Raw genomic sequence first — 118,103 nt, forward strand, 5'->3', positions numbered from 1 at the left:
AGTGGGATCCTTAAGAGAGGTGCCATCGGCCACAGATACAACTGTCCGGGCTGAGATTCTAGACACCGGAGGATCTACCTTTGGTGATTGAGCCCACTCCTTGACCACTTCTGGTGGAAAGGGAAAACGGTCATCAGAACTACGCTTTGGGAAGCGTTTGTCAGGACAGGCCCTGGGCTTGGTAACAGTGGCCTGAAAACTGGAGTGGTTAAAAAACATACTCCTTGCTCTCTTAGGTGAGGTAAACTGGTGTTTTTCTACCAGAGAGGCTTGTTCCTCTGACACTGGTGGATTGAGGTTCAGTACGGAGTTAATGGACGCAATCAAGTCACTAACATCCGCATCACCCTCAGATAAATCAATGGGGTACATAGAGGTAGCGTCCGAGCCCACAGTAAAGGCATCCTCCTCGCCCTGCAATTCAGCTCGTGAATCAGAGCCATGGGACGAGGAAGGAGAAGAGTCCCTGCGTCTCCGTTTAGGAGGACGGGGTCCGGGAACAGATAAAAAATGCTCTGTGAGCTCTGCAGAGCGAGTCGGAGCAGCAGAGGCGCCCTGAGAAGGGGGTTGATGCATGGTCAGCAGAGTCCGGGACAGCTGTCCCATGGAGTCGGCAAAGGACTGGGAGATAGCTTTAGAAAACGATGCTACCCAAGCCGGGGGTTCAGCCACCGGGACTGGAGCAGCCGGAGGGACCCCTGAGGAGGCTCCAGGCTGAGGCACCACCATGTTAGAGCAGGCATCACAATGTGGATATGTGCTCGGTTCAGGCAGTATGAGCTGACATGCAGTGCATATAGAGTAAAGCCTTGCAGCCTTGCTCCTAGTGAGAGACATGCTGCTGAGGTGGAGGCTCTGCAGTAAAGAATACACTCCTTCAGAATGACCCCCTGAGAGTGTATAATAAAGCCCACAACCAGAGGTTGTGGCTTACCAGACCGCTTTTTTGTGTGCCCTCCGGATTCCACAGCTCGGACCCCCAGACAGATGCAGAAGCTGCAGCAGCCAGCGCCGATCAGTGTGTGAACGCTTATAAAATGGCGCCGGAGTGAGGAGGGGGGCGGGGTTTAGCCCAAGAGCGGGAACCGGAGGGCCAAGGAGAGATACAGGGGAGGGAAACATCTCCTCAGAGAGGAGTGTCCTCCCCTCTGCTGAACGGCCGGTGGGCGGCGCCGCACTGTTCCCCTGCATGACTGACATGCAGGGGCACTGAAAACGAAACTAGGCCGCATCTGAAGCCGGGGCCTAGATTTTTCCATGCGGCCGACGAGCAGGCACCCTCGGCGCGGTTCTCAGGAAAAAAATAGAGAACTGGCCGGAAATCACAGCAAAGTGACAAAACACACTCTCCCCACAATAAATGTACCCGGGACCCCTGAATAACGTCTCAATACTTAGCTTATGAGACGCAGGGCCAGGTCCCTGGGGGGGTGAACGCTCCGTCTGGTAGGATCCTGACAGGGCTGCGGATGGAGACCGGTCTCCTGCAAAGCAGAGAGAACCGTGATGGCTCCCACTTCAAGCCAGAGCCTCAGGGGATGGTGAAGGAACGCGGCATGTGAAGGCTCCAGCCTTGTAAAATCAACCTTAACAGCACCGCCGACACAGTGGGGTGAGAAGGGACATGCCGGGAGTCCAGACTGGACCCGCTTTTCTTCCAAATCTTTGAAATCAAAAATCAGATGAGAATGCATGTGTGTGTGTGTGACCTCCTGAACACAAAGCATTGAACTGGTTAGATTTGTCATCCAGGGGGTGTATATGCTCGGAGGGAGGAGCTACATTTTTAGTGTAGTACTTTGTGTGTCCTCCGGAGGCAGAAGCTATACACCCATGGTCTGGGTCTCCCATAAGGAACGATGAAGAAAAACAAATTTTATCAAAATGACAGCAAACAGCTCAGGAAGTGATACATCGCTGGAATCAGGGTCTCTGTCTATACATTATGCTGCTCTAAGATGGGGGAGCAAAAACTTGGTGACAGATTCCCTTTACGGGAGAGAGGATGCAGTAAAGTATCCCATGTGCATTTTTAGTGCAGAATATCAAATGCTCAACAAAAAAAAAAAAATTGAATGAGTGGGAATCTTCTGCTAATCGTGTAATATCACAGGAGTAGCAATAGTCCAGACACAAACAGGGTGAGCGAACACACAGATTACAGCCTATTCCGAGTAAGGATAAATGGGTTACTTTATTTAGAGGATTTTACACTATAAACCTTCATCACCTGTCTCTTTATAACTGAGGTTTTTGGACAGCAATTGCAAAAAGCCTTGAGAGCAAGGACTCTGAAATCCAGCAGTAAACATTTTCCAGGACCGAATGATGGGAGTACGACTGACAATACCGGAAAAATCTACCTGTGAGCCGCACCGTAGCGCCCGTGCGACTAGATCCTGAAAAATCCTGAAAGGAGTTCATGATTGCAGGCAGAAACCCTTAAACCGCTTTGCGCTCTTGTCAGTCTATGTCCATCTCTGCAGTAGTATTTTCAGAGGACAATTTGAACAATTAAAAAAAGGTGCTAAAATTCCAAAAAAAATATTGAAAAGAAAAATTAAATAACAAAAAATAAAAAAATAACAAGTGATCCCATTATTTAGTGTGCAGTACAGCAGCCTCCTAACACTCACTACAAGGAGTGTTACAGCAAAACCAATGGAAGGTCGGAATCACCAGAGATGGTGCAGGGGCACGCGAGACGAGATAATGATTCTTTCTTATGAATATTACATTTCTCAAATGTGATCATGTTTGCTTGAGAATGAACCGAGCACCAAACCGCAGCTGTCCTCTGTCTTACAAAGTGCTATCTTCTTAGCTTGGGTCTGGCAGACTCATCACACTCAATGGATGCCGGTCTTCTCTTCAGTATACAAGTTTTCTTCATCCCACAGAGACTTTGGAAAGTTTTAGACTTTTAGGTAATGGAAACCCCTACACCTGGGTATGAGAGGACAGACTAAAGTGGAGGAGATCTGCATTGTATGGCTGATCGCAAGTGAGACCATCCAGGAACTGAACGTGGATAGACCGTCATGTGCGTTTCCCCACGTCTCATCTCGATATAGGACTGTGATCCCTCCTCCACTGTCTCATAGTTCGTCCTTCATCAATAGGAATTTACGTTGACCCATCAGTCTCTTGATTGGTAGAACAGGATATATCCTGACTCAGAGTTTTTGGAAATGTCTGATGTTAAACCGTAGAACTCTTCAATGGCTTGGGCGTCAATCTTCTGTTGCCAAGAGAGAAAACAATGCATTAAAATATTAGATATTTACCAAGTGTAAATCTTATCCCTGAATTATCCATAAATGTGCATAAAATCAAACCTAACATATACACACAAGGTCAAAATTGTTGGTACCCCTCGTTTAATGAAAGAAAAACCCACAATGGTCACAGAAATAGAACTCATGATATAGGGCTGGACAGAAATGATGGCGCTCCCCTCCTCCTCCTCCTCCTCCTCCTTAACGTAATATTTTATTCCACAACCTTTGGAGGCAATCACTGCAATCAAAGGATTCCTGTAACTGTCAATGAGACTTCTGCACCTCTCGACAGGGTATTTTGGCCACTCCTCAAGAGCAAACTGCTCCAGTTGTCTCGTGTTTGAAGGTTGCCTTTTCCAGATGGCATGTTTCATCTCTTTGCAATGATGTTCAATAGGATTTAGGTCAGGGCTCATAGAAGCCACTTCACAATAGTCCAATGTTTTCCTCTTAGCCATTCTTGAGTGTTTTTAGTCATTATCCTGTTGCAAGACCTATGACCTGCGACTGAGACCGAGCTTTCTGACACTGGGCAGCACATTTCTCTCTAGAATCCCTTGATAGTCTTGAGATTTCATTGTACCCTGCACAGATTTAAGACACCCTGTTCCAGGTGCAGCAAAGCAACCCCAATACATAACAGAGCTTCCTCCATGTTTCACAGTAGGGACAGTGTTCTTTTCTTGATACGCTTCATTTTTCCATCTGTGAACATAGAGCTGATGTGTTTTACCAAAAAGTTCCATTTTTGTCTCATCTATCCATAGGACATTCTCCCACAAGCTTTGTGGCTTGTCAACATGTAGTTTGGCAAATTCCAGTCTGGCTTTTTTATGTTTTGGTTTTTTTTTTCAACAATGGTGTCCTCCTTGATTGTCTCCGATGAAGTCCACTTTGGCTCAAACAACACCTTTAAGCTCTTTAGAAGTTTTTCTGGGCTCTTTTGTTACCATTCGTATTAACCATCTCTTTGATTTGTCATCAATTTTCCTCCTGCAGCCACGTCCAGGGAGGTTGGCTACAGTCCCATGGATCTTAAATTTCTGAACAATATGTACAATATGTACAACTGTAGGCACAGAAACATCAAGCTGCTTGGAGATGTGGTCTTATAACCTTAAACATGCTTGTCTATAATTTTATTTCTAATCTCCTGAGACAACTCTTTTCTTCGCTTCCTCTGGTCCATGTTGACTGTGGTACACCACGTCACCGAACAGCAGTGTGAGTATCTGTAGCCCTATATACAGGTGGCCACTGACTGATTACAAGATTGTAAACACCTGTGATGCTAATTAGTGGACACACCATGATTTAACATACCCCTTTTGTCACATTATTTTCAATGAATAACATTCTGTGGAAGCATGCTTGAACAGCAATGTCTGACTTTCATTTGTTCATTTTCATAAGATTTTTTTTTTTTCTTATTAATACTTTTGTCAGATTAAAGTTATTTCTGTAACCTTTGTGGGTTTTTCTTTCATTAAATGAGGGGTACCAACAATTTTGACCACGTGTGTAGCATGAAGCCAATTAATGCTCCAAATATAGTGAGTGTCTGGCAAAGTAACGCTTCAATATATGTTGGCTGATGGGGCGACACTGATCACCTGCAGGACCCCAACAGAAAATGCAGAGATCATAAAGAAACTACATGCTCTTCATGTAAATCCTAGTATTTCTGGTGGAGCTTAGTACCGGTCATTTCTGTCCTCACATCTTATCATCTATCTACTCTATAATTTTCCTATACAACCTTTATCTATGGCTACGGTTTGGCATATACTATAATATACTATTGGCTGCACGTCCAAGGCTCAATTGTAGGTCTTGTGTCTACTTTCACAAAGGAATAAGCCCTCGGTTGTAAACTCTGTGGCCCTCTGCATTTCCACTAGACTGTACATAGACTGTAGGGCTTATTGAAATTGGCAAATTACTGTTTTTTTTGGAAATAAAATGTATCCAATCCCCCCACCCACCCCCACCACAACCCGCCAAGGAGTCAACAAAGACCAACAAACCTCTACAATGTCATCGTCAAATAGCAGCCAGAATCCATGACTCTTTACAATGGTGATGTAGTGTCCACGGTTTGGGCCACTGTTAAAATGGAAATTGTAAAATGTTATTCACTGGTTTTAGGATTACAGCTCTGAGGTCTTTACAAGAGAACGTTGAAAATTATACGGTAAGGATGGACACACTGGTGCACAACGAGTGACTAGGACGAACAAGTAAAACAATAAAGGTTCTTCAGAAATGACCCTAGCCCAGCTCACGTGTTTCGGACCATGTCCTTACTCATAGGCTTACAATAAGTAAGGAAGTGGTGCAAAACGCATAAGGCAGGGCTACGGTGGTCCGAAAACATGCATTTTATCCGATTTTAGTGCTCCAATAAAGATACTGTTTTATGTAAGAACGGAGTGTTGAATCTATTACTCTATATTCTGCATTGCATTTGTGGACACCAGCCACAAAGATCATCTATGGATCCATTGGACATTTATGGTGAGCTGCACTCCTTCCTTCCCCCCTTTTTTAATCTTGAATTACATTTTACATTTACATCAGATGCAATCTGAAAATAGTTTGATTTGGGAGGGGGAGCGCTGACCGACCCAACCAAGGCCCAGGTTTGAACTCGTAAGGGCGTCTTCACATGTCGGTGATTTTTCTTGTGTGCAAAAAAAAAAACAAAAACAAACAAACAGTCATTATTTTGGCAGTGTTTTTGATAAGAATGTCATCAGTGTTTGACGATAATCTGACCAAACTCTGACAATAAAAATCTGACACTGACCAATTTTTCTTGCATGAAAAAATAAAATGGAAGTTTCTCCAGCTTCTCTGATCAGTCGGAGAAAAACGGACAGCACATGGATGGCATTGAAGTACTGCCTGATTTTTTTCACAGATCCATAGACGTGCATTGGCAGGTTTGATCCGAAACTTGGATCAATATCTAACAAGCCTCCGTAATTTTGTGAGAACCACTCAGTCTCGAGGGGAAAAAAAAAAGGCAGACATATGAAAGCCCCACAGACTATTACACAGCACAACAATGATTTTGCTACTGAGGGTAAAACATGTGTTCTTTACTAATTTGAACATGGTGATTCCAAATATGAACTCAGAATTTGCACAGCACGTCCAGATTTTGAGTTATACTTAGAAAAGGCCATACGCCTATTCAGGCATTGTTGAAGGCATTGCACATGCGGTTGGAATGAAAGAGACCTATGCTTCTATGCAGATCATTCTGAAATTGATTAAATATTCAGAACATCAATGGAACATTTGTGCTGACCTCAAAGTTGTTGCACTAGTCCTTGGTTTGCAGTTAGGTTACACTAAGCATATGTGCTTTCTGTGCCTATGGAACAGTCGAGATGACAACAACCATTATAAAATTAAACGGTGGCCCAATAGAGATGAACATAAGATTGGTAAGCACAATGTTCAACACGAATCACTTGTCGATCCACTTAAAGTTTATCTTCCACCTGTTCACATTAAACTAGGACTAATGAAAAATTTTGTAGTAGCAATGGATCGTCAAGGGAATGGATTTAAGTATCTGAAGGAAAAGTTTAGTGCATTGAAAACTGAGGCCAAACTCAAAGCAGGAATCTTTATTGGTCCTGAAATCCACCAACTAATCCATGATGAAATCTTCAAGAAAGAACTCACCCCACTTGAACTAACTGCATGGGATGCATTTATAGTAGTAGTTCAAAACTTCCTTGGAAACGAAAGAGCAGAAAACTATGCTGAACTAATAGACAATATGCTTCAAGCATACGAAATGCATGGTGCCCGAATGTCATTGAAAATGCATTTCCTACATTCACATCTTGACTTCTTTCCTCCAAATATGGGTAATGTCAGTGACGAACATGGTGAGAGATTCCACCAGGACATTTCTACTATGGAAAAAAGATACCCAGGTCGCTTTAACCCCAACATGATGGGCGATTACTGCTGGTTTTTGCAACGGGCCACTAGGACCACTCACAAGCGCAAAAGCAAGTGCTTGAAGCACTTTTAAAAGTACTCTGCTGAGTTCAAGGCGATTTCTTAAGCTACTATAAGTGATTTTTAAGTTTTTTGGTTTATTTACCTATACTTCTTTTTCAATAAAAATGATAATACATGTTGTGAAACTGTGGGACATAACGATTCTGTATCTTTATTAATTGCTTATTTTAATTTTCACAAAAATTGGAATAACTTAATATCCTGACGTGCTACAAAAAAAACTAACTTCAGATTTGGATTCAGCGCATTCGATTTAGTATAGCGCACATGGTTTTTGCCAAGTAGCAGACAAAAAGTGTTTATTTGTTGTGCTGTGTTATAAGAACAACTGCTATCCGTAAAATACATGGAATGCATTTCTGCAAAAAAAAAAAAAAAAAAAAAAAACTGTGAATGAGCCCTAAAAAGGGAATATTGTGAAAAGATGAAGATTTAGAAGAAGGTGGTTGGGGAATACGGCATTACGGTGGGGTTTATAGGGGGCTGTAGAAGGCGGGATCCATCCTGGAGTTGCTGCAGTAAAAATGTATTCTTGTATAGTCTTCCTCTTTTTTTTTTTTTGCAGATCCATCTTCTTCCTCCAATATTGACTTTTGATCCTGATATGGGTTATTAGCCAAAAAGCCTCACAAATGTAAGGGGGGGAAAAAAACTGGGAAAGCCTTTAGTAGACAAGCCAGACTCACTTTATTGAGATTATTGGACATCATGCAATGATATTCAGAATAATTTAATACTACTTGTTATCCAGGGAATTTGTTGCCAGGATTTTGCAATGCAAGATGAGGACAGCATGCTGTGAGGGTTAAACAGTAAAGAAATCTGTGTTTCTCTTATCTGTGTCTGAGCTATTGTTTACTTGTACTAAAGGGTTTATTGCTCTGTGATTAACATTGGTGAAAGGGTACCATGGATTCCGACCATGATACGACCTGGTCAGGATCGCTGGTACGTCGCTACATGGTCCTGGTGAGCTGTCAATCAGGCAGATCTCACCAGCGACCAGCCACCAGCGACTCGTGTAACGATGCTGCACTTGGTAACCAGGGTAAATATCGGGTAACTAAGCAAAGCACTTTGCTTGGTTACCCGATATTTACCCTGGTTACCAGCGTACACCGCTTACAGGCTTCCAGCGCTGGCTCCCTGTATACGTAGCTAGGGTACACATCGGGTTACTAAGCAAAGCGCTTTGCTTAGTTATCCAATATTTACCCTGGCTATATGTGCAGGGAGCCAGCGCTAAGCGGTGTACGCTGGTAACCAGGGTAAATATCAGGTAACCAAGCAAAGCACTTTGCTTAGTTAGCCGATATTTACCTTGGTTACCAGCATACGCTACTTACACAGAGTCGGTGCTCGTTGGTCTTCTGCCATCAAACATGCCGATGTGTGCTGTACAGCGGCAGACCAACGAGCAAAAAATGAACCAGAACAGTGTGTAATGATCAGCGATTTCACAGCAGGGGCCAGGTCGCTGCTTAGTGTTGCACACAGCGAAATCGCTGATTAGGTCACTGGTACGTCACAAAACCTGTGACTCAGCAGCGATCTCGCTATGTGAGAAGTACCACTAACTCAGACTGCAGACCACTCTGGCACGCCCCTGCTGTGATTGACACCTCACAATCAATGCACAATCTCTAGAAAGCCTGGTGTGGGTGGGGACAGCTCCCAGCTCTGCTACACTCAATTCTGAGATAAAGTCAGAACAGCTGAACACAGTGATCTAAGATAATCGTGGTTAGTTTCAGAATCTCTGTCCCTACATTATGCTGCTCTCAGATGAAGTAGCAAAAACCTGGTGACAGATTCCCTTTAAAGTAAAAGTTACATCATAGAGATCTTGTGATAGAAAACTGTTAGTCGTATTACATAAGAAACCTGGGATTTACCCACCTGCCACAGTGAACAACCACCGCTACGAGGTCATACATTCGGTCAGGGTTAGTGGCATCCCCAGAAGTGTTGAAGAGCCGCAGTTCAAGTGGAAAGACCACGCGGTAGGAAAGTTTGGTATATCGATGCAGCTGGTCCATGTATTTAAACCTTTTCAAGTGCAGGGCTAATATCATAGGCAACTTCTTCACTCTCATCCTGCCAACACATATGAAGCACACTTAGCAAGCACTTCACGGGATTACTCAATTATAGTTTTGGGACACAGGGAAGGTCACTGACAAAACTTGAAAAGAAATTAAAAGAAACAAAACATTGAATCCTTCTCAAGCACCAAGTACAGCCATGTAATAGCCTCCCAACTGTGCGCAGGAGACACAAGAAATGGCTCAGAGGACAAAATGTGAAAAATGCATAATAAAGATTGATCGTAACTTCCTCAGAATAATGAGTCACAGCCAAATACATAGAAGACGTACAGTCGCAATTAGAAAGGGTGACACATTTTCCAATTTTTGTTACAAACCCCCCCCCAATGCAGCCTGTGCATAAAAGGCCATGTAACCAGCCGTCAACCACACAAGTAAATATATATTTATAGAGGGGCACAGCATGGAGCATGTAGTGACTGTGTTCCGGGGTTTTTATAGTTTCATTTTGATAATATTTAATTTAAAAGAAAAAAAAAAACTTTAAAAAAAGAGATTCCTTCTCAGAGCCTCTCCTCTGCATGTGCCGAGAACGTTTAGGTGAAAGGCGGGTATTTCTCCATCATCTTGTGGACATGTTGCCCTTTATTGCCACTTTGAGGTTTGGTGGTGGTGTCCGTGGATGGGAATATGGCAGACTCTTTTCTCCGGTTTTGAGCCTTTATCACAGCTATGCTATTCGCAATATTTTTCAAGTTTGAAGAGAAAAGGGTTAATAAACTGTGCTGCCGTAAAAAGGAGGATCCATGGAGAAAAAAAAATGATTTTATTTGTCTACGCGTTTCAAAGTCTTATGGCTTCTTCCTCAGGATAAATTATGATTTGTCCTGAGGAAGAAGCCATAAAGCTCTGAAACGCGTAGACAAATAAAATCATTCCTATTACATGGATCCTCCTTTCTACGGCAGCGCGGTTTATTAACCCTTTGCTCTCCATATTTGAACGGCAACTCCATGTGAGTTCTGCTGCAGCCGTATTTACACCATTACGGTGGTTGTGACTCTCCCAACCACACCAGGTGAGTCTACCCTTACAGCACCTTTGCCAACAGTGTTTTAGGATAAGACCCTATGTGTGCTGTCTCTTCCAACCATTCTCAATATTTTCACTCTCGTTTCTTAGGCCGCTGTCACACTGCGTTCCTCTCCCCGTTCAGTGGTCCCATCAGGGCTTCCATCCCAACACCGGGCAAAACGGGTTTCAGACCTATGCGCCAATGGGACACGGACTATACAATGGTGCAGACGCAGTCACCGGGTGCTCTGTCGTGCACCATTTAGAAGGGCCTGGCTATTAAAGACAAAGGGTTGTATAGAGAGATGATTGCAGTAATACCTCTCAAAACGAAGAAATCATTTTTTAAACCACGATAAACCATAAAGTGACCATCCATATAGTAAAAACAAAAGGGTCTCACCTCTTCTGTCCTTCCTGTTTGCTTCGACACTGCTCACAGTAATATTTGTACTCGCTGCATAGTGTTTCTGTGTTACTGAATCCCCTGCAGGAACACAAAGACAGCCGTAAAGTCTACACACCCGCCATACTGATCACATTTCCACAGAAGAGAATTTGTGTATCAAACTGCTTAACAATATATTTTTTTAAATTTAAAATCGTATTGTTTGTGAATTATAAGAAAGTAGTGAGGATATTTGTTGCAGACTTATCTTTCAAATCAAAATAAAAAAGAAAGCTAAAGAATTAAAAAAAAAACCAAAAAACACAATCTCATAACTTGTGGCCTTTTCATTGCAGTTTCGGCCGGCTCTGCCAAATTGGATAGGGTTGGGTCGGGACGGGACGTAGAAAAGTCCAACCAATAAATTCATGAAAAGTTGTGGCATATCTTACACCAGAAATGTTAGTCCAGTCCCTAACTAAAGTAACACTTCTGTACGTGCCGCATAAGTTGTAAGATGCCCTTCATACACTAAAGGGGGCTTTACACGCTACGATATCGTTAATGTTTTATCGTCGGGGTCACGTTGTTAGTGATGCACATCTGGCGTCATTAACGATATCGCAGCGTGTGACACTGACCAGCGACCTTAAGCGACCTCAAAAATGGTGAAAATCGTTCACCATGGAGAGGTCGTCCCAAACTCAAAAATTGGTAATGGTTGTTTATCGATGTTGTTCATCGCTCATGCGGCTGCACACATCGCTATGTGTGACACCGCGGGAGCGAGTAACGTCTCCTCACCTGCCGCCGGCCACAATGCGGAAGGAAGGAGGCGGGCGGGATGTTATGTCCTGCTCATCTCCGCCCCTCCGCTTTGATTGGCTGGCCGCTTAGTGACATCGCTGTGATGCCGAATGTCCCTCCCCCTTGAAGGAGGGATTGTTCGGCAGTCACAGCGACGACGCCGACCAGGTAAGTGCGTGTGATGCTGCCGTAGCAATAATGTTTGCTACGGCAGCGATCACAAACAATCGCATGCGCGACGGGGGCGGGTACTTACACGCTCGATATCGCTAGAAATTGCTAGCGATATCGCTACCGTGTAAAGCCCCCTTTAGTGACAAACACTACTTAATGAATTGAGTTCATCTTACGCCAGCGCACCCATCATGAAGACAAGCATGCAAAAAATTGGGTTCTCAATGGGAATCTGTCAGCAGGTTTTTGCTACTTAATCTGAGCGTAACATGATGAACAGAACAAGAGACTGCTACCAAGGATGTGTCACTTATTAGTTTGTGTGGTGTAGTGTCAATACAATCAGTGTTTTATCAGCAAGAGATTATCCCTATTAGACTCTCTCATGGAATAGGCAATGTAACCCAGCCCCCACCACTCCAAAGCAACCTGCTGACAATTCAGTGACCACAGGAGGCTGACAATCAGGGGTGCAAGTGGACTTCTACACAATTTAAAGCACTACTACAGTGCTTTTTTTTATTTCACTGCTGCCCTCTGTCTTATAATCACCTTCCAGTGTCGTCTTCTCTTATCCACGCTGGTCCTGTCTGTCTCTGGTGAATTGTGACCTGCTGGCTGCTTCAGTGTTTCATGGAGCGCGCCGGAGGTCACAACTCTATGAGAGCCTCATTCTGTCTCTCATACACTTGTACCAAGCACTTGTGACATAACTTTTGACTTCCGGCCAGTCAGAAGTGATGGGTACAAGATGGCGCTGCAGGACCGGAGGGACACCAATAAAAAGGTGAAGACGCCAGTGGGTGAGTATAAGACCGGGAGCAGGGACTTTACATTTAAAGCACCACCCCAGCGCTAAAAATATATGCTTAAATGGTGCTTTAGCTTCTAGCTCCGCAACATCTACATCAGACAAATCAGATATGAAAAATGCACCAACAGCCCAGTAAGTGACACATCCCCGGGATCAGGCTTTCTTGCCTGATGCTATTCTGCTATCAGGTAGCAAAGACCTGATGACACAGTGCCTTTAGGCTATGTGCCCACGAGAGCTCGTACCTGCGGATTTTGCCGCAGAAAACCTGTGAATTTATCTGGATTTTCTAGATAAATCCGCAGGTTTTAGCGAGTACAGACACTCCCCATTTATCCTATGGGACATGGGGAGTGCTGTGTCCATGCTGTTGTATGTGCGGCTGCGGAATATGCTGTGGATGTCCCACAGCCGCACATAACTGCATGTCAATTATTCCTGCGGAAATATCTGCGGAGATCCCGGCTCTCCACTATGGATATAGAGGCCGGGACTTCCGCAGGTGAGCCGCATGAATGTCCGCAGGTTTTCCGCAGCTATTTCGCTGGAATCTCGCAGCAATGTATGGCTGTGGATTGCGGGGAGCTGCTGCGGGAAACCTGCGGATATATCCGCAGGTGCGAGCTCCCGTGGGCACATAGTCTTAATCTTTCTCCATAAATGCTGTTTACAGACGAATTGACTGGAAAGAAAATACATTCCATAGACTTAAAAGTGTGCAACGCAGGTGAGTTTCTGCATAGAACTACAAACATGGATGACATTTTTTAACTCTCGTTCACTTTGTTGCTTCTGTAATCTGCTGCGGATTCTTAATGTCCCCAAATAGGGGCTGAAAATCTGTGGCAAATGTGCAGCGTGTGAACAGCTGTAATGTTTTTTTTCTCATTACTAATAGTGAAGGTTTTCGTGACTTGGGCATTTTCCTCGATAAAGTGCATATCTGGGGTTAGTCACAACCTACTTTTAAAGTGTTACATCAAACAAACAAATCAGAAAGAAATAGAAAGAGGCAGATATGCAGAATAACTGGCAACATCAATCTACAGGACAGAGCACAGATCTGCACCCAGCCAAGCCAGGGTCTCCAGGTCACAAAGGAAGAATTGGTCTTGGGGTACTTTCACACATCCGGATTTTTGCTCTGCGGCACAATACGGCGTTCTGCAGAAAAACCGCAACCGGCTTTTGTAACGCCGATTGCGGTTTTTTTTGCATTGACTTACATTAGTGCCGCATTGTGCCGTAGGGGCTTGCGTTCGGTCCGGTTTTTGCCGCATGCGGCAGATTTAGCCGATGCGGCGGCCGGATCGAACGTACCCTGCAACGTTTTTTGCTCCGGCAAAAAACACCGCATCGCGCCGCATCCGGCCGCTGCGGCGCATTTTTCAATGCATCCCTATGGAGGCCGGATGCGGCGCGATGCGGAAAAAAACGCATCCGGTCGCCGCATGCGGTATTTTCCACTGCGCATGCTCAGTAGCATGCCGCAACCGGAAAAAACCGGACCGGCCGCATGTAAAAACTTATGCAAAGGATGCGGTGTTTTCACCGCATCCGTTGCATAGTTTTCACAGCCGGATTGAGCCGCAGGGCTCAAACCGGATGTGTGAAAGTAGCCTTAGGGTACTTTCACACATCCGGATTTTTGCTCTGCGGCACAATACGGCGTTCTGCAGAAAAACCGCAACCGGCTTTTGTAACGCCGATTGCGGTTTTTTTTTGCGTTGACTTACATTAGTGCCGCATTGTGCCGTAGGGGCTTGCGTTCGGTCCGGTTTTTGCCGCATGCGGCAGATTTAGCCGATGCGGCGGCCGGATCGAACGTACCCTGCAACGTTTTTTGCTCCGGCAAAAAACACCGCATCGCGCCGCATCCGGCCGCTGCGGCGCATTTTTCAATGCATCCCTATGGAGGCCGGATGCGGCGCGATGCGGAAAAAGCCGCATGCGGTATTTTCCACTGCGCATGCTCAGTAGCATGCCGCAACCGGAAAAAAACGGACCGGCCGCATGTAAAAACTTATGCAAAGGATGCGGTGTTTTCACCGCATCCGTTGCATAGTTTTCACAGCCGGATTGAGCCGCAGGGCTCAAACCGGATGTGTGAAAGTAGCCTTAGGCGCATACATACCAGATTGTGGCCCACGTTAGACCAGCTGCATATGTGGCTACTCTACACAGATTCCGACAGGGGACAAAACAAAACTTGGATTTTCAACATGGACAATCCTTTGTTACCAAGTGAGAAGAGTCTATTCCCAACTTATTCACCTCCCTCTATTGAGAGAATATACAGACTAGGCCGACCCAAATAGACATATGTATTCGGGGCTGAAAGATGAACTGTTGAGTGCACAATAGCTATCCGAGGTGTATAGTCACCATTAGTGCGGTGCTCCGGTATGATTAACAGAAAGGAATCACCGATGGCCACAGGCTCCAATACAGGCTCACAATGGAGACAATTTCAAGACCAGGCTCAATGGGGATATCTGCAACGTAGCTCACACCAGCCAAACCAGAGACCAGTCTCCAGACAGCACGGATTCGGGGATTTTGGCCCTCATCAGATTACAAGTGGTAACACTTTACATTCACACCACATCGATAATTAAACTCCAGTTGAAATAGAGTTGCCCAATATTACATTTTCTGGGAGTGAATGATTTTTTTCTACATGTGAACTTTTGAGCTATAAAGCCATTAAACAAGATATAAAAGACTACAGGAATGTATAAGTCCTTATTCGTCAGGATAGATCTATTACCCAGATCATTCCCTCTATAAAGATGTCGTGCTAAAAAATATATAGGGCTGAGAAGGATTTAAAGTTTATTAACCGAAAAGGAGAAGCATTGCCTCCTGTATGTAACCAATATAATAAGGGTAAACTATTGGTACACAACAAGTTCCAGAGACTCCAAGCGAGGGCTGCCGAGGGGAGCGGGTGGCTGCCGAGGGGAGCGGGTGGCTGCCGAGGGGAGCGGGTGGCTGCCGAGGGGAGCGGGTGGCTGCCGAGGGGAGCGGGTGGCTGCCGAGGGGAGCGGGTGGCTGCCGAGGGGAGCGGGTGGCTGCCGAGGGGAGCGGGGGGCTGCATTAACGTGCGAGGGTTGCAGTTAAGTGTATAGTTAAACACATAGTTTAACACAAGAGCATAGTCCAGTGTTTACCATTGTTTTTCTGCTTTTATCTGTTTTGTTAACTCCCATTTAGTATGTACTCCATAGACAATGCTACCAATTGTGCATCTTGTCAGATGCACGCATGCCTTGAACAGCTGTTTCAGGGTTAATATGTCACTCGATGAAAGCACGTTACATATTTGGAAGCCCAGATAATAGATTTAAATACACAGCTTGCAACACTCAGGAACATTGCAAACCTAGAGAGGAGTTTAGAGCTCACTGAGCTTTCTCAGGCTGGGGCCAGTGATATGGAGGAGGGTGGAGGTGGGAAGGTCAGGACCCAGAGGTAGGTAGCTGGGTAACCGTTAGAAGAAGAGGTAGGGGGAAAAGTGTCAGGGAGCCTAGTCCTGATCTGGCACAACCTAGTAAATATGCCTGTTTGGCTGATATTAAGCATTCAGGGCCAGAACTAGGGTCACTACAGCAGGACGTTGCTCCTAGAAACCAGGCAAACGACTGCTGTAGGAAGGAGGGAAATAGGAGTGCAGCAAAGGCTAGACAGATGTTGGTAGTAGGGGACTTTATAATTAGGTGCGTAGACAGAGTCATCTGCCGTCCAGACTGTGCATGCCAAACAGTGTATTGTCTGCCGGGTGCTCGGGTTCGGCATATTGCGGATCGATAGACAGATTGCTGGGTGGGGCTGGGGAAAACCCAGCGGTCATGGTGCACATTGGAACTAATAATGTTAGGGGCAGGTGGAAGGTCCTTAAAAACCATTACAGGGAACTAGGAGATCAGTTAAATTCCAGGACCTCCAAGGTGGAGTTTTCAGAAATAATACCGGTGCCACAAGCATCACTAGAAAGACAGCAGGAGCTTAGGGAGATAAACAAGTGGCTTAGATATTTGTGCAGGAAGGATGGGTTTGGGTTCATAGAGAACTGGGCTGATTTCTCTGTAGGGGACAGGCTGCACCTCAATTGGGGAGGGTGCAGCTGTGCTGGGGAAAAAAAATGGTCAGACATTTGACAACAATGGAGGAGCTTTTAAACTACTATCTGGTGGGAGGGAGGGTAGTGGAGTAAATAAGGGAATATATAGAGTAGACAGAGTGAGACATTGGGGGTCAATGAAGATTTAGAGGGCCTGGGACATGCAAGGAAAGTAGGGAGGTGAGTAGGAGTAATAAATGTACTAATAAAAGCTTAATCTTGTAGACTGGGACCATATCATGATAACTGGGGAAACTGAAAATAAATGGGGCCTATTTTAAGGATCTATAGATAAGTAAGACAGTACAAAGTATAATAAGAAAAATAAAGGGCATTCAAAACCTTGAAGGCCGAGAAATCAGCAATAGAATTTAAGGAGAATAAAGATCTCAATAGGATACAAAAAAAAAAAAAATCAAGCTAGCAAAAAGTTAACTACTTAAAAATAAATTGCCAACGACATTATAATAAATATACCAAAAATGTATGAACCCATTATTGTAACAAAAAAAAACAAACAAACCAAACAACAAAAACCTATGGTAGCTGTCCCTTAAATAAGATAATTATAGAGGACAAAGCAAAGGCTGAGATATTAAACAGGCACTTTTCATCCATATTAATCACTGAACTGACTGTTCTAGGGATCATTCAGCAACTTAAAAACCGACAACATAACTTAACACAATTGGAAGAATGGCTGAGTCTGAGCAAATTAAATATTGATAAATCCCATGAGCTGGATAAAATTCATCCATGCATATTGCGGTAATTTAACTCAGCAATTGACAAATCTCTGTATCTCATCATCTTAGACTATCTTGGTTGGTGCCACAGGACTGGAAGATGGTTGATGTGGTACCGATATTTAAGGAAGGTAAGAAGGTGGATCCAGGCAACTACCGTCCAGTAAGTCTGACTTCAGTAGTGTGCAAAGTTTTTGAGGGCATTTTAAGTGATGACCTGCAGAAATATATTGCAGAGAATAATATAACTGACAACCAGCATGGATGCACGAAAGAGAAGTCATATCTAACCATGGATTTTTGATTTCCACCCGGGACCCCAGCGTTGCAAGACTGCAGTGCTAACCACTGAGTCACCGTGCCGCCCATGTATAATGGTGAAGAAAAGTTGAACTTTATGAACTCTAGTCTTTTTTCAACCTATAAAACTATATAACAAGTTAGTACACTATTATTTGTGGGCCATACAGAAGTGACGGGTAAAAAGATCTGGTCAGCACTACTGGTGGATGGTGGTCCTCAGTGGTAGGCTAGATATCACAACAGAGTGCCATCAGCCTCTGCACAAAGCATCCACTACACTGCTCTCAACAGGCCAGGCAGGCTGAATAAAGAAAACCAGTCACACAATTCATGCTGACAAAACCACAGGCTACAAATCAGATCCTGGTGCACAATTGTGGCGAGTTTCGGAGAAAATATACATTACAGATCCAGCCAAGGACCAAGTCCATAGACTATACTAGTACGGCCACACACGCTCTTCTACCAACAATATTAGAGGCGATTGACAGGTAGCCATATCCAAAACAACTTTGATGTGGTCAGGGATCATAAATTAGCTGAAAGGAGCTTACGAAAAGTAGGATAGAGGAGTTACAAAATTTCTTTTGGACCACCAGAACAAGTCCACTGATGGATTCTCAATTTACTCATTCCGCAGCCAGATATAGACACTGCAACACTTAAGTGAAACAAAAAAAATTAGCTTCAGCACCAATTACATGCATTTAAGAAAAAAAATCAAGTGTCCCCATTGGTGGACAACCCATGTAAGGTGTTCATGCACATATATATATTAGGCTACGTTCACATTTCCGTTGTTTTGCATCAGTCACATGCGTTGCTTGACGTTTGTGACTGATGCGTTGTACAACGGATGACAAGAATTAGAATTCATTGTCGGACTCAGTTGTAAAACGTTAGAGAGAATGATCAGCTGATCGCTCACAACAGCCGGCCGCTGGCTTTTGAGAGCGAACAGATGATCTCCCGGCGGTCGGCTAATGAGAGCGATCAGCTGATTGTTAGGCCGCCGAGAGAGAGCATGCGCAGCAAAATCCTAAGGATTCCACTGCTCAAAAAAATGTTACACTCTGCGTTCCTGCCGCCTGACAGTCAGTCGTTCCACGACTGATCAGTCGGGCGGAGGATGCAACACAGCGTCATCAGTCACAATCCGCCGCTCATACAAGTATGTGGGAACAACGGAGTCCGCAAAACTGATTGCGTGGTTTACCAGAGCCGCGGAATGTGACTGATACAAATTGAAGGAAATGTGAACCTAGCCTTAGCTGTCAGTTTCCTGAGCACCAAGCAAACATGTAAGCTCCACTGAATGTGAATGTGGTTTTTTTTTGTTTTTTTTTTCTTTTAATGGTAAGAGAAGAGCTTAAGAAGAAAAAAAGGAATAAAAAAATAAAATAATGCTCATACCCTAAAATGTTACCTGCCCACCCAACATGTGCAATGTATACGCAGCTTCTGACCCATTTACCTCCCTAGCCGATGTCTCTGCTGCATGCATTTCCTACTGATGTACATAATTGCTTTACTCGTGGATTACACCCACAGTCTCCTCAGTAATCGGTTTCTATCAGTAAACTACCTCTGGGCTCCCCACAGTAAACATATCAAACAGCCAAGCTGCAGTGATCGAGAAGAATCATCCCAGCATCCGAAAAAGAGGACAGAGCCGATATCACAGCCCAGGGTAGAGCGTGGGTAGAAAGATGTGGGCTGCGCTGGTGTGGGAGAGAGTAAGCTCACAGCAAGATGGGGACGTAGAATGTGATGGTAGTGCCACCATGTACACGTAATGTGCTGGGAGGAGACAGATCCACAAAGCAGGAGGGGAGCGCATACAGCAAGAACAGTGAAATGAAGCACTCAGCAGACAATAGCTTACCTAAAAGTTAGGTCACAATATGAAGGCTCACTAGATGGTGGGCCACTACACTATTACATACTATTTTGTGCTATACTGATGTAAACCAGCCAGATGAAGGCTTTTTTTAGTGTCCTTCAGACTAATGTAACACTACTGACATGTTTGGAGCACAAACCTAAAAGAGGACCTGTCACTTGTTCAAAGAAATAGATTTAAATACTTTCCAAAAATCCCTAAGTTCCTCAAATTCTGCCACTGTTTTCCTTTTTGTGCTGTGACGTTCCATTGCAGAGATATTCACATATTTCTTCTGTAGCACAATATGAGAAATCTCTGTTTTGTAGTCCAAGTGGGCGTTTCTTCAGAGCCTTCTCTAGGGCGTGTGCTTTCACCCCTTCCTCCCAGACACTGCAAATCATAGCTCAGCAACGTCCAAGACTGGCAGATCAGCTGCTGAGCTGTGATTGGCAGCGTCTGGGTGGGAGTGAGTCGTGAGTGAGAGAACAAGGTATTTACCTCCATTTTTTGAGTAAGTGACAAGTCATCTTAAAAGGTACCGTATTTTTCGCTTTATAAGATGCACCGGATTATAAGATGCACCCAAAATTTAGACATAGAAAAAAGGTAAAAAAAAAAAAGTCCGTCTTCTACTCCGGTGTGGTCTTATGCGGCGGCGGGTCCATGGTGGTGGTGGCGGGCCAGTGGCGACAGCGGCGGGCCAGTGGTGACAGCGGCGGGCCAGTGGTGACAGCGGCGGGCCAGTGGTGACAGCGGCGGGCCAGTGGTGACAGCGGCGGGCCAGTGGTGACAGCGGCGGGCCAGTGGTGACAGCGGCGGGCCAGTGGTGACAGCGGCGGGCCAGTGGTGACAGCGGCGGGCCAGTGGTGGAGCAGGCCGGTGCAGTGAGTGTCCCAGTCTGCCCGCAGTCCCGGTTCAAATGATGACGCCTGGAGTGGCACATGCGCAGATTGAGGTCTCTTTCAAGAGCTCCATCAGCGCACACGCTGACTCCCGGAGCCATCATTTGAAACCGGGACTGCAAACAGACTGACACTCGCTGCACAGCCACCGCAGTCCGCACAGCCACCCGCCGGCCCGCCCGCACAGAGTCAGCCGGGACAGAGATGCTCCAGCTGCGTCAGGCAGTCGGCCGACGGCACAGACAGCCACCCGGCCGCCCGCATGCACCTGGCTGCCCGCACACAGAACTGCACAGCTCCCCCCCCCCCCTTGATAAGCTATAGTCGGATTTTAAGACGCACCCTTCATTTTACTCCCGATTTTTTGGGAGGAAAAGTGCATCTTATAATCCGAAAAATACGGTATATCACAGCACACAGTAATAAGGAAATTAATAAAGTAATACAAATGAAAAGATCTAGGTACCTGATATAAAGGATCTAAAAAACACATTTTCCTAAATCAAATGTGAACCTTGTAAAACTAGGCAATTGGGAAAGAAAAAAAAAAAAAAGAAAAGATTGCCAAAACAATCTTTATGGCTTGTGACGATGACTCACCTTAAACAGTGTGTAATGGAAGTATTTTGCTCCACATCCACTGAGAGATCCAAGAAATCTTCATCTTTGCTACTAACCTTGAAAAGCAGATAGAAATAAAGCAGTGTAAATTATTCGACCTGGAAAGTGATCAGCAGCTCAATTTCACAGTTTATACGAGTATGAACATGAAGACGTATTACTCCATATATATTCTTCTAATTAGTATGCGTGAACGCTTCCAGGAACATTAAAGGGAATCTGTCAGCAGGTTTTTGATATGTAAGCTGAAGCCAGCATGCTGCAAGGGTTAACAGAGAATTCAGGGATGCCTGTCTTGTCAAGATCCGATCTGTTTTCTTGGAATGTTTGTTTAAGCAAAAGGAACTTTGATTGCTGTGACTACAAAGTCACACACACAGCAGTCCGGCACACCCCTCATCACTGACATCAGGGTACAATCTCTATTGAGTGCCTGGTGTGGGTGGGACAGCTCTCTCAGCGCTGCTACATGGCTAAACCTGAAAATTCTGATTGCGTCAGAACGGCTGCACCCAGTGATCTAAGCGATATATCGCTGGATTCAGAGTCTCTTTGCCTACAAAATGCTGCTCTCAGATCAGGTAGCAAAATCCTGCTGACAGATGCCCTTTAAGCGTCTACTGCACAAAAAGAAATGAACTGTACGGCGCCGCTGACAACTACTGCATAGGATCATCACAGGAGAGGGTCCGCTGTAGGGGGACCACATTTTCAGGCCAAAGTAGACAGTATCTATGTATCACATATTACATAGACGTTCATTAATCTGAGTGACTATTATTTAGTACTATATTCCCCTTCAGTGGTCAATGGAAGGGAAATGTATGGCACCTTAAACCACCAATAAGCTTAGAAGCTTAAGGGTATGTGCCCACGGATTTTCCAGATAAATCCGCAGGATTGCACAAGTACAGACATTCCCCATGTTACCCTATGGGACATGGGGAATCTCTGTATCCATGCTGCGGAATATGCTGCGGATTTCCTGCAGCCGCACGTAACTGCATGTCAATTATTCATGCGGAAATATCGCGGAATTCCCGGCCCTCCACTATGGAGACAGAGGCCGGGACTTCAGCAGGTATTTCCGCACTTCTCCCGCAGGTTTACCGCAACACCTCCGCACATATACTGCAGCAATGTATAGCTGCGGATTCCGGGGAGCAGCTGCGGTAAACCTGCGGAAAAGTCCGCAGGTACATTGTCCCGTGGGCACATAGCCTTAAAGGCTATCTTTACAGCGGCACACCCCACTGGCTGATCTAGGAAGATCTCATAGCTGCAGTCCACATTAAGGAGTATGTTGTAACGTACATAAACATGCATGGAAACAAATATTGGGGAGCCCAAAGAAACGAGGGAGCAGAAAACTAACAGAAATGGACTAGTAAACAATTGTGGCTAAGGAAAATGGCCAGTACAATAAGAGCGCACTGGTATTTATTTGAGAAGAAACACTGAACTCTTGTAACGATAATTACTGTGTGAACGGTACCCTAATAACGATGACTTATAAAAATGCCACCGAAGTTGTTAAGTGCCTCTGAAACTGCGCGATGCACACAGTGAGTCAGGCTGGAAATCCTTGGAAGCTTTATGATTAATATTGCAATTTGGAACAGATGGTAACTAAGAGTTACTGTGACCTGCAAGTACCAAAAATAAAATGCAATTTACTCCTCCCTACTTCAGAGAGGTAATCACAAAATGTCATCGCTGATCATATAAAGAAGGAAAACAACTTCTGCATTAGAGCGTAGCACGCTGTAAACCTGCAGATGCTCTGCCCAGGGCGGCCATCTGCCATACTGCACACGCCGGCTTCCTACCAGCTACAGGTAGGGCACGATCGAAACGGAGAAGGGGAAAAAGCACTGAAAAATGGTGCAGAATCTGCCTCCAATTATTGAGTTTAATTGTTGCTTGCAGAGGATTTATCATTCTGCAGACAGAGCTAACATTGCCTACAGCTATTTATGTGGAATCACTATACAGAAGACTATGGCATTACAGGGAGCGGAGAAAGAGGCGCTGTCAGATGCTCAGCTTCCCAGAGGACAAGAGAATTAGTCATTTAGGCTTTGTGCGCACTAGAAAAAGGAATTTTCTTAAGAAAAATTCCGGAGGCTCAGTAAGATTTCCGCACCTGCGGGAAAATACCGCACCGAAATCTGCATCCAAATCCGCATGCGGTTAGTTGCATTTTGCTGCGGATTTGGTGCGGAAATGCCGCAGCCAGCATAGGACTGGCTACCGGAGGAATCTCCAGTAATACCAGTCCTGGCCATGGTTACCTGCACTGAACTCCGGAGCTCCAGAGTGCAGCCTAGACTAAACTGCGAGCGCAGAGTGATTGATTCCCCGATGCTTGCAGCCTAGACTAAACTACAAGCACTGAGTGATTGATTTCCCGGCCATTGCAGTTTAGTTCAGGCCGGGCTGATCTCCGGAGCTCAGGTGACAGCTCTGGAGTGCAGCCCGGCCTCTCTACAGCTGTTACCTGAGCTCCGGAGATCAGCCCGGCCTGAACTAAACGGCAATCACCGGGGAATCAATCACTCGGCACTCGCAGTTTAGTCTACGCTGCACTCTGGAGCTCAGGTGACCGCTCCGGAGTTCAGTGCAGGTAACCGCGGCCAGGCCTGGTATTACTGGAGATTCGTCCAGTAGCCAGTCCCGCAGCTACCTGCGGAAGAGAATTGACATGCAATTGTTTTTACTGCAGGAATCCCGCAGCAAAACATGCAGCTGTCAAAATCCACCTAGTGCGCAGCTTTTTTTTTTCCCATAGGTTTTGCTGGTGAATCACTTCAGAGATGTTATGAACATTTTCTGCAGCGAAACATGCAGGAAATCCGCGGCAAAAGAAGGGAATTTTGTTACTTACCGTAAATTCCTTTTCTTCTAGCTCTTATTGGGAGACCCAGACGATTGGGGTATAGCTACTGCCCTCTGGAGGCCACACAAAGCACTACATTAAAAGTGCAAGGCCCCTCCCCCTCTGGCTATACCCCCCCGTGGTATCACGGGATCTCCAGTTTTAGTGCCAAAGCAAGAAGGAGGAAGCCAATAACTGGTTTAAACAAATTAACTCCGAATAACGTCGGAGAACTGAAAAACCGTTCAACATGAACAACATGTGTACCCGCAAACAACCAAGAAATCCCGAAGGACAACAGGGCGGGTGCTGGGTCTCCCAATAAGAGCTAGAAGAAAAGGAATTTACGGTAAGTAACAAAATTCCCTTCTTCTTCAGCGCTCTATTGGGAGACCCAGACGATTGGGACGTCCAAAAGCTGTCCCTGGGTGGGTAAATAAATACCTCATGTTAGAGCTGCAAGACAGCCCTCCCCTACGGGGGTGTCACTGCCGCCTGCAGGACTCTTCTACCTAAGCTGGCATCCGCCGAAGCATAGGTATGCACCTGATAATGCTTGGTGAAAGTGTGCAGACTGGACCAGGTAGCTGCCTGGCACACCTGTTGAGCCGAAGCCTGGTGACGTAATGCCCAGGACGCACCCACGGCTCTGGTTGAGTGGGCTTTTAGCCCTGAAGGAACCGGAAGCCCCGCAGAACGGTAGGCCTCTAGAATTGGTTCTTTGATCCATCGAGCCAGGGTGGCTTTAGAAGCCTGCAACCCCCTGCGCGGACCAGCGACAAGGACGAAAAGTGCATCGGCACGGCGTATGGGCGCCGTGCGGGAAATGTAGATTCTGAGTGCTCTCACCAGATCTAGCAAACGTAAGGCCCTTTCATACCGGTGAACCGGATGAGGGCAAAAAGAAGGCAAGGAAATATCCTGATTAAGATGAAAAGAGGATACGACCTTAGGGAGAAACTCCGGAATGGGGCGCAGCACAACCTTGTCCTGGTGGAACACCAGGAAGGGAGCCTTGGATGACAGAGCTGCCAGCTCAGACACTCGCCGAAGCGATGTGATTGCAACAAGAAACGCCACTTTCTGCGACAGCCGAGAAAAGGAAACTTCCTTCAGAGGCTCGAAGGGCGGCTTCTGGAGAGCAACTAGTACCCTGTTCAGATCCCATGGATCTAACGGTCGCTTGTACGGGGGCACAATATGACAGACCCCCTGCAGGAACGTGCGCACCTTAGGAAGACGTGCTAGACGCTTCTGAAAAAACACGGATAGTGCCGAAACTTGCCCTTTAAGGGAGCTGAGCGACAAGCCCTTTTCTAACCCCGATTGCAGGAAGGAAAGAAACTTGGGCAATGCAAATGGCCAGGGAGACACTCCCTGAGCAGAGCACCAGGACAAGAAAATCTTCCACGTTCTGTGGTAGATCTTAGCCGAATTCGACTTTCTAGCTTGTCTCATTGTGGCAATGACTCCCTGAGATAATCCAGCAGACGCTAGGATCCAGGACTCAATGGCCACACAGTCAGGTTCAGGGCCGCAGAATTCTGATGGAAAAACGGCCCTTGGGACAGTAAGTCTGGTCGGTCTGGCAGTGACCACGGTCGACCGATCGTGAGATGCCACAGATCCGGATACCACGACCTCCTCGGCCAGTCTGGAGCGACGAGTATGACGCGGCTGCACTCGGATCTGATCTTGCGTAGCACTCTGGGCAAGAGCGCCAGAGGTGGAAACACGTATGGGAGCTGAAACTGCGACCAATCTTGAACCAAGGCGTCTGCCGCCAGAGCTCTTTGATCGCGCGACCTCGCCATGAATGCCGGGACCTTGTTGTTGTGCCGGGACGCCATTAGGTCGACGTCCGGCACTCCCCAGCGGCGACAGATTTCCTGAAACACGTCCGGGTGAAGGGACCATTCCCCTGCGTCCATGCCCTGGCGACTGAGGAAGTCTGCTTCCCAGTTTTCTACGCCTGGGATGTGAACCGCGGATATGGTGGATGCTCTGTCCTCCACCCACATTAGAATGCGCCGGACTTCTTGGAAGGCTTGCCGACTGCGCGTCCCTCCTTGGTGGTTGATGTATGCCACCGCTGTGGAGTTGTCCGATTGGATTCGGATCTGCTTTCCTTCCAGCCACTGTTGGAAGGCCAGTAGAGCAAGATACACTGCTCTGATCTCCAGAACATTGATCTGAAGGGTGGACTCCTGCGGAGTCCACGTCCCCTGAGCCCTGTGGTGGAGAAATACTGCTCCCCACCCTGACAGACTCGCATCTGTCGTGACTACTGCCCAGGATGGGGGCAGGAAGGATCTTCCCTGAGACAATGATGTGGGAAGGAGCCACCATTGTAGAGAGTCTTTGGCCGTCTGGGAAAGCGAGACTTTCCTGTCCAGGGACGTTGACTTCCCGTCCCATTGGCGGAGAATGTCCCATTGAAGTGGGCGCAGATGAAACTGCGCAAAGGGAACTGCTTCCATGGCTGCCACCATCTTCCCTAGGAAATGCATGAGGCGCCGCAAGGGATGCAACTGGCCCTGCAGGAGAGATTGCACCCCTGTCTGTAGTGACCGCTGCTTGTCCAGCGGAAGCTTCACTATCGCTGCTAGAGTATGAAACTCCATGCCAAGATACGTTAGTGACTGAGTCGGTGATAGGATCGACTTTGGAAAGTTGATGATCCATCCGAAAGACTGTAGAGTCTCCAGCGTAGCATTCAGGCTGAGTTGGCATGCCTCCTGAGAGGGAGCTTTGACCAATAAATCGTCTAGGTAAGGGATCACCGAGTGTCCCTGAGAGTGCAAGACTGCTACCACCGCCGCCATGACCTTGGTGAAGACCCGTGGGGCTGTCGCCAGACCAAATGGAAGAGCTACGAACTGAAAATGGTCGTCTCCTATCACAAAACGTAGAAAACGTTGATGTTCTGTAGCAATTGGCACGTGGAGATAAGCATCTCTGATGTCTATTGAGGCAAGGAAGTCTCCTCTGGACATTGAGGCAATGACAGAGCGGAGGGTTTCCATCCGGAACCTCCTGGCGTGCACATGCTTGTTGAGCCGTTTTAGGTCCAGAACAGGACGGAACGAGCCGTCCTTTTTTGGAACCACAAAGAGATTGGAGTAAAACCCTTGCCCTTGTTCCTGAGGAGGGACTGGGATAACCACTCCTTCCGCTTTTAGGGAATCCACCGCCTGCAGCAGAGCATCTGCTCGGTCTGGCCGTGGGGAGGTTCTGAAGAACCGAGCTGGAGGACGAGAATTGAACTCGATTCTGTACCCGCGAGACAAAATGTCCGTCACCCACCGGTCTTTGACCTGTGACATCCAAATGCCGGAAAAGCGGGAGAGCCTGCCCCCGACCGGCGATGCGGAGGGAGGGGGCTGGAAGTCATGAGGTAGCCGCTTTGGAAGCGGTACCTCCATTTGCTTTCTTGGGGCGTGTGTGAGTCCGCCACGAATCTGAGTTTCTTTGCGTCCTCTGAGTCCCTTTGGACGAGGTAAATGGTGTCTTGCCCGAACCTCGAAAGGACTGAAACCTCTGCTGCCACTTTTTCTGCTGAGGTTTGGGTGTTCTGGGTTGTGGTAAAGAGGAGTCTTTACCCTTGGACTGCTTAATGATGTCAGCCAATGGCTCGCCAAACAGTCTCTCTCTAGACAAAGGCAAACTGGTTAAACATTTTTTGGAACCAGCATCCGCTTTCCAGTCCTTTAACCACAAGGCTCTGCGCAAAACTACCGAATTGGCGGACGCCATTGAGGTGCGACTGGTAGATTCTAGGACCGCATTGATAGCGTAAGACGCAAACGCCGACATCTGCGTGGTAAGGTGCGCCACTTGCGGCACTGCTGGATGCATGATAGCATCCACCTTTGCTAAGCCAGCTGAAATAGCCTGGAGAGCCCAGACGGCTGCGAATGCCGGAGCAAACGACGCGCCTGTAGCTTCATAGACAGATTTTAACCAAAGGTCCATCTGTCTGTCATTGGCATCTTTAAGTGAAGCGCCATCCTCCACTGCAACTATGGATCTAGCTGCAAGTTTGGAAATCGGGGGGTCCACCTTTGGACACTGTGTCCAGCGCTTGACCACCTCAGGGGGGAAAGGGAAACGCGTATCTTTAGATCGTTTAGAGAAACGCCTTTCCGGGTGAGCGTCGTGCTTCTGAATTGATTCTCTGAAGTCAGAGTGATCTAACAAAGCACTCAATTTACGCTTGGGATAAAGGAAACGAAACTTTTCCTGCTCCGCAGCCGCCTCTTCTGCTGAAGGGGCTGGGGGAGAAATATCCAACAGCCTATTGATGGCTGAGATAAGGTCGTCTACCATGGCATCCCCATCCGGGGTATCCAGGTTGAGAGGGGTTCCAGGAGTGGATTCCTGATCACTCTCATCAGACCCATCACAGGGAGACTGATTGCGCTGAGACCCTGAGCAGTGTGAAGACGTCGAGGGTCTTTCCCAGCGAGCTCGCTTAGGGTGGCTGGGGCCATCATCTGAGTCATAATCCTCGGCCTGTGAAGCCGGGGACCCCCCTGTGGGCTGGATACATTCCAAGTAAGGGGGACCTGAGGACAGAGGCCTCGCCGTGCCCAGAGACTGAGCCCCATGCATAGATTGCAAGGTCTCAAGGATTTTTGCCATAGATACAGACATATTATCTGCAAAAACTGCAAAGTCCGTCCCTGTCACCGGGGCAGAACTTACAAGCGTCTCAGCCTGGGTCGCTACCTCTCCTGACTCCGGCTGGCGAAGCAGCACCGGGTCGGAGCATTGCACACAATGGGGGTCATCAGAGCCTGCTGGTAGATTAGCCCCACATGCAGCACACGCAGTATACACAGCCCTTTTTGCCTTGGCCGCCTTGCGTTTTGAGGATGACATGTTGCTGCTTCCACAGAGCGATCTGGGATATGCAGCCAGAAGCGCACCTCACAGTGCAAGAAATACAATATCTATATATATGTACCCAGTACACTGACACACAGTGAGGCACTAGAGGGACCAGCACAGAAAAATCGCTTACCGCCCGCTTAAAAAGCGGGTGTGTGGTCGCCAGATAGCCCCTAGTCCAGGTCTCCCAGAGCCTTGCGTCCTTCCTCCAGCCAGGCATGCATGTAATGGCTGCCGGCGTCTCTAGAGAGGAAGGGGGGCGGGCCCTGGGCGTTCCTGGCCAAGAGCGGGAAGCCTGCTTCCCTCTGTGCATAGTGTGAGGGCTGGAGCATGTAAATCAGGCTCCAGCCCTCGTCGCTGCTTGCGAACAGCGTCTCTCCCCTACCCTGAATGACAGGGTGGGGGCGGGAACGAAACGGAGCTGCCGGCGTCCTAGGCCCAAAAAGCCGGGGACTAAAGTTATAACCGCCGCCGCCGTAAAAGCGCGGACGGCGGATCCCCGGCGCACCACAAGTCACAGCAGCGCCGCCCGGTCCAGAGGGGGTCGGCGCTGCGTTCCCATACACAAAACATCCCCCAGTAATCTGTAGGGACACTAACTCCAACATTGCGGTCCCCGGCGCACTACAACACCCAGCCAGCCCGGAGTGTGTCTGTGCCTGCCGGGGACACAGAGTACCTGTAAGATGCAGGGCCCTGTCCCTGATCGTACTCCTGCTCCGAATCCATCAGGTTCTAATGGGTCTGTGGATGGAGCCCGGCATCAGAGCTGAGAGGCCGGCAGGATCCCACTTCCACAGAGCCCTACCAGGGGATGTGGAAGGAAAACAGCATGTCAGGCTCCAGCCCTGTACCAGCAATAGGTACCTCAACCTTACAACACCATCCAGGGGTGAGAAGGGAGCATGCTGGGGACACTATATGTGTCCTCTTTTCTTCCATCCGAAACCGTCAGCAGCTACTGCTGACTAAAATCTGTGGAGCTATGCATGGAATGTCTGACCTCCTTCGCACACAAAGCTAAAACTGGAGATCCCGTGATACCACGGGGGGGTATAGCCAGAGGGGGAGGGGCCTTGCACTTTTAATGTAGTGCTTTGTGTGGCCTCCAGAGGGCAGTAGCTATACCCCAATCGTCTGGGTCTCCCAATAGAGCGCTGAAGAAAACAGCAAGTGCGCACAAGGCCTAACACCGATCCCGGCTGATCCTTCTCCGTCAATAGCGAAGGCTGGCCATGCACATTAGATGGCTGTTGGCTGAATGATACTTGGGCCAATCGTTTAGCCGGCAGCCATCTCATCCGATACTCCCATAAACAGGAGGGTTGGATCCGCCGAAATCACACCTGTCCGATAGACAACTCTCCCGAGCATCAGCCGGTGCCCCCATACCCATTAGACCGTCCATCGAATGCAGGTTCAGACGACTTTAGTCTAATGTGTATGAGGGCCTTATGTCAGATCTGTATGATTTCTGGCCTCCTCAATGACTGCTGGATCAGTTTTGGGATCATAAAAATGTTCCAGTACAGGATCCGTTCATTCAGTGGAAACAGAAGTGCCATAAAACATCTCCCATTTGCCTCCTTTCCAATAGCAATCAGTTTTTGGTCCGGCCCAAAAATATAGATAGGAACACAGTTTGTTTTTTAAACCATTGAAGTCTATGGCAATCTATGGTCATCTGTTAATGGATCCATTTTTTAGCGCTGCACTTCCCTAGAACACTAGAGACACCTCGAATAACGACGGATCTGTTAAATACAGAAATCAACAAGTCCATTTTAAACCAAAATTTTTTTTTTTTTTTAGAAAAAACAGATCCATGTAACGGATCCATTACAAATGCATGACAACTGTACATGTGAACACTGCCGTATAGCGATCTTGAGCCTGTATTAGGTCCCAGAGCTGAATTCACAATTCTGCCAGCAGAGCTAGTGGAGTTGGTCTACAGACATAGCTACATGTACTACAATGAATGAGAATTTATTATTCCTTCATCAGATTACTGATGACATTAGGAACGATCATTCTCAGATCTCAAATTGTGTTTTATTCTCGCATAGGACAAAAGGTCCGTCCTTAGGGATTAAAGGGAACCTGTCACCAGGTTTTTGCCACCTAATCTGAGAGCAGCAAAACATAGGGACAGAGATCCTGATTCTAGTGATGTGTCACTTACTGGGCTGCTTAGTGTAGTTTTGATAAAAATCACAGTTTAATCAGCAGTAGATTATCATTACAGGACTACTTTTTGTGCTGCCAGGTAGTCCAGCATATTCCTGAGCTCTGTATAACTACTAGATCTGTAGCAGAGAAAACATTGATTTTATCAAAATGACAGCAAACAGGTCAGTAAGTGACACATTGCTGGAATCAGGGTCTCTGTCTCAGATGAAGGAGAAAAAACTTGGTGACAGATTCCCTTTAATCTTCGCGGCCTGCAGATCTGGGAGTGCAGCGCAGGGCTATAATATAAGGTGCTCCTCGAGATCAGTAGAAGATAAATGATAAAGCATCTAGCCGAGTAGGCTGTATGTAGCTGCCAGACACCAAACAAGAGGCACGCTATTCACAGGGTCCTCATGCTTGATTGCATACTATGACATGTAAATACACACATTCATGCACTTTATTGAGCACATGTGAGTCTATCTCAGGGCAGCACAATGCAGAAAAATCAAAAGCTACAAACTATGTTAGTTTTTTGGGGGAAAGATTCAGATTCTAGATATTAATCTGAGCCAAAACTAGATTTTTGTGTGTGTCCAGAAGACGTTCCCATTCAATGAATGTGTGGACTTTCAAGAAAAAATTTAGGAACCCAGTGGACTCTTAAGAGAACAGGGATTTAAAGAAGTATACTGCAGAATAAGCTTTATAACTTCTTAGAGAAGTAAATCCCAATCTACCCTGTTCCTCCTGCTAGAGCAGCACGTGACGGCCCCCTGTAAAGTAACCCCGGCTGGTCTCCTAGGTCAGTCTATCAGCTATAAAGAGAGCAATGGGCTTCTGGGAAGGGTGACTTCAGGAGCCCGTGGTCAGTCACTGACGTTAAGACACCCACTGCCAGGCTTTATTTAGCGAGTCTTCAGGGAAAATGAGCAGAGAGCGGTTCTCCGTAAGGAAGGATGATAGAGGACTACGATGTGACAGTGGAACATGAACCAGTGCACAGCGTTTAGGCCAAGTGCTTGGTCTAGTGGACGTAACTCACAGTTTCACAGTTAAGACATCTGGTTTCATTGGTTAAAGTCCCCTGGAAGATCTCATGAACCCAGGTGAGGTCGGGCTTGTCTGGTTCTTGCAGCTCTACGCTCCCGTTCTGCAGCTTGCCGTTCTGGTTCTCCTGCTTCTTCTCCTCCTGCAGCAGGTCAGCGATGGTGTTGAGAAGGTAGTTCAGGAACTCGTGGGCATCCTGCTGCATGTAGTTGTCAAACAGTTCTGAAAAACACAATTACATTCATGTCAGGATTTCTAACTGTGTAGACGTCAGAGGAAACCCTATTACTACAGAGAGGACTATGGCTAGGCCTACGACCACAGTCTTCACATTGCCATATTTATTGCTCAGAGAAAAGCTGCTACAAAAAGTATAAATGTGTCCAAGTATGAACCAGCCTGAAACCGGATATGGACAAAGGATACGTAGTCTCTGCCCCTCCAAAGAGCCAAGACTCAGACCCCTCCAATCTAATATTGATGGCCTGGAAACCATAAGTCTGCCTCTCCTGCTACGCTGCCCCATACACCACCGGTCTCCACTACTTCCCACTCACATGGCAGTAGAGCTGGCTAGGCTTTTGCTGTAGTTTTTATGGTATTTTTACAATGTTTTTACTGTGGTATCTTGCACTTCTGTAATGGCTGGACCAAGTCCAGGCCAGCAGGGGTTCAAAAGTACCCAAGTGTCGGGATTCATCTGGATTTCCACTGCACAATCAGGCTATCTGGGCAATCAGGAAGAGCTGGGTAAAGTGCTGAGACTGTCACATCTAATGGATGCAACAATCCCGGGTGGCTGCAGGTTGCCATTTTTAGGCTTGTGGTGGCCTAACAAACATGGGTCTCCCCAGCATGAGAATTCCAGCCCCTAAGCTGTCGTGCTTTGTCTTGGCTGGGTAACAAAATTGGGGGGACCGCACGCTATTTTTATTAGTATTTATTTAAATAAAAAAACAAAACACCATGGGATTCCTCTTATTTTGATGCACAGTCAAAATAAGCACACGGCTGTTGGCAGCAGTCTGTAGCCGTAGGCTTTAACCGTGCTGGGAATCATAATATGGGAAGGGGCAATTTTTTAAAATTTTTTAGCTTTACTTAACGATAGACCCGCAGACAGGGTCTGTGATTGGCTGCAGTCAGACGCGGTCACACATGCTGGTGGTGTGTGTGCCTGCAACTAATCCAGGAGCGGGGAATGCATAGCGCCTGCTCCAATCCCCCTATCCTTTCCACCAGCATTTTTAAGTGCCGGATTCTCGTCCCCATAGACTATATTGGGATCGGTGTGCAGCCAGATATCTTGGATCAATTCAGTGCTGGAAGTATTATTTTTTTTAATAACCCAGTTAGACCCGCTGATGCATAAAACAAAGGCAAAAACCAAGCTAAAAATGCTGCAAAAACACCCTGTGTGAACATAGCCTTACACGGCTCCTGTGTCTGGCTACAATATAAAACACACACACACACACACACACACACACACACACACACACACACACACACACACAATATCCAGGACAGCAGCTAAATGGGGCTACTTTTGTCTTTTCACATTTCTCATTGTTGGTAAACCTGAGCCTATAGCGTATTTGTAGGTCTTATAGTGTAACCCTGACATTTCACAGCACGGTGCAGATTGAGGTCTGTGAGGACACTGAGGACAATCAGAGGTGCTTAGTTCAGACACAAACACAAATCAAATTTGTAAGGCCGCGCTCACATCAGCGATATTTTGCCGCAAAACTGTATCAGTCACAAATGCGTTTCAGTTCAATTCATTTCCAATGGAATCGCAGAAAGATGCGGTCACATGCGGTTGCGTGTGTCATACACAATTGCTTGTGCCTGCATCTTGTCGCGATTGCATTGGAAATGAAAAGAACTGAAACGCATTTGTGACGGATATAATACCGCTACAAAATACAAAATACCGCTGATGTGAGCGTTGCCTAAGCCAACTAACCTCACGGTGTAGGTCCAGGGTGTGGGAACAAATCCACACAAACCGAGGGGCATGTGTACACCGGATGCAGATATTATCTATGGTCAGATGTAATCTTGGACCCCCGTGGTGCATACCACAGCTGAAAGGTGTGAATGGCTTTTCCAGCTAGCAGTGGATCCATAAGAACGGAAAACCATATAGAAAAATAAAAAAGACATCAGAAAACGTGCTACTGAGCCGGTCCGAAATCACGAAAGAGGATTAGATCTGCTGCTTCCAGTTTGTACCATGTAAAGGGATCTCTTATTCTAGTGGCTTTCGCTCCAGCACACATTTACCCACTAGATGGCGACGTCGCTCATCTTGTAAAGCAAATCTGTGTCAAGATTTCTCAGCCAATTAAATTTGAAGGCCAAGTTCACACCTGAGTGACAACTTCTATTAGGAGGCTAAATATTTTTACGGTTAAAAAAAAAAAAAAAAAAAAAAAAAAAAAAGTGCAGATCCTCACACAGCAGACAGCTAGGAGCTCCACAGTGCGCGGGAATATCTTCTAGGGGCTGCAGCGCTCAAATCAGTGTCACCTTTTCTTTAAGATCGGCTGCACATGGAGCATGGTCAAAAATGATGTGTCCAAAAACACACATTAAAGTAGTTGAATGTCCAGCACAATTTTATTAAGCAGTTACAATATCCAAAAAAACATTAAAAGGTAACATACACCACAACTGTGACACACACCACGGGTCACAGTGAGATATAGAAGGCAAATACAAGGAGTAAAACTCCACAGGGGTGGGGGCCAGGACAGTGGTATTCAAAAATTAACAGTCAGAGTGGACAGTTCTAACTCAAATCAACATGTAGGTATTATGTATCACCCCACTCTAACTATAATCCATAAAATAAGACTGCCATGACCGTACATGTGGTGGCCCTTGAAAAAGGACACGAAACGCGTGTCGGGATTGGGCCGTGGACGGTGTTATCCTGCCATTTTATATCTCGGTATGTACCGACTCACCCTATGCATTAATTTTGTCCTATGCATTACATTGGGAAATCACCCCACTTGATATTTTCGTATGTGCAGCGACAGAGGCTATAGAGGTGTTGCATATCATGTAGGGATTTATATTAGGGTTCATGGCAGTCATATTTTATAGATTATAGTTAGAGTGGGGTGATTCAAATCAACATGTAGGTATTATGTATCACCCCACTAACTATAATCCATAAAATAAGACTGCCATGAACCCTAATATAAATCCCTACATGATATGCAACACCTCTATAGCCTCTGTCGCTACACATACCAAAAGATCAAGTGGGGTGATCTCCCAATGTAATGCATAGGACAAAATTAATGCACAGGGTGAGTCAGTACATACCGAAATATAAAATAGCAAAATAACACCAGACGCGCGTTTCGTGTCCTTTTTCAAGGGCCACCACATGTACGGTCATGGCAGTCTTATTTTATGGATTATAGTTAGAGTGGGGTGATACATAATACCTACATGTTGATTTGAGTTAGAACTGTCCACTCTTGACTGTTAATTTTTGAACACCCCTGTCCTGGCCCCCACCCCTGTGGAGTTTAACTCCTTGTATTTGCCTCCTATATCTCGCTGTGACCCGTGGTGTGTGTCACAGTTGTGGTGTATACTACCTTTTAATGTTTTTTTTGGATATTGTAACTGCTTAATAAAATTGTGTTGGACATTCAACTACTCTAATGTGTGTTTTTGGACACATAATTTTTGATTAGTATATAGGAGTACGTCCTTTACTAAGGAATCCGTTAATATGGTGGAATTATCACTTGCTAATATAAGCTGATGTACTAGATGAGGATGATGTCCCCGATTTATTCTGTGAATTTTACATTATAGATGGAGCATGGTGATGGAAACGTGATTCCATATGGGCAAGTGTCTGAAGTTGTGATCACTGGGAGCCCGGGTGCAGACACCCCCACTGGTAATTATGACTCCGTCCATGCTCTGCTGAAGACCGGCTCAATACAAAGGCTACAAGCCGGCCTCCAGCCTAAGAGGTCATCAGCGCTCTGCATAGCCTTCCTTTGTGTTAGTGATTGGTCGGGACTCCTAGGACTCCACTGATCAAAAGTTCTGAAAAGTTTCTAGGACATGGCAAAAGTTTTGTGAAAGTTTAGATACTCTTTAATCTTCTTTTTCTGCAGACATATATCTTAGCTGAATTCCCTGAAGATGCTGTATACTGTGGTAGACCTACCGCAAGCAAGAAAACCATACAGATGGTGAACAGCACCAAAAAGATGTATCTAGTAGTGTACAGCTGGATGGCAGTTTCCAGGTACATGGAAATGGAGAGGTTAAAGGGTTGTTTGAGTTTTATATTAAAGGGAATCGGACACTAACTTTTGCATCGCGTAGGGGCAGAGACACTGATTCCAGTGATGTATCACTTATTGGACTGCCCGGCTGTAGTTTTGATAAATCACTTTTATCTGCTCTAGTCCTCTCTGGAATGAGTTCCTGCTATCCCAATGATATCAAAACTACAGCAAGCAGCCCAGTAAGTGATCCAGAGCTGAAATCAGGTATGTGTCCGTATTTTGTCCAGTCCTCAGATTAGGATGGATAAACCAAGGGTCAGATTCCTTTTGCGTTGACTGCAGGAAACATACAATAAAAGCATGACACTCAGCTGTTAAATTTCCAGCTGCTGTGACATGCCACACCTTCACATGACCCCTGCAGACAATCACTACCCTCCGCTCTGATGCCTCACGTGTATTCTCCTGGAAAATAAAGCCTGGCAACAACCAACAGAATATCAGCAAGGAAGGGGTATGAGTTTTAACATGAGATTAGTAGGGATGGGAGAAGCAATTTGCAGGGCTCCGGTCCATCGTCCGGGTCTGTAATCTGTGACCACTGGCTGGGAGCCCTGTGAAGCTACTTGCGTCTCCGCATTTTTGGCTCTTCTTATGATTAGCCAGCCAGGAATGCCAGAAGGTAAGGACAGGCCTCCCATCCAGCACTCATAGATTATTAACCTGGTCGATGGACTACAGTGCGGCAAATTGATTTTTCCATTTCCAGCGATTAATGATTATTTTAGAACATTTCCTGCATCTTGGTTAATTTCCTATACTCTATGAAAACTCTTTTAAAGGGCCTATTAAGTTATGGTTCAAAACTGAGAAACTCACAAAAGATGGGTCATAATTGTCTAAAGGCAGATGAGAAGGTCACATTCCTGCATCATGGCCAGAGCATGGACTGGCCGCAGGTCTGCGGAGCTGGCCTTCACAGCCTAATATATGCCTATAAGACCCGCAGCCGGTCCGTGCATCTTCAACCTTCACACTTGTATAAGAATGAAGAACAATATTGATTGGAATCCAATGTAATGAAGCGGATCTATAACATGGGCGCAAGAACATTTTTGGCCTGGGGGCCACATTGTAATATTAAACCAACCCCAGGGATCGAAATAAAACATCACGATAAAAGAAAATATCTTAATGTGTGCCTGTTCCATTTTTAGGACTCCCACCTCTCAGGAGGATACAGGTTCTCATCTCTCCCATTCACAGTCCAGAATGTAACACACAAACTGCAATGGAGAAAGCTGAATTTATGAGACGCAGACACAGTCAAGCATTTCTGTTCTCCCATAAACTAAATGACTAATGGCAGCACCAGTGCATGGTCATTTTTCACTTCATCTACTCCTTAGATGACAACATGGCCACACACTGACCCTAATGCATCAAGACCATGTTTTTTCACGGCGGTCTTGATGAAGGGGTGGGGTGGAGTGCATCTTAATGAATCAGGTGGGGCACGAAGTGCTGGGCACCTCCGTGTGCACCTGGCTACATATCTTACTCCAGCTCTGGTGATCAATGGTGGTCCTACTGATGAGGTCTCCAGTGATCAGACAAGCTTTCCTAAACATTTAGGCTGGGGCCACACGGGGATTACTGCGATCCCCTCGCATGACACTCGGCTCACGCTGACAGCACAGAAGAGCAGAGTGTCATGCGAGTGTCACTGCGACTGAGGTCTGACCGTGCGACCGGACCTCAGCTGCGGGGGGCAGGCCAACACCGAGGAGGGACGGGCCGGCACCGAGGAGGGACGGGCCGGCACCGAGGAGGGACGGGCCGGCACCGAGGAGGGACGGGCCGGCACCGAGGAGGGACGGGCCGGCACAGAGGAGGGACGGGCCGGCACAGAGGAGGGACGGGCCGGCACAGAGGAGGGACGGGCCGGCACCGAGGAGGGACGGAAGGGATTTATCTCCCTCTCTCCTCCGTTGCCGGCTATTGTGATTCTCGCCCTGCACTCGCTGTACACCAGTGTACCGCGAGTGCAGTGCGATCTTTCTCTCGCCCCATAGACTTGAATGGGTGCGAGAGAAAGAGTCTTGCATTATAATCGTAGCATGCTGCGATTGTTTTCTAGGTCCGATGAGGGCTGAGAAAATACTCGCTCATGTGCGCTGACACACAGGCTAGAATTGGTCCGTGTGGAATACGATTTTTTATCGCACTCCACTCGCACCGATTTTCATACCGTGTGTCTTAGGCCTTAATGTTCGAGTTCAGTTTTCCATAATCAGAGTTTGTGAGCAACATTTGGAGATCAGTGACCTCAACACTTTGCCTTCCATGACTGCATGCATGGAGTGCTGCTTTACTAAACATACCATTTTCTTTTCTCAACCTGGAGATGAATTTCTTGGGTGGTATAACCCCCACTTTCTTCTTTTGCGTGGCAATGCTGTTGAAGAGGTCTGCCAGGCATGTGAGTAAGCTTTCCTTCTTCCGCGGCTGGACCTTGTATGCCAAAACTTTTTCCCGAAACGGGCGACAAAAATAAAGTGCTTGTAGAACAGAGTTGCAGTAGCAGGTGTTGCCGAACTAGAAGGTGAACAGAGAAACAAGACGTAAATGACAAGGCAACATACACACAAAGATCTGAAGAAATGTGGTAACAACAGGAAGAAAACCACAAGTTCTGTAATAAGAGTGCATCAAGGTAAAAACACAAAATAATCAAAGCTTAAACCATGAAAATAGTACCCATATAGAGCGGCAGGCGACTCTCTGGTCTCCACTACGGCAAGGAGATCCAGTATAGTCACTCAACTGGACGATTTTCTACGCCAACCTTTGGCTACAGGATGAAAGTCCCCAGCCCCCGGTAGTGATCAGTGATCACAGACTGTTCAGTAACAGCTTGATGTCCATTTATCATCTCCAGGCTGCTGTGTACATGGCAGCAATCACTCCATGGTCACAGGTCTGATGGTGAAACAGTAACGTTCCTGCAACCACGGGGACAAATCCACTCCACATTACTCTCGCGGGCAGTGACAGATGGCTGACATTTGCAGTTTAGGAAGCTCCACTGTATAATGTGCCGTTTTGGGGACAGAATAAGTCACCTCATACTGCGGGGGGGGGCATTAATTCCTGAAGATTGGACTAAAAGGAGATTTCAAGAAACTGAGGCCTAATTTTTTTTTAACTGCCTTTTCAGACAGTACAGGAACAAATTGCAACCTATAAAAGACTCTGGGATCATAGATTTTAGTATTCAAAGATAGAAATTTATTAATACAAAAGTGCTCGTACAAACAATAACATTAAATTCATTATACATAGGATGATAGATTTGGGATATAGGAAGGGATGTAAAGCCGCACTAAAGGGAGTAGTGCAACACTAGTGGCAGCTACAAAACCTGGACCATTCAATTTAACCTGAATTGATACCTTATGTATATATAGGCATATTTTAAAGGCACAGGGACTGCTAGAATTGGGGCATAGTATGCCTATTTTTTAGTCTTATAATAGGGTACTGCTATAACTAATACGTCATATAGAGGTGCCCCTTGTAGCCACAAGGGCTAGGAGAGGAGCACATACCATATGCACACAGTGTCCAATAATCAGTATGGTATTAAGAGCACCCACATTGATGGGGCAATGCTGTGAATAGGGACTATCAATGTGGGTTGCTCTTAATACCATACTGATTATTGGACACTGTGTGCATATGGTATGTGCTCCTCTCCTAGCCCTTGTGGCTACAAGGGGCACCTCTATATGATGCATTAGTTATAGCAGTACCCTATTATAGGACTAAAAAATATGCATACTATGCCCCAATTCTAGCAGTCCCTGTGCCCTTAAAATATGCCTATATATACATAAGGTATCAATTCAGGTTAAATTGAATGGTCCAGGTTTTGTAGCTGCCACTAGTGTTTCACTACTCCCTTTAGTGCGGCTTTACATCCCTTCCTATATCCCAAATCTATCATCCTATGTATAATGAATTTAATGTTATTGTTTGCACGAGCACTTTTGTATTAATAAATTTCTATCTTTGAATACTAAAATCTATGATTCCAGAGTCTTTTATAGGTTGCAATTGAACTGTATCGGAATCTATTTATGATATTGAGAGGCCACACATAGGTAGTATAGTACAGGAACAAAGTAGGCATCTGGAATATGGCCACCTCCTTGAAAGCTGTTAAAATCATATTATTATTATTATTTATTATTATAGCGCCATCAATTCCATGGCGCTTTACATGTGAAAGGGGTATACATAATAGAGACAAGTACAATAATCATAAACAATACAAGACACAGAAAGCTACAGGATAGAAGTACCTGCCCGCGAGGGCTCACAGTCTACAAGGGATAGGTGAGGATACGGTAGGTTAGGGTATCATATAGCTAGAATACTTCAATTAACAAAAACACTTTTTGAACAAACTTGGGCTATATTCACACTAGTGTCGTGGCTTCAATTTAAAACAAGAGCCACAACGTTGAAATGATGCTCACCGCTGGAGCCCATTAGAATCAGTCACGATCTCTGCTGATGTACAAGGGGCTGCTGACAAGTCTTTGGCTTTACCCAGAAAAACGAGATAGGATGATGAAACTACACATGTATTCCACCTACTCTCTATTGATGTCAACACACTTCTTACATCAGTATTCCAAGTTCTGTAAGCCTAGCAAACAGAAGGATTTCGGTTGTGCCTCAAACCAGGCATCTGTAGCAGCCATGGCATCAGAAATGGTGTGAAATTTGGCACCCTTGAGGTGTTTCTTCAGGTTTGGAAACAGATGATAGTTGAAGGGAGCTAGATCTGGTGAATAAGGTGGGTGGTCAACCAGCTGGAAGGTCAACTCTGCCAATTTTGCCATAGTCTCCTGTGTAGTGTGAGCGGAGGCGTAGTCTTGCAGGAAAAAGACTCCTTTGGACAGCTTGCCGAGCCGTTTGGCCTTCAGAGCGGCCTTCAAAATTGGAAAAAAAAATGTACCCAAAATTTTTGAATAGAAATAGCAGGGCAAATCTGATATGTGCGTGTCAAAAACTAAGTAAAATATAACTTATTAGATAATTTAAAAGATAAAGAGCACACTGAAACAAAAACAAATACGCCTGTAATGAAACAAGCAATCTCTCAAAGAGAATTCACATAGGAGAAATGACCAAGGGGAAACAAAAAACCCAATTGCAGTTATCAATAAATGAACTGGTCTTATGCGGTCATAAACCTCCCAAAGTAATTCAGGGGGAAATGTAGTTTAATTGAAAGCACACAACAGAGAAAAAAAAAAAAAGCACATTTATGAGTATAGCCTAAATAACGTATCCCAGTCTAAGGGGTACTTGCACGCTGCGACAACGCTAGCCGATGATAGCGATGCCGAGCGCAATAGTTCCCGCTCCCGTCGCAGCTGCGATCGCTTGTGATAGCTGCCGTAGCGAACATTATCGCTACGGCAGCTTCACACGCACTTACCTGTCCTGCGACGTCGCTCTGGCCGGCGACCCGCCTCCTTCCTAAGGGGGCGGGTCGTGCGGCGTCACAGAGACGTCACACGGCAGGCGGCCAATAGAAGCAGAGGGGCAGAGATGAGCGGGACGTAAACATCCCGCCCACCTCCGTCCTTCCTCATTGCAGACGGGACGCAGGTAAGGTGATGTTCCTGACTCCTGCGGCTTCATACACAGCGATGTGTGCTGCCGCAGGAACGAGGAACAACATCGTACCTGTCGCTGCAGCAAAATTATGGAAATGACCGACACTACACAGATCACCGATTTACGACGCTTTTGCGATCGTTTATCGGTGCATCTAGGCTTTACACGTTGTGACGTAGTTACCGGCGCCGGATGTGCGTCACTTTCGATTTGACCCCGGCGATATGTCGCAACGTGCAAAGTGCCCCTAAGCCCATTTACTGGATTAAAACACAGACTGTAGGCCGGATCAATGTGTGATTGAGAAAATGCCTCCACAAAAACTATAAGGCCAAATAAACAGCTACACACATAAAACAAATTCCTTTCGGAGGTTTATGACCGCATAACAGATAATTTATTGATAACTGCAATTGGGTTTTTTTGTTTTCCCCTGGTCATTTCTCCTATGTTAATTCTCTTTGGGACATTGCCTGTTTCATTACAGGTTGGTTTGTTTGTCAGTGTGCACTTTATCTTTTAATAATCTAAATTAAAGTTACATTTTACTTTAAGGGAACCAAACATCAGGATTTTCGTGTACAAGGTGCAGCCAGTGCAGTGCTGGCACTATCAGGCACATTGTGTGCATACCATTAGCGGGCAGCTCGGATGTGTAGGCTGTGAAATCCAACTTTATAAAGTTTGAAAATTCATCATCTTTTTGAATGACGTGTGCACCTCACTACTAATGTCTGGGAGGGTTATACACGTGGATTCCCGCCCCCCCACCACCTGTTCCTCCTTCCCTCTGGCTGTATGTAAATTTCTACTCTTCTGTTACATGGCGTCTGAGTTAGCGCCTGCGCATAGCGCTCATCTCCGGCGCCATGTTTCTGAAGCCCACAGTATTATTGTGCATGAGAGGGCGGCGCATGCGCCCTCGCTTTTTCAGATCTGTTGTGACCGCGGGAGCGCGCGCGGTGTCACAACAGGACTGGAGAAGAGCTGATCTTACCGATTAGCTGCAGGATATATCGTAGCAGACATCTGCTGCAGCTAATCGGGATAAGATCAGCTGTTCTCCAGTCCTGTTGTGACACCGCGCGCGCTCCCAACAGATCTGAAGAAGCGAGGGCGCATGCGCCGCCCTCTCATGCACAATAATACTGTGGGCTTCAGAAACATGGCGTCGGAGATGAGCGCTATGCGCAGGCGCTAACTCCTACGCCGTGTAACAGAAGAGTAGAAATTTACATACAGCCAGAGGGAGGGAGGAACAGGCGGCGGGGGGGAGGGAATCCACGTGCATAACCCGCCCAGGACATTAGCAGCGAGGTGCACACGTCAATCAAAAAGATTATGAATTTTCAAACTTTATAAAACTTGGATTTCACAGCCTAATGCACCTTATACACGAAAATCCTGATGTTTGGTTCCCTTTAAGTTTCTGCTTTCAATTGGTCCAAAAGTTCAATGTAATACCTGGATGGTGGAACCCTTTTCAAGGTAGTCCACTAGCAGCGCACCCTCCTTATCCCAGGACACAGATGCCATCACCTTAGTGGCTGATTTTTGCACCGTGAACTCCTTTGGATGAGGAGAACCACTGTGCCTCCACTTTTTTGACTGGTCCTTGTTTTCAGGGTCACACAAATAAATCCAGGTCTCAACCATAGTGACCAGTCAATCCAGAAGTTCTTATCAGTCCAGAAACGCTGACAAATGACCCGGGAAGTTTTCACTCGCATTCTTCTCTGATCTGTTGTCAAACATTAGGAGACCCATTTTGCAGATAGTTTACTCATGTCCAAATGTTCATGGATAATGACACAAATACGTTCACGGGAAATCCCCATGATGTCTGCTATTGCTTTAGCTGAAATTCGTGGATTCTCCAGTATGAAGTTGTGCACAGCATCGACGACCTCCGAAATAACAACCACTCTCGATTGTCCAGGATGTTGTCCCTCATCATTGGTGCTGAAGTGGCCCGTTTTAAATTTGGCAACCCTGTTCTTAACTGTGGAATATGAAGGGCATTGATCCCCCAATGTCTAACATAGCACCATGAATATTCTTCGCGGACTTTCTTTGCAGAAACAAGAATTTTATCCCTCCTCTGCTCTCAGTTGCTGTGAATATCGCATTAGACTCTGCCAATTTGTTTTCCTGCGTACGTAGAACACTGTTGCCATAAGTAACAAACGCAAACATTTGAAAACATATATTAGACACAAGTCTTTCATGTGATGTAACATTTGTTACCATAGAAACAAAAAAAGATCACCAAGCCAAAGACTTATCAGCAGCCCCTCGTATTTGCAAGAACATCCAAACTGCATGAAGCGATATCCTTTCTGTATAATCTGCCGATGCCGTCTCTGTATGGAGTCTCTGACTGCAATGTGACCAAGACCTTCATCCAACTGCTAAAGGGCCATCTGGTCAGTAGCTAAGTAGATATTGATGAACTCAAGACCAGGATGGGTAATCAGTATCACATTGGAGGAGATCTTGATACCCAGCACCTTCACTGATCATCTGGTGGATGGATGTATGCTCATCGAAAGGAGCTGAACTGCACAGCTAAATGCAATGTGTAGCAGCCACTCCTGGATACTGCAGAACAGCTCTTACTCAAGCTCCTACATCTCCCATCTCGAGTCGCAGCTGTCCTGCAGTAGCCAGCAGTGGCCATTACACAGCACAGTTCCATTCAATAAGCTTACATCCAGCTAATGTCAGCTGGTCATGTGGGAGGTCTGGTCAGCTGTTGGACCCCCTTCTACACCTCCGATCAGATATTGATGATCTATTCTAGGGATAGGTCATCAATATCTAGTGAACAGGCAACCTCTTTAGAGGGAACCAAACATAAGGATTTTGGTATATAAGGTGCAGCCAGTGCAGCACTGGCACTATCAGGCACATTGTGTACATACCATTAGTGGGCAGCTCGGGTGTTTAGGCAGTGAAATCCAACTTTATAAAGTTTGAAAAATCAAGCACTTTTTGATTGACGTGTGCGCTCCTAATGTCCGGGTGGGTTATGCACGTGTATCCCCGCTCCCCCCGCCGCCTGTTCCTCCCTCTCTCTGGTTGTATTCAAATTTCTCTCTTCAGAAACATGTCGCCGGAGTTGGCACCTGCGCATAGCCCTTATCTCCGGCACCATGTTTCTGAAGCCCGCAGTAGCTAGTATTACCTGCAGCTACGATATCGTGCCGCCCCAGGACACCGTGCCAGCACAGCAGCTGCCTAGGACACCGGGACGCCACAGGAAAAAGAAGACAGAAGCCTGCCAGCGACATCGGGGGTCAGGTGAGGTAAGTTCACAATGGACTCACATGACCCCGTGACGGCAGTGCTGCGAGACCCGGTCACGGTGTCCTGGGGCGGCACAATATCGTAGCTGCAGGTAATACTAGCTACTGCGGGCTTCAGAAACATAGTTCCGGAGATAAGCGCTATGCTCAGGCGCCAACCCCGGCGCCATGTTTCTGAAGAGAGGAATTTGAATACAACCAGTGAGAGGGAGGAACAGGCGGCGGGGGGCGGGGATACACGTGCATAACCCGCCCAGACATTAGCAGAGAGGTGCACACGTCAATCAAAAAGTGCTTGATTTTTGAAACTTTATAAAGTTGGATTTCACTGCCTACACATCCGAGCTGCCCACTAATGGTATGTACACAATGTGCCTGATAGTGCCAGCACTGCACTGGCTGCACCTTATATAGGAAAATGCTGATGTTTGGTTCCCTTTAACTACAAGAGACATTCACTTTAACAAGTACTTAAAGAGTTAGTAGGAATAATAATAATAAATAATAAATAATACCTCCAATTAAATATGCAGTATGGTTCTTCTGATATAACCATGTCTCTTACCTCATGTGCAGAGCATTGCAGCTTACTTACATACCATGGTTACGTGCACAAATCAACTAACTATCTGTCATTACATTAGTGGACGAAGCCATGGATAAATAAGCTGCAATGCCCTGCACATGAGGTAAGAGACATGGCTATATCAGCAGAACTATACTACATTTCTAATTGGAGGTATTTCCTAATATTATTATTACTATGCCTACTACATATTGGGATAGGATCTTGGAAATGGTTGGATGTAAACCTTCACCTGCCACATGGATGTAACACTGTAAGGTTTGCTTTTGGTTTACTGAAGGATTAAAATCAGTCAGTGCCTAAAATTTCATTGAATAAGTCAGTATTTCTATGGCCGCTGTTCTTGTATGGAAAGTGGTCGTGACCGAGATCACGGTAACAACCTGCAATAAACTAAAGACTGAGAAGCCTTAACAATGCCTGTCTAAAAATAAATGCTAAATGGAGTAACGCGTGAGATACATGAACATACAATAAATGTGAGATTTAGATGTACAGAAGCAAACATCCCAAAATGACACCGAAAAGAAAAGAAAGAAAAAACACATTCACTTTCAATCGTTAAGGAATATGCATAAGATAACAAAAGGCCGTCTAATAATGTGCAGCCAAAATAGAACACGGCGCTGGTATTTTTAGCATTTCTATTCATAGCCCAGTGAGAACGCTCGCTCCCTCGCTCCCCATGTGCAGTCTCCAGTCTTTACACCAGCCACAACGCAAGCAAATGACAACTGTAGATGGATGCTCTGCAAAAACACAGAATCTGGCATTTAGAAGACCTTTAGCAAATTTTGACTTTATAAAATAAATAATTACATTTTCGTATTCAATAGGCCTTTCATTTCTCCTAGATATGTGGACATGTACGTACAACCCTGTGTCAGGAGCTGTGCTAGCGTCATACTTACCCGTCCTCAGTTCTCTGCTGCTGCCGCGGCGCACCACACCCTCGCGCCTGCTGCCGCGGCGCACCGCACCCTCGCGCCTGCTGCCGCGGCGCGCCACACTCTTAGGCTATATGCCCACGGGGAAAGTGTCCTGCGGTTATATCCACAGGACATTCCGCAGGAACTCCCAGAAAACCGCAGCACAACTTTGTCTGTTTCAATGCTGCGGTTGTATTGCGGAATGTCCTGCAGATATGCTGCGGCCATTCTGCATTGAGGATACAGTACCAAGGCTTCGGCACTGCATCCTCAATGCAGAACAAGTCCTGGAGTGATCGGGGAGTTCATACCTCCATCACGCAGCACTTCTCTCCGGCGTCTGTCAGTGTCTCTACACTGTGCAGGAAAAGGTGGGCGGGCCTGAACTAGCTCCGGCTGTCACATGACCGGAGCTCATGCAGGCCCTGCCCACCACCACCTTCATGCTCCTGGCTCCACTGCGCTCCTGTGCACCGAGGGAAAGGACTCAGGTGTCTGCACAGGCAAGTATGGGACCAAGGCAGATTTCCGCAGGTAAATCCGCAGGAATAATTGACATGAAGTTATGTGCGGCTGTGGGACATCCGCACCATATTTCGCAGCCGCACATACCGCAGCATGGACACAGACACTCCCCATGTCCCATAGGATAACATGGGGAGTCCCTGTACTTGATGAAACCTGCGGATTTATCTGGAAAATCCAGATAAATCCGCAGGTTTTCCGGGGCAAAATCCGCAGAAGCAAGCTCCCGTGGGCACAGGGCCTAACTCCCGCCGCCGCAGGCGCTCCACACTCTTACTCCTGCTGCCGCGACACTGTACAGTTTGTAAAGTGAAAATGTGTGAATAGTCCTAAATGTGTCACCTGTATTTTATTACTATATGGCTTGCAGCCCGTGATGTGAGGCTTGCGGGTATTGCACAGCTTATTGCACTAGCACCAGGTGTAAAAATCATCCATGAAGATCAGGTCTCCAGATGGTGAATTTTGAGAGTAGTTCCACACAATAGATCTGAATGGGGTAAGGTAAGGACCCCTCAATCTTCCTATACTGCCTCAGTGTGATTTCTGTGGAAGCCTTGGCTGTCATAATACCATGAATGGGGGCTCTTGGTGTCAGTGTTAGAGGGGCGGGAGCCGGATGTGGCTCGCGAGTGTCTCAGACGGAACGTGGCTTGCAAGCCTCTCTCGGAGCGGAAAGTGGCTCTGAAGGTCACTTCTCTGAGGTAGACAGCAAGCTGTCTGGAAAAAGGAAGATCTGTCATGCTCGCCTATAAATGTGGCAGTCCTTGTCAGGGAATTGGTTATCAAAATTTCAGCTCATATTTGATGAATTCAACATCCCTTGTTTAAGTGTATGCTAACTGAAAATATTACTAATTCTCTTAGACATGATGAGGCTGGTGTTCTTAAAGTATAATACTTTTTGCACCATTACAGATCTGAGTGAGTGCACAGAATTGTGGTTCTTGAGCACTGATCATGTACACAATGATGGCGTTCTTCCGATGGATTGTGCCGGTGTGGCTAGCAACCGGTATTAGAACTCGTGTAGATTACAGATATGTTTTTTAAAATACTTTGTGCTACCTAATATGTCTTTCAGATCAACGAGGGTCTGGGTCCATAAAATGTCCACTCGAAGCCTGTGAGATGCGCTGAGCTTGTGCCCGAGCGAGTGCACACAGCAGTATACGGGTACAAGAGATAGTCTATGGGCCCGTACTCCACTCATTGTGTAGGCTGATTGAGTTTGTAGTGAATCTGTACACCACCCTGTGAGCTTCTGCAGGCCAAAGCGGAGCGCCAGTCTCAGTGTATACTAGATAGGACCTAACATTAATTAAAGAAAAAAGTAAATAATAGACACCCTTTAAGGTCCAGGTGTGTATGAACTGAGGAAGTCACCCATATGTACCCAACTGCTAGGACTATACAAGCACAGAGCAACAATAATAACTATATGCATTATTATTATTATTATTAGATCATACAGACTGAATGACCCCATGATGATGAGGGACACATTACCTATAGAGTTCCTCCGCTTGGGGTAAGGCACGTTCTGATTAATGAGAGGGAGAATGGGGGTGATCTATACTGAACATGTCCTATCATCACCAAATGCACATACACTGCAATCATGTAAGCCTTGTAATCAGAGGTGCATATTTTTTGTCGCATGCGACCTCCCTTCTGTCAAGAGCGGTGGTGGAGAACGTTCAATTTCCCTACTATATAGTGGCTTAATCAGACAAGATTTCAGGAAAAAAATAAATAAATAAATAAATAACTAAATGAAAGCTTTCAACTTACGTGGGAACGGGAACTGGGAGAGGTAATCTTCTCAGTCCACTGGGAGACAGGCTACCTCTTTACCCAAAAGCTAGCAGTTGCTTGCTTCGCACAGGAGAAGATTAAAAAATCTTGACGAGATGGTATCATTTCCCATCAAAGCTCCACGCTATTTTTCCAGCTGTTTCAGACACATGCCAGTGTTGTAATCTTGAAAATGGTACCATGTTGCACATCTGGTGTGAGTGCGATAAGATTAAGCCATTCTGGGAACAAGTGTTTGCAAATTCTCGCTTAATGGAAAGAATACTAAGGGCAGCCCTCACATTGCACTTCTCTCCGTTTTGCCTCATTCAATAAAATTTCACAAGCGGGCCATACGGCGCTTCTGCCTGACAGCTGCACGCTCTGCGATCCCTTCCATTAATGAGTGGTATTGTTGAGCGAGTAGTTATCTATTCGTACTCGCTATGCTATTAGCAAGTACTGTCCACTACTTAGGTATTCGTTACGAATAGTGGGCACAATGTACCGTAAGTCAATGGGAAATACTCGCTAAGTAGCGAGTAACCCGAAAGCTGTATTTTTCGTGCGAGCAGCGATTAGTACGGCTTTCAGGTTACTCACTACTTATCGAGTATTTCCCATTGACTTACATTGCGCCTGCTATTCATAACGAATATGCGAGTAGTGGACTGTACTCACTAAGAGCAAAGAGGGTACGAATAGTCAACACTCACTCAACACTACCACTCATTAATGGAACGGATCTGAGTTGATTTCCAGTATCCGGGAATCGCAGAGCGTGCAGCTGTCAGGCAGAAGCAATGTAAGTCAATGGAAAATACTAGCTAAGTAGCGAGTAACTCGAAAGCTACAGTGTTCGTGCGAGCAGCGAATAGTGCGGCTTTCGGGTTATTCACTACTTAGCGACTATTTCCCATTGACTTACATTGCGCCCACTACTCTTAACAAATATGTGAGTAGTGGCCAGTACTCACTAATAGCACAGCGAGTACAAATAGTCAACTACTCGCGCAACACTAGTGGTAGTCTGAAATGGTCAATATGTGCAGGATGGAAGAGCTATCTGCTGAATGCTCCGGACTCACCGACAAATTCACCAGATTATGGAGCGAATGGATATTATTCCACGATTCCCTGAATCTTCATAAAAAATTTTCAATAGGTTGTAGGACCTGGTGGGACAGGCCTGGGTTGGTGCTGTGGCTTCCGTGGCTTAATGCAAAAAAGATGTCTTTACCCTCTCCCTTATTCTTACATCCCCCTCCCACTTCTTCTAATGTCCCCACACCACCTTTTTTTAATTTTTTTTATTCTCTTTTCATCTTTTTTCTACTATATTGGGAAGGGTTTTGGACTTCAGACACAGTTTGTTTGTTTCCTACTATTGGGTTACCCTAAAATGTACTCTCCTTTATTAATTTTATTTGTTTCTCTGTCAAAATGGCACTTTCATAATTTGTTGTGAACCAAAATGTATCGCTGCATTAAGAGTCATTCTTTATTGTTCTTATGAATGAATAAATTATATTATATTTTCAATATAAATAGATTGAACATAAAAGCTGTGATGGGTACTTTTGTGAATTATCTTTTCCAACTCTCATATTTCTATCTAATGTGCATGTATTTACTCTTATAGTATTATTTATTTATTTTTTATATGCACTGAACACTTTTTATACTTATTTGGATAATGATCCTCTTTGCAAGATCAAGCGTACAGAAGGCTAAAGGCGTATTTACACTGTCCGATAATCGGTAACGACCCAATAATTGTGTAATGTGGATGGATTGAACGAGATTGTCTGGAGAAGACGAAGTGAGCGCTACCATGAGTCCTGCATCATGCCACCAACGGTAAAGCATCCGGATACCATTCATGTGTGGGAGCTTTTCGTCCATTGAGGGGGTTCACTCACTATTTTGCCCCAAAACACTGCAATAAATAAAGTTTGTATCCAATCACCATCCAAAAGCAACTTCTCCCAACAACACTGTAGCAATTTGATGATGTACAATGCTTTTTCCAAGAAAATCATATCGATTATGGTGATGATACTCCGCTCAAACGCTGATCAGAGTTTGCGTATTTTCAATTTACTGTGACCCAATCCTCTCACATGCGAGAATCTGATCACAGGTGCAGAGGAGACCGAGAACTTAATTTCTCCATGTTCTCCATTGTCTGTCTTGGCGTATATCGGACTGCACTCTGATGACATCAAAGTGCAGTGCAATGTTTTGCACGCGCCCATAGACTTGTATGGGTGAACACCGTCTGATATACGCTGACACAGCATGCTGTGATTTTTGTTCCCCGATTCAGCATGGAGAAAAATAACCACTTGTGAGCACTGCCCCATAGTATAACATTGATCCGAGGGTATCAGATCGCTATTGTCTGTGTTATACGCTCGTGTGACCCTAGTCTTATGGAGACCATATCACAAAGCAAGAGTGATGGTTTTAGAAACTTATTACAGTAAAACTGCTCCCTCACATTTTATTCTCCCTGCTGTGGTGTAAATGGTTTTCCATGTCTCTTCTCTGCTTGGGGTTAATCTCTTTCCTTTTAGGACCCTGCGGAAATCCTCACCTTTCAGCTGTTAATCATTATCACTTCCCCTTGTGTCCTTAAATACCAACATTTCTCCTTGGCATTTGCGGGTGATTGAGTAATATTGCTATACAGGCCTTGGATGCCAGCAGTTGGCTTATATTCATCTGAAGAAACATTGTTGCTGTACCTCTCCCAGAGTCATCCTGAATACAAATTGTTTATATACTTTCCCCCTGTGGGTCCTCCCTGTGTGTTTTTTAGAGCTCAATAGGGTTGACTAAGTGCTGGTCCCATCCGTTCCTTACCAAAGCCCGGTTTAGGGTCAGCCAGGGCCAGGTATCCTGCTCAGCGCATAGGTGCGGAACCTACCTAGGGTGGTCAGGAGAGCCAGCGGAATGTTTGGTCAGGGGTCTCCATCTCCCCCTTCCCAAGACAAAGGGCTTCCCTTCCCTGTCGCCATACGCGTGGTACTTCCCCCATACCTAGCATGACATTAATTCCTGCACTTTTTGACTATGAATGGTTTGTGATTTATAAATCAGTATGATGTAGGGGAAGTTATTAAAGCGGTTATTAAAAGTAATCTGCACCAAGTTTGTGCATCGCAATCTGGGAGCAGCAAAAAATAGGGTGAGACACACAGATTCCAGAGCAGAGTCACTTATTGGCGCTTCTTGCTGTAGTTTTGATATCACTATTATAAGCGATAGTTGAATGATGAGGTCAGTCTAACCCTGCCTCCACCATTGATTGACAGCTATCTGGCAACTTTCTTCTCATGCATAGTGTAGGCAATCATTGGTGGGGTGGGGCAAGACATCGCTCATGAATAGGGAGCACAACTTTGCAGGAGCTCATCACTTTGAGTTCTCTAGCAAAAACCACAGTAAAAAGCCCAGTAAGTGACATCACTAGAGTCAGGGTTTCTGCCCTTATGTTATGCTGCGCTCACATAAGACCGCAAAAACCTGGTGACAGATTCCCTTTAAATCACCTACCTTCTAATATAGGAGGGTTCTGCTCATTCTGTCCCACCCTACAAAGCAAAGCTGACAGTAAGGTACAGAGAACATGAAAGAGAAGTCAGTTTGAAGACTACTATTTAAGAAGCCACCGATTTCTTTTTAAAATGTGTATAATAAAACCAGATTTACACGTTATTTCTCACAATACATCCCCTTTAAGGTTCCATGCTTTGATCATCCACTAAGAGAACATACAGAGATTTAATCGGCAGTAACGGTGCAGAGTCTTCCGAATATCAGATCCCCACAGCCTAGTCATTCTGGTAGATCTTTTTCTTTATAGAGACGAAGGAAAGGAAATCATAAATTTCACCACAGTACATGATTCAAATTGTCTCTCCAGGAAAGGAGACAAACTCTAGCGCCACCTATTGGAAGTAGCAATCCTAAAAGTCAAAAGTGGCCTTTTAACAAGCCTTTTCATATGACCTAAGATATATGCCAGATCAGAATCCCAATTTGCAGATACGGTGTTTGGGGGTGATTGTCCCTCGTCAGTGCAAAGTGTGGGTAACTGATCTGGCTTATGAGAAGCTTTGTGGGGAAGACTATTCTCCTTACGGAGACCTGACAAACCAGTCTGGCTGTCAGTGGTGAGGGGATTTATAGCTGCAATGCCCCTCTGGAAATTATTCAAATTGTCTCTCCAGGAAAGGAGACAAACTCTAGCGCCACCTATTGGAAGTAGCAATCCTAAAAGTCAAAAGTGGCCTTTTAACAAGCCTTTTCATGGTAATGCAAAAGGAAATAAACTTACATTGACCAATCCAAAATAATGTTCATTTACAGGAAATTGCTCTGGGCCGATTTCTTTTTCCAATGTTGAGGCATTGGTGCCCTGTGGGAACAAAAAATGAAAGTTTGGTAAACAAAGTGATAAAAAAAGGTTACCGTATATAACAAAAGGTACAAACATGTAAAAGATAAGCAATAAACTGCCTCGAGAGGAAAAAGGAGTCTAAACAAGTCCCAGTGACCAGAATGAAAATTGCATACGGTATTTACAAATTAGGGTTTTTATTCTAATAAAAACATAAAAAAAAAAGAAATGGACAATATAAAAACCATTGCCAGTATTTTTGTTAAATACATGAAAAAAAAAATTTAAACAATAGGTCATTTTATGATAAATGCTCTTTAAAAAGAGCAATATCACAGTCACCACTGTATCATCTAATTTACCAATATATACTGCCGTAAATGCTGACAGGGTCCACATGTCCATGTGACAGGGTGTCACCTCTGCAGAACAATAATCCAAAAAATATCTCCGGCACTCCAATAAGAAAAGAAACAATGTCTGGGTATCTTTGATGTTTTTTATTGTGAAATAGTCTTATCTCAACGTTTCGGTCACACCTTGACCTTTATCAAGAGAATATATCAGACTATAAAGAAAAAGCATAAATACAAAAGACAAAATTAATACATGACACAAGAGATAATTACCAGGAGACACTGCTCCGGTCAATACAAACAATGTACAAAAGAGAACATGTAATATACATCTCAGTTACAGGGTGAAAATATACATACATATAAGGCAATAGCGTATATGTACCCAGAAAGACGAAAAGAACATCATCCAAAAAATTGTTTACAAACTAGAAATTTATCATACGTATATATGAAGAGATGAACAGATGCACATACCTATGAGGCAAAGGAATCAATATATGAATAGTACCCAAAAGGAGCGATACGGGTCACCACTTAAATGGAGAGAGAATGGTTGGTGCGTGTGAGCACTAGGTGAAAAAACAGGATATTCGTATTAAGTGACCATGCAATAGATCATAACACATAAAAGACTATTAAGTGCTTTGTGAGTACCTGTGACTAAATGATTGAAAATCGGGGTCAGCCAGTCAGTGTCTTAAAGGAATCATGTAATGGTATTCTACCGGGGTAGGAGGTCACATGTCAAAGCTGAATGTAAGTAAAAAAGGGTGAGATGTAAAACAAGAGATGGAAGAGAAGAAAAGAGATAGGGGGAGGGGGGGGGAAGAAGGGAAGGGGAGGGGGAATATAGAGGGTTTTTAGGTAAGGAGAGATATATAAGAGAAGGTACCTGTCCAATAGAGGTAAAGAATTTCAGTGGCTACTACCGTATTTTTCGGACTATAAGACGCACCGGACTATAAGACCGGCTGTTCCACTTTTGAGGTACTGTTATGTGATTTACCCAATTTTGCTGATAGTTGAGATTGTTGGCACACCATCGCATTAACCATTGTTCTCTTATGTCATAAGTCCGCAATGAATATAGGACACTGGTACTGGCAATTAGGATAACTCCTGCTACCCCATTACCTCCTTTAGCAAGGACTCCTATACGATTGTTCTTCCTCACAGCTGTTTACAGATTGTGAGTAGTGCTAGTCATTTTCTATGGAGGTTTCACCTCACCTCACCTCACCTCACCTCACCATATGTTGCATATTGTGTAGAACTATTTACTAAAGGGATTTCTCTTTTATAGAATATTAACCCTCGCCATTTTGGGGCTATATGTTTTAAAGCAAGTATAGGAGACTTGCACTACATGCTAGACAATTGGTGCCAATTCCAGACTGGTTCCACCGGTTTCCGGATACGTATTATATCCTGTGCACCTTTCCACGCCGTTTGACAGGTAGTTAGCATAGTCCAATTATTTTTCCATACACGTCTCTCTACTTTTTGATATGTTTACTCCAACTTCCTATATTAGGCTGTTCCCTCCTGGATGAGATTGGCGCCTTACCTATATAGTAGCCACTGAAATTCTTTACCTCTATTGGACAGGTACCTTCTCTTATATATCTCTCCTTACCTAAAAACCCTCTATATTCCCCCTCCCCTTCCCTTTCCCCCCCCCCCCCTCCCCCTATCTCTTTTCTTCTCTTCCATCTCTTGTTTTACATCTCACCCTTTTTTAACTTACATTCAGCTTTGACATGTGACCTCCTACCCCGGTAGAATACCATTACATGATTCCTTTAAGACACTGACTGGCTGACCCCGATTTTCAATCATTTAGTCACAGGTACTCACAAAGCACTTAATAGTCTTTTATGTGTTATGATCTATTGCATGGTCACTTAATACGAATATCCTGTTTTTTCACCTAGTGCTCACACGCACCAACCATTCTCTCTCCATTTAAGTGGTGACCCGTATCGCTCCTTTTGGGTACTATTCATATATTGATTCCTTTGCCTCATAGGTATGTGCATCTGTTCATCTCTTCATATATACGTATGATAAATTTCTAGTTTGTAAACAATTTTTTGGATGATGTTCTTTTCGTCTTTCTGGGTACATATACGCTATTGCCTTATATGTATGTATATTTTCACCCTGTAATGAGATGTATATTACATGTTCTCTTTTGTACATTGTTTGTATTGACCGGAGCAGTGTCTCCTGGTAGTTATCTCTTGTGTCATGTATTAATTTTGTCTTTTGTATTTATGCTTTTTCTTTATAGTCTGATATATTCTCTTGATAAAGGTCAAGGTGTGACCGAAACGTTGAGATAAGACTATTTCACAATAAAAAACATCAAAGATACCCAGACATTGTTTCTTTTCTTATTGGAGTGCCGGAGATATTTTTTGGATTACAGTTGGTTGTTTCTCCAGAGCACCCGAATACATATAGTGAGCCAGATCTATACGATTTATTGGACCTCTGCAGAACAAACCACAGATGTACTGGGGACTGAAGAGGGTCGGAATGACAGCAAATATCGGTGAAGAGAGAATTGGTTTTTTTTAAAACACATCTCCAGGATTTTAGGTAAAAATGTCCCTTCCAAGCCCTTTAAGGCTATGTTCACATTGTATTTTAGCCTATGGTCAGTGGTTTCATAAGGGCTCAAGTCTGAAGCACTGGAAGATGGGATTCAAACATTTGTACTGATGGGGCCTGTCACAGTTGACAGACAGTCCTGTGGTGTCTGGCTGTAGAAGGTCACAGTTTGTCTACACAAACTGCTCCCTGACCTTCTATTCTTCCTGCTGTGATGTAAATGTTATTCTATGTATCTTCTCTGCTTGGGGTTAATTTCTTTCCTTTTAAGGCCCAGTCACACACAACGACTTACCAATGATCCCGACAACAATACGCCCTGATAAGGATCGCTGGGAGGTCACTGGTGAGATGTCACACCGTCAGACCTTACCAACGACGCAGTAACGATGAGCGAACTGTATAACGATCTTGGCGGGGTTGGGACAGTGTTAGGAGGTCGTTGGTGGGCGTCAAACACAGCGATGCGTCCTGCCCAACAGGACATCACCTTTGAAGAAAATGGTCCGGACCATTCGGCAATGACTAGCGACCTCACAGCAGGGGCCTGATCGCTGGTAGGTGTCACACATAACGAGATCGCTGGCGAGATCGTTACTGAGTCACAGAAACTGATTCAGCAACGATCTCGTTAGCGATCTCGTTGTGTGTGACAGGGCCTTTAGGACCCTGTGGATATCCTCACCCTTCAGCTGTTAATCATCATCATCATCACACTTGCCTTTGTGTCTTTAAATGCCCACATTTCCCATTGGTGTTTGCTGGTGATAAGAGTTATATTCCTATACAGGCCTTGTATGCAAGCAGTCTGCTTGTATTCATCTGAAGAAACATTGTTTGTTGATATTCCTCTCCCAAAATCTTCTTGGAGATAAGTTATTCAATCACTTCCCCCCGTTTGTGCTCCTTGTGTCTTCTTTAAAGCATAGTGAGGTTGACAAAGTGCTCATCCCATCCCATCCGTTCTTTACCAAAAAGCTCACTTCAGGGTAACGTATCTTGCTTGGCGCATAGGTGCAAAACCTATCTAGGGTGGTCAGGGGAAAATTTGGTCAGGGGTCACCATCTCCCCCCCTCTCTGCACACAGGGTTTCCCTTCCCTACCCTATTGCCATACGCGTGGTACGTCCCCATACCTAGTGTGACAGGGCCAGAGGACTATGATGCAGACAATGAGCTGTTAGACATCATTAATGCCTCTATTTGAGGCAGGTTCCAAAACACAGTCAATCACATTGAGGCGATTGGCTGCCTGTTTACACTGCACCATTATCGGGAAGCGAGCGCTCCTACGATCACTCATTCACAAATATCCGCCAGTGGAAACACACCCCAAGGCCTCCAGAATTTTTCACATATACAGTTTCTTCAGCGCTTTCTAGGCGATTTCATCACCATTTGGTTATTGCGACAGTTCTTACCATCAATGATTTTCACGTATGCAAAAAATAAATTGTAAACTTTCTGATATTCATTACAATGTTAATTACGGACAACACGAAGCCATCCAGACACTCGCAAAGACACACGGACAAGAGAAAAGAACAATAATGGACCTCCTGAACGAGACCGTAATGTATCAAGAAGCACAAAACAGGGAGCGATGCATACTACAAGTAATAATCCAACTTTTAATATGATCATACTAAAATAGAGACAATTTAGGATATTTTGGCAAGTTTCCTTTTATAGAATAACCCTATTTTAGGCCATTTACTTATGCACAGACAGACAATGTGCTGCTGCGTCAGCTTTTATTTGCACTGGCGGGCAGCACTTTTTCGCCATGTTTGGATATATCCCAGCATAGCTGGAACAAATTAAAACCAGCAATATCATTACATCCAAATGTGAGTTTCTTATAATGGATTGGTATGTTTTGAGATTTTCCACCAACTCTTCATAGCTATCTGCTCTTGAGTTTCCCAATAATTTAGTTACCAATAATGTGAATGCTCCATGCAGCCTTTTCCTTGCCCTGCAACAACGGAAAAACTCATCTTGAAGAAGACTCCTTCCTTTATCTTTGCTTCACTCAACCTTGGAAATTTATCAATAAAATACTTGAATGCTTTTGCATTTTTATCCATTGGCTTTACAAAGTACATCATTGGGACCAACTTAATATGCAGTGGTGGTAACTAAAGCTTATCAAAATGGGCTTTTAACCCCTTAACGATCACAGGCAGTAATACTACGTCCTAGCGATCATAGTGTTACTGCCCGCGGTCTGCCGCCGGCAGCATGCCACGATCGGCGCACATCTCAGCTGATTTTCACAGCTGAGATGTGTGCCTGCCAGGCACAAGCAGAATAGTTATATGCTCGTGCCGTTTAACCTCTTAAATGGCGCTGTCAATATGTGACAGCGCCATTATAACAGCATCGGCGGTAAACATTTACTTACCACCCAATACCGGAAGTCACGTAACGTGATCACGTGACTTCCGGTTGTTGTCATGGTAGCACAGGGTCATGTGATGACTCCTGTACCGCACATGAACTACTTTCAGTTTCACTCGGCCCGGTGACTTCCGGTGGTTGTCATGGTAGCACAGGGTCATGTGATGACTCCTGTACTGCACATGAACCACTTTCAGTTTCACTCGGCCCGGAGCCGAGTGAAGCAGAAAATTAGCATATCTGCTGAATGGCTGTGATCAGCAGATCATGTAGAGCGATCGGATTGTTGATCCTTGCAGCCCCCTAGGGGGACTAGTAAAATAAAAAAAAAAAAAGTTTTAAAAAAAATTAAAAAAAAAAAAAACAAACAAAACCTAAAAAAAGTTCAACTCACCCCCCTTTTGCCCCTTTGAAAATTAAAGGGTTAAAAAAAAAAAAAAAACAAAAACACATTTGGTATCGCCGGGTTCAGAAACGCCCGATCTACCAAAATATAAAATCAATTACTCTGATCAGTAAACGGCGTAGCGGCAAAAAAAATTCCAAACACCAAAATTACATTTTTTTTGGTCGCCACAAATTTTGCGCAAAATGGAATAACAGGCGATCAAGACGTAGCATCTGCGCAAAAATGGTACAGTTAAAACAGTCAGCTCGAGACGCAAAAAATAAGTCACTGAGCCATAGATCCCGAAAAATGAGAACGCTACGGGTCACTGAATATGGCGTAAAATGTGCGCCACTTTTTTCGGACAAACTTCCGATTTTTTTAACCCCTTATATAAAAGTAAACCTATACATGTTTGGTGTCTACGAACTCGCACTGACCTGAGGCATCACAACCACATCAGTTTTACTATATAGTGAACACAGTGAATAAAATCTCAAAAACAATAGTGCTTTCGCACTTTTTTTTTGCAATTTTTCCACATTTGGAATTTTTTTGCCGTTTTCCAGTATACTATATGGTAAAACTTATGGTTTCATTTAAAAGTACAGCTCGTTCCAGAAAAAATGAGCCCTCACATGACCATATTGACTGATCTCTGAAGAAGAATGGCGGGAAAAAAAAAAAAAAACGGAAAGCGACAAATCGGCCGGTTGTGCAGGGGTTAATACTAGCCATACCAAAAAGACAAAAACACGCAGCATTAAAAAAAAGAAAAAAAAAAAAAAAAAACACACACAAGTAACCTAATTTACCTAATAAAAGCAGAAATGCTGCAGAAAATCTGCAACAGCAAAAATTAATCATGGGAATTTAGCCTTAGGCATATATAAAGCAGCTGAAGGTTAGGAGATACGAGAACGGTGTGTATATCCCCGACGTGTGGAACTGGTCCTCCTGCTCATTTAGTTGCATGTGGTTCATTAGAGATGTGCGATCCTGCCAAGGATCGGATCGGTTCAGAATCGCAGATCCGATCGTCGATCCTAGCCGAACCCATTAAATTCATTGGGAGGCAAAAGTGGTGTATGAGCGCTGTAAAAGACAGAAAAAATAAAAAAGGGTTAAAGCAGTACATACTTACAGACTCCCCGCAGCTGCAGCACTACTTCCGGGGCCGACAATTGTCCCTCATCCATATTCACTGCTTTCCCCGGCGTCTCTGATTGGCTGCCGCCGGACCAGACCCCCAGCCTCTGAGAAAGAGTCTGTGATTGGTTGGAATCACAAACTCTGTCTGTGGCCTTATACTGGTGATAAATCAAGCAATTGGCATATGGTCCCCCCATATGATACCAGCACAGATTAAGCATACGGCTATAGACTGCAGTCCCCAGCCGTGCGCTTATCGTGGCTGTGTATCAAAATAAAAGGAACCACATGCGACTTTTTTAATTATTATTATTATAAATACATATTTTGAAAATCCTGGCATGCGGTCTCACCCATATTTGATACCCAGCCATGATAAAGCCCGACATCTGGTGGCTGGTATTCTCGAGGTGGAGAATAGCAGGCTGCAACTGCCCAGGATTGTCACATCCATTATATGCAACAACCCCAGCACTTTAACTTGCTGTTCCGGATTTACCTGGTATGTTAGTAATCAGTGTAATAAGGGGTTAATGTCAGCTCACAGCTGTCACTAAGACCTGGATTTGTGAGGGTTAGGGGGTCTACCACCACCACTAATCCTATAAGTAAAAAGAAAAAACACAGAAAAAAAAAACATTTAAAAAAAAAAAAAAAGACAAGAAAGTCCCTCTTTCACCAATTTATTAACCCCCAAAACACCCAGGTCCGACGAAATCCACATTACAAAGTCCCATGACGATTCAAGCTTTGCTATATCTGAACAACGAGCAGCCATAGAACACTGACTGCCCTCTATGAGCTTCAGACAGAGACTGAGACTCAGCTGTGAGTGGTGACGTCACTCAGTTTAGTTGCAGTCACAGCTGGAGGATCCTAAGGCCCTCCACCTGTGACCGAAGGTAACCTGACATCAATAAACTCTCACTTAGTTCATAGGCCTGTAAATTCTGCAAGAAAATTGTGGTGAGGTTTTGTGCCAAGAGATGCAGATTTGGTGCTAACATTTTTATACCATATTCCTGCAATCAATCTACACCTCCTGGCAAAACAAAGGCATCACTACCGCATGCAATATGATGCGGCAGAGATGCGATTTTAAAGTCAATGATTTAATGAAACTTAAGTTATGACTCTCACATGAAAAACATAATATCTATTGGGTGCAGATATATAGTGTAAAAATCTTAGCACCAGATCTGCATCTCTTGGCAAAAAAAAAACGTTTTCTGCTAGGAGATGCAGGTCTGTGAACTCAGTGAGAGTTTGAGGTCCCCTGAGGTCAGGTTACCTGCGGTCACAGGTGGAAGACTGTAGGAACCTACAGCTGTGACCGCAAATGACTAGAGTGACGTCACCACTCATTGCTGTGGCTCAGTCTCTGCTTGAAGTTACAGCATCTGGACATGTTCTATGGCCTTAGGCTGTTAGTTCAGATTGCCACAGAACTGGAATTGCTGAGGGACCTCGTGTGGACGTCGTCGGACCCGACTCTTCTGGGGGTTAAGAAAGTGGTTAAAAACACTTTTTTTTATTTATTTCAAATAAAGGATTTTTTCGGTGTTTGGGTTTATTTCTTTTCATTTACAGAATAGGAATGGAGGGGGTCACAAAAGCCTCCCTTTACTAATCTAGGACTTAGTGGCAGCTATGAGCTGCAATTAACCCCTTATTACACCAGTTGTCACTGCACCAGGGCAATCGGGAAGAGCCAGGTAATGTGCTAGGATTGTCGCATCTAATGGACATGGCAATCCTGGGCTGCTGCAGGCTGCTATTTTTTTAGGCTGGAGGCGCTTAACCATAGGTCTCTCCAGCCTGAGAATACCAGCCCCCAGCTGTTGGGCTTTATCTTGGTTGGGTATCAACATAAGGGGAGGACCGCAAGCCGTTTTTTTTAAAGTTAAATATTTAAATAATTTTTTAAAAAAAAGCTGCATGCGGTTCCTCCTAATTTGATACACAGCCACAATAAGCGCACGGCTGGGGGCTGCAGACTGTAGCCCGTGCTTTATCTGTGCTGGTATCAACAGATGAAGGAACCATATGCCAATTGTTTTATTTATTTATTTTAGACTATGATAGAAATCCGCACACGGCGTCTGTGATTCCAACCAATTACAGACGCTGTCTGGGGCGGGGTCTGACTGCAGCCACAGACGCCGGTGGCCGGAGAAAGCAGTGAATATGGATAAGGGATAATTACCAGCTCTGGAAGTAGCGCTGCAGCCGTGGGGACACTTGGTATGTATTGCTTTAAACCTTTTTTTTGTTGTTGTTTTTGCCATCAGAACATTTACCGATCTTTGGCAAGATCGCAGAATTTTGTGGTAAATGTTAGGATGTCCAATCCAGATCAGATTCGGCAAAGATCGTACAATTTTAACATTTTCAGATCTTTGCAGATCAGGATCACTCATCTCTATTCAGAATTATTCTGACCAAAGGCTGATCTGAGAAAGCAAACCTGCAGTGTAAAGCAGGAGTCTGTATTTATGGTAAAAAATGAGATGGATTTGCTCAGATCGCCCTGTTGACATGTCATTTATCTGAGGTCACTGGTCGAAATCAAACATTTACACACAGAAAAATCCCATATAATGTGACCGAGCGAGGTCTACATTTGCGGAGTAGTTCAGCGCAATGTTGGAATCTTTCCTGTCCCATTCTCTCTCAATTACAGCAGTAACTCTGCTGCATTCAGAGAATAACAAAGCACAATATCTGCTGACAGAGGACGGAGGACAGAGCATGAGCAGTATCACTGGCTGGTCTGCCTCGTTATGCCATCAGGAGGCAGGAAAACAAGGGCGAGGCTCTTTCTGCATTTTCGTTAAAGGGAACCTCTCAGGTGCAATCTACACCCAGACCCATGAGCAGTTCAAGCATACATAAAGAGATCTTTACAAAAAGCATTTCTAAAGATCCTTTATAAGATGCTAATGAGCGTGGGGACTAGTCGCAAGGGGATTCGTTACCGCGCTCATTCTGCCCTCTTAGCACGCCCACAGTGCCCGGACGTCTGATCATGTACACTGCCCGGCGTCTGATGTGGTGTCACACACAGGTACACGCGTTGCCGCTGATGATACTAGGCAATGAGCATTGAATGGCATGTTCGCATGCTCCTGTGGGCAGGCTAAGAGGGCGCTCATTAGCATATCATAAAGGATCTTTAGAAATACTTTCTCTAAAGATCTCCATGTATGCAATTAGGTGCTGGGACAGTTAGGCCAGGATTAGCAATATACACCCAGAACTGCTTGTGGTTTTGGGCGCATATTGCACCTGACAGGTTCCCTTTAAGCGGGTTGACAGGTCTTCTGAAAAAAGTCTGCAGTCACTTTATGTAACTACAAGCATCTGAATCCTGACAGTGTGCAGAGGTCAGAAATCCCCAATGTTACCAATGAGAGAGGTCAGTGTGAAGCAGTTTGCAGGCATGAGGTCACATAACCACTAGACGTGTTCTTCACCCAATTCTCCTGTATGGAGAAGCCGAGCACGTCTAGTTGGAATGCAACCAGAAGTACGCAAAGTGCTAACTTGTAGTCACGATGTTTATCGGCAATACCATGAGTGACTGCAGACTTAACAGGACACTCCTTAACATGCTGGGAAAGCTCCAGATGTGAGGCCATAATATGGACTTTGTCATCCATTGTAAAAATATATTAATTGTATACTATACATACAGTATACTTTAGGACTAGATTCCACTGTATGGAATAGCACGGCCAACTGAGTACCTTTGGTTGCAGCTTCATGGCTGTCACATTCTCCGTAAACTTTAATAGAGAAAAATAAGCTATTGTGCATGACCCTATGCACTTAAATCTATGGAAAGTGCCAAGCAAGCAGCACTCGACTCTTTCCAAAATTACAAAAGTCTGCGCAGGAGAGGGACATGCACAAGCATAGATACCTTTCAACTAAAGGTGCATGAAGAATGCAAAAGCCTGAAAATACCAGGACCCCTGTTCTCCGAAGAGGTAAGAGTTTCCAAAGGTGAAAGCAGCACCTAGAAGACATGCGTGGTAAATGCTGAAGATAGAAATAAGGTTTTAGGCTATGTTCACACTAGAAAAATGATTTTTCTTAAGAAATTTCTTGAGAGTGAAGGATTAGTGCACCTGCGTTAATAAACGGACCAATAAGGAGAAAAAAGGGGATGGAATACTTGGACAAGCCCGACTCATTCCCCTTGTTCGCCTTCGTAAAAATAAAGAAGCTTATACTCAACCCAGGCGGACGAGTTTCCAGCGATGTCTGAAGTTGTGTTCCGGGGCCCACATGACATTGTTATGACACACTGGCCCCGCAACCAATCAGCGCTCAGCATCTGTCTCCCCACCTTTGGGCATTTGAGTAGGATGCGAGCGCAGCGCTGACTTACTGCTCAAATGTCCGAAGGCGCGGAGAAGGAGTCGGGGTCTCTGTTCCTACATTATGTTTTTAGATGGAGAGGCAAAAACTGGTGATAGATTTCACTTAAGGTATAATGTATGCAGAATCATTAACTCATTTGTTTGACTGTTGACACTGGGAAGATTAAATTTGAATAATACCCATAGACATAATATGTCTGGGTCAGATATTTGCCATGATGCAATCAAATTTTATGAGTGTAAATGGATATAAACACAGACATATCTTAAAGACAGAGCTCATATCAACATGTACAAGATTTGTGCGCATTACGTTACAAGTGACCTTTGTGCAGCTCTGTATGTATCACCTCAATGTACACCGTGTCCCTACAGCAATAGGGAACAAATACATTAAACACTAAAGTGATCCCACCCCACACACATACCGTGCCTTTGAAAAGTATTGATCCCCCCATGCATTTTCCCCACATTTTTTTTTCACATTAAATGTGTTTATTGGGATTTTATGTAATATACCAACATTAAGTATTTGTGAAGTGTAAAAAAAAAAATAATGATACATGGGTTTTTTAAATATTTAATAAAATATTTAATGTGAAAATTGTGACATGCTTTTGTATTCAGCCCTCCTGAATCAATACTTTGTAGGACCAGGTACTGCGGCAGGTCTTTTGAAGTATGGCTACCAGATTTTCAGCTGAAATCTTTACCCATTCTTCTTTTCCCAATATCCCTAGTGAGATTGGATGGAGGCGTCTGTGATCAGCCATTTTCAAGTCTTGTTGCAGGTTCTCAATGGGATTTAGGTTTGGACTGTGACTGGGCCGTTCACACACATGAATGGGTTTTGATCTAAACCATCCATTGTAGCTCTGGCAGTATGTTTAGGGTCGTTGTCCTGCTGGAAGGTGAACACCGTCTTATGTGTTTTACATCCTCAAACAGGTTTTCCTCCAAGATTGCCCTGTATCCTGCTCCATGCATATTCCGATGAACTCTGACAGTCTTCCCTGTCCCTGGTGAAGAAATGCTTCCCCACAGCATGATGCTGCCTCCACCATGTGTGATGGTGGGGATGGTGTTTTCTAGGCAATGTGCATTGTACGTTTTCTGATATGCATAGTGTTTTGTACTTAGCCCAAAAAGTTCAATTTTGGTCTCATCTGGTCAGAGCACCTTCTTCCACACTCTATGTAGCAGACACAGCTAACATGTCAAAGGGGGCAGAGATGTGGCGGGCTGGGATATACCAATCATTACATTTCAGATTCACAACAATCAATTTTGTTGTTTTTTTTTTTACAAATTGCCTCAAAATAGAAATACTGTGATAACAGAACAACTTGTATAATACTCACCTGGTAAGTCCTGTCTCTCCGATGGTTGTGCTGATCTGGTAGTGGTGTAGAGGAGCTTTTTTGTACCACTAATGGTAAATGCACATCTACAGGATTGTCTGAAGCGATTGCACAACAAAATCTGCATAGCAAAAACTGATATTCTGATCAAAATCTGCACCGTAAATCAACACTTTTAAAATGGGTGATCGCTAAGCCACCTTATTTTTTTACTGTTACCCGCTCGGGAGATACTCCGTTTTTTCTTTTATTCTTCTGTCCAGAGCTGTAGGATGACTTGATTTTAAATTGTGGAACGAGCTGTAGTCAGACGACACCATCTATTTTACCATTCCAAGCGCTGTCAAAATTCACAATTTGTACTTGGATTTTGTTTCTACGTTGTCCCGTTGTACGTTGTTCAAGCCAATATTATTCTTCGGAACATTACAATTATGGCAATACCAAACTTTTATAGTTATTTTGTTTTGTTTTTTTAAGTGGAGAAAAAAAAAAAATGTATGGCGGGCTGACATTTTTATTGATACTATTTTGGGGGTAGATACAACAGGCTGTTCACTTCTAATTGCATTGTTTTTGCGGTGTTGCAAAAAAACAAAAAAAAAAATGGAATTCTGGTATTTAAATTTTCTTCTCGCTATACCATTCACTGATCAGGTTAGTTATATTTTGACAGATCTGATCATTACGGATGCACAGATTACAAATACATTTTTTGGTTTGTTTTTAATTTACGGGAAAAAAAGGGGTAATTTGAATGATTTTCCTTTTTTTCTTACTTCTGTAGACCCCTTATGGGGACTTGAACTCACATATACCATATAGTGTAATACTATGGTATTGCAGTATACAGTAAAACAAAAAAAAAAAAAAAAAAAAATCGCATCACTATCGCATCAAAGCTAAGCTTCATAGTGTTTTGATGCTTTTTTTTTTTTTTGCTAGGAGGTGTAGATTGGGTGCAGGAATATGCTGCAGAAATTTCAGCACCAAATCTGCATCTCTTGGCAAAAAAGCGGTTTTCTGTCAGGAGATGCAGGTCTGTGAACTCTGTGACCTCACTTTTGAACACACTCTGATCTGGACTGTTAACTTATTCTGCAGCAAGGAACAAACAGTACAACATAGAGGCCAAAAAATGCAAATAGTGCAAAATCTAAAAATTAACGAAAACCACTGTTTGGCCCTATATAAATGCATTTACATAAGAAAAAAAAATGGTGGACCACCTCTTTAAAGACTCATAGGTGGGGAAGCTACAGTCATTGGACTTCAATCTCTGAAATGTGGTATAAACAAGTGGAGTATTTCTATAAGAACACTTTTTATTAGTTTTGCGGAAGTATCTGGCAGTGATTTGCGTCCTATTGAAGGTAATGCTTAGAACACACAGCGGATCTCACACAAGACGTGACACTCAGTAGATATAGAGCAGACCGCTCCACCGCTTCCCCACTCTCTTCCATGGAGGGGTTTTTCCACATTAACATTCTGATCCTAAACAGCTTTGGTCAGTAGTCAATGGAAAAGATGCTCAAAAAAATACTAAACCAACAGAGGAAAGATTTATGAATGTAAATAGCACACGTATAATAAACACACCGTATGGTCATTTATCAAAAAGGTAAAACAGGTCGTGAAGGGAGTCAGCAATTTCCATGAATGTTAGTCCCATAAAACACCAAAAAAATCATAATTTGGTCAACAATGATAACTTTATTAATAAATATAGCAACAACAAAAAAAAAAAAACAGGAAGTCACATTGTGATAAAAACAAGAGGTAAAAGTACAACAACCACCCTCATGGTACTGCAAAATATAAATAACGGCAACAGAGATACGAATGTAAATAGCAGCAGCAATGATCTGAATGATTAAAGTGCTGGTGCAATAAGTAAATGCCATATTACAAAGAATAAATAATGGGCAACATGGTTGTGCAAAAGACATTATGGCTACCAAAAGGATACATAAATAATGTGCAAGATCATTACCTAGACTTGGAGGATGTACGCATGTAATGCCCATCCCGACGTGTGTTTCGGCATTTCCTTTATCAGGACATAATTTATGTATCTTTTTGATAGCCATTATATCTTCTGCACAACCACGTTGGCCATTATTTATACTTTATAATATGGCATTCTCTTGTTGCAGGATCACTTTGCAGACCTGTATTTTAGATGTATAGTCTATTTCCAACATTGCATTTTTACATGCAACGTTGCACGTATCACTTTAATCAATAATTCACATCATTGCTGCTGCGATTTACATTATTTTTTATGAGGATGGTTAGTGTACTTTTACCAGGATTGTTTTTATCACATTGTGAAGCCCTGATTTTTCTGACAATTTTTGTCACCATATTTTTTTATTAATAAAAGTTACCATTGTTGACCCAATTATGGCTTCTTTTTGGTTTGGAGTTTCATGTACTCATCTGTAAGGTCTTTCATGGGTCCACAACCAATGCATCATTAATTATAGGATTCTTTTTACTTGAAATTGTTAAGTATTCACACCAATATTTGCATTTCTGGTTGGGTGTTCTTAACCTAGGTAACCATGTCACAGTCCCATCAGAACAGCCTCTTTCACCCCAGGTCCTGCACTAAATCTGTAAATTACTCTTGTGCCGAAAGACTTAAGATGTTCACCCAAACTGACTGCCAATAAACGCTGCCAAAAGAGACAGCCGAAGAGGAATTGCTGACAAATCTCAGGCCTGAGAAGAGCACACTGGTGGGTAAGTGGATATATGCCAAGCGATGGGTACAGATACGGATTTCACCCATTACAAGCTCAATCCACCCTGCCATAATCTCGCGCCTGCGCAACAACATCATTGGCGCTCGCGATTTGAAAACATCTCTCAGTCCCACGATAGTGCCACTGCGCATGCGCGAGTTTCCGGAGCACTGCGGAAGATGAGGGCGGTGGCCTTATCTTTGTAAATGAACACTGGGGAACGGCGAACAGCGGCAGGAGGGGCGATAACAGACGAAATACAGCCAACAAACCTCATTACCATAGCAAAAGGTAATATTTTATAAAGTTGTTATTTAGGTGTGAAAGGGGGGGGCAGAAGCAAGATGAACCTTTCTAGAATGCAGCCCAGGAGCTGCAGAAGGGGATTCTTTTAGTTTAATAGCGAAAATTCTGGTGACAGGTTCCCTTTAAAGGAAAGATCTGCAGGTTAGGCCTCACTCAGATGCCTGCTATTCATAAGTCTTACTCATTATAGTACCATATATGTGGCTGTTCACTCGTCCCCGGAGAGGGAGGGGGAGGCTTGGCAAATCCAGCGTTCCGAAAAAAAAAAAAAAAAAAGAAGAGAATGACCGTTTTTGATCAGAGTCACAAATCAAAATTACAAATAAAGATCTATGAAAAAAAATATCACTGACAGCAGTGTCATCTGTGTGCTGTCAATTTTAATATTGTATGTGTATAGGTGAAGCTTTGCAATTTCTGTATTTAAGAGAAAATCACGGATGGTAAAAACGGATAGCAAAAAAAAAAAACACATCATGTGCACACAGCCTAAATGGTCGTGTAAATAATAGCTGCTGTGCTAAAAAAGAAAGAAAAACTGCACACAAATGATATCTACCGTATTTGAATGGAGTAGAAGATCGCTGCAGCTTGTTTTTTCCACGTCCGCTCAAAAAGCAATGTTCATATCTCTGCAGGACACAGCACGTACCAAATATATACCTCGTAATATCTATTATGTATGTTTTTTTAATGAAGACTTACAGGCGCCGTATCCCACAGTATGCTGACTCCGTGGAATACATTGCAGCATTCAACAAAGCTGTGTCTGAACAAAGCCCTACCTGAAATATTCAGCAGCCACGTGCATTTCTTACACTGGGCGCATTATGACCCATTGAAATGAATGAGGTGTGTGAAAACACAACCAAAATGTTTAGCTGTGCGCTTGCATTGCATTTTGGATGCATTTTTGTCAACACAGACACAGGTCACCAACTTTTCTTCATTCTCTCTCTTTCCTCTTCATACTCACCGATCACCAGTGCGCTGCGACTGTCACACTGCTTCCACAGCCTCTCCTGCTTCTGAAAATGCCGACCGCTCATTATTCCATTTCATATTCACTGCTTCCCCCGCCCACCGGCGCCTATGATTGATTGCAGTCAGACACGCCCCCATGCTGAGTGACAGCTGTCTGACTGCAACCAATCACAGCCACCGGTGGGCGGGTCTATATTGCACAGTAGAATAATTTAAAAAAAAAACGACGTGCAGTCCCCCTCTATTTTGATACCCATCCAAGAAAAATCCTCACAGCTGGGGGCTGGAATTCTCAGGCTGGGGAGAACCACGTTATTGGGAGCCCCCCAGCCTAAAAATATCAGCCAGCCAGAATTGCCACATCCATTGGATGCGACAGTCCCGAGACTTTAGCCGGCTCATCACAGCTGCCCTGGTGCAGCGGCAATCAGGGTAATAAGGAGTTAATGGCAGCCCATAGCTGCCACCAAGTCTTAGCTTAGTGATGCCAGGCTTCTATGAGACACCCCCCATCATTAATTTGTAAGTAAATAAACATGAACACCAAAAAATCCTTTATTTGAAAGACAAAAAAGCCCCCTCTTTTACCACTTTATTAACCCCCTAAATACTCCTCCAGGTCCGATGTAATCCACACAAGGTCCCATGACTCTTTCACCACTACTACATCTGACACTCCTAGCAAGCGCCATAGAACAAGACTGCCCCCTGTGAGCTCCATGCATCAACTGAAGTGAGTCGCGCTATCAGCGGTGATGTCACTCAGGTGATTTCCAGTTGCGCTGAGAATGAACTCGGGTGAACGTCTGACGTCACAACTGCTGGCCCCACACTACTGCCTGAGTTCATGCTCATTGCCCGGTTCTGTCTGCTGTCAGTCATGCTGGTGCTCGCTGTGATAAGACAGGGATGTAACAGTTGAATCGCCGTGGGACCTCGTGTGTATTACTTTGGACCTGCAGGGTGTGTTGGGGTTAATAAAGTGCTGAAAGAGGGTGTTTTTTGTATTTTATTCCAAATAAAGGATTTTGGGGGTGTATGTGTATATTTACTTTCACTTACAGATTAGTGCTGGGGGCAGGGTCTCAGACGACTGCCATCACTAAGCTAGGAATTAGTGGCTGCTGTGGGCTGCCATTAACTCCTTATTACCCCGATTGCCACCGCACCAGGGCAACGGGAAGAGCCAAGTCCTGGGCCAGAATTGGCGCATTTTATGGATGCGCCACTTCTGGGGCGGCTGTGGGCTGCTATTGTTAGGCTGGAAAGGGCCAATTAACGATGGGCCTTCCCACCCTAATAATATTAGACCCCAGTTGTCTGCTACACCTTGGCTGGTCTTAGAAAAATAGGGGGACCCCCACGTCATTTAAAAAATAAATAAATAAAAGTGTGGGATCCCCTCTGTGTTTCATAACAAGCCAAGGTACAGCAGACAGTTGAGGGTTGCAGCCTGCAGCTGCTGCTGTTCCTGTGCTGGATATGAAAAATGGAGGGGACCCCACACCATTTATTTTTTTTTTTTACAAAAAAAAAAAAAAAAAGCTGTTCAAGCTAGCTATCTCTCTATCAAGCTAGTCTGTTATTTCTATCTATTCTTTCCATATATTTTTTCTATCTATTCTAGTTATTTATCAATTATCCTATCATTTTATTTTTCTTTTAAAAAAAAAAAAAAAAACGCACGGAAAACGCATGCATTTTCACCACTTTTTTTTTTGCAATCGCAAAAATATAGTCTATATAGCAATAATGCACTTCAAAATTAATACAAAGCCCTGATTTGTCATCGCCATTTTTTTTAGTCACTTTCCTTTTTAGCCATGTGGTGGTAGTTGACGTTTTGGCCACCAAATTCCTTAAAATGGCAAAAGCTATTCATGAATTTGACGCAAAGTAAAATAAAAAGGGGTCTTTTTTTCAGTCTTGAACAATAGTAATAATATAAATGCGTATGAATACAGGCTTCCAAGGGAGTTCTGTGAAGGTCATTAAAGGTGATGTCCCATTTGGGGCAATTTTTTTTTCCTCGAAGACATGCAATTGGAGCTATATATATATATATATATATATATATATATATATATATATATATATATATATATATATATATATATATATATATATATATATATATATATATATATATATATATATATATTAGTATTAGAGGTTTCATTAACAATTTCGCAGAGTTTGCTTTTTACAGCCCCTCTGTTAACTGTTACTGATTGCAGAATGAGTCAACTGAGAATCTATCAGTGATGGTTTGGTAGTGAGCTTGTACCGGACTTTTTCCTTTCAGTTTAGCTGATTTATGACCAGAAAACATATTGTGTTTTACGCTGTATGTGAAGGGGTGGAGAGGGGCGGCCTGCAAAAGCATAAGGGCTGCTTCTCACTTGCGAGTTTCTCGCAGTAGAGCAATGCGAGAAAAACTCGCATTGAAAATCGGTCACATGTTAGTGAATGATTCAGCTCTCATCTGCGATTTTTTTCTCAGTCCAAATCGGACCGAGAAAAAAAATCGCAGCATGCTGCTTTATTGCGAGTTTCTCGCACCATTTGTCCCAATGATTTCCTATGGAAGGGGATTAAAAGTAGCATCACACACGCGCACCACCGTTCACATTTGCGAGTGTGGCAGTAACTTCGCTCATTAGATGAATGTGACAGCACATTCCCATAGGTTAATTAAATGACACATGTGTAATAGCTTTTATCTAATTAAGATGTTGCATGAAACTAGCATCGCAATCGCAACACACACGCGAGCAAAAAGCATCGCACTTGCGTTGCACTCGCACCTAACGTGAACTAAAATCAGACGAGTTTTTTTCAGCCCAGTCGGACCGATTTTACTCGCATAGATGTGTTTCCACCCTAACAGTTAAAAATTGTATTGAGAACCAATGGAAAAATATTTTTAGCCCAAAATACACATTTGGGAAAAAAAAGCAGACAAAATATGTCCCAAAAAGGAGAAAAACCCCTTGATGTTCTCCCACACTTAACTATTCAAACAAGAGTGCCCAAAAAGGACACCCGGCATTTATTTATAGCATTTACCCTCCAAAAGTTATATCTGGCACTATGTGTTACAATAGGTGGAGTTCTCCATGTATCCTCCATACCGATTGCACTCATACTGCCAGGTAGTAATTCTCTCCAGAAATGACTAATCAGACAGTTCAGAACCCAGCCGTCCTGACCTGTGAGCTAGCGCCATCTACAGCTTTATGGCGTCTGTATCTTAAGTGGGGTTTACACGCTACAATATCATTAATGAATTATCGTCGGGGTCACGGAGTTTGTGACGCACATCCGGCGTCATTAACGATATCGCAGGGTGTGACACTTATGAGCAACCTTAAACGATCGCAAAAGCGGTCAAAATAGTTTGCCGCGGAGAGGTCGTCCTAAAACAAAAAAATCGTTCTCTTCTAATTAGCGATGTTGTTCGTCATTCCTGCGGCAGCACACATCGCTATGTGTGACACCGCAGAAGCGAGGAACATCTCCTTACCTGCCTCCACCGGCAATGCGGAAGGAAGGAGGTGGGCAGGATGTTATGTCCCGCTCATCTCCGCCCCTCCGCTTCTATTAGGCGGCTGCTTAGTGACGTCACTGTGACGCCGCACGAACCGCCTCCTTAGAAAGGAGACTGTTCGCCGGTCAGAGCAACGTGGCAGGGCAGGTAAGTGCGTGTGACGGGGTTAAGCGATTTGCCCATGACGCACAACTGACGGGGATGGGTACGATCGCTTGCGATCTTGCTAGCGAGATGGCAGCGCGTAAAGCCCGCTTAAGTGATGAAATAGAGGACCTTTCACCAGTTTGAGCATGGAAATCTGGATACCATAGGACAGTGATCGCAGAGCGGAATAAAACTTATTTTTATTGTTATATTTTCCATCTGCATTTCAGATATATACAGTGCCTACAAGTAGTATTCAACCCCCTGCAGATTTAGCAGGTTTGATAAGATGCAAATAAGTTAGAGCCTGCAAACTTCAAACAAGAGCAGGATTTATTAACAGATGCATAAATCTTACAAACCAACAATTTATGTTGCTCAGTTAAATTTTAATAAATTTTCAACATAAAATACGTAATTACTTACCGGTAATGTGTTTTTTCTGAACCCATGACGGCACCACGAGAGAGGGGATCCGCCCTTCAAGGACAGGAAACCTCCAGAATAAAAAGGGGCGGCACCTCTCCCCGCATCAGTTGATTACCAAGCATGACAGGACCTCCGAAACAAGCAACATCGTTAAAAAACATATCCCGCCACCATAACCGCCCAGTGAAGAGGAGTGAAAAGGGAAGCAAACTAGCAACCCCCAAGTGCAGGGAGGGAATGTAAGGGTGCCGTCATGGGTTCAGAAAAAACACATTACCGGTAAGTAATTACGTATTTTTCCAGCACCCATGACGGCACCACGAGAGAATTACAGAGAGGAAGACCTAGGGAGGGACAACAGTTTGCAGAACCCGCCTCCCAAAGGTGATGTCGGTGAACGACAAATCAAGACGATAGTGATTAAAAAAGGTGGACGGAGAAGACCAGGTTGCCGCCTTACATATCTGCTCGATGGAGACCTCTGATCTCTCCGCCCAGGAAGATGCCATCGCTCGCGTGGAGTGTGCCTTCAAACCAGGAGGTACGTCTTCCCCCCCAGCTGCGTAGGCAACCGAGATGGCATCCCTGATCCACCTCGCCAAAGTGGATTTAGAAGCCTTAAGCCCCTTCCTACAGCCCTGGAAGACTACAAACAGAGACTTATCCTTCCTCCCCTCCGAGGTGACCAACAGATACCTTTGAAGACAACGCCTAACATCCAGGCAGTGCCATCCCATCTCCTCCGGAGTAGAAGGGTTGGCATAAAAAGAGGGGAGCACTATTTCCTGTGATCGATGGAAGTGGGAATGCACCTTCGGCAAATAGGCAGGGTCAGTACGTAAAACTACTCGGTCCTCAAAAAACTGGGTATACGGAGGAGAAATGGATAAGGCCTGAAGGTCACTAACCCTACGGGCAGAAGTGAGGGCTACCAGGAGAATCGTCTTAAGGGACAGATGCTTGAGAGAGATAGAATCTAAGGGCTCAAATGGGGGCCGTGTTAAAGCTGAAAGGAAAGAGTTAAGGTCCCAGGACGGAAGAGGCATGGTTCCCCGAGGCTTAGACCTAGCACAGGACCTAACGAACCTAGATATCCAGGGATTACCAGCCAGGGCATGGTTATACAAGGCGCTCAGTGCGGAGACCTGCACCTTAAGGGTACTAACGGATAGACCCAGTTCCCAACCCTTCTGGAGAAATTCCAGGACAACCGGGACGGAGGGTGGCTCAGTAGGATCCGCACCCGAAGAGGTCAGGAATTTCGCCCAAATACGCCCATAAATGCGAGTAGTGACAGGCTTTCTGCACTGCATCAAGGTGGAGATCAGACCTTGAGAAAACCCCCTAGTGCCTAACAACGACCTCTCAAGAGCCACGCCGTCAGGTGCAACCTGGTGCGCTGTGGGTGGAAGGCTGGCCCCTGGGATAGGAGATCCGGTAGGTCTGGGAGAACCCATGGATCGGTGACTGACAGACGCGTCAGCCAATAAAACCAAGGTCTCTTTGGCCAGAAGGGTGCTATGAGAATCACGACTGCCTGATCCTCCCGTATCTTCCTGAGTACTGCAGGGAGGAGGATGAGTGGAGGGAAGGCATATGCGAGGCGGAAGTCCCACTTGAGCAACAGTGCGTCCACCGAGTGAGGACGATCCCTTGGATCCAGGGAACAGAATCGGGGAACCTTCCTGTTGGCCCGAGTTGCAAAGAGGTCTATCTCGGGAACTCCCCACATCCCCGATATCCTGTTGAAAACGGACTGATTTAGAGACCATTCGCCCTGGTGAAACTGCGTGCGACTGAGAAAGTCCGCCAAATCGTTCTCCTTCCCTCGGATGTGCACTGCCGACAGGGAACCCAGATGAGCCTCCGCCCGAGACATGATCCTGCTCGCGACGGACATGAGGTGCCTGGAGCGAGTACCCCCCTGGTGGTTGAGATAAGCTACCGTCGCTTGGTTGTCCGACAGAACTTTTACATGCTGACCCCTCAACCATGGCATGAAATGACCTAACGCCTTTTCCACCGCCAGCAATTCCCTTGTATTCGAGGAATTTTGAGCTTCTTCTCCAGACCATCGTCCCTGAATGAAATGAGCGCCCAGATGTGCCCCCCAACCGTAGAGACTGGCGTCGGTGGTTACCACCACGGGCTCTGGCGCCCTCCAAGGCACCCCGCTGCCCAAGTGGACCGGATCTAGCCACCAATAGAGGGACTGCAATGTGCGATGTGTGAGAACGATGAGTCTGTCCAGATGGTCCCCGTGAGCCGTCTGATGCTGTAAGATATTCCACTGCAGGACCCTGGTGTGTGCCTGAGCCCATCTGACGGCCGGTATGGTCGCAGTCAGGGAGCCCAGGAGGGACATCGCCCCCCTGAGAGTCAGACGCCGGTGCCTCAGAGTCCGGTCTATCTGGGTCCGAAGGGCTTCCATTTTGGAAGGAGGCAACCGACAGAGTTGAGTGTCGGAGTCCCAAGTGAGTCCCAGAAACAGCTGAACCTTCAATGGAATTAATCTGGACTTTTCCTCGTTGATCAACCAGCCCAGCTCCCGCAGGGAAACTCGCACCTGCCGGAGAAGGGCCGCGCAATGAAGAGCCGAGGCGCCCACGATCAAGAAGTCGTCCAGATTAGGAATCAGAAGGACCTCTCTGACGCAGATATGCCGACATTTCTGCTATTATCTTCGTAAAAATCCTCGGGGCGATGGCCAGACCGAAGGGGAGGGCTTTGTATTGGAAATGGCAGACCCGACCGTCCATGTGGAGGGCTATCCTGAGGAAGCATTGGAAGAGAGAGTGGATTGGGACATGATAATACGCATCGCGTAAGTCTATGACAGCCATGTGACAGTGGGGATACAGATATTTCACTATGGACCGCACGGACTCCATCTTGAAGCTGTCTATTTGAAGGAACCGGTTGAGGGCTTTCAGGTTGATGATTGTGCGATAGGAACCGTCGGGCTTCCCTACCAGAAAGAGGGTGGAATAGAACCCTTCTCCCTGTTCCCTTGAGGGAACTTCCACTAGAACCCTCTTGGAGAGGAGGTGACGGACCTCTGCTTCCAATGCCAGCTGTTCCGCCGGGGAACGACGCAGAGGGGTGACCACGAATCGGTGAGGAGGCCGAAGGAAGGGGAGCCGGAGGCCGGAGCGTATAAGGGCCAGTATCCATGCACTGGAGGAAATCCTTTCCCAGGCCGGAAGGAACTGAGAGAGCCTCCCGCCGACCTGGGAAAGCGAGTCACTTGGACGACTTATTCTGATCTTTTGAGGGGCCCTTGAACATGAACCCTTTTTCCTGAGTCTTTCTATCGGACCAGGTATTCCGATCCCGCGGTCGGGTGGGGCGGCGAACAGGCTTCCTCCGAAAGGACCGCCGTGAAGAAGGAAATGAGGGAAAGGGAAAGCCGCCCTTCTTGTCGCTAGCTTTTTCCAGGATGTCATCCAGCACCGGCCCGAACAGGAATTCACCTTGACAAGGGATATTGCAGAGTTTAGACTTAGTCTGCAGATCCCCTGGCCAGCATTTCAGCCAGAGAGCCCTTCTAGCCGCATTGGAGAGGGATGCTGACTTTGCAGCCAACTTAGTGGAGTCCGCCGAGGCATCCGCAAGGAAGGCCGCCGCCCCCCGCAATTTGGAGAGGGAGGACGCAATCTTCTCCTTAGGTGCTCGGGATCTAAACTGGTCTTCCAGTTCGTCAATCCATATAGTCAGGGATCTAGCCGTACAGGTAGCCGCAATGGCGGGCCTTAGTCCTCCGGCAGCAGCTTCCCAGGTATTCTTCAGGAAGTGATCAGCTTTCTTATCTAATGGGTCTTTCAGGGAGCCCATGTCCTCAAATGGCAAGGCAAACTTTCTGGATGCCTTAGCGACAGCCACATCCAATTTCGGTGCCTTATCCCATGTGGAGCAGGAGGCCTCCTCAAACGGGTATTTTCTCTTAAAGGCGCCAGGAATGGAATGCTTCTTATCAGGTCTCTTCCATTCCCGGGCAATTAAGGCTTGTATTTTATCCACCACCGGGAAGGAGCGCCGTGTCTTCTGTTCCATGCCCCCAAACATCCTATCTTGGATAGACTTTTCAGGTTTCTCATCAGTGAGGCCCATGGTGGTCCTCACCGCTTTAACTAACTTCTTCATATTATCGAGTGGGAAGCACTGGCGACCCCCTGAGTCACTATCAGAGGAGGAGCGGGAAGTAGAGCCTGAGGAATCACATTCCCCATCAGACCTATCAGAGTCCTCGTGGACCGGCGAGGGAGCCCTGGAACCCCCAGCACTTTGCGCTCCAGACAGGGATCGGAGGGAGTCCCTGACCTCTTCCCGTATGATGGACCGGAGATCGGAGGCAAATCCCGGCTGTTCCTCTGTCAAAGTTTGCTGAATGCAGCCCTTGCACAATCTTTTAGTCCAAGAACCAGCAAGTTCTTTACAGCACAAGGCACATTCCTTATGTCTGGATTTAGATAAACACTTCTTAGGTTTACTGCGCTCCTATAAAAAAAACAGACAATATGACCGCCATTAAAAGCGGAACATCCGAGGTGCACTCACCCACCGATGCCCAGAGGCTATACCGGTTCAGCAGGGCCCTCATCTGACTTCCTTCCTCTAGAAGGCCGTCTTCTGTCAGGAGAGTCAGGTTCCTTTCGTTTGGAGGACCGGTCATCCGTCCCCCCACGCTTGCCCCCTGAGCCAGCGACACTGTCCTCCTTTCCCCCCTTCTGCTGCCGCTTCAGGGAGGCTGTATCATTATCAGAGGGAGGTTTTGGAGAGGAGGGAGGCGAAGGAGATGCTGCCGACTGTTTGTCCGTCATGGCCACAGAGCACAGGCACCCTAGAGAGGATTGCCGCTCTAATTTTCAAAGACACGCTGGCGACTCCGCCCACTTCCGGCGGACGTCCCATCCGGCTCCACAGGCCGCACATTGGAACAAACGCGCGCCTGCGCACAGCCCGGACATCTCCTACCACACGCAACATGGCGCTCCACGGAAGCGCCCCAACCTCAGCTGCCACGAGGACGCCCCGCAGGGATCGCAGCAGCCGTCCCCCTCATCTCGGCCGGCACGCGCCCGGACACTGTGTCCTCCACTGACAGCTCCTCAGAAAACAGGACGCCGGTAAGGAGAGGAGGGGGGGAGGAAGGGAAGGAGCCCGTGCGCAGACATAACCCCCGTGGGTATGCTGCGACGGGAGAGCCCTGCGGACAGGTCCCCTGGAGGATCCACTTACCTGCCCCGCAGGCTCCTGGCGCTCCAATCGGGCGCTCTGCACGCACTCCGGACCCCCATGGGTCTGATGCTGCAGCTCCACAGCCCCGCGGCCGACCGCAGCAGGACCCGTGCCGCTGCCAGAGCCGGTCGACCGGGCGCCGGACTTGAATCTTCGGCCCCTCAGGACCTTCTGGAATCGATGAGATCTCTGGAGGCTCCCTGTTCAAGGACAGGAAACCAACTGATGCGGGGAGAGGTGCCGCCCCTTTTTATTCTGGAGGTTTCCTGTCCTTGAAGGGCGGATCCCCTCTCTCGTGGTGCCGTCATGGGTGCTGGAAAAAGTGTGGGTCAATTATTATTCAACCTCTAGGTTTAATATTTTGTGGAATAACCCTTGTTTGCAATTACAGCTAATAATCGTCTTTTATAAGACCTGATCAGGCCGGCACAGGTCTCTGGAGTTATCTTGGCCCACTCCTCCATGCAGATCTTCTCCAAGTTATCTAGGTTCTTTGGGTGTCTCATGTGGACTTTAATCTTGAGCTCCTTCCACAAGTTTTCAATTGGGTTAAGGTCAGGAGACTGACTAGGCTACTGCAACACCTTGATTTTTTCCCTCTTGAACCAGGCCTTGGTTTTCTTGGCTGTGTGCTTTGGGTCGTTGTCTTGTTGGAAGATGAAATGACGACCCATCTTAAGATCCTTGATGGAGGAGCGGAGGTTCTTGGCCAAAATCTCCAGGTAGGCTGTGCTATCCATCTTCCCATGGATGCGGACCAGATGGCCAGGCCCCTTCGCTGAAACAGCCCCACAGCATGATGCTGCCACCACCATGCTTGACTGTAGGGATGGTATTCTTGGGGTCGTATGCAGTGCCATCCAGTCTCCAAACGTCACGTGTGTGGTTGGCACCAAAGATCTCGATCTTGGTCTCATCAGACCAAAGAACCTTGAACCAGTCTGTCTGAGTCCTCCAAGTGATCATGAGCAAACTGTAGACGAGCCTTGACATGACGCTTTGAAAGTAAAGGTACCTTACGGGCTTGTCTGGAACGGAGACCATTGCGGTGGAGTACGTTACTTATGGTATTGACTGAAACCAATGTCCCCACCGCCATGAGATCTTCCCGGAGCTCCTTCCTTGTTGTCCTTGGGTTAGCCTTGACTCTTCGGACAAGCCTGGCCTCGGCACGGGTGGAAACTTTCAAAGGCTGTCCAGGCCGTGGAAGGCCAATAGTAGTTCCATAAGCCTTCCACTTCCGGATGATGCTCCCAACAGTGGAGACAGGTAGGCCCAACTCCTTGGAAAGGGTTTTGTACCCCTTGCCAGCCTTGTGACCCTCCACGATCTTGTCTCTGATGGCCTTGGAATGCTCCTTTGTCTTTCCCATGTTGACCAAGTATGAGTGCTGTTCACAAGTTTGGGGAGAGTCTTAATTAGTCAGAAAAGGCTGGAAAAAGAGGTAATTAATCCAAACATGTGAAGCTCATTGTTCTTTGTGCCTGAAATACTTCTTAATACTTTAGGGGAACCAAACAGAATTCTTGTGGTTTGAGGGGTTGAATAATAAATGACCCTCTGAATAAACTTTTCACAATTTAAAAAAAAAAATAAAAAAGAAATAACATTATTTTGTGCTGCAGTGCATTTCACACTTCCAGGCTGAGCTACAGTCCAAATGTCACAATGCCAAGTTAATTCCGATTGTGTAAACCTGCTAAATCTGCAGGGGGTTGAATACTACTTGTAAGCACTGTAGCTTGTAAAACGTTTAGCTAATTTCTGGTAAGAGAATCTTTACGAGTAACTTTTTCCCTGAATGACATTGACCAATCAGAAGCAGGAGGTGTAATGGGGGGAGGAGTAGGGGGTGAAACACCCCTTCTAGAGACGCTTAGAACAGGCTTTCATTGTGTGATATGGAGAGACATTTAATGGCAGCTCGCCCCGCTCTCCTCACTGATCTAACTGCTTGTGGAGTGTAGAGCTGTGTATCATTACAAACACCTCTGCACAGCTGAGAAAAGAGGTGTTTGTGATGACACAAAGCTCTGTTTTCAAAGTAATCGCCAACGGCTAGATTTGTGTGACCTAGATGGAGATATCAGTCTGCATATGACACAGAGGAAGCCTCTTCTAAGCTTTTCTGTGGGTGTGTTCATTTATTTTCCCGAATGATGACACCTTCTGCTCATGATTGGTCAGTGATCTACAGGGGATAAAGAAACCGCCCACAAAGATAAATATCTGCTGCTGCCCCTTTGGTCTTAGCAAAAATTGGAATATAAAACTGCAATACTGACAAATAAGAAAAACAACAATGGCATTTTATTCAGTTCTACAGCTACTCTTCCATGATGTGGCTGGTCTGACATGCTAAAACTGGTGGAAGGTTTTGTCCAAGGCCCATTTTGATGGGAAGCTTTGAAGCCACTAACGAGTGACAATCCACAATGTACATGTCACTCGGCACTCGTTTATTGGACTGCTTACTGATCCGAACAGAATAGGAGTTCATTTGTCCACATATAGCATCACGTTCTCCGCAGGACATCACGGGGCGATGTGCTGCCGATAACGCGGGGCTTTATGCTGTCATTTGTTGGAGTATCGCCAGCAAATTTACACGATCCGATAATCGGCCGGTGAATGTTTCTTTGCCGAATATTGGATCATCTACATGGACATTTAGGAAAGTATTGTACACAGCTTTCTGCACAGCTGAGAATTGTAAGGACCCTATAAAATACAGAAAACCGAGGGCTCATGCGTCGCTATGGCTGCTTCACTACGGTACCCTACAAAAAGGGGCATAATAAGGCCGTGTACATGAGCCCTAAAGCTACAAGTCCATGTAAAATCATAATCAGCTTGTCTCACGGATATTCAATTAACCCCTTACCTTCCCTCTCCCAGAATCCGATTAGGTGATATCAGAGGTTTTGTCTGGGGCCAAGACACATGAATGGGCCACCATGTAATAACTATGGCTGGCAGATAAGCTTATGAGCAGGGTGCAGAGCTCTCAACACTGGAAAATTCCTGTCATAGGGCTGTCCACAGGCACCATTGCTTTGCTGGTTAGGGTGTGCATATATAGTGTATGAAGTGAAGTCATCCAGGGCAGAGGCAGTGATGTATAATAGTATGAGGGTGTCCAGTAACGAAAAATACCAGACAGACACCTATAGTGGATCCTGCCGTGTCAGCACGTCATTTGCTACAAAGCCCACATGAGAGAACAGCTTTAGGGATTAAGGATAATGTATGTGTGAACCTGCTCTGCTTACTCAAGTGCCCTGAGCATGCCTCAGAAGCAAATGCACAGCTATTTAACTCCTCAGCGCCCGCCCTGACAGGCCTCCATAATTAGCCGCCATTGTCCGGCTGCATCCAGCAGGTCACTGCCTTATCAGCCTCAGTATTGATCGGCTTCACTTTGTGACTGTTTTGTCTCACCCACGAAATGAAAGAGAACAATCAGCGTCGTGACAAACTCCCCAACATGAAACCAAATCCACAAACACCGCCGACTGCGCTAGCCTATAAAAGGGAATCCATCAGCAGGGTTTTGCTATATGATCAGACGACAGCATGCTGTAGGAGTTAAAAAACACACAACAACTATGCCTCTCTTATCTGGCAGTGTGCTGTCTACGTAAACGAAAGGCTTTATCACCTAGTGATTATCATTGCTGGACTACATTCTTGTGCACAGCAGTCCAGCAGAGCCCTTTCTGTGATTGTGTCAATCTCCACTGAGAGCCTGGTGTGGGTGCAGAAGCGCACTCATCTCTGCTGCTTTACGAAATCTAAACATTACTGACTGCAGCCACTCTGACACAGAAATCTAAGGGATACATCATTGGATTCAGTCTCTTTGGCTATTTATAATGCTCTCTGAAGAGGCAGCAAAAATCTGCTGACAGATTTCCCTTAAAGCATAATTTATATTATGAAGAATGCAAGATGAAAGCAAAAGCCAAAGACTGTTCTTATGTCCCCAAAGTAAACCAAAAGAGACTGCTGGACCTAGGCCTAAGCACACGGCAGGAAAATCGGAGCGAGTGGAATGCGATAAAACATTGCATTCCACTTGGACCAATATTAGCCTATGTGTCAGCACCTAGGAGCAATTATTTTCTCAGCCCTAATCGGAGCGAGAAAACAATCGCAGCATGCAGCGGGTGTAATACGATCCTTGTTTCTCTCACACCCATTCAAGTGTATGGGGCGAGAGAAAAATCGCACTGCACCGGTGTACTGCGAGTGCAGAACGAGAATGGCAATAGCTGGCAACGGAGGAGAGAGGGAGATAAATCCCTCCCTCTCCTCCGCAGTGCCAACCCTCCCCTCCGCAGCGCCGGCCCGCAGCTGTGGTCCGATCGCATGATCGGACCTCAGTCGCAATGACACTCTGCTCCCGCTGTGCTGCCAGCATGAGCCGAGTGTCATGCGAGGATCGCAGTAGTATCCGTGTAGCCACGGCCCTAAAAACAGACCGTGGTGCTGCAGAGCAGACCCCGATTGCAGTTGCTGAGTTTATCACCAGGAGTCAAGAGATCCTGTCTTCTCCACTCCAAAGCTTTCAATATTCCTGTGGTTTGGCCAGTTTCTTCTTATAAACTATATGGGTAAAAAGCTGGCAATCATCTGCAGGGGGGCACGGAGGAGCTGCAGGGGGGCACGGAAGAGCCGCAGGAGGGCACGGAAGAGCCGCAGGAGGGCACGGAAGAGCCGCAGGAGGGCACGGAAGAGCCGCAGGAGGGCACGGAAGAGCCGCAGGAGGGCACGGAAGAGCCGCAGGAGGGCACGGAAGAGCCGCAGGAGGGCACGGAAGAGCCGCAGGAGGGCACGGAGGACCCGCAGCTCATGGCTACAAGTACTCAGCTCAGTATCAAAGGCTATAGGCTATATTCACATACTGCAACTTTAACTGCGTTTTTAAGGTCACAGATGCACCAAAATCCATGCATTTCCTTCCCCCAGCAAAGTCTATGAGATTTCTATTTTGCTGTCCACACTGGGCATTTTTGAAGATGCAGCATGTCAAATCTTTTTGCGTTTTTCCAGCGTTTTTGAGCCCTTCCAGTCAATAGATTTGACTTAAAAAATGCACTGGGCAAAATGCGGTAAAAAGGAGGCAAATATGCATGCGTTTTTGATGTTGGTGCATTTTTTTGAGGCCATAAACGCTGCATCTTTGTGGTTAGAAAAGATGCAGTATGCGAACATAGCCTTACACTCTGATTGGGAAGTTTATTAACTCCTTGTTAAACTTACCAATTACACGGGAGGGGAACTTCGTGACATGGAGGACGTTAGCGGTGTATTTGAAATATCTGAACATTCATATGAATAAAGGCATCAAGTTACGCCACAAACCTGGTGTTGGAATGGTTGCTTAGTTTTTCTTTGCTGCATTCGTAGCCCTATTTCAGACGTCAGTGATTCTGGTACGTATGTGCTAGTTTTTATACGTACCATAATCATGGACATACGCAGACCCATTAAAATCAATGGGTGTCTATGCGGCGTACACTCGTGTCCGTGATTGCTGCACAGAGACAAGTCCGTTTTTTTCTGGCATCACTGATGTCCCACGGACCTCACTATGGTGTGATCCATGAAACACGTACCAGAAAAACACGGACATTGAAAATAAAAAGCACTTTTAACTCACCTTCTCCCACCAGGCTCTGTTCAGCCTCTGCTCTCAGCTTCTTCCAGGCCGGCTCATTATGGCATGCATATTCATGTATGCAGCCACAGCCGACCCGGAAGTAGCTGCAGAGGTGAGAGACCGCGGCGGCCGGATGCTGCAGAGCCAGAGACTTCAGCCCCACAGACAGCAGGAACGGGACTGGTGAGTATACATCCATGTGCAATCACGGAGTACAGATCACGTATCACGGATTGCACATGGAGAACATACGTGTGCCGTGAATCACTGCACAGGGATGGACATAAGCGTTTTTAACACGCCAGTGAAAAAGTCTGTGTTTTTCACTGACATGTGAAACAGGCCTTACATGATGACCTAATGAAGAGTCAAAGTTGGTATACAAAATTACTGTGAGCGGGATTAATGAACAAAATCTGCTAAGGAAGCCCCTCCGATTCCATAGAGTGTACACAGAACACATAAATCGCTGGCATAAGGGCGATTGGTGCAGCAGAGGTGCCCATCAGAGGGACCCTCCAACGCGACCATTAGACTGAGACTCATAACACAAGAAAATGTTTACAATTCTAACAAATCCACCAAAAAGACGACCTCCGAATGTCCGGCACATTGTCATAGTCACAATCTCAGCCTCCTACACACCGATTTACAATTTTAGGTACAGACGGGATATCACATGGCAGTGCCCGGCCCACAGACCGCACTGCATCGCCAGGGCACACAAAGGTGATCAAATACACATGCAACCCAATAAAAGGAGGAAGAACGAGTGAGCTCACATACAGAAAAATGCAAAAAAATCAGTACAACATCTAGGCGTAAAATTACAACCCGAAAAGGAGAGTCCACAGTTGTGCGCTGCCCTTGTAAGGGCGGGAGTTTTGGGGTATAGAAGGGTCAGCTTAGTCCCTAACAGGGTTAGTGACCAAACACTGCAGGGAGGTCAGATCCATTATCCGAGATAACACGGGGGGGGGGGGGGGGGACCATTCCACTGTTGAGTGGTTCCTTATGTACACATTTTTGGTATCTTACATGACATGTACTGTGTTAAAGGGAACCTGTCATCAGAAATTTTGCACTAAACCTAAAAAATTCCCCCTCTGCAGCTCCTGGGCTGCATTCTAGCAAGGTTGCTGTTATTGTGCCCCCTATCAGACCAAAATAAAAAGACTTTATAAAGTGGTACCTTTTTACATTCAAATCTTGATAATGGTACACGGGGGCGGGCTCTCTGGTGTCAGTTAGTCTGCCTCCTGCCGCTTTAGGCCGTCCCCCATCGCGCAATTTCATACCTCAGGAGGCCGCCCAGTGCGTCCGAGGTCTCGTGCATGCGCCAGATGACCAGATGATCGGTGGTGTCCTGCTCCGCTCCTCCCATCTATTTCCTGCTCCAGGGCTAGATGGGAAAGAGGTGACGTTGGGTCATCTGGCCAGGGCATGCGCAGAACGGTGGAGGCAGAGGGGAAAGCGCGGGCACGAGATTATGGGCGGGAGCTTGCTGATGACAATCACAGTGCTGCCCATATTCTTGTGCCTGCGCAACGTCACCAGCGGTCCCACTGTGCACAGTCCCGCTACAGTGGCACAGCGCATGCCCGAGACCTCGGACGCACTGGGCCTAAAGCGGCAGGAGGGACAGTAACGGACATAGACAGCCCGCCCCCGTGGTAGAATTAACAAGATTTTCAAAGTGAAAGGTACCACTTTATAAACTATTTATTTTGATCTAAAAGGGGGCAGAATAACTATATGAACCTTGCTAGAATGCAGCCCAGGAGCTGCAGAAGGGGAAACTTTTAGGTTTAGGGCAAAATTTCTGCTGACAGATTCCCTTTATAACACAAAGGCCTAAGCCACACAGTGAGAAAATCGGTGCGAGTGGAGTGCAATAAAACATCGCATTCTACTCGCACCAATTCTAGCCTGTGTGTCAGCGCACATGAGCGATTATTTTCTCAGCCCTAATCAGACCGAGAAAACAGTCGCAGCATGCTGCAGGTGTAATACGACTCTTTCTCTCGCACCCACTCAAGTGAATGGGGCGAGAGAAAAATCGCACTGCACTCGCGGTACACCGGTGTACCGCGCATGCAGAGCGAGAATCGCAGTAGCTGGCTACGGAGGAGAGAGGGAGAGAAATCCCCCTCTCCCCTCCTCCAAGCCGGCCCGCCCCCCGCAGCACCAGCCCACCCCTCCGCAGTGCTGGCCCGCTCGCACAGTCGGACCTCAGTTGCAGGGACACTCGCATGACACTCTGTTCCTGTTGTGCTGCCAGCGTGAGCTGAGTGTCATGCGAGCATCGCACTAGTGCCTCGTGTGGCCCCGGCTTAAGCGGCTTGCACTGGGCTGAGCACCGAACACAGCGATGCACGCGCGAGTGGTTTGCATATGTAAGGCACCCAAACTCCGAGCTTTGTTTTTGTAAAGTCTGTGTTTGGTACGAACACTAAACCTGGGGTTTGCTCATCTCTAAAGAGAAGTAACCGCGCCTCTACTATTACGTCTAGGCGAATGCTGCTACTTAAGAAAAAAGGGAAACCTGGGGGAGAAAGATAGTGACCATATTTTGATTATAAAAGTTAAAGGGGTTATGCAGGACAAATTATATATTTTTTTTACTCTGAGCCTAAGAACTAACAAGCAGTTTGTTGCTAACTATCTCCCTGTTGTTCCCAGCTCCGGTTCATAGCAGTCATGGACCGCTCCTGTCGGCGATTTTGCGGCTTGACATCAACAAAGCAGCTCTTCCTCTTCCGGGCTGCTCTGTCCACAGGGTGTGCTGCCGACATCATGCTGATTGACACAGGCTCCCCGCAGTTAGGCAGCAGAGAGACAGCTGTCAATCCGCATAATGTCAGCAATCACAACACATCAGCCGAGCAGAGCGGAAGAGAAGCAACTGTTCAGTCAATGTGACGTCACCAGAAGCCACAGAATCGACAGCACGAGCAATGAGATCTGCACCGGGCAGGGCAGGACAGGTAGGTAGTAAGGCTCCTTTCACACAACGTTTTTTTTTAACATGCGTCATAAACGTTTTTTTGCTGTAAAAGCGGATCCTGCTTTTACAGCAAAAAACGCATGCAAACGCATGTGTTATTTTGCAGGATCCTGTCACTTTAAGTTTATAGGCGGGCATTGGAGTCATGTGATCGGGAGTCAGTGGAACTGAACGTGAGACTGGGAGCCGGCTTCTGACAGCTGCAGAAGCTCGTAACCAAGGTAAACATCGGGTAACTTGCTTGGATACCCGATATTTACCTTGGTTACGAGCATCCGCAGCTGCTAGGAGCCGGGCTGCCTGCTCCCTGCAAACGTAACCAACGTAAACATCGGGTAACTAAGAAGCGCTTTGCTTGGTTACCCGATATTTATCTTGGTTACGAGTGTCCGCAGCTCTCAGGTGGGGGCGAGAGAGAGACACAGAGAGGGAGGGGGGGCGAGAGAGAGACACAGAGAGGGAGGGGGCGAGAGAGAGACACAGAGAGGGAGGGGGCGAGAGAGAGACACAGAGAGGGAGGGGGCGAGAGAGAGACACAGAGAGGGAGGGGGCGAGAGAGAGACACAGAGAGGGAGGGGGGCGAGAGAGAGACACAGAGAGGGAGGGGGGGAGAGAGAGACACAGAGAGGGAGGGGGGGAGAGAGAGACACAGAGAGGGAGGGGGGGAGAGAGAGACACAGAGAGGGAGGGGGGAGAGAGAGACACAGAGAGGGAGGGGGGGAGAGAGAGACACAGAGAGGGAGGGGGGAGAGAGAGACACAGAGAGGGAGGGGGGAGAGAGAGACACAGAGAGGGAGGGGGGAGAGAGAGACACAGAGAGGGAGGGGGGAGAGAGAGACACAGAGAGGGAGGGGGGAGAGAGAGACACAGAGAGGGAGGGGGGAGAGAGAGACACAGAGAGGGAGGGGGGAGAGAGAGACACAGAGAGGGAGGGGGGAGAGAGAGACACAGAGAGGGAGGGGGGAGAGAGAGACACAGAGAGGGAGGGGGGAGAGAGAGACACAGAGAGGGAGGGGGGAGAGAGAGACACAGAGAGGGAGGGGGGAGAGAGAGACACAGAGAGGGAGGGGGGAGAGAGAGACACAGAGAGGGAGGGGGGAGAGAGAGACACAGAGAGGGAGGGGGGAGAGAGAGACACAGAGAGGGAGGGGGGAGAGAGACACAGAGAGGGAGGGGGGAGAGAGACACAGAGAGGGAGGGGGAGAGAGAGACACAGAGAGGGAGGGGGAGAGAGAGACACAGAGAGGGAGGGGGAGAGAGAGACACAGAGAGGGAGGGGGAGAGAGAGACACAGAGAGGGAGGGGGAGAGAGAGACACAGAGAGGGAGGGGGAGAGAGAGACACAGAGAGGGAGGGGGAGAGAGAGACACAGAGAGGGAGGGGGAGAGAGAGACACAGAGAGGGAGGGGGAGAGAGAGACACAGAGAGGGAGGGGGAGAGAGAGACACAGAGAGGGAGGGGGAGAGAGAGACACAGAGAGGGAGGGGGAGAGAGAGACACAGAGAGGGAGGGGGAGAGAGAGACACAGAGAGGGAGGGGGAGAGAGAGACACAGAGAGGGAGGGGGAGAGAGAGACACAGAGAGGGAGGGGGAGAGAGAGACACAGAGAGGGAGGGGGAGAGAGAGACACAGAGAGGGAGGGGGAGAGAGAGACACAGAGAGGGAGGGAGAGAGAGAGAGACACAGAGAGGGAGGGAGAGAGAGAGACACAGAGAGGGAGGGAGAGAGAGAGACACAGAGAGGGAGGGGGAGAGAGAGACACAGAGAGGGAGGGGGAGAGGGAGACACAGAGAGGGAGGGGGAGAGGGAGACACAGAGAGGGAGGGGGAGAGGGAGACACAGAGGGAGGGGGAGAGAGACACAGAGAGGGAGGGGGAGAGAGACACAGGGAGGGAGGGGGAGAGAGACACAGGGAGGGAGGGGGAGAGAGACACAGGGAGGGAGGGGGAGAGAGACACAGGGAGGGAGGGGGAGAGAGACACAGGGAGGGAGGGGGAGAGAGACACAGGGAGGGAGGGGGAGAGAGACACAGGGAGGGAGGGGGAGAGAGACACAGGGAGGGAGGGGGAGAGAGACGCAGGGAGGGAGGGGGAGAGAGACACAGGGAGGGAGGGGGAGAGAGACACAGGGAGGGAGGGGGAGAGAGACACAGGGAGGGAGGGGGAGAGAGACACAGGGAGGGAGGGGGAGAGAGACACAGGGAGGGAGGGGGAGAGAGACACAGGGAGGGAGGGGGAGAGAGACACAGGGAGGGAGGGGGAGAGAGAGACACAGAGAGGGAGGGGGAGAGAGAGACACAGAGAGGGAGGGGGAGAGAGAGACACAGAGAGGGAGGGGGAGAGAGAGACACAGAGAGGGAGGGGGAGAGAGAGACACAGAGAGGGAGGGGGAGAGAGAGACACAGAGAGGGAGGGGGAGAGAGAGACACAGAGAGGGAGGGGGAGAGAGAGACACAGAGAGGGAGGGGGGAGAGAGAGACACAGAGAGGGAGGGGGAGAGAGAGACACAGAGAGGGAGGGGGAGAGAGACACAGAGAGGGAGGGGGAGAGAGACACAGAGAGGGAGGGGGGAGAGAGACACAGAGAGGGAGGGGGAGAGAGACACAGAGAGGGAGGGGGAGAGAGACACAGGGAGGGAGGGGGAGAGAGACACAGGGAGGGAGGGGGAGAGAGACACAGGGAGGGAGGGGGAGAGAGACACAGGGAGGGAGGGGGAGAGAGACACAGGGAGGGAGGGGGAGAGAGACACAGGGAGGGAGGGGGAGAGAGACACAGGGAGGGAGGGGGAGAGAGACACAGGGAGGGAGGGGGAGAGAGACACAGGGAGGGAGGGGGAGAGAGACACAGGGAGGGAGGGGGAGAGAGACACAGGGAGGGAGGGAGGGGGAGAGAGACACAGGGAGGGAGGGGGAGAGAGACACAGGGAGGGAGGGGGAGAGAGACACAGGGAGGGAGGGGGAGAGAGACACAGGGAGGGAGGGGGAGAGAGACACAGGGAGGGAGGGGGAGAGAGACACAGGGAGGGAGGGGGAGAGAGACACAGGGAGGGAGGGGGAGAGAGACACAGGGAGGGAGGGGGAGAGAGACACAGGGAGGGAGGGGGAGAGAGACACAGGGAGGGAGGGGGAGAGAGACACAGGGAGGGAGGGGGAGAGAGACACAGGGAGGGAGGGGGAGAGAGACACAGGGAGGGAGGGGGAGAGAGACACAGGGAGGGAGGGGGAGAGAGACACAGGGAGGGAGGGGGAGAGAGACACAGGGAGGGAGGGGGAGAGAGACACAGGGAGGGAGGGGGAGAGAGACACAGGGAGGGAGGGGGAGAGAGACACAGGGAGGGAGGGGGAGAGAGACACAGGGAGGGAGGGGGAGAGAGACACAGGGAGGGAGGGGGAGAGAGACACAGGGAGGGAGGGGGAGAGAGACACAGGGAGGGAGGGGGAGAGAGACACAGGGAGGGAGGGGGAGAGAGACACAGGGAGGGAGGGGGAGAGAGACACAGGGAGGGAGGGGGAGAGAGACACAGGGAGGGAGGGGGAGAGAGACACAGGGAGGGAGGGGGAGAGAGAGACACAGGGAGGGAGGGGGAGAGAGAGACACAGGGAGGGAGGGGGAGAGAGAGAATGATCACCCGAGGCTGGTTTGTGGGCATGCTCAGTAGAGCTAGCAGGATCCTGTCTATCAGCATGCCAGCGTTCACATGCGTTTGCGTGCAGTATAGTCAGGATCCAGCAATTTGCTGTATTTGGACGCAGCTCAAAAACGCTACAAGTAGCGTTTTTGAAAAATGTTAAAAAACTGCAAGTTGCTGGATCCTCACTATAACGCACGCAAACGCATGTGAACGCATGTTGACGCGAGTCCATTGTAAATGCATTGAAATGAAAACGCATTTGCACTGGATCCGTTTTTGCGTTAAAAAAACGCTCAGGACGCATGTTAAAAAAAACGTAGTGTGAAAGCAGCCTAAGCAACTACCTTCTTGTTAGTGCTTAGGTCCATAATAAAAGGAAAAAAAAAAAAGGCTCTGACAGCCCCCCTTAAAGGGCTTTTCCCATGAACAAAGTTAATTTCAATCAATAGATCTTAAAATCATAAAAATCATTTCCATAACTGGATAGGTTAAAAACAAAAGTTCCTGTGGTGAGATAATCTTATATACGTGTCCCTGCTATGTGCTGTGTAATGGCCGTGTCTGACCGTACAGGGGCATGGTCTGATCATGTCACAACTCCTGGACCGGGAGGGGGGGGGGAGCAAAAGAGAGTACACAGACATTACAGCATGGGATCACAAATTATTCTCTCTTTAATCCCTTCATGACCGGCTGATTTTGTGCTTTCCGCTTTGTTTTTTCAGCATTCTTCCTCCAAGAGACGTAACTTTTTTATTTTTCAGTCAATGTGGCCATGTGAGGGCTCATTTTTTGTGGAACGAGCTGAACTTTTAAATTAAACCATCAGTTTTATTATAGTGTACTGGAAAAAAGGCAAAAAAAATGCAAATGCGGAAAAATTGCAAAAAAAAAAAAAAAAAAATGCGATTGCGCTATTGTTTTTGGGATATTTTATGTGAGTTCGTAGACACCAAACACGTATAGGTTTCCTTTTATCTAAAGGATTTAAAAAAAAAAAAAAAAATCTATAGTTTGTCCAAAAAAAGTGGTGTACGTTTTGCGTCATTTTCCGCAACCCGTGGCGTTCTCTTTTTTTTTTTTGCAAAAAACAGTGTCTGACAGCTCCATAAAAGAAATTGGGATTTATAGGAGTCCTGCCCACTGCCCTTCTCTTTTACTCAATGTAAACTGACCTGCGGTACGTGTTTCAAAACTACGTTTTATATGCAGATTTTCCCCATAGAATTGCATGAGATGTGGAAAAACTGCAAGAAAAAAAAAAAAACACCTGTGTTTTTACTATCAGTTTATTAAATATGCATTAAAACGGTCATCGGACAAATAACCAACAACAAAAACACTCCCCTTAAAAAGGTACCACACAGTAAGGACAGATTAGGGAAAGGCAAGGTAGGTATACAGGGCTGCGGGACCGGATCAATCTAATACTTCAAATGCCCTGCTACTGCCCCTAATAAACCGCCCTACCTGCCTGCGGAGGACGGCACCCTAATAAGTGCAGATAGCGCCCCCGCTCACCTACTAACCCTAAAGGCTCCTAAACTGTCCCTCTCTCACCATGTGAGAACCAATGGTAATTTATACTTATATAAATCATAACAAAAAGAGACAAATTGGCATTTAAAAATGCAATCAACTATAACTGTAGAAAAAGACATGGATTTCACATCCAATATTCGTACACTGACCTAATGCCGCTAAGGCTGCTTTCACACTACGTTTTTTTAACATGCGTCATGAACTTTTTTTGCTGTAAAAGTGGATCCTGTTTTTACAAAGAAAAACGCATGCAAACGCATCTGTTATTTTGCAGGATCCTGCCACTTGAGGTTTATGGGCGGGCATTGGAGTCATGTGATCAGGAGTGAGGCGAACTGAACGTGATTGACTGGGAGCCGGCATCTGACAGCTGCAGACTCTGATAACCAAGGTAAACATCAGGTAACTAAGCGACGTGCTTTGCTTGGATACCCAATATTTACCTTGGTTACGAGCGTCCGTAGCTGCTAGGAGCCGGGCTGCCTGCTCCCTGCACACGTAGCCAAGGTAAACATCGGGTAACTAAGCAAAGCGCTTTGCTTGGTTACCCGATATTTACCTCGGTTACGAGCATCCGCCGCTGGGGGACAGAGAGAGGGGGACAGAGAGAGGGGGACAGAGAGAGGGGGACAGAGAGAGGGGGACAGAGAGAGGGGGACAGAGAGAGGGGGACAGAGAGAGGGGGACAGAGAGAGGGGGACAGAGAGAGGGGGACAGAGAGAGGGGGACAGAGAGAGGGGGACAGAGAGAGGGGGACAGAGAGAGGGGGACAGAGAGAGGGGGACAGAGAGAGGGGGACAGAGAGAGGGGGACAGAGAGAGGGGGACAGAGAGAGGGGGACAGAGAGAGGGGGACAGAGAGAGGGGGACAGAGAGAGGGGGACAGAGAGAGGGGGACAGAGAGAGGGACTGATCACGCCAGGCTGGTTTCTGGGCATGCTCAGTAGAGCAAGCAGGATCCTGTCTATCAGCATGCCAGCGTTCACATGCAGTATAGTCAGGATCCAGTGAAAAACAGTATTTGGACGCAGCTCAAAAATGCTACAAGTAGCGTTTTTGAAAAAAGTTAAAAAACTGAAAGTCTCTGGATCCTCACTATAACGCACGCAAACGCATGTGAACGCATGTTGACGCGATTCCATTGCAAATGCATTGAAATGAAAATGCATTTGCACCGGATCCGTTTTTGCGTTAAAAAACGTTCATGACGCATGTTAAAAAAAAAAATGTAGTGTGAAAGCAGCCTAAGCAATAATATACAAAACTGAACACTGAAGAGGTCACCTTCTGATCAGACTGTATGAAGCCCACTGCCACATCACGGTGGACCTCTCAGTCGGTGTCTAGCCCAAAAGGTTTGGCTCCATGCACCAGGCACAGCGCACAAGAAGGGAAAGCAACCTGGTGCCTCGCAGCACCCCCATGGGGACTCCGCGTGGCAGCACGGGTGCTATGGAGCACCAGCCCTGCTACAGCAAGACCACGGCACCACAAATGACTGAGAACCAACTCTTGGTAGACCTGTAAAATGAAAGCGAAAGTGAGGAGCGCAGATTAGGAGGCAATCATATCATTCCATAACTTCATACCCTATTGTGTTGTAACGAGGTTATCCCAGAATTTATTATTTTTTTCCAACCTCCCTGTAGTCTAAAATCCTGTATACAACAACCCAGCTGTGCCTCCATAACAGTGTGCCTCAGAAGAGTCTGACATCCAGTGTGTGCTGTGCCCAAGCCGGGGGCAGCGGTACGAGTTATGGCACATTAGTGGCGTATCTTATGATGAATCTGGCGGTTGGGGTGATATGCCCCATCCATATTCGTCAGGACTGGCATATTAATGACAGAAGTTACAATATTTTTACACATCTGCCAAATTGCATAAAAATATTGCACCTTATTAAGGTGTTTACTCCAGATTTGTACATATCTTAATGAATCGCCCCCAATCACACATGTGCTGAGTTACTGGAAGTTAATAGGAAGACACACAATAGAAGAATACCAGGTACCTACTGAGTAAGACATGAAAGAACAAGAGGATGTATCTATGGGGAAAAGCCTACTATATGATTGTTTTCTGGAGCAGCGAGAACTTTAGGAAATTGGATTACATTTCACAAGTTTTAGGATTGTAAGGCACTGAGCTGGGAGTGATATCGTGGAACATAACCCTATAGGAGCTGGCATCTTAGTGGCAGCCGCCTGACACTTGTACGTGTGACGTTACTTCAGTCTAGTTGGCCACCCTCATGGAGGAATACTGGGAGAAACTTACTCACACAGTAAAATTACTTTTTTCCTACAGATTCCTGAAGTTGTGCAAAGACAACAACAACCACCCAAATATCACAACATCCAGAAAGTGCAGAGTGTGGAGGAGACGGGCAGCGACCGCTGTATCTGCGAGTATCTCAACAGGCACTGCCATATAGCCGATAAAGACCACATATTATGCACACCGGGCATTTGGGGGCGAACCCCAAGCTAGAACACCAGAGCCTTTGGGGAAGGGGGGGCACAGTGCCTTTGAGGGGGGGGGAGCACCAGAGCCTTGGGGGTGGGGGAGCACGCTAGAGCACCAGAGCCTTAAGGTGGGGGGGGGGGGGGGGGGGGGGAGCACGCTAGAGCACCAGAGCCTTAGGGGGCGGAAGCACGCTAGAGCACCAGAGCCTTAGGGGGGGGGGGGGGAAGCACGCTAGAGCACCAGAGCCTTAGGGGGGGGGGGGAAGCACGCTAGAGCACCAGAGCCTTAGGGGGGGGGGGGGAAGCACGCTAGAGCACCAGAGCCCTAGAGGGGGGGAGCACGCTAGAGCACCAGAGCCTTAGGGGGGCGGAAGCACGCTAGAGCACCAGAGCCTTAGGGGGGGCGGAAGCACGCTAGAGCACCAGAGCCTTAGGGGGGGGGGGGGGGGAGCACGCTAGAGCACCAGAGCCTTAGGGGGGGGGAAGCACGCTAGAGCACCAGAGCCTTAGGGGGGGGGGGGGGAAGCACGCTAGAGCACCAGAGCCTTAGGGGGGGGGGGGAAGCACGCTAGAGCACCAGAGCCTTAGGGGGGGGGGAAGCACGCTAGAGCACCAGAGCCTTAGGGGGGGGGGGGGAAGCACGCTAGAGCACCAGAGCCTTAGGGGGGGGGGGGAAGCACGCTAGAGCACCAGAGCCTTAGGGGGGGGGGGGGAAGCACACTAGAGCACCAGAGCCTTAGGGGGGGGGGGGGAAGCACGCTAGAGCACCAGAGCCTTAGGGGGGGGAAGCACGCTAGAGCACCAGAGCCCTAGGGGGGGGGAGCACGCTAGAGCACCAGAGCCTTAGGGGGGCGGAAGCACGCTAGAGCACCAGAGCCTTAGGGGGGCGGAAGCACGCTAGAGCACCAGAGCCTTAGGGGGGGAAGCACGCTAGAGCACCAGAGCCTTAGGGGGGGGAAGCACGCTAGAGCACCAGAGCCTTCGGGGGGGGGGAAAGCACGCTAGAGCACCAGAGCCTTAGGGGGGGGGGAAGCACGCTAGAGCACCAGAGCCGGGGGGGGGGGGGGGAGCACGCTAGAGCACCAGAGCCGGGGGGGGGGGGGGGAGCACGCTAGAGCACCAGAGCCGGGGGGGGGGGGGAGCACGCTAGAGCACCAGAGCCGGGGGGGGGGGGAGCACGCTAGAGCACCAGAGCCGGGGGGGGGGGGGGGGGGAGCATGCCAGAGCACCAGAGCCTTAGGGGGGGGGGGGGGGAAGCACGCTAGAGCATCAGAGCCGGGGGGGGCGGGGAGCACGCTAGAGCACCAGAGCCGGGGGGGGGGGGGGGGAGCATGCTAGAGCACCAGAGCCTTAGGGGGGGGGGGGAAGCACGCTAGAGCACCAGAGCCGGGGGGGGGGGGCGGGGAAGCACGCCAGGGCTAACACTACTCTGCAGGACACACAGCGCAGGAGCCCACAGATCTGCTAGGACCCGTAAGACCAGACAGTGCCTATGTCATGTGGGGTGTGGCACAGGTATGATGTCCAGCTGTGCCACCTGCAGATATAGGTATGGCATGCTGACACTTGTAGTGTTATCCCAGCTGGACTGCCCCAGTTCGCGCAGTGCACATACTGTGTATATACATACAGTGCATATACACGTGCACATACTGGGGGCCTCCCCTATGTATACAGGTGTCCTGCTAGCACCACCACCCATTCCCCTCCTCACTCCCCAATCCCGGATCGCCCCCAGTCACCCCCCAGCAGAGCGGCCCCGGCTCCCCCCTCCGCTCTGCCCCCGGACACTCACCATCGTACAGATCGAGGCGATCTTACGGACGGTCATCAGTACGTCCATCCGCCTTCCTCCACCATCGCCATGATGAACCGGAGCTCGGCCCTTGACAGCCGCAGCAGGGTCACCGGGAAAGCGCTCCGCCCGCTGCTGTGCTACATTGAAAATGCGCCGACCGGAAACACGCAGAAATTAAGCAGGGTTCCTTGTCCAGACGTTCCGCACAACGATTGACAAGACGAGAAAACCGGGCGGGGAGGATAACGTGTACTGGGGCAGGGCTGAACTCCTGTGGCCACCTATGTAGGCGACTATCGGGCCCGGGTGAGGGCTACAGTAGAGTCCTGAAGGGAGCTGCCATGACGTAGCAGTCATGTGGTGTGGGTCTGTCACGTGACCCATATCCAGCACTTCTAGTTTGTGCTGTATCTCTGTTGTGTGGAAAGGTCCGGTGTGGTGCAGGAGGGGACCTGTATTAACAGGGGGTCAGGTGTGGAGATGGAGGGGACCTGTACTGTAAAGGGGGTCAGGTGTGGAGCAGGAGGGACCTGTACTGTACAGGGGTTCAGGCGTGGTGCTGGAGGGGACCTGTACTGTACAGGGGTTCAGGGCGTGGTGCTGGAGGGGACCTGTACTGTACAGGGGGTCAGGTGTGGAGATGGAGGGGACCTGTATTATATAGGGGGTCAGGTGTGGTGTAGGAGGGGACGTGTACTGTACAGGGGGTCAGGTGTGGAGATGGAGGGGACCTGTACTGTACAGGGGGTCAGGTGTGGAGATGGAGGGGACCTGTACTGTACAGGGGGTCAGGTGTGGAGATGGAGGGGACCTGTACTGTACAGGGGGTCAGGTGTGGAGCAGGAGGGACCTGTACTGTACAGGGGGTCAGGTGTGGAGCAGGAGGGACCTGTACTGTACAGGGGGTCAGGTGTGGAGCAGGAGGGACCTGTACTGTACAGGGGGTCAGGTGTGGAGCAGGAGGGACCTGTACTGTACAGGGGGTCAGGCGTGGAGCAGGAGAGACCTGTACTGTACAGGGGTTCAGGCGTGGTGCTGGAGGGGACCTGTACTGTACAGGGGTTCAGGCGTGGTGCTGGAGGGGACCTGTACTGTACAGGGGGTCAGGTGTGGAGATGGAGGGGACCTGTATTATATAGGGGGTCAGGTGTGGTGTAGGAGGGGACGTGTACTGTACAGGGGGGTCAGGTGTGGAGATGGAGGGGACCTGTACTGTACAGGGGGTCAGGTGTGGAGCAGGAGGGACCTGTACTGTACAGGGGGTCAGGTGTGGAGCAGGAGGGACCTGTACTGTACAGGGGGTCAGGTGTGGAGCAGGAGGGACCTGTACTGTACAGGGGGTCAGGTGTGGAGATGGAGGGGACCTGTACTGTACAGGGAGTCAGGTGTGGAGCAGGAGGGACCTGTATTGTACAAGGGGTCAGGTGTGGAGCAGGAGGGACTTGTACTGTACATGGGGGTCAGGTGTGGTGCTGGAGGGGACCTGTACTGTATAGAGGGTAAGGTGTGGAGATGGAGGGGACCTGTACTGTACAGGGGGTCAGGTGTGGTGCAGGAGGGAACCTGTACTACAGAGGGTCAGGTGTGGAGATGGAGGGGACCTGTACTGTACAGGGGGTCAGGTGTGGAGATGGAGGGGACCTGTACTGTACAGGGGGTCAGGTGTGGTGCAGGAGGGAACCTGTACAACAGAGGGTCAGGTGTGGAGACGCAGAGGACCTGCACTACATAAAGAGGTGTGGAGCTGGAGGGGATCTGTATTATATAGGGGGTCAGGTGTGGTGTAGGAGGGGACCTGTACTGCACAGGGGGTCAGATGTGGTGCAGGAGGGAACCTGTACTACAGAGGGTCAGGTGTGGAGATGGAGGGGACCTGTACTGTACAGGGGGTCAGGTGTGGAGATGGAGGGGACCTGTACTGCACAGGGGGTCAGGTGTGGTGCTGGAGGGGACCTGTGCTGTACAGGGGGTCAGGTGTGGAGCAGGAGGGACCTGTACTACAGAGGGTGTCAGGTGTGGTGCAGGAGGGAACCTGTACTACAGAGGGTCAGGTGTGGAGATGGAGGGGACCTGTATTACATAGAGGGTCAGGTGTGGTGTAGGAGGGGACCTGTACTGTACAGGGGGTCAGGTGTGGTGCAGGAGGGGACCTGTACTACATAGAGAGTCAGGTGTGGAGATGGAGGGGGCCTGTACTGCACAGGGGGTCAGGTGTGGAGATGGAGGGGATTTGTGCTGCACAGGGGTCAGGTGTGGTGCTGGACAGAACCTGTACTATGGTACATAGGGGGTCAGGTGTGGAGCAGGAGGGGTCTGTACTGTACAAGGGGTCAGATGTGGAGACGCAGAGGACCTGTACTACATAAAGAGGTGTGGAGCTGGAGGGGATCTGTATTATATAGGGGGTCAGGTGTGGTGTAGGAGGGGACCTGTACTGCACAGGGGGTCAGATGTGGTGCAGGAGGGAACCTGTACTACAGAGGGTCAGGTGTGGAGATGGAGGGGACCTGTACTGTACAGGGGGTCAGGTGTGGAGATGGCGGGGACCTGTACTACATAAAGAGTCAGGTGTGGAGCTGGAGGGGATCTGTATTATATAGGGGGTCAGGTGTGGTGTAGGAGGGGACGTGTACTGTACAGGGGGTCAGGTGTGGTGCTGGAGGGGACCTGTGCTGTACAGGGGGTCAGGTGTGGAGCAGGAGGGACCTGTACTGTACAGGGGGTCAAGTGTGGAGATGGAGGGGACCTGTACTGCACAGGGGGTCAGGTGTGGTGCTAGAGGGGACCTGTGCTGTACAGGGGGTCAGGTGTGGAGCAGTAGGGACCTATACTACAGAGGGTGTCAGGTGTGGTGCTGGAGGTGACCTGTTCTGTACAGGGGGTCAGGTGTGGAGCAGGAGGGACCTGTACTGTACAGGGGGTCAGGTGTGGAGATGGAGGGGACCTGTACTGCACAGGGGGTCAGGTGTGGTGCTGGAGGGGACCTGTGCTGTACAGGGGGTCAGGTGTGGAGCAGGAGGGACCTGTACTACAGAGGGTGTCAGGTGTGGTGCAGGAGGGAACCTGTACTACAGAGGGTCAGGTGTGGAGATGGAGGAAACCTGTACTGTACAGGGCGTCAGGTGTAGTGCAGGAGGGAATCTGTACTACAGAGGGTCAGGTGTGGAGATGGAGGGGACCTGTATTACATAGAGGGTCAGGTGTGGTGTAGGAGGGGACCTGTACTGTACAGGGGGTCAGGTGTGGTGCAGGAGGGGACCTGTACTACATAGAGAGTCAGGTGTGGAGATGGAGGGGGCCTGTACTGCACAGGGGGTCAGGTGTGGAGATGGAGGGGATTTGTGCTGCACAGGGGTCAGGTGTGGTGCTGGACAGAACCTGTACTATGGTACATAGGGGGTCAGGTGTGGAGCAGGAGGGGTTTGTACTGTACAAGGGGTCAGATGTGGAGCAGGAGAGGACCTGTACTGCAAATTGTCAGGGCTGTGGAGTCTCTGACTCACTAATACAGGGCTCGTGTTTGTGATAAATTTACTGTAGTAAAATTGTAACATCAGGTTTTTAATCATTATTATGATGCAATAATCAAGCTGTTTAGATAGAACATAAAATATATTTATTGTAAGTTTAGAACACAAATATTTAATAAATTAAAAATATGCAATACACTTCAACAAAAATATACGGAATAACATTTGTGCAGTCTATGAATTTGTTCTGAGAAATAGTATGGCCTCCATCAGATGCTCCTTCATAGATGACCTGAAATCTGACCTAAGGCCAGAGTTCAACCTCTCTACACTAAAGGCCGCTTTACACGCTGCGATATCGTGACCGATATCGCCAGGGTGCGTACCCGCCCCCATCGGTTGTGCGACACGGGCAAATCGCTGCCCGTGTCGCACAACATCGCCCGGACCCGTCACACTACTTACCTGCCTGGCGACGTCGCTGTGACCGGCGACATCACAGCAGCGTCACTGAACCGCCGCCCAATAGAAGCGGAGGGGCGGAGATGAGCGGGACGAACATCCCGCCCACCTCCTTCCCTCCACACTGTGGCCGGGAGGCAGGTAAGGTGAGGTTCCTCATTCCTGCGGTGTCACACGGAGCGATGTGTGCTGCCGCCGGAACGAGGAACAACTTCGTTACTGCTGCAGTAACGATATTTGAGAATGGACCCCCATGTCACCGATGAGCGATTTTGCACGTTTTTGCGACAATGCAAAATCGCTCATAGGTGTCACATGCAACGGCATCGCTAAAGCGACCGGATATGCGTCACAAATTCCGTGCCCCCAACGAGATCACTTGAGCGATGTCGTAGCGTGTAAAGCCCGCTTAACTTGGGTTGGTGGCAAAGCAGTGATCACATGGGCAACATCTCTAACAATTTCCGGGTATAAAGGAATTGCCTCATGCACAGTCAGTTTTGATGAACGGTTGAACTCTTCTACTTCTTTGAGATCAAGTAAAATATTTTGCTGAAATCTGATCAATCTGTTTGCTATGGGAGTGGAATCTTTTTCCCTGCGGCAACACTTTTCCTGCTCCATGTTGTCCAGATACTTTTCAAAATTAAACTCATCTGATGAGGCTGAAGATACGGCAGCAGTAGCACTGTCAGGACCCAAGTCCTCTTGCTCTTGGCAGGCCTGTAGCCTACTCATCCTAACTGCTACCTATGTTAGAGCTTCTTTTCCTTTAGTAAGCTGGTGATCATCCAGCAGTATGCAATGACTTGGGTCCACATAAAAAGCTGACAAAAGAATTTTATTTTCTAATAGCTGTGTCTCTCTCCAATTCATTGAAGCAGGAATGCCATCTGCAATTAAACCTCCTCTTTGGGACAGACAAAACAGCAAGTTCTTCTACTCCTTTATGAAAATGCCAGGAGTTAAATCCTCAGCCTGTAATTTTTTAGTCACTGTAAATAGGTGATGAAGCAATTCCTTTAATTCAGCCACCTGTGTCCATTGACCTTCATTTAGTGTTACCTGATGGTTGGCCATATCTACAAGAAAGGGTTTCAGTTCAAGCAATCTCTCAATCATTAAATAAGTGCTGCCCCAACGAGTGGCTTGATTAACAATTTCCCCTTTTCCAGCACGTCTCTTCAAGATCAAATCAATTTTAGGGGTTTTGGCGGCAATAACCAATTTTCTCACTTTGCCAATCAGAGTTCCAGTATGTCCCTCTTGCAGACTATCTATTATTGCCAGCTGCAGCGTGTGCACAACACAGCGCATGTGATAAAATAGGAGAGAGGAAGCAGCTTCAACAAGATCATCTAATTCTAAAGGATCATTTTGCTGTTCTTCTGTAATAATGTCTGTTTGTTTCTCAGCTACAGGAACAGGACTGTGGTCTTCGATCTCACACATACTTGATGTTCTCTTCTAGCTGCTGTTCACCTTCATTATTCTCATTCATAAGTTTCATTCTACTTATGTTTGAAGCATTGTCCGTTACAATAGCAAGAACCTGTTCTTTTTTGAGTTCATAATCTTGTACAACTTTATACACTAAAGGCCGCTTTACACGCTACAATATATCTTACGATGTGTCGTCGGGGTCACGTCGTAAGTGACGCACATCCGGCATCGTAAGGTACATTGCAGTGTGTGACAGGTACGTGCGATTGCGATTGAACGTTAAAACATTAATCGCATGCACGTCGTTCATTTCTCTAGAATTGAACGTCAGGTTGTTCATTGTACTCGGGGTAGCACACATCGCAGTGTGTGACACCCCGGGAACGATGAACAGATCTTACCTACGTCCTGTGGCTCCCGGCCGGCAATGCAGAAGGAGGAGGTGGGCGGGATGTTTACGTCCCGCTCAGCTCCGCCCCTCCGCTTCGATTGGCCGGCTGCTGCATGACGTCGAACGTCCCTCCCACTCCAGGAAGTGGACGTTCGCCGCCCACATCGAGGTCGTATGGACGGGTAAACATGTGTGACGGGGGTTAATCGTTTGTGCGGCACGTTTAACAAATTGAACGTGCCGCACATACGATGGGGGCGTTGCATATCGCATACAAGATCGTATGCGAAATTGCAACGTGTAAAGCAGGCTTAAGGCCTGGAGAAACTGGCTGGTGTGATGAGCTTTAGGCCCTGTGCGCACTTACCGGATTTTGCCGTGGATTTTTTGCGGTTTTGCTGCATGTTTCGCTGCAGAAAATGTTCATAACATCTCTGCAGTGAATCACCAGCAAAACCTATGGGAAAAAAAAAATCCTGTGCGCACTAGGCGGAATTTGACAGCTGCATGTTTTGCTGCGGGATTCCCGCAGCAAAAACAATTGCATGTCAATTCTTTTCCGCACGTCGCTGCGGGATTTCACTCCATTGACTCCAATGTAATCGTGAAATCCTGCAGGGAATAACGCAGGCAGCAAATTCTGTGCGGTTCACTGCGTTTTCCTGCGTTATTCCCTGCGGTATTTCGCGGTTTACCTGCGGTAATGTACATCGCTTGCCTGCGGTTTTGCAGGGAAGTGATGTCATTACAGGAAGAGGAAGCGGAGCAGAGAGTAAACACACACATCACAGACACACACAGACATCACAGACACACACACATCACAGACACACACACTTCACAGACACACACACATCACAGACACACACACTTCACAGACACACACACATCACAGACATAGAACACAGACATAGAGAATACACATAGAAAGCAAACGGAAATATAGAAAAAAAAACATGCGGGCTCCGCTGTATATTTACCGTCCAGCCGAGGTAAGCACACAGCGGCGGCCCAGTATTCTCAGGCTGGGGAGGGAGAGGGGCAGGGTTAATGTCCCCCGCCTCACTCCCCCTCCCGAAGCCGAGAATATCAGCCGCAGTTGCCCTGGCACTGTCGCATGCATTATGCGGCAGTACCGGCGTGTCCCCGGCTCTTCCTGCCGCCGTGTAGCAGTGGCAGTCAGGGTAATACAAGGAGTTAATGGTGGCGGATCACCGCCATTAACTCCAGGCTTGATCATGGCAGCGTCTATGTGACAGCTGACATGATCAACCCGTAAGTAAAGTGAATAAAACACACACCGAAAAATCCTTTATTTTAAATAAAACACAAACAAGCCTCGTTCACCCTTTTATTAACCCCTCCCAAAACAAAGCTCCGGCGTAATCCACAGTTCCTGCGTCCTGCGCTGCTGACATCCAGCCGCGACTGACACTGTCACAGCGCTGAATGAATGCAGCCTCACAGCGAGACAGCAGAGGTAATTACTGGTCATTTCCCACGGCCGGTAATGTGAGCTCACTGCCGACCGTGAGAAATGCAGCGATCTGTCCTCTATCTATCTATCTATCTATCCCTCTATCTATTCTTCTGTCTCTCTATCTATCTACTATCTAAGAAGGAAATGATTTTTTTTTCTTTTGCATTGAATGCAATAAAGCACATGTACCAACCCGCACGCAGCAAAACCGCGGCAATACTGCGAACAATACCGCGGTAAAACCGCAGCAAACCGCGGCAAACCGCATGCGGTTTTCGGGTGCGGTTTGCCGCGGTTTTTTTACCGCGGGTGTGGTAATCTTTCAGTGCCTGCAGAATTTTCTTGAGAAAATTCCATTTTCCAGTGCGCACAGGGCCTTAGTATCTTTTCCTGCCGGTGTCTTGGAAACAATTTTTTTGTTGTCACAAACAAATCGAACGTTGATAGCAAAATAGTTCACTCTATGACGTGTGCAGGCATCCATTTTAAGAAATATGAAGTGTTTCTTGAAAGTCTTTTTAAGATCTTCTGTTTGGTAAGGGCTTCTTCAATCACTGATTTTCTAACACTTTCTCTTCCAGAGAAATATCAAGTTTGCGGGCCATTTGTCCATTAAGAGCTGTAAAAGCTGGTCGTGCAAATAATGTTAATGGTACACCGTCCTTCACAATAAGCTGTATGAGCTGTCTTTTAAACATATCTGCTGGCATTGTTACAGTAAGGCTATGTTCGCACGTTGCGTTTTTTTCCGCGTTTCTGCAGCGTTTTTAGCAGCAGCGTTTTTGCGCTAAAACGCATGCGTTTTTGATTGCCAGCAAAGTCTATGGGAAAAGCAGAAATCCTGTCTGCACTTTGCTTTTTTTTCAGCAGCGTTTAATTTGCATATTTGTGGTCAAAAACCATGCAGAAAAAGAAGCAGCATGTCAGTTGTTTTTGCCATTTCTGCAGCGTTTCCTTAACATTGGAGTCAATGAGAAATGGCAAAACGCAACCAAAATCAACTTTCCTGCGTTCTTCATGCTTTTTACCTGCTTTTCCACTGCGTTTTTGGCTTCAAAAACGCATGCTTTTCTGGCATAAAATTAAAGGGTTCTAATGTTCCTTTACACACACACAATAACCGAAAATTTCAATGCTAAAAAATAATACACTTTACCTATTTTCAAGTTAAAATGTGCATAACCACTATTATTTCATTAAAATTGATAATTTTTCATATAGTTTGATTAAAAGTTATTTTTATATTTTTTTTTTCTCTTTTTTCATTCTTTTTGACTATTCCAACTTTATTTGGCCAAAAACCAAGGGAAATAAAACGTGCAGAATAAACTGCAGGTACTCCGACGCAACGTGCGCACATAGCCTTACTTTGTCACTTAAAAAATATCTTGTAACTGATGTTTGAGATGATCTTTCCACCTTTGTATAGCAGGAAGTGCTGGGCACTGGTTTCTTGGTGCTGATGTTATCTTTTTCAGTCACAGCTTTAAAATCTGGGTGGAAGCGTTGTAAATGTCTTTTTAGATTGGAAGCTCTTGTAGGAGCATTTTTATCTGAGTTTTCACTGATTTTGGCATCACAGCATTTGTTTTCATCTAGGTCACTTGTCATACATTGACACACAAAATATTTTTTATCTGCGAGTCACTATGAAAAGCTCATACTTCATAGGAAGCTTCTTAGACATTTTGTAATCCTATACATTTTCTTTCAAAATAATTTTGTCCTGTAAAAAAAAAAAAAATAAGGTAGCGTATTTTTCGGATTATAAGACACACTTTTCCTCCCAAAAATTTGGGATAAATATGAGGGGTGCATCTTAAAATCCGAATGTAGCTTACCGGGAGATGGAGAATGGGCCCTGTGCTGGCTGCGATGGGGGCTATGCTGGCTGCAGTGGGGGCTGTGCTGGCTGCAGTGGGGGCTGTGCTGGCTGCAGTTGGGGCTGTGCTGGTTGCAGTGGGGGCTGTGCTGGCTGCAGTGGGGGCTGTGCTGGCTGCGGTGGGGGCTGTGCTGGCTGCGGTGGGGGCTATGCTGGCTGCAGTGGGGGCTATGCTGGCTGCAGTGGGGGCTGTGCTGGCTGCAGTGGGGGCTGTGCTGGCTGCAGTGGGGGCTGTGCTGGCTGCAGTGGGGGCTGTGCTGGCTGCAGTGGGGGCTATGCTGGCTGCAGTGGGTGCTGTGCTGGCTGCAGTGGGGGCTGTGCTGGCTGCAGTGGGGGTGTGCTGGCTGCGGTGGGGGCTGTGCTGGCTGCGGTGGGGGCTGTGCTGGCTGCGGTGGGGGCTGTGCTGGCTGCAGTGGGGGCTGTGCTGGCTGCAGTGGGGGCTGTGCTGGCTGAAGTGGGGGCTGTTCTGGCTGCGGTGGAGGCTGTGCTGGCTGTGTTTAGCAGGGCGGTGCGGCGGGTGTCCCAGATGCTCTGTCGGTGGTGCGGGCTTCAAATAATAGTGCCCAGAGTCGACGCGTGTGCAGATCTCATTTGCACCGCCTCCGGCACATTGATCTCCCAGCAGTAGACTTAAGGAAAATGGCACCTGGAGGTGGTACGTGCACAGATGAGATCTCGGCTTGTCATTGACTCCGGGCGCCATTTCTTTGAAGTCCACACCGCCGACAGAGCATCTGGGACTCTCGCTGCACCGCCCTGCTCCACACAGCCAGCACTGTGCCTACAGCAGCGCCCTACTCCAACACCGCCCCTGACTCCTGTGACCCCGCTCCACCACCGCTGCGGCCCCCCTCCAGTAAAGCAGACCCCTTTTTTTTTACCTTTTTTATCTCTAAGTTTGAGGTATTATAATCCAGTGCATCTTCTAAAACAGAAATATGGTATATTGTAATTACTGCACGAATAGGGAATTATGAACGTATAATTTTGGATAGAAATAAAACAAATTTTGCATCAATCAATAGTATAGATGACAAAAGATTTGCAAAATATGTTATTAGATAGTTTTACTCTGAACTTTCAGTCTCAAAGTTTTCTCAGGGTACAGCTCAATAAATGCTCACATTATGATGCCTCACAGTCTATGAAGAGTGGGAGAGAGAGGAAGCAAGTTTGGGCTGAAACAATGCAAAAAAACTGCTAACAGAGCTAATAACATGACATTTTGGCTTTTATACCTATAGTACTTTTTCGTGTGTGTGTGTCTGTGTGTGTGTGTGTGTGTGTGTGTGGTCCTCATTGCTGTATTTCTGAATTTGAGATGTTAGAAAACATTTTTTTCCCCTTATATTCTGTGTATTGAAGCCATCAGGGCAGCTCATCTCTCCAAATATGAGCTTAGAGGAAAAACAAACTAAAGCATCAACCATACAGAGAGAACGTATATGCAGTATACTGGACTATTGATTTATGCACAGCTTATTGAAAGTTTAGACTTGCTTTAAGAAGTGCTTACCATAATCCTACTTTCATGCTCACTCTGGAGTCTCTAGCAGTTCTGAGATGATTGCAGGCATTCTTTGTGTCTTTGTTTTTACCCTTACCTGTAGAGGAGGAGCTTTACTACTTATAACATGTACCTGAAGTGCAGCACAGATTCATCTCAACTAAAAGCCTAGATTATTTGATGAGGAACAGAACAGACATTTATAGGACATTTCATAACTTTCCTAAATTCTTATGAAAAAATATTCATTACATGCAGCATTGAACTACTGTACCCAATTTATTATATTTTAGAAGTCGGAGTCAGACAATTTTATACCGACACCGCCAACATGGACACCAACTCCACAACCTCAACTCCACAGCCCTGACCTCCGCGGGCCCTTGGACGTCCTCCATTTGTGGCTCTAGAACCCTTCTCTTTAAAGCTGGCCTCCCTTTGGAGGAGATGACATGACCTCTCGATTTCCTAAGGACTTCTTAACCACCTGTTGCCTTTCTACTAGGCTAACCAGGTTGTCAGCATTCTGGGGATCTCTCTGGACAACCCAGGGCTGCACCGCCATCAAAGGGGCGTAAATAAATCAGTCCATAACAACTCTTGATCAAATGGTCTGTGGTGGAGTACTTTAGTGGAACCACTTTTTGACAAGATGTAACAAGTCAAACACTTGGGAGCGAGGGAGTTTGTCTCTGTAATACGTCGAGAGGTGGACCCGTTGTGCCTCCAAAAGTCATAGTCATGCCAAAGCATGCCAATATTTTGTTTTTTAGCTTGGTGTATTCTTTTGTATCCTTTAAGGTCAAGTCATAGTAGTCCTTTTGTGGTCCCCAGTTAGATATGGCGCCAACATCTCCGCCCACTGATCCTGCTGAAGTTTCTCCCATTCAGCGACCCTTTCAAACACTGTCAAGAATGCCTCAATATTGTCACAGCGACTTTGTCAGGTGTCACCCCTGATGAAGCCGCTGTTTGTGGCGAAACACGTAGGGTCTTCTCTACCTCCACCCCCAGGTCTATTTGGGTCTTCCTGTAGCCGCTTGTGCCTCTTAATTTCCTTCCCTGGAGCTAACAGGTTCTTATTAGTTGGCCTATGTGTGCTGCCTCGGGCTCAGCATTATCTGGCTTTGGGCTTATCATTTACTATTTGTATTGTTCGCCTCTACCAAACCATATAACATATCCACTGAGTCCTCTTGGTGGATATTTGCTTTTGATTAGTGCACCTATCATGCACAGGAGCTTTTTATATGCAATTGTTGTGCTTACTATTATGTGCATAATTTATTGAAGGTGGCTGTTATATCCTGGCCATCTATTTTACTCTGGTCTCCCAGTTTTTGTTTTCAGGCTATTGTGGTCAGTTATTCTTGATTACTACAGGTTCCCCTTTGTACAATTGCATTGCTTATTGGGGCAGTTACTGTGTTGTGGACTTGATCCACTTGGGGTGTGGGGGTTGTTTTCTATTTTAAATGTTTTTATCATTGTTTGTGGTTGGCATTTTTTGTAATAAAATGTTTTTGATATTAAACATGTAAAATGTCTTACTTATTCTCGGTGTGCACATGTTAATGCAGAGCTCTTTTTCTTGTGTCCATTGCCTTATTTCTGCATGTTGTAGCACCTGTAATTGTTGTTATACAGCAACGTTGGTGCAACCCTCACTATATATATTTTACTCCATTTTACCCAAAGTATGACACCCCCAGGGTGGGGATATGTGAGCAGTTCTTCCCACCCATCTCTCTGACTGCTCGTAAACCCGACCCTGTCATGCTTTACCAACCTGTGCATTTAACATGCTGGAGCCGGCTTCCAGGCTTACATCACAGAGGCCATCAACCTCAATGATACATATCTCCCTTCCTGGACTGTTCCGATGACCTTCTTACAGAACACGGTGATACCAAATTTATTTATTTTTTTTCCAATGGGGGGAAAAGTGAAGTAATGTGAACTTTTATTTTTGCATATACTGTATATATTTTTTTCTTACTTTATTTTATTGTGTTCTTTTACAGGACTTAAACCTGTGACTATCCTATCACTAGAATACCACTTAGGAGAGTGTGCGGTTCCTTTGCGCTGCCGTAAAAAAAAAACGGGATGAGATGAGTCCAAGTAAAATATCAAATGGTTTATTTCTACGCATTTCAAGGCAATCCTGCCTCTTCATCGGGATAAAACTATAGTCTATAGATATATTTATTCAGTGACATAGGCATTATTTGTGTACATTTAACCCCTTACCACTATCTGCCCTGCCATACATGTTCGGCGCAAGTTGGTATTGAGTGTATGGAGCAGGCTCATGGAGTGAGCTTGCCCTATATTTGGCAAGTAATGACTGTGTGTTTCAGCTAGAACCTGCCTCTAACAGCACGGGGGTAGTGGAGCTCCACCTGCTGCTGTTCACCTGTTAAACGCTGCTGACAAACTCTGACAGCGGTATTAAGGAATGTGCGCACGTTGCGTTCTGCCGAATACGTCTCAGAACGCAGCTTTTTCGGCTGCGTTCTGAGACGCACAGGCAGTGACTTACACGCTGCGGAATAGAACGCAATGTGCGCACATGGCCTAACATTTTGGCAGTGTTTTTCTACAACTCATTGATTTCAATGGGTGTAGAATGCAGGGAAAATGGCAAAAACAATTGACATGCTGCTTCTTCAAACGCAGAGATTTTGACAAACTTTTCACAATAAAAACGCTGCGTTTCAAAAAGCATCGTGCGCACAGATTTTGCATGATTCTCATAGACTTTGCTGGGGAATCAGAACGCATGCATTTTGTCAATGACACAGTGCAGTTGTAAACGTAGCCAAAAAGCAGAAAAAAACGCAACGTGCGCACATGGCCTTAGAGGCGCGCTGGCTTGGGGTTGCACTATTCTATGCACCCATTGTACTCCCATGATGTGATCGTGTGGCGCCGAGGGGTTGCTATTGTAGCGTCCATGGGGTCTTAGGATACTCGTCACCGGGCCAGTGGTTCCTTGGGGTAGCTGTGACTGGCCTGATCCGGTTTCGTGACCTTGTCGGCTACATGTTAAATAAGAACAGCAAACGGACAAGTTTCCAATACAGATGGGGATGGAAGGAGGGTGACGGGCCCCTGGGAAGCATGTCACCGGTTGCAGCGGTGACTGGGGTCTCGGCCTCCTCCGCCGCTGACCCTTCCTGCGACTAGTCCTCTCCCAGGGACAGTACTAGATGGGGAATGGGGATGCTTCACAGCGCCACCCCGCGGTATGCGGCCAGGAACTAGCCGCCGCTGCACAGTCTCTCTCCGGGGCAGGTGTTATGTGCAGCTGGGATGGTATTGCTCCCCACAGGTGGAGCGGGGTACCCCGGGAGGTTGGTGAGAATGGGGGCAGCAGTCCATGGGAGCGACAGAGCGCAGGGTAGCGGCAGTTACTCACAGAGTCACCAGGTGCAGGTTCTAGTCACTTTATTTACTGGCGCAGGTGGTATCGCACCCTGGGTGCTGGTCCTCGCCATCAGAGACTCCAGTCGCTTCCTGGGCAGGTCAGAGACTGGATCCGGTTTGGTAATCTGTGGCCTTTCTCCTCCATGCACAACTCTGTACTCTTCCCCGGTCTCGGTCCGCACGGCCGGCAGCCTGGGTCTCTCGTGGGTCGGACCTCTATCCCCCTCTCTCAGGCCCCCTCTCTGCTGCCGTACCTCGGCCACCCGAGCTAGGGCTCTGTACCTCTCTTGTGCCCAGTCCCGTCTCTCTGGCGACTGCTCCCTTTTAGTCCATGATTACAGGTGCTGGGTCCCGTCTCTCTAGATGTTACTGGCCCCCATTTTGGTGGAGCTGTCTATTCGGTGTTACATCCAGACAGCTCTGTTCTGCCTCCCTGAAGGCCTGACAGCCTCCCCTTCAGGGAACTGCACCACTGTGTGTCTGCTCTGTCTGGTGTCCAAGCTTATTCTGAGGTAAAAGTGAAACTGTTTTCTACTCCTAACTGCTCATGCCCCCACTTTTGCAAGTTGCTATGGCAACCTGGGCTGCTAAGAATTGGCTGAGTCACTTCCTGTGTCTGTAGAAACATTGTTAACCCTTTCCTAGTGACTGCTTCTCCCTGCTGTATGGTGGTGTGAGGTGTGTATAGACGTTAGTAGATTGCATCTTGACCTGCCAGGGAAGGATATAATGATATACCCTGTAGCAACCAGTCTCAGGGGCGCTACACTATCATAGCCAGAGGTCTATTGAAAACCTCCATGCTCATGTGAAACCCTGCATGTGGTCAATTTGATGTTTAATATATGCAGCAATACTGTGTATAGCACAGCTGATCGCAGTTTCAGGTACCCTAAGGGGTCTAACAAAAATAGAAAAATGTTTAAAAAGAAAATTTCAAATACCTCTTCCCTAATTAAAAATATGATGATAAAAATATACACATTGTTGCCTCCAAAAAAAGAGTGATCTATTAAAATATAAAAATGAACCTAATTGGCAAACATTGTTAACCCTCTCACCCCAGTGATTTTTTTTTTGCTTTGTTTTTTCCTCTCCTTCTTCCAAGAGCCATATCTTTTTTATTTTTCCATCAAAATAGCCATGTAAGTTTTTGTTTTTTGCAGGACAAGTTGTACTTCTGAATGAAATCATTCCTTTTACGAAATTGCAAAAAAAGTGCAATTGCACAATAGTTTTTGGGGCCTTTAATTTACCACATTCATTATATGGTAACACTGAGTTGTCAGAATGATGTCTAACATCGGTACGAGTTAGTAGATATCAAACATGTATAGTTTTACTTTTATCTAAGGGGTGAGAAAAAAGTCAGAAGTTTGTCCAAAAAAAAGAGTAGCGCTTTTGTTGTCATTTTCCAAAACCCGTAGCATTCTCATTTTTTGGGATCTGGGGCTCAGGGATGGCTTATTTTTTGTGTCTTGAGCTGACATTTTTAATTATACAATTTTTGTGTAGATGGGATCTTTTGATCTCTTATTATTGCATTTTAATGCAATGTTGCGGCGACCAAAATCATCATTTTGGCATTTGAAATGATTAATTGATTTTATATTTTGATAGATCAGGCGATATCACGTGGCAATATAAAATAAATGTATTTTTTTTATTGTTTTATTTTCAGTGGGGCGAATGGAGGTTGATTTGAACTTTTAGGTTTTTTATTTTTTTCAGATTTTTTAAAACCTTTTTTTTTGTTTTGTTTTACCGATTTTACTAGTCCCCCCCATGGGACTTTATGACTGTACTGTCCTCATCGCTCTGATCAGCAAAAATGCAGCGTTCCTGTGAGTGCCGGTGATCTGTCATCTCTCCCAAGGAATACGCCATGGCAGCATCACGGGTCATCAGCTGACCCCGTCCTACCATGGCAACACCATGGCGCCCCGTGATCTCTTTATGGGGCCGCTGATGACGGCGGGGAAGAGCGTGAACCCAGCCACAGCCATTTAAATTGCACTGTCAGATTTTGATAGCGCAATCTAAGTGGTAAGCAGGCGCGAGTGGATCTTTGATCCACCTGCGCCTGTTAGCTGCACATGTCTGCTGATCAGATTACCTGTCCAAGGTCATGAAGGGGTTAACACAAAACAAAAATTGTGCTTTTTTCATTGCCGCAATACTGCAAAAATGCTGTAAGGAGCAATCGAATTGTCATATCTATCCCAAAATGTTATCAATATAAAGACTGTTTCACCCTGCACAAAATAAGCATTCCATCGACTGAATACATTCCGAGTCTTGGAAAATGGAGACACAATGATAAAAATGTTTTTTGATTTCTGTTTTTTTTCCCACCACCAAAATAATTTAGAAAAAAAACGATACAATGTTGGTATAGCCATAATCATATTGATGAGGAGAATCGTATTGCCAGGTGTGAGCCCTCGCGGGCAGGGTCCTCTCTCCTCCTCCTGTACCTGTCTGTGCCTTGTATTGTTCATGATTATTCTACTTGTCCCTATTATGTAAAGGGGAGTAAAAAACTAAAAAAAAAAAACCCCCCAAAAAAAACAGAAATTGGCCATGGCAAGAAGCAGTTAATATACCTTTAATTTACAGATACTTTAGGGTCATGCATTGTGTTGCTTTTAGTATTGTTATTTTTGTATACTCTTTCCGGGGTGATTGTGCTATTCCAGATTTAAGTAAATTGCAGCTAAACTCCACTATATCATGTTACTGGGGCTCAGTTGGCTCAATACATGTGACAATTAGCTAATCTTCCTGTCCTCACTGGTGGATTACTTGCTTGTGCTCTTACCCACTCCAAACACATTTTTTACAAAAGCTCACATGATTTTGCAATAACTTTCCAGGTTGCCAAGAACATATAGGATATCAAGTCACTGGAGCTTTTGCAAACATTTGAGGAGCTCTATATCTTAAAGCAACAATGCTCTAATGTGAAGATTAATTTATTCAAAAATAAAACAGCGGACTTAGGGCCACACTTTTATTAGAGCCTACAAGATGTCAAATGATCATTAAATGGGTTATCCACTACAAGGACAAACCCTTCTCAATCAGTATGTTTCTACCTTGTAAAACAATAACACTTAGGGGGGGCTTTGCACGTTGCAACATCGCTAGCCGATTGTAGCGATGCCGAGCGCGATAGTCCCCACCCCCGTCGCACATGCAATCTCTTGTGATAGCTGCCGTAGCGAACATCGCTACGGCAGCTTTACACGCACTTACCTGCCATGCAACATCGCTCTGGCCAGCAACCCGCCTCCTTCCTAAGGGGGCGGGTCGTGCGGCGTCACAGTGACGTTACACGGCAGGTGGCCAATAGAAGCGGAGGGGCGGAGATGAGCGGGACGTAAACATCCCGCCCACCTCCTTCCTTCCTCATTGCAGGCGGGACGCAGGTAAGGAGATGTTCCTCGCTCCTGCGGCTTCACACACAGCGATGTGTGCTTCCGCAGGAACGAGGAACAACATCGTACCTGTCGCTGCAGCGAAATTATGGAAATGACCGACACTACACAGATCACTGATTTTCGACGCTTTTGCGATCGTTTATCGGTGCTTCTAGGCTTTACACGTTGCGACGTCGTTACCGGCGCCGGATGTGCGTCACTTTCTATATGACCCCGACGAGATGGCAGTAGCGATGTTGCAACATGCAAAGTACCCCTTATACTCACCTACGTTGCTGGAGGTGTTCCAGCAGTGTAGGCACTGGCTCTCCTGGAGATCATATGACATAATTTTGTCAGCTGCAGCAGCTCTCTCACTTCCTCCGGAGAGAAGCCAGCATTGATTGGCTGCAGGGATCACGTGTTATAACAATGTAATGCGATCCCTGGGAGGGCTAGTTCAGACACTGCTGAAATGGCGCCGGCACCAGAGGTGACTATAGGTGTTATTATTTTACAAGTGTGAAACAGGGATGAAGAAGGGGTTGTCCCCTTTAATGATATGTCCAGATTTTTATTTGGACTTTTTATTTAATTTATTGTTACATTTTTCCAGTTCTTTTTCTTTGTGCTCTGATTATTTTATATTACAACTCTATGCTATTTCCATAGCTTCCGTAGAAGACAAAAAACGAGCAGTTCAACCATGTATGACTATTTCCAGAAGTGTGTGCTGTGCTTGTATGCTATTATTCCAGGCTCTGCCATGAACTGCTGAGGCTGTGTGTGCACAGTGCCTTTTTGATGCATTTTTTAATGCAGATTTTATTCTATCTTTATGCCAGCAAAGTCAATGAGAATTCTGAAGTGCGGTGCGCACGATGCTTATTTTTTCCTTACAGATTTGGTGCAGAAAATAATCTGTAGCATGTCAATTGTTCAGACATTTTTGCCTGGGTTTTTAGCCCTTCCACTTCTTGACTTTATTATGAAAAACGTGTAAAGTGCCGGAGAGGGGCAATCGTGGGCGAGGTTTGCAGTCCTCAACCCACCCCGACACAGTACAGACACGGGGGCAGAGTGCTGTAAGGAGTGAGTGTGGGGGTGGTACCTTTCTGTTGCTATACATCTGAGTCCGGTTCACTTCCATGGACTTCACACCCTGTAAGATTAGTAAAGAGATGACCGCCAAGCAAAAAAGTAAAACTTCCATAACTTTGCTTCAAAAACGTTTTACAATTGATGTTGCATTTTCTTATAGCAGAATCGTCATCATCATCATCACCATTTATATCCATTCATTGCTGTACCCGGCTCGGCTCTACAGTGACGGCCACCATGGGGCGACTTATCCTCTTGTCTTTGACCCAATCCCTCAGCAAGACGGCAGATCGTTCTGCTCAGCTGCACAGACGGATGGACTGCTTTGATGCCCTCCTGCTGCAACTGTGTTCCCTCAAGTACTGACAGGTGCCAGCCTAAGAAAGGGTGCCCACCTCCTGTTCTCCTTGCTCACTGGTACTAAACCTCACTGTAGACGAGCTCCCTCTTCTCTGTATGCTTCTCTCCTCTTACTGCTTCTTCAGTCTTGTCTCTGTCCCCTCCACACTATCCACTCCACTCCGCTTCATCTGACCCTGCAGGTCCTCTCCCTTGTCCTGCTCACTCTCTCACCCTTTCCCTATCTCCCTCTGCCCTGGAAAACTCTGCCCTATATGCTCTCCTGTCCTGGGGACTGTCCCTCCCCACTTAACCCCTGCTGCCCTGTCACTCCCTATCCATCCCTTCTCACTAAGGGACCCGGAAAACAGTGTCACCCAGTAGCAGCTGGACATATCAAAGGAGAATACCATAGATTAATACAATACGGTAACTACAAACTTCTACATTGCAGTATTTCATGTCACCCCATCGGTCTGGGGGCGGTAGGCCCCTGGACACCCTATTACATTCACATGGCATACAAATGCACACTTTTTTTGGTGAGTTTTTCTGCCAGAAGGTGCAGAAGATTTCTGCACCAAATCTGCAAAGTGCGAACATAGCCTTATCGGTACCGATAGCGCTAGCGAGCGTACCCGCCCCCCAGCAAATCGCTGCCCGAGGCGCACAACATCGCTAACACCCTTCACACAGACTTACCTTCCCTGCGACGTCTCTCTGGCCGGCAAACCGCCTCCTTCCTAAGGGGGCGGTTCCTGCGTCATCACAGCAACGTCACACAGCAGCCGTCCAATAGCAGAGGAGGGGCGGAGATGAGCGGCCGGAACATGCCGCCCACCTCCTTCCTTCCTCATTGCTGGTGGAGACAGGTAAGGAGATGATCGTCACTCCTGCGGTGTCATACATACCGATGTGTGATGCCGCAGGAACAAGGAACAACATCACTAGTGCCCAAACAACGATATTTAGTGTTTGAACGACCTCTCCAAAACCAACGATATTTACCACTTTTGCGATCGTTGATCGTCGCTCCTAGGAGTCACACGCTGCGATGTCGCTAACGACGCCATATGTGCGTCACAAACACGGTGACCCCGACGATAAATCGTTAGCGATGTCGCAGCGTGTAAAGCCCCCTATAGATTGGAATTGAACAGCAAATTATGAGTAAATTCATTACACCTAAATGAATGTGACTTTCTGCAGAGAGCTGTAGTTACAATAAATATTTATATATTTTAAATGAAGTCAA

At 46.8% G+C, this 118,103-nt stretch overlaps 1 protein-coding gene and 2 long non-coding RNA genes across 3 annotated transcripts; 1 reads left to right on the forward strand and 2 right to left on the reverse strand.

Annotated features, from left to right (window-relative positions):
* Positions 1-2,175: 2,175 nt before the first annotated feature.
* LOC142250507 (ubiquitin carboxyl-terminal hydrolase 12-like) lies at positions 2,176-98,267 on the reverse strand. Its single transcript, XM_075322692.1, has 9 exons — positions 97,917-98,267; positions 53,674-53,754; positions 38,871-39,084; positions 32,205-32,431; positions 21,193-21,269; positions 10,854-10,937; positions 9,228-9,425; positions 5,309-5,387; positions 2,176-3,241 (listed from the first exon to the last, which is right to left on the reverse strand). Exons 1-9 carry the CDS (start codon positions 97,962-97,964, stop codon positions 3,140-3,142), a joined length of 1,110 nt encoding a protein of 369 aa, XP_075178807.1. The 5' UTR covers positions 97,965-98,267; the 3' UTR covers positions 2,176-3,139.
* LOC142251050 (uncharacterized) lies at positions 54,548-55,021 on the reverse strand. The gene is made up of 3 exons (XR_012725283.1): positions 54,988-55,021; positions 54,750-54,845; positions 54,548-54,664 (listed from the first exon to the last, which is right to left on the reverse strand). It is a non-coding gene; the product is annotated as an uncharacterized LOC142251050 (long non-coding RNA).
* On the forward strand, positions 55,648-56,092 carry LOC142251220 (uncharacterized). The gene is made up of 3 exons (XR_012725297.1): positions 55,648-55,703; positions 55,849-55,944; positions 56,030-56,092. It is a non-coding gene; the product is annotated as an uncharacterized LOC142251220 (long non-coding RNA).
* Positions 98,268-118,103: the final 19,836 nt, after the last annotated feature.

The sequence above is a fragment of the Anomaloglossus baeobatrachus genome, chromosome 9 (genome assembly GCF_048569485.1).
Source record: "Anomaloglossus baeobatrachus isolate aAnoBae1 chromosome 9, aAnoBae1.hap1, whole genome shotgun sequence".
Lineage (NCBI taxonomy): Eukaryota > Metazoa > Chordata > Amphibia > Anura > Aromobatidae > Anomaloglossus > Anomaloglossus baeobatrachus.

Coding starts and splice junctions, on each gene's coding strand:
- LOC142250507 (XM_075322692.1), bottom strand. CDS start 97,964: ATGGACGTACTGATGACCGTCCGTAAGATCGCCTCGATCTGTACGATG. Junction 39,085..53,673: donor ATTATTTTGGATTGGTCAAT/GTAAGTTTATTT, acceptor TTCACCTTCTAG/TTCGGCAACACCTGCTACTG. Junction 5,388..9,227: donor GTGGTTGTTCACTGTGGCAG/GTGGGTAAATCC, acceptor CCATTTTAACAG/TGGCCCAAACCGTGGACACT.